The sequence below is a fragment of the Antechinus flavipes genome, chromosome 4 (genome assembly GCF_016432865.1).
Source record: "Antechinus flavipes isolate AdamAnt ecotype Samford, QLD, Australia chromosome 4, AdamAnt_v2, whole genome shotgun sequence".
NCBI classification, from domain to species: Eukaryota; Metazoa; Chordata; class Mammalia; order Dasyuromorphia; family Dasyuridae; genus Antechinus; species Antechinus flavipes.
This window is the reverse complement of record NC_067401.1, coordinates 416334389-416478567: the sequence shown is the minus strand read 5'-3', so window position 1 is coordinate 416478567 and position 144179 is coordinate 416334389. Positions and strand designations below refer to the sequence as shown.

At 36.6% G+C, this 144179-nt stretch overlaps 2 protein-coding genes across 2 annotated transcripts in view; one reads left to right on the top strand and one right to left on the bottom strand.

Moving 5' to 3' along the window:
- TOR3A (torsin family 3 member A) overlaps positions 1–16490 on the top strand; it is a 17479-nt gene extending 989 nt beyond the window's left edge. Inside the window, exons 2-6 of the mRNA XM_051998863.1 lie at positions 3010–3123; positions 3704–3969; positions 7332–7507; positions 14969–15090; positions 15587–16490. Of these exons, the coding sequence (XP_051854823.1) occupies positions 3010–3123; positions 3704–3969; positions 7332–7507; positions 14969–15090; positions 15587–15837 (929 nt within the window). The 3' untranslated portion in view covers positions 15838–16490. The remainder of the gene's footprint in view (positions 1–3009; positions 3124–3703; positions 3970–7331; positions 7508–14968; positions 15091–15586) is intronic.
- Positions 16491–26601: 10111 nt separating this feature from the next.
- On the bottom strand, positions 26602–128728 carry ABL2 (ABL proto-oncogene 2, non-receptor tyrosine kinase). The gene is given in 12 exon segments (XM_051998862.1): positions 26602–28192; positions 28195–29397; positions 29863–30036; positions 36764–36853; positions 38464–38616; positions 39675–39859; positions 40382–40559; positions 42351–42435; positions 46567–46839; positions 49447–49742; positions 52153–52323; positions 128572–128728. Coding segments are annotated over 12 exon segments (3471 nt in total). The 3' UTR covers positions 26602–27686.
- Positions 128729–144179: the final 15451 nt, after the last annotated feature.

Genomic DNA, 144179 nt, shown 5'->3' with positions numbered 1-144179 from the left:
AACAGTCTCTGATAATACTCTCAATTTATAATGAGGAAACTGTGGCTTACGAGTTGATGCCATTGGGTCACAATATCCATCTGAAAGTGAACTTGTCTATCTGTTTATTTAAATGACTTGGTGGAACACAGCGGGGAAATGTCAGGGTCGGGCTTCCTCATCCAGATCTCACTTAAGCTCAGGGACCTTAATTCTACCACACTGTCTCTTAACAAACCTGCACATCCTGCTGGCCCTGGCAGGACCTATTGTAACCAGGCCCAACACCATCTCTTAAATGTTTGAGAGTTAAAAATTGGAAGCAGAGCTGGGGAATGTGAAGCACTTAACTGAATTTATCCCAGCTACCCTGTTCCCTGCTATCTAGGACTCCAGAAGCCTTATCAGTGAGACGAGCTGAGCAATACCCTTTCTCCCTTTTTTGGTTCCAGAAACTCATCTGTATTTCATTCAGTTACTCAGTCATGCTATGTGAATTGTCAAGATGGTCTCTTCTTTCTCATCTCTCAAGAGCACAGCCTCCCAAATGGTGGACTGAAGTTCAGCTTCTGACATAGTGGTTGGTACCCAGCATCAGGGATACTTTCCTTCCCCTTCCAACCCATTTTCTGGGTCTGTGTGTCCTTGATGATTTCCCCGCTTTTCCACCACAAGCACTGACAAGGAATACTCCTTTACTTTCTGGCTGTCCTGAACCCCAGGTTTAAGTAAAGAAGTCTCCTCTAAGAGAAAAAAACAAAATAAATAAAACATCAAACGGAGAAGCCTGGGACACCCTGCTAGAGGTTTGTGAATCTTGCCATGGGATGGCAGGTACTCTCTCCTGTTTCCCTGTCTCTCACAGAGCCTATGTTTTAGGAGAAATACAGGGGTACAATACAGAGGCTAATGGAGCAGTTTATGAAGCTCCAGGCTTGGAGTCAGGAATTGTTGAGTTCTAATGCAGCCTCAGATATTTACTGGCACTGTGTGTGTGACCTTGGGCAAGTCATCAGATTCTGTGTCCATTTCTCATTTATGACATGATCTGAAGAAGGAAATGTCGATCCACTCCAGTATCTTTGCCAAGAAAAACCCAAAAAGGGTCACAAAGTTGTGAACTGAAAATGACTAAACAACAAAAAGGGAAAGCATTGGCCTGGGAGCTGGGGAGGATGAGGATTTTAGTTCTGATTCTGTCACTGACAAGCCAGGTGATCTTGGGTTCACTCTTTTTACCTTATTGGGTCTCAGTTTCTTTATCTATCAAATTGAGGAGGTTAGATGCTGCTCTAAGATTCTATGATGATTCTGTTCCAAAATTCAAACCAAACTCTGTAACAACAATTACGGGAAAAACTCTCTGGCCAACCAAAAAGACTTCCAAGTTTCAGCAAAGACCCATTTATTTCAAATTGTTTTGAATACAATCAAATTGTACTGAATACAATCAAATAGGATTTTATTATAATGGGATTTAACCTAGACAAAATATTTATTTCCATCTGGGGTAGTTCTAAATTGGGTTTATGCTCTTTAACATCCAACTCTCTGATGCCCTGAGGATATTAACCCATCAAACCTCTTCTCTGATAGGTTCGCTGTGTGTGCGCAAGGAAATCTAAGAGGGCACACTCATGGAAGTAAAGAATGAGAATTAGGGATACCAGCTGAGTATTTGGGGTTGTGGCTCATTAGGTCTACATGGGAAGTTCCCACCTAGAGACCATTAGAATACCAACTTTGTGTTCCCTGGGGAATTTGAACCTCCAAGTGATTGGGGAAAGAAATAAATAGTTCTTGACTCTCTAGGCTATTGATCTCTAAAGCTGGTGATCTCCTGGGGCAGAAGACTGAGGCAGCTGTCCTGCTGGACCCATTGGACTCTTCCTTAGAATAGAATCAGCCGCCTCCAACAGAAAGGAGAATAGAATAGGCAGTATGATACCAGGACAGGAGCACTGAATTTGTTAGAAGGCCCGGCTTTGAATCAAGTTGTTCCGATACCTTTCCTCATAAATGGAAACAAACAATATATGTTTTAAGTTTTTATTATGTGCTAGTAGCTCGGAGAGGTCTGAGAATACAGAGGCAAATGCAAAGTAGTCCTTGCCTTCAAGAAGCTTATATTCCAAATGAGGGAGACTGGACTTGGAAAGTTAAAAGGAATGGATCCTCTGGGGTCTTGGTTAACAGCCTTTTCAGGGATAGTGGTTATGGATTTGTGTAGTGTTCTTCTTTTTTCAAAATATGATCGTTCTTTGGGTGCAGGTTTCTTGGGGAGCTTCTGGAGGCAGCCTTAGTTTCGGTTCAAAGTAATAATCACCTCAAATACAGCCAGGAGTTAAAATCCAATTTTTATTGTCTCTTCCAAAATAGCCCGGTTAGTTTTCTTAAGAGGCCTATCTCCCTCCTTGGTTCCAAGAGCTCTTGTAGCTTTCCTTTAGCTCTTTCAGCTTCTGCCTCTTGCTCAACTCTGACTCCTGGCTTCTCAATCTCCCCAACTGACTTACTTCTGACTCCAGGAGCTCCTTATATATGATCTCTTAAAGATGTGAACCCAAAGGTTGACTCCTCCTCTAAGAGAGTGGGATTGTTATGGTTCCAGAACAGGAAAGGACATGGGAAAAAGAGAGATGAAGTGAAACATGGTGGGGAGCTTATATTTAATGGGGTTTGTGAGGGGAGCACTCACGGGCAGTAGGATGGGAGTTCAGGGGATGAAGGAGAATGGTTTCTTAGTGATACCATCTCTGGTTCTTGGTTTCTTTATCTACAAAGTGAGGCAAATAGACTAGATGATTTCTAAGGTCCTTTCTGACTGTAAATCATATGATCTGAGCTTCCAAGCCAGTTCTAGGAAAGCACTTTTCCCAAAGCTTCTAGTATTCTGTTCACTAGCCATAGGATGGTGTCAACTTTTGCAAAAGAAGTCAAAAGGCAAAGACTTCTTTGCTTCCTCCCAAGCTCCATCCACCCTCTCAAACTGCTGCTCTAGCCCATTTTTTCCTCTTCTTATTCCTTCTCTAGGATGGCTCTCTCCCCTACTGGGTCAGCAATACATAGATATCCTTGCCAGCTGGTACTGTAAATTCAAAGACTGCTGTGACAGGGATGACTGCAGGATAATCAACAACATCACAGGTAAAAACAGTTATAACAACAACGGCTCTTGTTTGTATGGCATTTTAGAGTTTTAAAAGGACTTTTCTCCCATTATCTTAAATGGACCTCTGAGATAGGTAGACTATCAGCTGCATTTATTCATTAGGAAATCAAGGTTCAGGGAAAGATATGAAATATGATGAGAAAGATAGTGTATAAGCAATTACGTAACACTAAGTTATATGTAACATAAGTGGGAGATGATTGGCAGAGGGAAAGTGCTAGAATTAAGGGGGATTAGAAGTTTGCTATTCCTTTTGCTTCAATTTAGACCCATTGGGGTCGAGGTCTGCTCTCTGGTGTGACAAAGAATAACTGGATTCCTAGCACCCCCATATAATTAAATGGAAGACTGGGGTTAGATTATTCTGCAAGCTAGTTGAATTCCTTTGGGCCCTCAATCTAGTTATGTTACTGTGCAATGACTGATGGATAGTATGTGTGTCTTTGTCGTGTGTGTGTGTGTGTGTGTGTGTGTGTGTGTGTGTGTGACTTTTCCCCTCTCCTCTTAAGGCTGAATATGGATATCTCTTGAGTGACTTTTTCCCTCTCTTTTTAGGTCTGGAGAGAGACCTAAGCACCCGACTACATGGTCAACACTTGGCCCAGAAAGTTGTTCTGAAATCAGTAAGGGGCTTCCTCTCAGTGCCTCAACCAGAGAAACCTCTCGTCCTGTCATTCAATGGCTGGTCTGGTACCGGCAAGAACTTTGTGACTCGGATGCTAGCGGATCAACTGTACCGAGATGGGCTGGAGAGTGAGTGTGTTCAGGTGTTCATCTCCATGCTTCATTTCCCTCATCTGAAATATGTGGATGTATACAAGGTGAGAAGATGCTCTGGAGGTTCTATGGAGGCCATCCTCAGTCAAGAAGCCATTGTTATGGAAGAGTCCTACCTAGTCAGCTGAGGGATGCTGCAGCAAATACTGCAAGGTTCTCAGAGGAGACTAAAATTGTCAAGTGGAGGAAAGACTGGCAATGGGAGGGTAAATTTCCTTTATTTCAACAAGAAAAAATGAGGTTAACATTTAAAAAAGATCAGCTCCTCTGCACAGCTTTTCTGTATTAAAAATGCAAGTATGGAAGCTGTGGCACTTCTGAGAGAGCAGGGAAGATGTCAAGTGCAGGCAAGAACTAGGGAGAGGACATCTCAGTTCCTCTAAAGCCAGTTGGAGGATGCAGAGAGATCATCAGTTAAGCCATTACTTTGTGATATAACCAAGTAACATAAGATCCTGGGAGAGACATCAGGGGTCAGGCTGGCCCAAATATCCATCTTACAGGGGAGGAAACTAAAAGGTAGAGAGATGAAATGATTTGCCATATGCCATCTATATGCCTCCATGGGAATGGAGCCATATAATCATGTGATTAAATCAATAGACTCATGGAATGTGAGAACTGAATGGGATTTTTCTGATGGCTGAAGGACAGTGTGGTGTAGTGATTAAGAAGTTAGGCTCAGACCCAGAAAGACCTGTGTTCAAGAATTGTCTTTAATTCAAACTGGCCATGCAGGCCCAGGTAATTAATTGAACCTCTTGGTATACTAGGGAAATTTTTTTTAAGGTCATTAAATTGCAGAAAAAGTACCAATAGGCATTGGTGGAGGGAGTTTCTTCATTAATATGATGAAGAGAGCACATTGGCCCTGGCCACTTAATAAATAGGCATAACATATTTAATATATATTGGATTACTTGCTGTTTGGGGGAAAAGGGAGGGAGAAAAATTTGGAGCACAAGATTTGCAAAGGTGAATATTGAAAACTATCTTTGCATATATTTTGAAAATAAAAAGTTATTATTAAAAAAAATAAATAGGCATAGGAGGCACTTAATAAATGCTTATTGGCTGACTAATTAATATTGATGAAATCATAGATCCAGTTCTTTTTTCTATTCCAAAGTACCAAAACCATGTCACCAATGAAATAATTATCAGAAACTTTGAGGTTGTCACAAAATCTGAGGAATGTATAATAAATTATTCTCAAAGTATAAAAGATAAATTTTGACAAAATTGTCAGTAGTATATTTCAGCAAACTTTGTTACTTTTGAGTCCTTATAAGGTCATGGTGATGACCTTATATTATCAAAACCTAGATTAACAGAGCATATGTTCTGCCAGTTTTGCCAAATTAGACAAAACTTGGCATTCTCAACAAGTGGCAGTCATTCAAGATGAGTTGGGTAAAGTTTAAAGAGTTTTAAGGGTGAGAGTGTTGGCAACCCAATGATGTTGATTTTGGGGCCAGGAAGGCCTGTTTGCCAAGATATTAATCTGGATCCATGGAAGCAGGCCTCACCCTGATGGAAACATGAATAAAATCAAAATTAATCCAAAAGTTCATGAAGAATCCCTAGTACAGGAGCCAAGAAATCATGTTGTGGAGGTAACCTATAGGTAAAGATCGATAGATCATGGAATCAGAAATTCTCAGGTGATAATTACTGGGAGATAACAGAGCATTGGGTTAAGAATGGGTATGGAAGAAAGTGAAATTAGAATAGGATACATGTGGGAAGAATACGGGATTTGGAGCCAAGTCTGAGTTTAAATTCCATCTGTTATTTTCTGAATGTATTGTTCAAAGACTTTTTGGGGCCTTAATCTAATTTAAATATAAGGAAATTGAGACTCAAAAGTAATTTTATTACTCATAATCACACACATTTAGGACAAAAGGATCATAATTAATAGAGTAGCTCTAATCATGAACTAAAATTGAACTCTTTGCAACTTCCGTCCACTCGTCCTGGTCCTTAACTCTAGCACATGTAAGAAAAATAAACTTCTTTTCCACATGACAGCCCTTGAAAAAATCAAGGACAGTGAGTATTAGCAACCTCCAAAGTTTTCTACTGTCCAGATTAAAGGGATAAGATCTGAAGAATTGATGTGTGTTTTTATCCATGAGTATGTACATTGGTGATGTATATAGTAGTTAGATAGTGGGAACTCTATAGTTTGCAGTTACTATACGACTGAAATAATTCCAGGTAAAGTGAGGATTTCCAAATGTCTTCAATATTCTCTACTCACCACTATGTTTTAGAAGGGCCTTCTTTCCAGAATTAAAGAAAACTAGATTTGTCCATAAAATCAAGGAGATTATTTCAGTGTTTACTTCCACCTTCACAGCCCCTCCAGGGCTTAACAGATGGCCTTTCTTGGAGAGTGGCTATGACTGAGGAACTCATTACTCTGTGAGTTCCTTGTATCCTCAGACCATAGACAAATAATTTGTAACCACCACCCATACTTGATGCTTTTCTAGCTTGTTAGGAGTTGACAGATTCCTCAGGAACCTAGGGTCCCCTCTGTACCACCAGACCTTGGAGAAGGATTTTAGTGGAGTTGTTCAGCATTTTGTAGAATTCACTTTCCTGATGTCTCAGTCCCCTTCAAGAACTAAGGACAAACAACAACTCCTAATAGCCCCTAGCATTTCTGTGCCACTTTGAGGTTTGTCAAGTACTTCTCATTGGTTATATCATTGATCTTCACAAAAATCATCTGAGACAGGTGCTGTTATTAGCCTCATTTTACATATTAGGAAAAACTGAGACAGAGAGAGGTTAATCACATAGCTAATAAGTTTCTGAGGCTGATTCAACTCAGATTTTTTCAAATCTTAAGTCCAGCACTCCATCCATTATACCACTTAGCTGCCTCAAGTAATCTAATAACATGAGTCATCTAGAAGAGTTCACCTCACACAGCTTAGCACAATTATGTACCACCTTTGTCTCTATAGTTTCTGAAATAGTCTCAACTGGAACATTTGCTCTGGGTACCATCTAAGAGGTTCCTGCCCCTCAGCTCACTCCCAGCAGCAGCAGATCTTGGAAAAATGACTCCACATTCTTCCACACTTCTCAGTATTTGTGGTAATGGCCAGAATTTTTATAGTGCTTTAAAGTTAGAAAAACATTTTACAAATTTTATCTCATCTTATCTTCATAGAAACTCCAGGATGTAAATCCTTTTCTTATTCCCATTTTATAGTTAAGTGGAACAGACAGAGATTAAATTATTTTCCCAGTCACACAGCTAGTAAACATCCGAGGAAGAATTTGAACTCGATTCTTTCCAACTCCAGGTCCAGCACTCTGTATCTAACCCAACACTAGCTAGCTGCCTTGAATGACTCATCCTGGTCTCTCATTTATCTCTGTGCAGGAAAAGCTGATAAAACAGGTGAGTGACACAGTACAACGCTGTGGCCAAGCCCTATTTGTCTTTGATGAGGCTGAGAAACTACCCCCAGATCTGCTGGAGACTCTGAAACCAATCCTGGATCACTACGACACCATCAAAGAGGTAGATTACCGGAGAGCAATCTTTATTTTCCTCAGGTAAGAACTGGGAAGCAAGAGAAGGAACTCCGACTTCCTTTACCCTACTTCCTGGGTATTAACATGTGGCCAGTCTTAGAGCTTGTCATGTGTGGTATAGAATTGTACCACAACACGTCTAGCCTTTGATTCTATATTCCCTCAAGCTATTTTCTAATTGTCATGAGTTGCTTTTCCCCCTGAAACTACATGACAGATAGAGCTTTTGAGTTAGCTATCAGAAAAGAACTGTTCCAACTGAGAGGAGGGTGAAACCTCAGTCTGTATTACTAAGGAAGGCTGAATAATCTCCTTAGATTCAAAGAAAAAATGTGGCTGACTTGCTTTCCAAAATTATTTGAATACACAAAGATGAACTAGATAACTTTGTAAGAAGGCTTCTAATGTCATTTAGTACTTCTTCCATGCAGGGGACAAAGAAGGGTTTAGCCCCATTTTAATGAAGGGTAGATTAAGGTACAGCAAGGTGAGGCCATTTGGAAACATTTCTTTGTCTACTAAATGAGTTTTCACACCTAAACATTAAGAGGATAGTATCAACTGGTGAGGAGATAAGAATTCCAGGGAAGTTAGAAGAGTGTCTTTCCATAGGATCTTCTGATCAAATTTTGGACAGAGGTAACTCCTCTCTAGGTAGAAAAGTTTGAAATGGATGTATTGCATCTCTTCACTGAAGAAGAGGACTCAAGAGCTGAATTAGCCTTAAAAAATGATTCTTCAAAAATCTGTCATGACTTCTTTACTAACTTACTGAGGAGGGACTACACTTTTTTTTTTCATTCATTCATCTATTTAATCACTTATTAATCTCATTAACTCATCTATTTATCTGTTTATTGCATAATTTTTTTTTTTTGCTCTTGGTATTCTCTTCCTTCTCAATAACTGTAGGTCCATATTTATTCCAGATTGTCACTAGACATGACTGCTATTTCCCCTTTCTCCTTATTCTTTCTTAACCTCTTAATCCTTTTATCTATCATGCACCTACAGCAAGCACCATGTCATTGTAAGAATTTAGAGGATTTTTTGTTTCTCAAATCAAATTTTACTTAGAATGTGGCAAGCAAAAGAGAATTTAGATTTTTTTAAAAATCAAAGTATGGTGGCTCTTTTTAAAGAGTCAGTTAGTTAGCAAGCATTTATAAATAATCTCTGTCTTCAAGGAACTTATTCCCAAGAGATAGAGAGGAGGGTGCCCAGGTTGGGAGGAGCAAGACTGAAGAAAAGGAAGGATCACATTTAACTTTTTTAAGTAGTAAGGATAGTTGGTCTTAAAGCTTCACAAATTGGTAAAAAATTGTACCACGTGACTGTCAAGCTTTGTTCTAGACAACCCTCACCTTTTAGGTCCTCTTGTCTAGACTGGTAAGACAGGCTCACTCTTTCTTACTTCTCTTGTTTTATTTGGACAGATGAAGAGTTTGGCTATATCCCTATTTCATCTGTTGGGAAATCACTTGAACTATCACTGGCCTTCAATTTGTATAAATTTCATAATGGCACAGAGGTCAGGCTATGAGCTTTTTCAGCTAAAAAGTTTGCATTTATAATATTTGGGTCATTGACCTCATTCAACATGCTCTTTTCCCAAAGTTCTCTCTTTGATAACAGCTCAAATCATCACCTTTCCCCCAATGACCTGTCTTCTTTGGGACTGCCAAGGTCTTTGTACTTTTGCACAAGCTATGAAGGAGGCAACTTTGAGTCCCTGGGAGAAAGCTGCCGACAGGAGAAAATTTTCTGGTTTAAAGTCTAACTTACTGGTGATAATTTGGTGACACTTTCCACTCCCAGGTACTAGGGAGTCAATCATTCAATTCACCAGGTTTACTGACTCTGGATAGAGAGCACTGAATTAGTGGTGTGTATAACGAAAGTAAAGATACAAAAGACAGAAAAAAATGACCTCTCTCATAGAATATCCAGGAAGTGACTTTAAAATTAACAGAAAATCAAGATTATTTCTGCCCTTAAGGAGCTTACATTCAAATGAGGGAGACAACAAGCAAACATATGCATAAATATGCTGTGTACAGGATAAAAATTAAGAGGAAAAGTGATAATAAATAATAATAATTAGCAAATTATTGTTATTTATTAGTAATTATTTATTAATATATGAACTAAATGGGATGGAGAAAAGCTTCCTATGGTTTTTAATTGGTACTTGAAGGAAGCAGTGATGGGGAAGAAGCACATTTGAGGCATGGGGACAACCAGAGACACAGAGTGTTTTATTCATGTGAACAGGAAGGAGGTGAAGATTCAAGGGTGATACCCAATTGGCAAGTACTTGCATAGTAATAAGAAAGTGGGGGGGAAAGTTAGGGGGCAAGATGAGATTTTCCCCCTACATAGTGAGTTTAAGAGGTCTACTGGACATCCAGTTTGAGATGTCTAAAAGGCAGTTGTAGATACAAGATTTGGGAGGTCAGTAGAGAGATCTATGGCAAAGATAAGGCTATTTGAGAATTGTCAGCATGAGACCTAATGGAATCACCAAGTAAAATAATGCAAAAAATGAAAAGAGGGTCTAGGACAAAATCTTTTGGAACACCTACAGTTAGAGGACATGATTTGGATGAGGGATCCAGCAAAGATGACTGAGAAAGAATATCTGATATAAGGGGAGAACCAAGGGAGAGTGAGATGTACAGAAAACTTAGAAAAGTAGTAAGTGTCAACAGTGTCAAAGACTGCAGAGTGGCCAAGAGGAATAATGACTGATAAAAGACCATCAGATTTGACAATTAAGATTAGAGCAATTACAAGGAATCATGAGGTTAATAAGAGAGTGAGAGGACAGGAAATGGAGGCACCCACTGCAGGCAGAAGTTTCAGTCAAAAAGGGCAGGGGAGACATAGGATGATCGTGAGCTGGATGGAAGGATTGAGTTTTTCCAGAATAGGGGAAGTATTTGTAGGCAGTGAGGAAGAAGCCATGACAGTCATTTACAAGGAAAGAAAAGACAAAGAAAGTCTAAGGTGAATTGAGAGACACAGAACCCCAGGATTAAGTTTGAGTTCCAATTTTGCTACTTATTAGCTAGCTTTGTAACATTGTGCAACTCCCTGGAACTTCTTGACACTTAGTTTTCTCATCTATAATGCAGAGATAATTTCCTTTGGGAAGTTCAGTATGTTCAGAGGAAGTAGGGTAATAATGTGTTTATTGCTATTAAGAAGGGATTATAAATCTTCTAGTCCAACTCCCCTCCTTTTACAGATGAGAAAAGTGAGGCCCAGAGATGAAATAATTTTAACCCATTTCCTCCAAGTACAGTGTGCATCATATAAACACAACCCATACTAATCAAAATTTGGGAAAACCCCTTTTAAAATAAAGACAACTAGGAAAGAACCAGGGGAGCATATAATTTTCCTTAAGATGTTTGGGAGAAGTTTTGGGCAGAGGTTTGTGCTGTATTTCATCTGGATAACCTCCAGTTAAGTGTGATAGATATGTCTCTATCTTGACCGTGTGGAGGTAATTATACTACAGGGCATTCACTTGGCTGTGTAACAGGGCTGGATTTCACCTGACAATTATGTCTTATCTGTGTATACAACAGATGACTAGGAACTGCAATCTCTAGGATGAGGCCTGCTGGAAGACAAGTGAGCTGGCCCGGGTGGAGAGTTAAGCAAGAACTTTGAGTAAACAGGGGGAAAGGGGAACAGCTGGAGTTATGCAAAGAGCATTGGGACCCTAGAAGAAAGGGGCAGCTGTGTGGTTAGAAGTGGCAGCCATTTTTTGGTAAACCATACATGCAGCACCTAACACCCATGGCAATAGTTAGATTGACCTCACAGGGCAGAGAGACAGTTGACCAGGGCATGAACCACGACACCACAGAACCTTCAGTAGGATGAGAAAGATTAAGTGACTGGCCCTAAGTCACAAGGAGTGTGTGTGTGGGGGGGGTAGCAGCTAGAAAAGCAGATGTGAATGTAGGTCATTCATTTGTTGTCAAACCCTGCTGAATGAAGCCTGAGGCTTCAACAAAGCAGGAGGGAAAGAGAAAGAAGGAAGCATGAATTCATGTATTGTGTCAGTATGGACCACAAATAATTCACCGAAGAAGTGAATTTCTGACAACCAGAAATAACATCAAAGGCTCATATTAAACAACAGGGTTGTTCTTGCAAACAATATCATTAATATTTTTAAAACATATTGTATTGATACCTTTTGTTTTTATATCACATTAATTTCTGGGTGGAAAAAAGATGTCTTCCACCTGCCTCCAAATTAAACTCCTCATGTAGTAAAGAAAAAAAACAATTAAACATAAACAGACATAATGGTTTTATCTTTTGACATTTTATACGCCATTTTATTCTAGCAATCTCCCAACTCTCTGACATAAGCTTTATTTCAACATTTGTTGTCCAGGACCATTTTTGTTTTTTAGTGACTATAGAGTCACTGAAAAACTGAATTCAGAGTATTGTAGTCACTTTGTATATGGCTTTTCTTTTGAATCCCTTTATCTCATCACTGATGCTTATCTGCATCAATTCATACAAAGCTTTTCATGTTTTTCTGAACTGCTCATTTCTTCATGTCTTCACTGCACAACCAATTCCATTATATCCATAAATCAAAAAATTTTCAGCCATTCTTCAATCAACGGACACCAACTTTGTTTCTAGTTCATTGATACCACAAAAGGTGATGCTATGAATATTTTGATATCTTTCTTTTACTACTTTAGGATATTTATCCAGTAATGGAACCACTGGGTCAAAGATATAGAGAATTTGGCAACTTTTCTTGTGTAAATTTCAAACTGTCCTCCAGAACAGGGGGGCTAATTCACAGCATCAATCGCAGTATCTTCTGACAATCAACAGGTTTGCCATTTTGTAAGGTATAAAGGGGAAACTCAGGTAAACAGTCTCTGCTCTCAAGGAGCTCACAATCTGATTCTATGAAGGTCCAGTATTATCATTACCACTTATTTGATAGATGAGGAATTTTAGGCACAGAGCAATGAAATGACTTGACCAGAACCTCATGGTATAAGAGCTAGTTTACAATCATAAATTCAGTGTTCCTATGTAAAGGGGCAGTATAGTGGAAAATATGGCAGGTAAATAATATTGTGAATAGAGGGCTAGTTCTACAATCAGATTCATTACACTAAGTTCAAATCCAGCATCAGATACAAGTTGTGTAACTCTGGGTAAGTAATTTAAAACTGTTTACCTCAGTTTCTTCACCTGTAAAATGAGTTGGAGAAGGAAATGGCAAATCACTCCAGTATCTTTGCTAAGAAAACCTCAAATAAGCTAACAAGAAGTGGGACAGAACTGAAAAACAATTGAACAATATGGTAGAAAATGATCTGAAACAAAAAGCTGAAGACCTAGATTGAATGAATTAATGTAGTTATAAACATTTATTACATGAAAACCCTTAGGATACAAATGTACCTGTACCTGTTCTCAAGAAGCTCACATTCTAATGATGAAAAAACATATGAAGGGTTTAGGATTCCAATTCAAGTTGCAACATATGTGTAATCTTATATATGCTACAAAGCAGCTGCTAATTGGAGACCATTTTGTAGAGTGGAGGAATTCATCCTTTAGTTAGAGGAGACCTATTAATTATTATTCCTAATGCTAAGATTCTATACTTGTTTCAGAGACTTTCAGCACCTTAGAGCCTTAGGGAACAAGGACATTTATATAATGTTTTAAGGTTGGAAAATGCTCTCTTGCTTGTACTCTCTCTCTCCCACTTCTTTTCCCCTCCACAATCACTATATTTGATTCTCACAACAACTCCAGTGAGATAAATTCTTCAGACTTTATGATGTACACTTTTGAAAAAAGATTAAATGAAGGGCAATGATAATGGAGTCAGGATTTGGGTTTGAGTTCTGATTTTTCAACTATTTTACTCTGTGAGATTCTAAGATTCAGGTTTTTTTTGTTTTTTTTGTTTTTTTTTTTTGTCTATAAAAGGAACAAACAAGCTAGCCTCTTAGGCTCTTAGTTCTTAATTTTAGTAGCTTCCTTCTGAGCTGTGATTTTTTCCAATTTATCTTGTATTTATCATGTTGGTATCATAATTGTTTGTATGGTCTCCTCTGTTAGAATCCTTACAAAGTGATAAGTCAGTTGCCTAATTTATCATGGTACTTAGCAAATCCTCTAGCTCACTAATGTATTTAAGTACTCATTGGAGTTCACACTTTTGGGAGATTCACAAATCAGTATTCAGTATGAGATTCACAAGCCAGAAACCCATAATCCCACTCTCTTGGAGGAGGAGTCAACCTTTTACACCAAGCATAAAAAGAGCTTCAGTGAGCCAGTCAGTCAGTTCAGAAGAAGCCCACTCGGAGGAGCAACCAGATTCATTCATCCCATCTCACACCACGGTGGTGGCTGGCCTCCTGCACTTCCCCCACTGAGACCAAGGCTGATCTGAAAGGCTCTCCAGAAAGCTGCCCAGTCCCAGACAAGGAGACAAGACTCGGAAGGAGCACTCTGGGAGATTGAGAGCCAGAAGCCTTCTCTCGGAGGCGAGAGATTCATTCCATCTTCCACCTTTGTGCTGGCTGGAGGCAAAGGACAACTGCAAGAGCTCTTAGAACCAAGCAGAAAGATAGGCCTCTAAGAAAAACTATTTTGGAGGAAGCAATAAAAGATCTGAACTTTTAACACCTGGCTGCATTTGGAGTGAAAATTACTTTGAACTGAAACTAAGGCTGCCTCCAGAAAACCTCCCCAAGAAACCTGCCCAGAGAGAAGCATTATATATATATTTTTTTTCATTTTTATTTAATAATATTGACAGAATCCATGCCAGGGTAATTTTTTTTTTACAACATTATCCCTTGCACTCGTTTCTGTTCCGATTTTTTTCCCCTCCCTCCCTCCACCCCCTCGCCTAGATGGCAAGCAGTCCTTTATATGTTGGATATGTTGCAGTATATCCTAGATACAATATAATGCAGAACCGAACAGTTCTCTTGTTGCATAGGAAGAATTGGATTCAGCAGGTAAAAATAACCCAGGAAGAAAAACAAAAATGCAGATAGTTCGCATTCGTTTCCCAGTGGAGAAGCATTATATTTTAAGGAAGAGAACATCACACTCTCCCATTAGACTAGGATCCCCTTGGGATTTGTGCTTCCTTTGTACTCACAGCACAGTACCTGATGCATAGTGGATAGCTATTAAATAAATGCTTAACAGCAGCTCCAGTGCTAATGTAGGATCTTGGCATTTGCCTACGGTCATACAGATTCTTGAACTTGTTGGGTTCTAGCTGCTTCAATGCTACATAGGTGATGTAGTAATGTCCCCTTTTCTCCAACTTCTGGCTTAGGATTTCCTATGGCTCTGCCATACTCTCCCCCAAATAAATGCACTATTTTGTTTGAAGATGTTTTGATATGAAAAGGAAGATGAAATAACAAGCCTTTTATTCCTTTCTAGTAATTTTGGTGGCAACACAATCAATGAAGTGGTCCTGAGCTGGCTTAAGGCAGGACGATCCAGGGAAGCGATCACCATGGAGGACCTGGAGCCCCACATTCAGGAGATTCTAAAATCAACAGGTAACTAGCCCAAAACAAAGTTAGGCAAAAAACCCATCCCCCTTCTCTGCAACCCCTGCATTGCCACTGAAAGTAGTTATAAGGAGTGAGAGGGCCAGTAGACAGCCCTTGTGATAATGGGGGTGGGAGGGAGAAGGCTACTACTAAATGATTAACTTCCTATGACAACTTGAGACAGTTTTGAGTCTTATTTCTTTGAATTGATTTTGCCTAGAATAGTGTGAATGTTTATGGGGAGAGGGGAGAGGAAAGTTGAGGTGGTCCTTTACAAAGATTCTCTAACACATGAATTTGAGATGACGGCCCCAGAGATCTTTTGATACGAATATCCTTTCTCTTTTACAAGACAGAGTGGGAAACTGGCCCATGGCACTTTGGCAAAAGTCGTATCATTTTTAAACAAAAGCAGTAACCTTTCTGTCCTTGGCCTCCTGAAAGCCTCAATGGTACAGGACACCATGGTGAGGGCTTCTCTGACTTTGGATCTTGTTTGCAGACAGCAACTTTGGCCACAATCAACTTGTGAAGGAAAACTTGATCGACTTCTTTGTCCCCTTCCTGCCACTTGAGTACCATCATGTCAAACTGTGTGCCCGAGATGCTTTCATGGGCCGGGACCTCGAATATACTGAGGAGATGTTGGACAAAGTAGCCAAAATGATGATGTATGTACCTAAGGAAGAAAAACTTTTCTCTGCTCAAGGCTGTAAGTCCATTTCTCAGAGAATCAACTTCTTCCTGCCTTGATGGCCATGTAAGAAAATTGCATGAGAGCAATCTTCTCATGCAATCTTAATTCTCCACTGACCAAATAGCCTCCTGGCAACATCACAACACCCTAACTCTTTCAGAAACCCTTTTACCTTGGGGCTTTATAGGCCAGGAAGAAAAAGCCTGAGCTCTAGAAATAACGTACTTGTTGGATGTCTACAGGAGGGCTACTAGCTGGTCCTTATAATTATTTTGATGCCTTTTAGGGGAGCCTTCCATGGGGTAAACATGACTGCTGCACAGTGGGAGGGAAGGGTCTGTACACAAGGAAGGACAATGTACACTGTGAGAAGGTGAAGCATTTAAAATGAAAGTGAACCCTAATTGTATGGCTCTTAAAGAAGCCCTAAGCTAAGGGGGTAAAAGAGGTTTAACTTAAATAAGAATTGAGAGCCTCTCAGGTTCCAAGTTGTGTCCTTGAAACATTGGAATAATCAATGGCAATTCAGGAAGAGAAAGTTAAGACAGAGCCTTAGCCAGTGAGACATGATCTAACCACCAGGAAAACATTACTATAGCTTTTCTGTTACATTTTAAAGGGAAATTAACTTTTTTTAAAAATGGGGATGGGGGAAGAAGAAAAAATTTGTTAGATAAATGTAAAGATTAAAATTTTATATTTTCTTAAACTCCTTTGTGTAATTTCTTGCAAAGTTGAAATTTGAGGCCATGCTAGAGGGAGGCCAGTCAGCACAAATCAAGTGGGTTCTGACAGTCCAATTCAAAGATAGATTATAGGTTGGGAGGGGACAAACATGATTCAGAAAAAAGACAATTAGGACAATAAAGGGTGAGAGCGGGCCAGTAGGCAGCCCTTGTGATAAAGGGGGTTTCTCTGTGAGAGAAAAGCACCAGGCCAGCCACATTTTCTGACTCTACTGTCCCATACAGTGATATGAACCAAATAATGAGACTTCTTCAGGAAAAACTAAGAACCTAGTGTAGATGACCTGTGGTTTGAAGCTCAAAACACTATTCTGGGCCATACTCAAATCCAATTCTGCTATGAAGCTAATGGGGGGATTCTATCCTTAGTTATCTGAAGCTTTCAGTGGGAATCCTGCTTTTTTTCCCCCAGGAATCACCACCAGCTTTGATCTGTAGGCACAACAGCAGGCAATACTTATACAACACTTAAAAATGGGTAACATGCTTTACAAACATGATCTCACTTGTTCCCTGTACAAAGGTAGGGACATGCTGAATTCCATTGTGTAGATAAGGAAACAAGCTCCGAAAGCTTAAGTGATATACACATGGCCATACAAGTTAAGTCAGAAGCAAAACTTGAACCCAGGACTTTCCTGACTCAAATCTACTCTACCAAACTCTCAAAAAATAACACAACAAAAAAGTGAGGGATGGGTGGGGGTGGGGAAAGAGAATACTATATATGAAAACTGAGAACCTGGGATCAAATTCAGGTTTAATATCCATGTCATTCTAGGTATATCCATCACTAAGAATATCTTGCTCAGAGAACAGTAATCAACATTACTATTATTTCTGGAAAGTGCCATGAAAATTGATTCCTCTTTCACTTCATCACTATTTGTCTGATTCTTGGGACTAAAACCTCCTTCCCAATGTCCTACTGTCCTAATCTGTGTTGCTTCCATTAGATTGTAATGTCCTGGCAGGAAGGATCTGTTTCCCTTTGGTATTACTAGATCTAGCACCAAACACTATGCCTAGTACATAACAGATGCTTTTTTATTCTTTCATTCAAATCATTTAACTCTACAGCCCTTAGTTTCTTATCTGTAAAATAAGCCATTTGTACTAGATAGTATCCAGTGGACTTGCTGATTTTTAAATAACAAAATGATATACTTAATTCTCATGCAGGGAGAGGAAAAATCACAAGAGGCACAATTCTTTGGTAGTTGAAATGACCCACACCAAACCTGGGTGAAGACAGCAGTTAGTGCTGTTAATTTAAGCATACAAGAGTAAGAAATTGCTATGTGCTGGAAAGAGAGCTAGCAATTTTCTTTGGCATAAGTCTGAGTTTTAGATGGTTACATTCGATTCAGTCAAGATATCTACAAGTTAAATCCTTACACAGACCAGATAGGATCAAGTGTATACAGTGATTCACATATTCAAGATTACTTTCTCCTCAAAATGACTGGAGAGCAGACACATTAGCTCACATCTATTCTAATGAATGTGCATTATGTTTGCGCCATTCTTAGTTTTTGTAATTTCCTGAGTCTGAGCCATTTTGAGTGCCATCATGCCTCTCCCCTCCTTCCCCCAATTAATCTTGATAAAACTACATCTCAGTTTACTTGGCTTAATGATCTTATTATTTTGACAACATTTGGGTCCTGATGTCTTCAGAAAAAAACAAGATCTATTTTCAAAGGACAAATAATTGCCTCAATGGAAGATATATTCTATTTGGGTTATGTTGAAGAAAAAAGTTACAATACCTTATACTTCCACCTTGATTATATAGATCCCTTCATCCTATTTGTATGCTTACCAGCTTCCATGGAAATGCAACACACAAAGCATTTTGCCAATAAAATATTGCAACCTTTATTTAAAACAAAATGCAAATTGGCAAAACCTTGTGGAACAACAGGCAGAAAGAAGACCCACACCAAGGGCCTCACTTATTTACATCAAGTTTAACACTGTTAGCAGTTCACAGTCAGATAACAGAGTGAGAGAATTAAATTAGAAAAACAAAATATATTACAATAACAAAAAAACAAACAATTGACAACACTGGTAGTGTAATCTGTGATTAATGTATTTTCAGTTTAATCCAATATTTTCTCCACTGTATTTACTAGCAATACAAACTGTGCTGAAATGATCTGAATCATTGTTCTCTGTGCACAACACATACAGCTGGGAAGTGTGACCTTTGGTATAAATATTTCATTTTATAAACTAAAAAAACAAAAACAAAAAACAACCCAAACCCATGTGTTTCATTACATAGAACCCCCATTCCCCATGGGATGCACTATTTTTTATCCAGTGGGCATCATTTAAGATAAGGTTTTTTCCAATGTCAACTAAGGGAAAAGAATCAGGCTGCCACAGGAAATAAAGTATAGGATCCACAACAGGAGACAGAAGGTTTCTGACCATGCTTTAATCATCTGACTGACTAGATTGATTGTGACAAATGCTAAGATGGTAATATAGATGCAGGGTGACATCTACTTGAATTATGTTAATAAAAGACAAATTGGCTTGTTAGCTGCCTCAACTCTGCTCCTTCCTGTCTCTTAGTTCCTTCATTTGCCCAACACGGGCAATACATAATAAACATCTTATGATGTTGCTTCCCTACCTTCTTCACCTTTATGGCAATGGTAAATAACCATGCCAGCCCCTGGAAAATAAGAACAAGGGTCTCAACAGAAGCTTCTTTAAAAATAAAACCATTTTAAATCAATGCTTTTGCTTCCAATGTTTTGTTCCAACTGTTGAAAAATCCATATTCCTCAAGGTAATCCAGACAGCCTAAGCTCCTTTTTTTTTTTTTTTTTTTTGGGGGGGGGGTACTGTGATAACCAATAAGACATTGTAAAAACTTGTTTATCCAGCATTCTATTAACCAGAAATGTGTTGACTGCTACTTGGATGCATCTACAGTATAATAAGTTGTGTTTATAAAGACAACCTTGAGGAATTACTATCATCTATGATTCAAAGGCAAGTACTTGAAATGCCTTCTGAATCATCCACAATGATTTTCAATGCAGTCTGTTATCTGTTTGATTTTGATTCTTCTGAAAATTCTAATAATGTATTAGAAATATAAACACTATGACCAGAATACCCCAATCACACCAGATACCAGAGTTTACTTTATGTATTTACATGGTCTATGTATATCACACTGAAAGATCAAGTACAAAGGAGAATTTAGCAGATTTATAGAATTTACAGAACAGTACCTTACTCTTTAAAAAAAAAAGTCAGCTTTCAGAAGCTTACCTCTTTTACTCTTCCTTAAAGAACGGACTATTTAAAAATCAGTGAACTCAGAAACCTCTAAATCTGTGTGGCAAAGTTTAATTTCCTATACTTTTATAGGATCACATTTGGAACGAAACAAGATGGAGTGGGAATTAATGTACACTAATAAAAGAAAAGGGAGTCATTCTAGAGAGGGCATAGAATAGATTATCACTTTGCTCCAAAACCAGGGATGTCCAAGGAAACACTCCAACAAGCTCCTGTACATAGGGATTCAAAACAGGATTGTGCTCTTATGGGTTGTGAAAATCATCTGTGATGCAAGTGTCAATCCCTTTTGGCCTAATGAATCAGGGTTTCTAAGCATGAGAATAATTGTTCTTTTAGGAAAGTTTTTTTTTTTTTTAAAACAATTTCAAATGTACAAGTGATATAGGTGCAAGGAAATCAGTGCACTGGTGAGGAAAGGGATGAGTTGTAATATACTGCTCTACCCTAGCCAACAAATCAGTGTGCAGAGAACACACTAATAATATGAAGAGCTCTGTTATGCAGGCTCAACAATAGTGCAAAAATCAAGCTGGCAGTCCAAATTTTTCCTATGAGATCCAGTATAACGGAATGTCCACTCTCATAAAACAGGTTTAATGGAAATGTTTTAGCCCTATTACCAACCTAACTTAGTTGATGTAGTTTTCCTTTCCTTTGGAAGAACACGAAATCTATTCTCTCCTCCTCGAACCTTATTATTTAAGTTGGGATCTTTAACTATCTTTCATTTGCATCTATGAAAAACATCTTGGGAATAGAAAATGTTAAGAAAAAAATGTTATACTAGCATATCAGTTTGATGGAGTGCACAAGAGTGAGTGAGTATTATATATAGCATAGGAAGCATCAAAGCCTATTACCACTATTGGGGAAAATCTCCTGGCCCAGGATTCATTAATAGTACTTTTCTAAACTACCCTTGATTAGGGAAACCCTTGCTGGAGTGTCTGGGGAAGAAGAGAATCAGTTATTTTAGTGTTACATTTCTTCAGGTATTTCCACATAGGAAGAAGTGGCAAATTGAGGTGATTTGTGTTCCAACAGTACAAGACCAGCAGCAGTGGCGTCAAAGAACAACTGCCTCCTTAAGATGCTGAATTGAACTGAAAGCCTTGCATTGTTTTATGTCTGAACATTTAAAAACCAAAGCCAGCTTCCAACTATAGTATAAAGTGAGTCCCAGATAACTGCCAAATGGAAGATTTTAGACCTAGACCACACTTTTTGATTACTGAAATCCTGCCCAGTTGGGCTGGAATTTTACTACCAATAATAATACTAGCCAGTACAGGCTGGTTCTCAGAAGGATGTGGGCTATCTTGAGGAACTTCTACTTCTCATTTTATTTTCAAATGGAAAAAAACATTTTCAATGGTATTTTGATCTTCCAATGGGCTAGGCATTTCATACAGTTCATAATTAGCTGAGATGTTGTTATAGAAATTGTTAGGAAGCATGTGCAGCTGGTTTAAAAAAAAAAAAAAAAAAAGCCCTGACTTCTACCAATGGTAACCTAAATCTGTACTTCCAAAGAGGTAGGCTGGGGAAAAAGAAGATGGTATGGCCTTGTGAAAGACCAGTTTCAGTCATGGTGCTATCTTTTACCCCTCTGCCATTCTAGTATATAAAGTTAGTCAAAACCTGAACAGAACAAAGGGATATATGGTACCAAATTAGTAAAAGCATAACAACAGTCCAAAAGAAGAAATGACCCCAGAAACTCATTCTGAGCCAGTTCCATAGTTACTTGGAAGCACACTAATGAGTTAATAAAATGGAAGGGAGGTGGTAGTCTTTAGGTTCTTAACTGCAGATTTCAGGATGTAGGGTTATGACTTAAAATTATGGCCATCAGAATTTACTCTTAGGTGTTTTAGGATCAAAGGTACAAAGAACTGTGTTCAACTATACAAAAAAAAAATAAGATAGCTGATATATGGCAAGTTTATAAACTGAATGGAATACTGGAAGAAACTCAAGAAGCTTCTCAACAGCTTATTGGGGCTGACTTTACACCAGATACTGAAATAGAGGGAAAGGATATTCTCCCTTTCCCTCCTTTATTTCCCTCCCCCTATAAAAAGAATGGCCACTCTCAGATACAAAAATGATATAGGGGATAGTTTTAAAGGGACTCAACATCAACTTGTATCAAATTTATCATTTATCATTTATCACACTTAGATTATTAAGCATTGTCAATTTATACAGGATAGCTGTTCAAGAATTAACGGTACCTAATTTCTTCAAAGTCCAGAGAAGAGTTTTTCTATTCAGCAATAAAAAAATATCAACTGTTGCTTTCTGAAGTGCTCTAATATAAAGAGGCAAGTTAGCCCCAAGTTTTTCAAAATGATAGCCTTAGCATATAAATGGAGTTAAGAACAATTTCATTCATGATCAGTTTCAAACTTACTTAGTTATTTAGGTAAGTAATTGCTTCCAATCTGAATTTCTCCAAATAAGGACATTTTCCAGAAGCCTTCCCCTCCCCCAAATAGAGCACAACTTTACTATCAACATGAAAACTGTTATTTGCTAACAATGCCTGAACTCTGTGGGTGTAAGTAAGAAGCATTCTTACATAACTTTTGAACCTGAATATTTAAAATTAATGAGTTCTGTTTAACATTTAGGGCAGTAACTTAACCAGTGTGACTATTTAAATATTTGAATACGATTTAGTCAATGAGAACTCCCAATAAAATGGACTTTGGTATTTTATAATATTACTGTAGAACACATGGACTATTTGAATAACCTTTCTTGCATAGGAATAATGGAAAGAGCACTCAATTTGGGATCAGGAGATCTGGGTTCATGTCCTGACTGAGCCACCTAACTGTGCAACCAGGGGTAAGTTAGTTAAATCTCTCAGAACCTTGGCTTCCATATCTGTAAAAGGGGGAGCCATGATTTGCTCTACCTATCCCACAGAAAGTGCTTCAAAACCTTAAAGCGCTGTACAAATGGGAGTTATTATTGCAAATTTTTATGTAAGGCATCCTAGTGTATGGGGGAAACAAAGCAATGGATGAGAAATCCAGAGACCTGTAGTCTAGACCTAGATATGCCCCTAACTCACTGTATCACTATATGATTATGAGACAGCAATACTGTGTGTCTCGTTTTTTACATCTGAAAATTGAGAAGGGCTGGAAGAGATGATCTCTAAGAGCCATTTCAGTTCTAAGAATTTATGATTAGCTAAATACACATGGAATGTGTCTTACCAAAAGGTAAAATATTCCTTAAAGTGAGAAGGAATCAGTTGTGAATCTGATTACCATATTGGTATAAATTTCATAACCCTAAAAGTAAATTTTTAAGAGGAAAATATATGCATACACATTAAATAATTTTAAATTGTCATACTAAAAATCACCAACCTTTGTGGGAGAAACTTAATTTTTTTCCCCCTAAAAACAAATAAATAAGGTTTTGCCACACAAAAAATGCAAAATAAATCAAAGTAGGGATATTTAGAATGGCAACTAACCATGGGAAGTAGGACTTTTTAAAGGTGTGGTGGACTACCCTAGATGGTTATTTCCCCCTTTCCCATTGACAGCTTCCTTCTTTGATTCTGTTCTTAAATCAACCCCTAAACCAGTTGCAAAGCTAGGGCTTTAGCACATCCAACTGCCTTTCCCACTACTTTTTTTTTTTTTTTTACTAATATTAAGCTCCATGGAGTCAGAGGCTTGAGACAAAAAGCAAACTCTTTGGTTAAGACACTGTGACAATCCTCTTCTATCATCTACCCCAAATAGTTCTTTCTGGCCCTGGGTAAAAAGAAAAGGAAGGGAATGTGCTTAAGCTTTGAAGTAAAATATTCTCAAGGAATTCAAGGCAGGGTTACATGGTAAAGGAGAAACTTCCAGTTGTTACTTAAACTGTAAATTGGTACAGTTGGCGTGAACCTCATTAATGTGTTTAGGTCAATGAGGAAGCTGTTGATACACATTCTTCTGGAAGACCAATGAGACTTAAACTGCCTATGGCACTAACTGCCTAATTTTAGCACACATATAGGTTTTATATAAGCCATAATTTTCCCGTCAAGGGAGGAGGATAGAAAGAAAAGAAGTGGCCTGTATTTGGAATACAGAATAAGTTTTTTTTTCCTTTTTATAAGTACACATCTCTGAAAATTATAATGGAAGTTAGTGGGAAAATAGAATGCAGTAAACAAATTTTCATTTTACCTTTAATGAAGAGATCTATCATATAAAGTGAGGCAAGCTGTAGTGGACAGAACAATGTTGCTTCTGATGAGAAATACAGTTCAGGAATCATATCCATAACATTCATATCATATGTAAGCCCGCAATACATGAACTCAAGCAATGGCAGCTTATATGACTAATTAGAAACAAAACATAGTTGACCCTTAAAGAAACAATTTCAGTGCCATTTATTGGTTGTGCTTTCTCCCCTTGCCTCTCCTTAGACTAGATGAAAAAAATCAGACTGTAGTTTTAGTCAATGGCCGTTAGAGCTCTCCAATGGGGATGGGGGCACCAAAAACATTTAAAAAACTAAGTTCTAGTTGTATAACAAATTGACAGTGTCTGACTAAAGCCCTAAAGTGACTAGAGTCCTGAAACTGCATGGCTGAGGTCCTCAAGTTTCCCCCTGGGAGGAGGGCAATAAGGCTGGCCCATGCTGCCAAGCTCATCTCCAGTCTAGGCAGTGTATAATGAATGAGTGATTAATCATCAGTAAAAGACCCAGGACCCTTAAACATTGCAATGTGTCTTTCTCCAAATCTTGTTTTCAGCACTTTCATGGAAGAAGATCCTTCTAAAAAAGAGCATTCTTTAAAGGAACAATTTTGCTGCCCTAACTTCACACCCTTATTCAGGGAAAAACCTGAAAAGTGGCATAATCACTTCCTAGAGTTTTAACTTGTTTTCTCTTCCTTAAAAAAAAAAAAAAAAAAAGAGGAAAAAGCTAATGGTCTTGATTAAAGTTTACAAGAGGAGCAAAGAAGATCTTCCTAACTAGCATCACTCCAATACTCCCAAACACAATTATAAGTTTATTTTTAAAATGCTAGGGGTAAGGGTAATATAGCAAGTGCATAACTTTTTTACTGGAGTGCATAACAGACCAAAGTGAACCTTTCCCAATTTACCACAGATCATCACTGATCGAGGATAACCATAAAGTTAGTAAGAAGTTAAATGACTCCAGTGTTAGGAAAAATCTTAATTCGGGAATCAAAAAATTTTGCCTCCTTTTCCCAAGGTAATGATGCTTTGTTCTTTACATGTCTGATGTGAGGTATGGACTCCAAGGAAGAAAAAGTTAAATTCATTTGGTTACATACTGCATGTACTATACTGGCAAGTACTATGAAGAATGACATTACAAAAATATATCAAAGAAAAACAGAATGCTTTTTTCCTTCCCCTCATGTTTCTTTTAGACCTTGTTTCTTTCCAATGGTGACTGAATAACCCAGTTTGCTTTACTTTTAATTAAAAACATCATTCTCCTTTCCCTGGTCAAAGACTAAACTTCCAACTAAAACACTGTGGCCCCTTACTATTCCAGCAATATTCAGCACAATTCTAAATTTCATTAACAGTTGGTATCAAAGCATGAAAAGGGAAAAAAAAAAAACATTCAAGAAAGCACTGTGGACTAAAGATCTTTTAAAAGAGAAAATTCTAATAATCCCCTAGAAAACAACTATTATCTTCAATTAAAAGATGAAAAAGTAAGCCTGTGACAGCTAATCAGTGATGGAAGGAAAACTCAGTATTGAACATTTGATTCTAATATTATAGACCTAAGATAATGTTCCACTGGAATAAAAAAGTTGCAAAATAGGAATTCCACTCCTAATAGAATTAGGACAGGTTTGGATAGAGCACGTAGCAGAAAAGTATCGGTCTCTCTTTACAGGATTAATAACACCTCATCCTTCTGATTCACATTTGTTGAATTCTAATTAGCTTCCCCACTTAAATCTTAAAAGGAAAATGTAGTCGTCTTTTCTAGGGCAGAATTCTAAGTTCTAATTCCAACCAAAATTCCCTGGCTCTAAATAATATTTTCCTGGAAAGAAAAGTTCCCTGAAGTTCTGGACGCCTCAAGTGGGATAAAATGCTATGATAAGACAAACATTTTCAATCTGATTCTTACAAACAAATAGCTCCATCAGTCAGGACAAACATGAGAGGCAGATGTAAATAGCAGCATGTGTAAGAACTGGCTCTGGTGATGTTGACTGAATACCCAAAGGGCTTATGGATCTAGAAGGTCCCAAGAAAGTAAAAGCTCATGGACAGGAAGATGTCCTTCACTCACCAAGGCTGGCACACTGGCCCTGAGAGGCAACGATAGTTGAGTCTCCTAGGAAAGACAACCTAGTGGAGAGTTGGGGGAAAAATGAGAACCCAACAGGATTTTCAAAATGATCTGATCTTCTAGATGAACCTTAGAGAGGGAGCTACAAACCCATGTATGGGCCTGATAGTTTTAAGTCCTTTGTAAAACTTCAAAGAGCTAAATGAACTTTAGCTATTATTACTATTGCGAGCTTTCAGAAAAGTGTGTCAAACTCCTGAACATATTCCTTCCCCAACAGTACATTAGGAAGTTGAAGAAACCAAACAGCATCTCAGGTATCCTAACCACCTGAGCCAAAGAATTGTGTGTCTTGTGTGTGTGAGAGTGTGTGTGCGTGTGTGTGTGTGAGAGAGAGAGAGAGAGAGAGAGAGAGAGAGAGAGAGAGAGAGCGCGAGAGAGAGAGAGAGAATAAGAGAGGGAGACAGAAAAATGAGAGGCAGAGACAGGGAAAATATATCACGATGATAGGTGCAGCAGTGAAAAGGAGTCCTCTGGAGGTTTGCAACCTGACAACTGACAAGCCCAGTTATTGTGTTAATATTCCAAGTGCTAATAAAGAAGGTAAAGGGCATCTTACCCAGAAAGGGACTGGAGGAAACCACAGTCTGGTAAAATGATGCCCATGATTTGCTGACACTGTCCAGCAGGGTGGCAATTGTGAGGCCTTAGTGAATGCATCTGGGCCAGACGAGCAAGGAAAGCCCACCCCTGCCAGTCATAGGGACCCTGGTTAGACCTGCCAGCCCAGCTCACTGGGAAACCAGACACATGTCAGAGTGAAGGGTGGAGAGCAGAGAGGGCCGTGGTTCTGAACCGGTTGCAGTTGTGAGACAGGAGCCACGACACCTTGTGGAAACAATTTTAGCAGCCACCTCCCACAGCTGTGGAGGACCCCGTTCTCAAGGCATCTGCCTCTTCTCCTGAGCCAGTCAGTATCACCTTCGGATCACAACTACATGACCAAAGGGACTGGATCCTTTCCCCTAAAACTCGTAGAGGCTAAACCCCTTTGTCCAGTGCCGAGAGCGTGAGCCTCGCAGCCCCTCCAGTGTTGAGGGCTTTCAGGGGAAGGTCCCTGACCCCTTACTGAGATGAGACCCGTCCCTGCCCAGGATGGACAAGCCCACCCAACACCAGAAGAAGCGGGTCTGACTTCTCTCTCTGGTGCAGCACACATACATTACCTGATTTTTCAATGAGGGTGATTTTCGACAGGCCACTTCCCCAGCTTCTAAACCCTGCCTATTATCCCCGCTCCCCTTCTTCCCTCCCTGCACTTTGTGTATGTTTGTAACTTCTGAGATGAACCTGTAAACGTGAGAACTCAGTGATCTGAGGTACTTCACATGAACTCACTCAAGTATCAGTCTTTCATTTTTGTGAAAGCAAGAACACAGGAAAAACGAGTCCCTTATTTCCCCTCCCCATCCCCAGCAAGTGTCTTCCAGCCAGGCTGGCAGTAGCTACCTCTGAACCACGTCGCTGATTTCTTGGACGCAGGACAATAAGTTATTAAGGACGGGATTAGTTCCGGGCAGGCTGGCTGCTGCGGAGGACACCTGCAGCTCCTGCAGGCTGAGTTCCAGTTTGCTCACAGCCTCCCGGAAAGCAAACTTGTTGCGAGTCTGTGGGATGCAATCTACGTAGCCTGAGCAATAATCCAGCAGCTGGTGCCCAGTGTCCACCAGCTGGCTATTGGGCATGGGTTCCGTAATGGCACTGGACAGCAGGTCTGCACATTCGAGCAGGGCTTCTTTGCTGATTTTGTCAGCCGAGATCTTTTCGGCCGCCTGCTTGGTCTTTCTCAGCGCCACTTTGGTGCCCGCGGTGCCGTTGGCCATTTTCGCCGGTGATGTGGAACAGGCGGACAGAGGCACTTGAGGTGGAGGCATCGTGGGCCTCCCGGCTTTTGCGCCAACCGGGGTCGCGGCGGCCGCTGCCGCCTTTTTCCCCCCTTCCTGCACTTCCGGCCAGGATGCCCTCCGGCAGAGGAGTGCTGCTCTTCCGGGAGGTCTGGGCACGTGGGCGGGTGTTGCAGAAGCCTCATCACAGGGGGCGGGGGAGGAGCGCACTTTGGTTTCACGCGCCGGGGCCGGTCCTTGTCTGCGGCGGACGGGACCTGATGCTCCGAGAGGAGCTTGAATCTGTTCCCCTGAGAGTCTGTGCCGATGAGCTGGACGTCGGCGGGGGCGTGCTTCAGAGTGGGGGAAATGAGAACTGGCACTTTGTGGTTGTGAGTGGTCGGGAGGCCTGGGGCGGCCTTGGCTGGGGAGGGCCAACCCGGCCTCTCCCCGTCCTCGGGGAGCCCCGCCATGGCCAACCTTGCCACGCCGTTCTTCTCCTTACTCTTAGGGAGGGCGCTGGCCCCTGAGCCTGCCGCTTCCCTCTCGGCCACAGCCCCGTCCCCCGAGGCGGCTCGGAGGGGAAGGGCCGCTGCGCTCCTGGGCAAAAGTTTGGCTTTAGGTCTGTCCCTGGAGAGAGCGGTGCCTTCCTCCACCCCCTGCCGCCCCGCGCTCTCCTCTGGCTGAGAAGAGGTGGACACCGTCCTTTCCAGCTGGATTTTGGACCTCTGGCAGTTCCTGGGAAGAGTCATGGACATCCTATCCTGCTCCGGAAGCCCTGAGGACATGGAAGATGTAGAGTTTGACCTTGGAAAAGGCTTGGCAGCCTCGTCTCCAGCGGTGGGCTTCCCCGCTCGTAAGCCCAAAGTCTTTTTGATTAAGCGGGGTGTGAAGAAGCCAGTAATTCCTGACCACCCACCCCCAGCGCTTCCACTCCCCCCGCCTCCGCCTTCGCCTTCACTCCCATCCTCACTACAAAAAGTCCTCTGGGCAAAATTGCTCCCGGAGCACTTGGGAGGAACCAGGTTTGTCTCTTGTTGGGCAGGAGTGAAAGCAAAGCCGTCGGCTTGCTGCAGAGAAGCCACGGAGGAGAAGTTCCCTGTGAGTTCGTACTTCTTGTGGGGCTGATTTTCCATTTCACGGAAGGAGCTGCTGCGTTTGGGGGGCGTGGGGGCGTTCCTCTTCTTCATGAAGGAACTGAAGAAGCCCCCCTTTCGGTCCCTGGTAAAAGTGGTCTCCTTGGCATCTTCCAAGAGGCTACTGGGTGATTTGTCTCTCTGTTTGCGAGGCAGCGCTGGGGATCCGGTGGGTGGCTGTGTGCTTCTAATGAACCCTGAAGAAAATGGCCGAACAAAAATAAGCAAGAGCTCAATCTATACCCACTGTCAGGTGGGTGACAACACAGAGATGCTACTGTCTGCTTCGGGGGTGTCTATAGGGTGAAGGCTGTGAAAGTCCTGGGTCTGGATTCCCAGAAATGTGAAAAGCCATGGGAGGAGGGGGAGGAAGGGCTACTTCTCTAATAACATCTTTCATACATATGGGAGAAGACCACGCAGCATTTGGTACCACTGGCTGAGCTCGAAGTTACTCTTTCCCCAGAATAACTCAGGGGTTTCTTACTGGACATCTGGTATACTGTGGTTAGGCAGACCAAGCTGGGGGAGGGGGATGCTCTTTATGTGGGGGCACCTAAGATGGGCACCATCCTTGCCCAGTGAAGATCCCGGCAACCCAGAGACATAAAGAAAAGTCCCCTGTCCCAGTCTTATCTGGACTGTGTGCCTTCCTCTCCTACCTGGTGCTGAGCTGGAGGCTGAGGGCTCTGCAGAGTCTGAGGTTCCATCTATATTCTCTTTGTTCTCTGCCTGCTTCTTCAGGGTCCTGGTTTTGGAAGGAAGTATGGGTAATCGAGGCAGGTATGGCACGATGGATGAAGAGGAAGCTGTTCTCCCAAGCTCCTCAGCTACCTCTGTGAGAAAACACAAGGGTGAAGGAAAGGCCAACATGAGCAGCGTGCTATGCAGGGAAAGGGAAAATTGTTTTAGGGAAGGCTGAGGGAGTATTATAGAGAGGAACCCTCTCCTCAAAGAATGACGACTGAATATTTAAATCAAGTAGGCTGGGTTATAATGAAGAGGGATGATTAAATATACCTTTATAAATGTCAAGAACATGAAGCAAAAGAGAAAAGAACAGAAAGGGACAGGACCAGGAGGAGAGAAACTAATTGAAATGAAAATATGAGGCAGTTAAAAGATTAACTGGTGGTAAACTCTTGGTTCCTACATTTATGGCCTCATCTCTTGCACAGCCACAGAACTTATAGAATATTCAATCTGGTTTATCACTTTATAACTTAATCTCAAAAGTAATTCACTTAGTTCACAGCAAACAGCCACCCCCTCCAACTAATTTTTTAGGCTTACACCTGCATACTAAAAAGAGGATGGATACAATCTGTTCTATTTTATGTAAATGAAATAAATTAGGCTCTTAGAAAACTGCTTTCCCCCTCAATTAGTCAGCCACAGCTGATCTCTTGATAGAAAAACGCACTTTAGCAATGCACTTTATAAGATGAAACTTTACTTTTATTGTATACAATCAAAAATACTGAAGCAGCATCATTTGGATGACAGTACAGTCAGCAAGAATTCAACAAACTGAAATTTTGGAATTATTTTTATAATTTATACATTTTTACATTTTTCATTATTTTTTGAAATATTTCATCAGATGGACCTGGTTCTTTTAAACAATGAGGTGATTTAGGCCAATTCCAATAGACTTGTGATGGAGAGAGCCACCTGCATCCAGAGAGAGAGGACTATGGGGACTCAATGTGGATCACAACAGGTCACCTTTGTTATTGTTTTTTGGTTGCTTGTTTTTTTCTTTTTCATTTCCCCCCCCTTTTTGATCTGATTTTTAGTGTACAGCATGATAAACATGAAAATATGTTGAGAAGAACTACACGTTTAGCTTAATATTGGATTACTGGCTGTCTGGAGGAAAGGGGAAGTAGAAGGGAGAAAAATTTGGAACACAAAGTTTTGCAAGGGTGAGTGTTAAACTATCTTTGCATGTGAGAAGATGCCATTATTATTATTAAAAAGAATACCTTGCTGGAGAATTTGATTTGGAATTTTTTATTTTTTGTAATAGGGGTTTAGCAACTGGGCTTAAGTGACTTACCCAGAGTCACACAATTAGTAAGTATAAAGTGCCTAGGGTCAAATTTGAACTCAGGTCCTTCTGACTCCAGAACTGATTCTCTACTACACCACCTACCTAACCTACTTTGGGTAAATTTTTACTGATATTTTTTACAGCACCTAAATTTGCCCTTGTATCCTTTTCTCCTCCCCTACTCCTGAGAGATATTCCATTTAATAACTTCTTTTTTTGAAAGAAAAGAAAAAAAAATCTTGATTATATGTAATGTTCCTCCTCTGTGGACTTGTCATTCCTGCAGAGAAGTACTATGCTTGTGCTCTGTAATTTGATAAGCTTTGTGGGTTTTTTCTTTTTTGATCATTTCTGGGTTTTTTTCCTATTGACACGGTGGCAATCATTATGTCTATGACTTTTAAAACATTTTTAAAAAATTATTTATGTAGTATTTCCCTCAAGCTACATTCAAAAACTTCCCCCCCACACACACATTTTAAAATATAATTTATTTGAAAAAAAAAAGAAATAAAAACAAAAAAGGAAAACAAAACAAAATAAAGCAAAACAAAAGAGAACATTGTTATGTGCCCAGCAGAACATCAGGGAGGATTCAAAATATATAATAATAAATTACCAGATCAAGAAAGTGTATTTATTAGTAGAAGAAATTATATTCACAAATGTCCATTTTTTCTTTACTTCCTTGTAAATTATTTTTTTTCTCTGCTGTGCACTTTATTTATTCTTCCCCCCATTTTTGTCATTCCCCTCCACAAGCAAGCTGTAGCTTAAAAGATATAATTATGTACATATATGCAGATATATACATACATACACATACTCCACCAACACATATATATCTTTCCTATTGCTAATGACTCTTATTAAATTCTGCCCCATAATTTGCCTAGCTATTACTTACCCTCCCTCCAGGAGGCTCCCTCCTTTGTCTTCTCTCAGCCTTTGTTACCCCCCCCCCCCCCCCCCCCCCCCGTCCCCATTCCTCCACCTTTATTTCTTTATAGATTTTGGAGGGTGCTATACTCTTAATGGTATATGTGTAGTGTTGCCTATCAAATCCATTCTTGATGTGAGTTGGTTTTCAGAACTATGAGCCCTCCTCCCCCCTCTAATATCTGTGTCTATTCTTCTTCTGCATTTGTATATCTGTATTTGTATTTGTATATCTGATTATTACTTTTACTTAATCTTTCTTTTGAGCTTACCCTATTGTTGATGTACATCTTAAACATAAAGTATACATTTTCCATGTAAAAAAACAAAACAAATTGTTTTGTCCATGTCTAAATAATCTGTTCAGTGCTAAATTCCTTAAAATTAACCTTTCATATTAACTCATATATTAAATTTTCTGTTAAGTTCAAGTTTTGTTAACAGAAAGATCTGAAAATCTGCAAGTTCATTGAAGATGCATTTTTTCCTCATTCAATATTATAGATATTATATATACATCAATATAGATACAAATATAGATTAAAATATGTGATATTTTTGGCCGCAGACCTCGCTTCTTTTGATTGTCCATAGATGTGATTCCAGGACCTATGGTCATTTATTATAGTTGCTGATAAGTCTTATACAATTCTAATTGTAGCTCCAGCATATTTGAATTGTTTTTTTCTTGTTTCTTGCAAAATTTTCTCTTTGATCTGGGGATTTCAAAATTTGGCAATAATATTCCTATGTGTTTTCCACAAAGGATCTCTTTGAGATAGTGATTGGTGGATTTTCTCTATTTCTATTTTCCCCTCATTTTCTATCACTACAGGACAATTTTCTTGAATTATTTCCTTTATTATCGTGTCAAGATTCTTTTTTTGATCACAACTTTCTGATAGTCCAATTATTCTTATGTTTTCTCTTCTAGATCTGTTCTCCAGATCTGTTGTTTTTCTTATAAGATATTTCACATCCTGCTCTATTTTCTCATTCTTTTTTTTCTATTTTTTTATTTTGAAAAAATTTCTTTACAACATTATCCCTTGCACTCACTTCTGTTCTGACTTTTTCCCTCCCTCCCTCCACCTCTCCCCCAGATGGCAAGCAGTCCTATACATGTTAAATATGTCACAGTATATCCTAGATACAATATATGTGTGCAAACCCGAACAGTTCTCATGTTGCACAGGAAGGATTGGATTCAGAAGGTAAAAATAACCTGGGAAGAAAAACAAAAATGCAAACAGTTTACATTCATTTCCCAGTGTTCTTTCTTTGAGTGTAGCTGCTTCTGTCCATCATTGATCAATTGAAACTGAGTTAGATCTTCTTTATCGAAGAAATCCACTTTCATCAGAATAGATCCTCATACAGTATGATTGTTGAAGTATATAATGATCTCCTAGTTCTGCTCATTTCATTTAGCATCAGTTCATGTAAGTCTCTCCAAACCTTTCTGTATTCATCCTGCTGGTCATTTCTTACAGAACAATAATATTCCATATCATTCATATACCACAATTTACCCAATCAATTTCCAATTGATGGGCATTCATTCATTTTCCAGTTTCTAGCCACTACAAACAGGGCTGCCACAAACATTTTGGCACATACAGGTCCCTTTTTCTTCTTTAGTATCTTTTTAGGTTATAAGCCCAGTAGTAGCACTGATGGATCAAAGGGTATGCACAGTTTGATAACTTTTTGGGCATAATTCCAGATTGCTCTCCAGAATGGTTGGGTTCGTTCACAACTCCACCAACAATGCATCAGTGTCCCAGTTTTCCTGCATCCCCTCCAATATTCATCATTATTTTTTCCTGTCATCTTAGCCAATCTGACAGGTGTGTAGTGGTATCTCAGAGTTGTCTTAATTTGCATTTCTCTGATCAATAGTGATTTGGAATACTCATGAGTGGAAACAGTTTCAATTTTATCATCTGAAAATTGTTTGTTCATATCCTTTGACCATTTATCAATTGGAGAATGGCTTGATTTTTTATAAATTAGAGTCAATTCTCTATATATTTTGGAAATATCAGAACCTTTAACTGTGAAAATGTTTTCCCAGTTTGTGGCTTCCCTTCTAATCTTGTTTGCATTAGTTTTGTTTGTACAAAGGCTTTTTAATTTGATATAATCAAAATTTTCTATTTTGTGATCAATAATGATCTCTAGTTCATCTTTGGTCACAAATTTCTTCCTCCTCCACAAGTCTGAGAGGTAAACTAATCCTATGTTCCTCTAATTTATTTACAATCTTTGTTCTTTATGCCTAAATCATGGACCCATTTTGATCTTATCTTGGTATATGGTGTTAAGTGTGGGTCCATGCTATTTTCTCATTCTTTATAGTCTCTTGATTTCTCATAGCTTCACTGGCTTCCCCTTGCCTAATTTTCAAATTTTCCTTTTCGAGACTCTGTACCTTCTTTTCTAATTGGTTAACTTTTTCTTCAAAAAAGTTCTTGTTTTTCTTGGACGATTTTTTAAAAAGTTTTTCCTCGATGTCTCTTATTTGATTTTTAAATTCTTTTTTGAATTCTATAAATTCTCCCTGGGCAGGAAACCATTTCACCTTACTCTTTGGGACAGAAACTTTTTTTTAACTAAAGTATTATCCTCTGTTTATAAGCCCTGGTCTTTCTTAGTCCCATAATATGTTGCATTGGTGGAATTCTTTCTTATCTCTAATTGGTGGGGAGGGGAATAGTACATGTATGTTCAATCTTCCCTTCAGTTCTCCACTCTGCAAGTGCGTACAGCCAGCAGCATTCCTGTCCCGCTGCCTCTGTACTTAATGAGTGTTGGTTCCTTACAGTCCAGGTCCCAGCTCTGCAGCACAGCTGGGCTTGGTGTTCCTTATCAGCCAAGGTTTTTATGGACTCAAAGACTCCACAAACAGTCTAGGAGGCGAAAGTCTCTGTGGTTCCTGCAGAGGCTCCATCCATATCTAAAGGTCCCTGCTTGATGTTTCTGCAAAGCTAGCCTAAAGGTGTTTTCCCTTCAGACAGATTAATCCCAGGATCTTGATCTTCTCAGGTTGCATCAGGAGGACCCCTGTTCTGTCCCAAGAATCCTTGATTTTTCACCAGTCTATGTTGGCCCTGAGGCACAAGTTTTTTCTACTTGTGGAAAAAATCAGGAGCTTGAAATTTACCAACCTTCCACACCATCTTCCCAGAATCCTTCTTGGTGATGATTTTCTTGGCACTGTTGACTTCACTCTTCATGCTTCTCACTTACCATTGTCTAGCACACTATTATCACATCCCATTCATATTCCACAATGGTTTATCTCTTCTCTAATCAGGGACATCTACTTGTTTGCAATAAGCTACCACAAAAAGGGCTATAATATTGTGGCATATAGTGACCATTTTAAAAAATGAATTATGTCCTTGAGTAAATGACTTGTGGCAGAATCTCTGGGTCAAAGTACATGACATTTTAGTAACTTTATTTGTGCAGTAGATGATTTTTAAAAAGTATTTGTTACAGGGGCAGCTAGATGGTACTATAGTGAGTAGAGTAATGGCTCTGGAGCTCAGGCCCTGAGTCCAAATTCAACGTCAGACATTTAACACTTGCTAATTTCCTTAGCAAAAAAAAAAAAAATATATATATATATATATATATGTGTGTGTGTGTGTGTGTGTGTGTGTGTGTATCTTAAATTGGAAGTTGATTTATGCTACAATCTAACTACTTTAGTTTATATTCTAAACCTGTTATAGACTCAAGAACAGGGGTGCTCAAACTTTTTAAACAGGGGGCCAAGTTCACTGTCCCTCAGACTGTTGGAAGGCCGGACTATAGTAAAAACAAAAAGTTTGTTTTGTGGGCCTTTAAATAAAGAAACTTCATAGCCCTGGGTGAGGGGGATAAACGTCCTCAGCTGCTGCATCTGGCCCGGGCTGTAGTTTGAGGACCCCTGCAGTCAAGAAGATCACAGTACTAAGTTTGATCCAATTGGAAATGGAAGCACAAGAAGAGAAAAGGTCCAAAGGACCAATGGTGTTACCTCCAAATTCTGGTCACCTATCTTAGAAGGAAGGTCCTTTTGTTGATGGCACTTTTCTCTTATCATTTGAATTATAGTAAGGGAAACAGTCAAAATTCAATTTCCATTACTTTTTATTAGTTGCTTTTTGAAGATTTCTTCTGTTGTGTACAACAAGAACTATCAGATTAATTGAGAAAATGTTTTTGAAATGTTAGTAAGATCTTTATGATTTTATGAATTGCTTCTGCCTCTGGGGTGGCGGCTGATTGAAAGATATTAAATGGTATCCTTTTTTCTTTTTGTTCCTGTTCCTTAAATGTTACCAAATGAAGGAAATTATCAAACTGATTCAAGAAATTACTAAGTTAATATTGCAGTAAAACAACTTTGAAGTTAAAGATCTAAGATTCAAAAAGAAATGCCCTCTTTTTTCTCCCTCAATAAATAAAAACCATCATCATTAATGATGGGAACAATGGAAAAAGTGCTATCTCAAATCTACAAAGGTCCATTCTTTCTGACACAACGTTTTCCTTACTGGAACCAGAATCCTCACCTTCAGAAATGCTGGAATCATGAAACATAGTTTCAAAAGCTTGATGTGTCTCAGCAAAAGAGGGCCTGTCAGAAGGACTCCACTTCCAGCCTATATCACAGGAGAGAGGATAAAATGTTTAATATTTACTGCAATGACAAAGAAAAATCAGGGCAGGAGTTCTTAACCTATTTTTATGTGCCATAGACCCTCTTTTGGCAGTTTGACAGTGCTTATTTATCCATCTTAAAATAGTTTTTAAAAAAATCTTAATGAAAGGAAAGAAATGCCAGATTTCACTTAGAGGTTAGCAAAAATAAAGTTTATAGATCCTCTCCTTAATCTACCTATAGATCCCTGAGAGAAGCTGATATTTATGAATTTCCCAGGTTAAGAACCTCCTGAACTTGGAGTCTGAAAAACAATGGCATGTATAAGAAAGGGAAAACTTTAAAATAGGTCTATGTGTTTTAGCAGATTGGAAACTGGAAATTTATTGAATTGTTGTGACATGAAGTATCTTGAAAAACTATTATCTTAGGCCACATTAAGAAAGGTAAAATATCCACAGTATGAAGGAATTAAACAGTTTTATATTCTGTACCACATTTTGTGAAGGATGATGACAAGCTGGTGTTTAGAAAACAGTAACTGGGATGGTGAGAGGACCTGGGATCAAGCCACATGAACATCATCACTTCAAGAAAAGACTTGATATGACAAATGTTTTTAAGTATTTGAATGGTTGTCAGGTGGAAGAGGAATTAAGCTTGTTTTGCTTAGGCTGAGAGGGTAGAACTGAAAACAAACATCTAAGTTGGAGTTTTAGATTTGATATAAAGAAAAATGCCCTAGCATTTAAAAGTAGATTTAAAAGAAGAATTAGTTGCCCTTCACTGGTGATCTTTTAATGGAGACTGAATAATGCTACAGAAAGAATTCCTGTAGATTTTTCCAACCCTGGAATTTTCTAATAAGACTCTTTCTATCCGAAAAACACTGAACAAAATCATGAAGACTGAAAAAAATGGAGATAACAAAGCTGATGGTAAACTGTTTAACAGGCTTCAGATGCAGAAAGACCACTGGCTAGTTGAAACCCCAGGGGCTTCCACGTGCTAGAGCCCCATAGACAACAAGGTGGGATTTTTACCCCCTGGATTACACTCTAAAGGCTTATTTTCCCTGGGGAAAACAGAATTATTCCAAGTATCTCAGTGCCCTTCATTTTTGGAAATGATTCTATTTCAAGTTCTTAGCTGGATCTCAGTTTAACTAAGAAGGAACTCATAGTTACTACAAGCTAATACAGTAAAATAGGGGATGCTTTTACTTAGTGAGGTAAAAACTTTATGACCTATGTTAACACAATCACTAGCTCTCCCCACCACTGCTTTGTTTTTCCTTTTTTCAGAAAAGATGTTATATCCAAATTCTTTCCAATGGCTAGACACACAGTCATGTGGCTGGTTGTTTAAAGCTTTCTCTTTATTTTCATCTTGAAAGCCTAAAGAAAATGTTATCTTTCTGTTGAAAAATGTCAACTTTCTTCAGGTTACTTGGGCCACCTGGCATACAACATGTTATGATGACTTATCAGTTGATTGGAGAATGGTAAAGGTCTACCAAATAAAGAGACTGAGTACAGCAACTTAGGTAAAATGCTCTAGATCCTTGTTACTGATTTAATCTTTCAAGACAAAACAGGCAAAAGTACTCACATGCCCTCATAAGTTCATAGACTTTTGGTGGACATCCTTCAGGCTGCTCCATTCGATATCCTTTCTCCAATAGATCATAGACCTGAGATAGGTCAATACCTGGATATGGTGACATCCCATAGGTTGCAATTTCCCATAACAGTACTCCAAAAGCTATATAAGGAATTTAAAAAAATAAGTAGATATACCTATTTCCTGATATACCACTTCTTACAAGTTAACTTGACTATCACTTTTGGGGGACTGGGAGGAGAGATGTCATATGCTACTGTTGACCTCTTTTATTGTTATCTGGCTATTACAGCATTTGCTAAAGCAACTACTACAACTACAGGAGAGAAAACAACTTTTTTCTTCAACTCCCAGGATGAATTTACAATTTTTGTGGGAGGAGGGCTGCGTAACACTGAATTTCTCAAAAAGTATGAGACAGAGAAGATAAGCTATAACACAAGGGGATGGGTCATCATCAAATTACTTTTGGACTACTGCTACTTCATCTATTTCAATATTGATAAGGCATTCACATTCCTTTAAAAATCTGAAGAGTGTCTTTACATTTTGAGTAACAATCCTAGAAGTTCCAGTTAATTTTAAAGTTGGAGGTACATAACAGACAAAGTTCCAATCAGGAGAAGGAGTCTGGTGGTGTGAATCACAAAGATTATTGAGCTTGGGATCACTCATCGATATCCTATAGCTCTTCCTATAGACAATTTATTCCACAATTCCCCCCCCCCTCCCCAATTAGTTATGCTTCCTAATATAAAGGGAAGGAAGGAAGTCAATTAAGGTATCAAAAACTGTAGCCCAGAGAATAAAAATTAATTGGCTACAGGCAGTTGGACCTAAGATAAGAATCTACACTCAAGTTTTTGTTTTGTTTTTTTAAAATGTCACTGAATATATTCCTGAGGGAATAAGAACTAAATACAAGTCAGGATGATTATGGCTATAAGAAGATATCTTTACGATTTTTTCTGAGACAGAAAAAAACAGTGTCAACAAGGTCCTAATAATTAACAGTATAAAATAGTAAGGGAAAAAGTTTATTTTTACAGAGGCTCTTTAGAACTCTGATGTAATTACAGAGACTCTGGTGGATAAAGGAAAATGAGAATCTCCAAAAATCCAATGATAAAGGAGTAGGTTATTTATGAAAAAAAAGAAAATTATACATTTAGGCCAAAAGAACTATCTTTTATTCTTACCCCAAACATCTGATTTAATTGAGAAAGTATTATAAGCCAGACTTTCTGGTGCTGTCCATTTGATAGGGAATTTCGCGCCAGCATGAGCAGTATAGGTGTCTCCAGTCATTAATCTACTTAAGCCAAAATCAGCAACCTTGACTACATGATTCTCTCCAACTAAGCAATTCCGAGCTGCTAAATCTCTGTAATAGAGAAAATACTGATGTAATTACATTTGCAGATGAAAAGATTTTAATACTTCATTCAGAGTCTTCAAAACCAACAACTTCAAGAAGATACTGACAGCAATGTCATTCTTATGAAAAACTATTGCAACAGAAAATTATTTGTTACCCTAAGAATTTATCAGGTGATTATGCTCTTTAGCGATTCTGGAGTAAGGCTAAATCCCTAAGAATAATTCCCCTAACAAGCACAAAATGTGTTTGCTGTGCATGTATGTTCATTATTGGATACTATTATTAATATATTACATATTTATCATCGGGCAAGATGACCTGAAAGAAGGCTATGAACCATCCCAACATAAAAGATAAGGCTAAACTGCTACATCATACCACCAGGAGGAGCAAATAGACTAAGTATGTAATCAAAGGCCAAGGGAGTTCTAGTTGTTACCAGGCCTTGTCTAATGAATGAATCCTCCTCTGAGGTGTTCTACCCCTTGGGAGGGGCCTGATCGGCAGGCCTGCCAGCTGACTCACCGGTGGATGAAGTTTTTTTTCTCCAAGTATTCCATGGCCGAGGAGATTTGTGTGGCCATGTACAGCAGCACCACAGCGCTCACCTCCTCCCGGTTGCACTCCCGCAAGTAGTCGAGCAGGTTTCCATATGGCATGTACTCAGTTACTATATAAAAAGGTGGTTCCAAGGTACACACACCTGATAGGCCAGGAAAAGCCAGGGAAAGTCAAAAGTCAAGAACATTTTTAAAAGAGGATGGCATTATAGGGATTGATTTCAAATCATTCCAATCAAGGAAACTATGTGAACTCCTGGGTTACTTTTCAAACTCAGTTCTCGTGTGCCTTTTTCCTCTTCTCACAAGATACTCTTGATCCTGACATGATTAAAAAAAAAAAAAAGATGTCCTTTTTTGCCTTGTGGAAAAATTCACTGGTTTCATGGGGCTTACAGAAGCCAGAGCAAAGTCAGAGATAGGCAGAATGTGACTGGCATTCTTCACATCCTCAAAATAATAAGTGCTTTAAGAGTGCGTTAAGGTTTGAAAAGGACTTTTTAAATGTTATTTCTATGTGTGGTAGGTATGCAGGGTAAATCAATTGTCCACAACTACACAGTATTAGAAGGGGAATCAGAACCAAACCCCTAAGATTTGTCCAGAGCTCTCTCACCACAGGACATTGTTTGCCTCTCAGGTCACTAAGCCTGCCCACCACCCACACACATGAGTTCTAACAGAATGCTTCCTAAAAGTGGCCACAATTATTCTACTCTATATTGAATTACAGGCTGAGAGCTCATCCTTAGCAAAAGAACTTTTAAGTATATATGGATATTAATGATGAAACAGACATTTCAGCCTCATCTGCCAAGTCCTTTCTACATAACTTCGGACTGGCAGTCTCTCTCCTTACCCCTCCTTTCTGGAATCTTTCATTTTTTAAAGACCACTCAACTGCCAAGACTTAATTCAAGATCTTTTGAATGTGACCTTTGTTGGTTCCTGCAAGAGTACCTGGTATTTTTCCCTTTCCCTTTGGTTTGTATATGGTTCTATATGTTTTATATATGCCTACAAATGTACATCTCATCTCTCCTGCTAAAATCTTATCAGGACTGGTGTTAAAAATCAGGGATCATTTGATTTGTCATTATATACTTAGCACCTAGCACTCAAGGTGCTTCATAAATACTTGCTGATTGATCAAATCCCTGTAGACCAACTTCTTGGTTTTTCTTGAGTGAATTTTTAATATCACTGAAAAAAATGGAAAGGGCTCAAACAAGACGGGGGTTGTTTTGGATTTTTATTTATTTCACTGGTTGAAACAGTAAAAGCACCCATTACTAAGTGGCCGTGATGAGTCTTTCTGTATTTGCACTCATTGTGAAAAAGGAAACAGTCCATTGCTAGGACAGTTCTACCCACAAACTAACAAAAAGGGTTAATTTCTGAGGCCATTTCTGTTTGAATTTTAATAGGGAGGACAAGAATGATGGAGAGAAATATATCAAATGTATCAAAAAGGAAAATAAGTTGAAAATAAGCAGAGAATAACTAAAAGGAAAAATGAGAAGGACATAATATAATAAAAGTAAAGAACACTCAAGGGAAGATTGTTTTGTGTCAGTACAAAGGAGAGAGTCCAGGCTTAGATGACTAGGTGTAGCCCAATCCTCAGCTTTGACATCTTACTTTTTCCCAGCTCAGCTCAATTTGATGTTTCTACTGATTCAGGCAAAAATATGCAATGTTGTTGACTTATCTTTATGAATTATACTAACATCCTTTAAATCAAAACTATTTCTTAAGTGATTTTTAACAAAATACATAGATTCTATAAGGAAACCTGCATTACTATCTTTTTTTGGAAAAAGGACCCATTCTGAGAATTTCCTTTACATTATTTCCAAAGAGACATATTAGAAATTATAAAATAGAGACTAAAGGATTTGGAGCAATCTGGTAAAAATATAAGGAAACCTTACCCAGCAACTGTACTAGATTAGGATGCTTGATTTCCTTCATCACAGCAGCTTCTTTTAGGAATTCTTCCACTTCCATGGTATCTTCCTAAAAATGTAGAGGGAAATACCCTTTTTTAGTTTCTAGTGGCCAGCTCACTTCTCTGCCACTTTACCTCCAAACTTATATAAAAGCCAAAATAAGAAATGAATTCTGAAGACAGGAATTCCAAATACTTCTTTTAGTTTACTATATGAAGAACTAGTCCTATTGATAAGAAGAAATGGCCTTGAGTCTACCCAACATTAAAATGACCTAAAAAACTCCAATTGGTAGATAAGTGAAGGAAAGCAATCATAACCTAAAAATATCCAAATCAAGGGGACTGTTGTTTTCCAGCACTCATTCTTTCTCCTTTCTTAAGGAATTCAGCAGCTGGCTTACTGTCTTCTCCTTCTCCCCAATTCCTGTCTTGATACTAGCAGACTTCAATATTCATAGAAATACACATTCAAAGTGTGTATCTCTAAATCTCTAATTCCTCAGCTTCTTTAAATTCCATAACTTACTCCTTTCACTACTACTCATATAATGATTCTCACTATTACCTAAAATATTCTATTTTCCTCCTTTAAAACTCTGACATTTCTCTATATTATGTTAACCTTCCATCATTCCATCTCTCCTGGGTAAACCAGTTTTTCACTCTAAGACCTCTAATCCCACTACTCCTTAAGTTTTCTCCAGACTTTATTTTCCTCCCTTTCCAACTTCCATGTCAACTCAACATTGTCTCCATCTTCAATTCCTTTATCCCAGTGCCTTACCAACATTCAACTTTTGTCAAACCTCAACACTAGATTATTTCCATTATTTGCTTCCTCTAATTAGCTCCCAAGTGGTACTAAATGGAGAGAGAGGAAACTTCACAGCCATTCTGATTGGGTACTATAAAATTATATTATTCACTTTAACTAGATCTTTAATGCAGCAAAACAATACTGTTATTCCTCCTTAGCTGATTCCCAATCTCAATTCCCACAATTGCTATTCCAAGCTTCTCTTCTTTCCTCTTGCCTCCACTTTGACCCTCATATCCCAACTAAGGATTGCTTTCTACTTTACTGAGAAAACTGAGGTCATCATTCTCTTTTCTTTTCACCTCAAAATTCCTTGAGAATTCTTTTTTTTCCTTTCCTCACTAATGACCAAGAGGCTGTCTTTCTCTTTGCCAAAACTAATTTTTCAATATGTATCCTTGAGCCTATCCCCTCTCTTTCTTTCAATCATTCCCTCCAATTTTCAATCTCTCACTACTAGTTCTTTTTCTACTAACTTCCAAAACAGTCAAATCTGCCCACTCCCCCTTTAAAATATCTTTATCAGACCCTATCTTTTCAAGTTATCATCCTACTTACCTTCCTTTCTCAAACTCCTTCAAAAAGGAAGTAAGCCTCCACTTTCCTTTTTCTCATTCACTCATTAGCCCTTTGCAATCTTGCTTTTGATTTCATTACTCAACCGGAATTGTCCTTTACAAAATTACCAACTCTATGGGTTTTTTCAATACTAACCTTTTCTAGTTTGTCTCTTACATGTCTTGAGTTCTCCATCCCTTTTGCAAGATTATCATCCATACCATGCCTTTTGTGGTATTCTCCATGGTTGTACCCTTTTCCTCTGCTCAAACTCCCATAGATTTAACTATTGTCCCTATGCAGATAACTCCAGATATATAAAATCAGTCCAAGTCTCCCTCCAGAGCTTTAGTTCAGCATCATCACAAGTTGCCCATTAAATACTTTAAACTCGATGCTCTAGAGATATCCCAAACTCAACATGTCTAAAATTGAACTCATTGGTGAAATGAGCAGGACCAGGAGATCATTATATACCTCAATAATACTATATGATGAGATAGACATGGCTCTCTTCAACAATGAGATGAACCAAATCAGTTCCATTTGTTCAACTCTGGGAAATGAATGTGAACTATTACATAGCAGTCCCAATCCCTGTTTTTGTCTGCTTGCATTTTTGATTTCCTCTCAGGTTAATTTTACATTATTTCAAAGTCCAATTCTTCTTGTGCAGCAAAATAATGTATGGCTATGTATACATATATTGTATTTAACATATACTTTAACATATTTAACTTGTATTGGTCTACCTGCCATCTGGGGGAGGGGGGAGGGGAAAATTTGGAATAGAAGGTTTTGAAAGAATCAATGCTGAAAAAAATTACCCATGCATATATCTCATAAATAAATAACTATAAAAAATTAATAAAAAAAATAAATAAAATTGAATTCATCTAATTTCTTGCCAAACCTTCCCCTCTTTCAAACCTTCCCATTTCTAACAAAAATACCATCATCCTTCCAGGTTCACAACTTTGATATTGTCCTATACTCCTCCTCCTCCCACAATGCTCATATCCAACCACCTGTCAAATTTTACTGTTTCCCTCCCTTTTGCTCAATTCAACCCATAGCTCAAGCTTTTATCAAAACTGTTGCCAAAGTGATTTCTCTTAAGCACTGATGTAGTCACCTGATTCTACTGAATCAATTCCAGTGGTTTCATACTGTTTCTATGATAAAATGTAAATCCTTAGAAGACACTGTTTCATTGTAGTTGTATTCCCAATACCTAGCACAGTGACTACCATATATAGGTAACTTCATCAATGCTTGCTGACTAATAAACTGAAACTTGAATTTGTTAGAGGCCTATTAAATCTCTTTCATTCAATAAAGAATTATCAAATACCTACTCTATACCAGGCATTGTCCTACATGCTGGGGATACAAAGGCAAAAATATACTCCCTAATCTCAAGGGATTAATCTCATTTTCCTGCAAGCAATCAACATGGACAAAAGTAAGAAAATACAAAATACATACAAAGTAAATAAAAAGTAATTTTTTGAGGGAATAACAACAGTAACTGTGGCAACCATCTTCTTATAAAAGGTGGCATCTTTAATGAGCCTTGGAAGAGAGCTATGAATTCTAAGAAACAAAGCTAGGGATGGAGGGCATTGTAGCAATGGGAAACAACCAGGGCAAAGATGCAGACATAGAGGTGGACTCTGGTGCAAGGGGAAGAGCAAATAGATAGTTTGGCTAGAAAGCAGAATGTGGGAAGGAGCATTATTTGCTGAAAGACCAAAAATGCAGATCATGAAGAGCTTTAAAACCAAACAAGGGAATTTATATTTTATCTGACAGGCAGTGGGAAGCCACTAAAGTTTCTTAGGAGGATAATGGCATGGTCAGACCTATGTTTCAAGAAATGTCCAGTAGACAGACAGTGATTCAGAACTGAAGCTCAGTGCTGGATATATAGATCCTGAGAGGATATAAGAGGATATTTGAATCTACAGGCATTGCTGAGGTCACAGAGAGAATGTAGTAAGAGATGAGGATCAGGACAGAATCTTGTGGTACAACCACACAGAAAACAGGCTCAGAGATGGTCCACCATAGAAGACAGAAGAGAGGGGCTTTTTTTGTAGGAGATCCAGGAGACAGCAGTTACAAAAAAGGGAAAAGACAGTATTTAAAATGAAGTGGTGGTCAACAGTGCTGCAAGCATGTTTCCTTATTTGTAAAATGGACATCACTATACCTGTATTACTTAATGCAGAGTTGTAAAGAAAATGTTTTGTAAACCTTAATTGACACAGACACAGACACACACACACACTCTCTCTCTCTCTCTCTCTCTCTCTCTCTCTCATTCTATTACATTGGGATGACAGTAGAAACACTGATTTCGCACAAGATTGCAGAGAGAGGAGAAAAAGTGAGGGCAGTAGCAAGAACTCAGAATAAAGTATAAACCAGTTCACTAAAGCTGTTTTTAATCCGCTTCACCCCAAAAACTGCAATTTAACAACACTAGCAGAAACCTTGACTAGAAAGGGGTATGCAAAACATGTTTTTTTGTTTCAAAAGATGAAATTGATTTCTAACTTCCCACTGAGAGCAAACTCCACAGTCTGACTCTCCCACACATGGGTTTCTCTGCAATTCAGTCAACTTTCTCTACTAAGATAATGTGCAACTACATCTTCAGGAAAGGACCTGAGGTTAACTATCACAATTTGCTTAAGTGTTTGGCATCTGTGGGTGGAAAGCACTCAAAAGGCAAGGACATGCTGATATTTCTAAGTGAGTAAGCTCAGTTCAAGAAACACAAGACGCCCAAATAGAGAGATTCTCAGCTACTTACCTTCAGTGTTTTCACAGCAACGGTAAGACTGTATTTCTTCCAGACACCAACATATACCTCGCCGTATTGGCCACCCCCAAGTTTGTGCTTCATGGTGATATCAGTTCGTTCCATTTCCCACTTGTCATGGATAGGGGACACTCCATAGACTGTAGGCTTATTGCACTTTGGTGCTGGATAGTGCAAGGTTGTCACCAGCCCATCAGCCACTGTAGAGTGATGATGAACAAGCTCTGCCAAAGTGCTAAATCGGCTTTCTGCTGTCACATACACCTGAGACAAAATAGGGAAGAAGGAGAGTAGTAAATGAAAAACAAAACAAACAAAACCACCAACTTGAAAACACAAGACAGTAAAAGTGAATCTCTTTATTGAACTAAAACAGAGAGAGTATTCAATATTCATAGATTATATGAAAAATCTTGATGATACCAAAGGCAGCATAAAACTTCAACTATACTATCCTTTCCTTTGAGAGATGAGGGAAAGTAAAGTCATTCAGAAGCTAATTTCTGTGTAACAAAAATATTTCTATAAAGAAGGACTGAGTCATTTGCAAATGATTATATAAGAAGAGTAGACACATCTAATTCATACCAATATTCTATAATGAATGATAAGCGAAGTGCTCAACATGAGCCTCAGGCACATAAATTACTATTTTCTGAACTGTATGACAACCTTTCAGAGACACAGAGACAGAGAAACCTTTTTAAATCAATCTCACATACTGAGCTTTAGCCTATAAGATATACTCTGTTTTAAGATAAAAGGATAATTACAACTTACAAAGATTAGGAGATGATTATTAAACTTTACAACTATTTACAATAGGGGGAAATTTCATCCAGATTATTTAATATATTAAAATTTTTTAAATTAGAAAAATACTGAAATCTTGAAAAACAGATTTTTTCAGGAAAATAAAGAAGACTGCCCAATATCAGTGAAAGTCTGGATTTTAGTCCCAGATCTATCAAAAATTGTGGCCTAGAAAAAGTAACTTAGCCACTTCAGGCTTTGGTTTTCCATCTTTAACAAATCAAACCACTTCTATCAACAAAGTCAACAGCAACATACTAAAAGCCACCAAATTGCCCACTCAACTCTCAGGGTACTCCTCAGTAGCTATAGCTGCAGTATAACCAAACACCACCAATATTCCCCCCAAATAAACTAAAAACACAATCAACCCCCAAAAAGTACTATTTAAACTCACAATAATAGCGCAACTCAAACCCCCACTAGCTACAAGACTCAATCCCCCATATACAGGAGAGATCAGACTAGACAAATATCTAAGGATCACTCATGCTATCAAATGTTATGATGCTTTATTTGCTGAGTACAACAAGTCCTCATCCACTAATGTTCCATTTGAATGCTTCACTGTGGTTTGGGAAATGACCTCCATACTCCTGAGACTATGTAAATAAAGCAAACAGAATGAGGTAATAAACTCTTGCAGATTTTATCAAATTGCAAAGGTTCTTAGCATGGTCCATGAATAAATTGTAGAGTAAACTATTATCTCTAGACCAGCCTAAGTTTTGGTTCAGTCTAAATTCATCACCAGAAGATTGCTCACCAAGTGATAAAATATTTAGTTATAGAAGCTCTTTAAGGATCTTCTACTAAGGTATAAGAGATTGCTGGGAATAAATAAGTGCAGGAAATGTTCTTTTTCATGGAACAAGGATCCATGAAACAAGATTCACTTAGGTGAAAATTGAAAAATTTGTTCTAGGTCACATGGTACTAAGGTCAATCTGCCATAATTTATAAAGTCACAAAATTTGTCATCTGTGATTGTTAGTTGTTAGAATCCTTACAAAGTGTTAACTCATTAGAGTTGACGGAAACAATGCTTGTGTGCTTAGGATTTACACCTTTGGGAGGATTCACACATTAGAGCTCACACCTTTGAGAGTTCACACATTAGCTCACACATTGGAGTTCACAAGTTCGGGAGATTCACAAGTCAGAAACCCACAATCCCACTCTCTCAGAAGAGGAGTAAACTTTTGGGTTCACACCTTTAAGAGATCATATATAAGTAGCTTTTAGAGCTTCAGTCAGTCAGTCTGGAAGATTGCAGGAGTTGGAGTTGAGATAGAGGCAGAAGCTGGCAGAGGCATAAGACTAGCAACGAGAGCTCCCGTACCAAAGAAAGCTAACTGGGCTATTTTGGAAGACACAACAAAAGATTGGCTTTTAAATCCTGGCTGCATTTGAGATGATTATTACTTGGAACGGAAACTAAGGCTGCCTCCAGAAAACCTCCCCAAGAAACCTGCTCCCAGAAAACCATTATATTTTAGAAAAAGAAGAGAACACTACATGTGATTCTTTTTTTTAAAACCAACTTCTCTTTCTAATAAGTAACAGGATCTTGTACTCAAAGTAAAAAGAATGTTTTATCATTTTTCAGAGCTATGACTTCAACAGATAAACGAAATTATTTGCAAGACTATTTTAAAAGCCTTTGGGAAAAGAAATTATATGCTGAAGAAAAAAATCTAAATAGACCAAACAGCAGTTGCCTTTATTTGCCAAATGTTCAAGATTTTTAATTTTAGCTCTTCTAATGCTTCTATATACTATTATAACACTTTACATTTAGAAGATATTTCTGCACATGTTTGATGCTTACAATATTATTACTATTCAGAAACAAATAGGGTTGGTGTTATACTCATTTAAGAGAAGAAGAAAATTGAGGCTTAGAGGTTAAATATGATTTTTTTACTCCAAAATCACACAGCCATCAATTGACTCCAAAAATCTAGATCCAAATCTAGCTCTTCTATATGCAGGCCCTGTTTTTACACCACCATTCAGCTTCTTAGCTCCCATGAAGTACTCGGGGGCATAGCTTACCTTTCCATCTGTGGTGGTATTGATCCTGTAGTGGTATACACGTCCCTCGTACCTAAGCGAGATGGATAGTTGCCCTGGGCTGCTTTCACTCTCCCGCACAAGGAAGCTGCCGTTGATAAGGCTGCTAAGCAGATATTCAGCTGCACTTCGGGACACTGGCCCATGGTACCAGGAATGTTTCTCCAGGCTGTTCACTGGGGTGATATAGTTGCTTGGCACCCAACCTTGCCCATTCTTAGAGCGTACCTCACTCCATTCACCATTCTGGTTGTAACCAAGGACTCGGAGCTTTTCACCTGGACAGAAATTAGCAACAAAGGAGGAGGTAAAAAAAGGGATTTTAGGATTTCTATTCAATTACAGATACAAAACCAAAAACTCATTAACAAAATATCCTGAGAAGCAAACATTACTTATGGAGGTTTCTTAATAAGAAACCTTAAAATGAAATTAAAACCATTATCTGATTTATTAACAAATTATACACACTAGAAAGAAAAAGGAATCTATACATAAAAGAGAAAACTTAAAATCTGAGGACCATAACAGCTGAAAGCACAATCCTTTGACATCATGATAGAATAACTCAGATTAAAAGAAAAAAAACCCAAAATGTATCAGTAGAGCAAAAATCTGCAACCATATGAAACTATTTTGAAAGATCTAAGATTTCACTAGTATGGGTACTTTCCTCTTTCACTAATACAAATCCCACTTCATTAGTTCATATTATCAAAAAGAATAGTTTACCTTCTGATTGGCTCTACCCTAAGCCAGGCTGTTTTTCAGGTGACAGACATGCAGTAGGCCACTGCGTTAGTATTTTCACTAACATTTCATGTTATGTTATTATTTCAGATTGGTTCACATATTGTCTACACATCCAGTCATTTGCACTTTGTCCTCCCCATCAGAACATGAGCTCTTTGAGGTGAGGATTGTGTTTCCTTTCTTTTCATCTCCAGGGCTTAGCATAGTGCTAAGTAGGCACTTCAAAATGATTGCACACTGAATGACATGACTCCCTTGTTTTACAGAAGAAGAAATGTAAGGCCTAAGATAGTCTGAGCACAATGAAAAGCCTCTCCTCTAAAACTCTCCAGGTTCCAGAGTAAATCAATCTGGGTTCAAACCTTTCCTGCTTAACTGGACAAGTCCCTATCATTTCCTGGGCCTCGGTTTACTTAAAGATGAGCGGGCTGAAGGGGATCACCTTGGCGGTCCCTTTAAGCTTTGGAACACTGTGGAGCCAAAGGCCAACCATTAAGCCCCTGAGTCTCGGGTAATTCCTAAGACTTCTTCTAGAAGGGATTTATGCTTGTGAAGGAATTCTTTCTGGAAATCACAGATCCTTACACATAGTGATGAAAACTATCAACTCCTGCTCTTGTAAGGAACATGAAGACATTCTCCTTAAGTAAATGAAAATGTAACAAGAGGTATCAAACTTTTAGCTTGTAAAAGTCCAGAGTGCAGCCCAAACACATTGAACTAGAACTGGAAAATGTTTAATAAAATAAACAACATTACAATATAACATATATAATGTTACTTTGTGATTTCCTAAACCAACATGTGACCTAGAGAGATGAGTTTGCCACCACAGTTACAGTCTCTCTATAGATGATGATGACGATGATAATGATAGTTAAGATTTATATAGTACCATCCTGTGCCAGACACTATGGTAAACACTTTACAATTATTCTGTCATTTGATCCTCACAAGGGATCTGGGAGGTAGGTGCTATTTTTATCCCCTCTTTATAGATGAAGAAATTTGAGGCAAACTGAGGTCTAGTGACTTTCCCCAAAAATCATACAGCTAGTGTTTGAGGCTGAAATTGAGCCTGAATTTTCCTGACTCTAGGCCCTATGCTCTAGCTATAATATTCACTAGCTGTTGTGGATGGATATATTCTATTTCTTCATCTGGGAACCCACAATGATGACTTTGTTCTCTTCCTAGTGCCAGTGTGCCAAAAGCTGTAGCAAAGACTGGATGAGGGTTAGAATTCACCTCATATTTGACCTTTATAATAAAAAAAACTACATTCCATTTGAAAAAAGTCACTAAAAAAAAAAAAAAAAAAGCATCACCTTTTTCCTACCTTTCTCATTATCATTTAGGCAACACAAATCATCTTCTCCAAGTTAGGAATCAATAGGGGTGGAAGCATTACTACTTAAGTCATTGTTTTTGAGTGCTTTTAAAAAAAAAATTTCTCTAAGGCAAATAGCAGCAGCATCTCATATACAGAGACCATAATTCTGGTTGTACTATTGTTATTAACAATGCACAATGCATCTGTATACTAGGTTTTGACCATTTAAAAAATGTTCTCACAAATCCTTTATTTACTTATCAAATCAACTATCTGTGATGTCAACAAACAAGTGTTATTCTCATTATACTGTTGAGGAATCTATGTCTGAGTTAAATAATGGCACAGCTAGAACCAAGACCAGAACTCAGTAAGAAACTGGGGAGGAACAGAAGGTATTCTAAGTGAATCTACCACTCATTAGCTGTGTGATCTTTGGCAACTCAAAAGACCACTTTGGACTTTGGTTTTCCTCCTCTCTAAAAATAACATTATTTTTAAGGGGCTTTTTTTAAGCCCTTAAAATCTAAGATTCTATGAATTTTAACACAACATTATCTACATGAAACTGAAAGGTGTAAAAACTACCCCCATAACTGTACCTTTGGTGATGCTGAGTGTGTTATCACCACTTGCAACAAAATCATAAAGTGCAACAAAGAGATTGGGGTCACTCTCAGTGGCTCCAAGCAAATTCTCCTTGGAACTCCACCTGATGGCTTCATTCAGTGCCTGGGATTCAACTTCACAGCCATAGGGACGGTGAAGGGCTTCTGAAAAGACACAAAAAGAAAAAGATATTTAACTTACACGCAATGGCTAGAAATTCATCTGAATTTGTGCACATAATTTCTGCCATTTCTGTGAACTGATCAAGTTCCAGGGCATGGATTTTAGGGAAGAAGAGTCTTGTGTCTTTACCAGTATTTAATAGGTAATCTCTTAACATTTTAGGTATACAGATTGCTTTTTGCAGCCTGCATATAATACAGTGGCCATAGAAAAGAATTGCAGTCATAAATCTAAGCTTTAATTTACTAAAGTTAAAAAAGTTAGTGACATGGAAAATTCACTATTTCTTAAAATAAAACTAGAAATTTAAGAAACAAATAGTCAAGAATTCTGTTAATCACAATGAATATTTTTTAAAGACTAAAGAATAGGTGTGTGTGTGTGTGTGTGTGTGTGTGTGTGTGTATAAATGGCTTATTTCAATCAAAAGACAAATCCCAGAAAAATTAGTAGAGAATCTTTAAGGTAAAAAATTATCATAAAGGCACCAAATGGCTTGGATCTTGTATTTCTTACAGAAAAAAGAAAATTTTAACCTTAAAAAAAGAATTCCTAAAAATATCTCTATTACAAAGTACCCTGATTCAATATAAGAAATTCATGACATTTCGAGACTATAGTCATTTTATATAAGTTGATTAAACACTTATTGATTGCTAGGTATCATGATCGGTATCAGGTATGCAAGTATAAAAGAGAACCTTCCTATATCCTACTGCAAAATAAATAAATATAAAATACATAAGAATATATAGTAATTTGGACACAAGGTACAACTGAGAAAATTAGGACAGTTCTCCTAGAGAATGGCCTTGAAGGAAGTGAGGATGAAAACATGATTTATTAACTACTTATTATATATGCCAGACATTATGTTAAATGTAGAGGATCCAAAAAGAAAAGGGTAGACAATTCCTGCTGTGTAAGAGCTCACACTTCTTGAGATAAACAACCCATAAAAGGAAATTCAGCTGGCAAGGTGAATGCAAAACCTCAGATTAAGGTAAAAGTTGGAGCTCATAGAGGGTGGGTTACGTTAGTAAGATAAGTTAGTAAGTAGACAGTGACATGGGCCTGTAGGAAAGAGAAACAAGGCAGATGATAAGGCCAGATGGTCCTTCACTGCACTAGAAGAAACAGACTTGGTGACTCCTATAGCATTTAAACTATGTCAACAGTAAAGCAGCCCAGAGGAAGGCTGGAAGAAAGGAAGAGAAAGAAGGGAAGCAGAGGAAGGCTCAGTAGTGACAGAAGGGCTCCTTAGCCCTGGGCCATTCCAGAGGAGTTATAAGGGGCAAAGAGAAGGAAGGAGAACATTCTAGACAGGAAGGTAGCCAATGCAAAGGAAAAGAAACAGAAGAAGGAATATCATGTAAAAGGAATAGTAAGCAGGCCATTTGGCTGAAACAGAGTAGGTGAAAGAAAATGTATAATCAGCCAAGATAAAAAAGGTTTTAATTGCTAGATGATTTCTAAGCAACTGGCACAATTCTTGGCACTGAAAAGACACAATAAATGCTATACAAGAGCCAAGAACAAGCCATGAAGTTTCTTAAATAAGGAATTGACATGGTCAAATCTGTGCTTTATTTAGGAATATAAATTTGGCAGCTTTATAGAGCTGATTGGAGAAGAAGCAAGGAAACCAATCAAAAGTTCTGGATAACAGTCCAGGTAAAGATAATGGTAGTCTGAACAAGGATGATTATAAGTAAAAAGAAAGAACTTTATGTGAGAGATGATGAAAAGAGAGATTTAGAACAGAATTGAACTTTAGTGAGTAAAAGAATGGTTTTTATCTTGACAGAAAAAGGGAAATCAAGAGGGAGACTGAGATGAGGAGAGATAATAAGTTAAATATTGGGCATGTTGAGTTTGAGATGTGTGCAAAAAAAAAAAAAGATAGTTTCTCATTTCCAAGAGCCTGCTAAATCTCTCTCCAAAGTGAAGTGAATACTAGATATATGGATGTGGGAGTTATCTTAATAGATATCATAGTGAAATTAATGGTAACTGATGAAATAACCAAAAGAGGGACTATAGAAAGAGACAAGAATAGAGATAAAGATAGATACAGAGAGGCCAGGATATATCCTTTGGGTACAATTACACATAGGGACCACCATATGATTAATGATTCTGAAAAGGAAGTTGGAAAAAGGCCAGTTCCACAGGTAGGAAGATAATAGTTAAAAGGTAGGAAGAAGTAGTAGACTTCATTATTAAGGGAAAAAAGAAAAGAAAGAAAGTACCCAAGAGAAAAATTTTTGTCAACAGGTGCACAGAATATAAGAAGGATGAAGAAAGGGTAAAGATCATTGGATTTATCAGTAAGGAGATAACTGGTGATTTGAGAAGAAAAAAGTATTAGTTAAGTGGGGGAGGAGGGATGGAAGCTATATTGCAAAGGTTTGAAAATTGTATGTAAGGAAATGGAAGCTTTTTCTTAGAAATTAGATATGAAGGAAAGAAAGACATAGGATGAAACTTTAAGGCAGGATAAAGTTATGTGATAATTTAAGAATGGGAGAAATCAGTATATCAATTAACAAATAGAAGTTGAAAATATGGAGAGAAAGAAGCATGATTGAAAGGGAAGGATTGTCAGAAGAAATAAGAAGGGATGACATGAAGGGCTCAAGTAAAAGATGTTGGAGCTAGTCAGTAAAAAGGTCATTCTGAAAAAATTCAAGTAAAGAAGGAGATGATGAGTTAAGGAAGCAATTTAAACTAAACTAAAATGATGCCATGTGAATAGAGGAGACAGAGCCATTATAGAGGTAGATTTGACAAGACTTGGCAAATACAAACTTTGTTTGTGTGGTCAATGGAATATTACAGCACCAATAAATGATGAATGTAAGGAATTCAGAGCAACATGGGAAGATCTTTATGAAAAGTGAAATAAATAAAACCCAAAGAATAATTGCAATGACAATAACAATGTAAATGAAAAAAAATTACTAAAAATAAATCAAAATGAGTAACTGGAAAAAAAAAAAACACACACCCAGAAATTTATTTCTGAGCTTAAGACAGAAGTAGAGAACTCCTGGGACAGAATATAGTATATTCTATCAGAAGCAGTCACCATCAGATATTTTTGTTTGTTTTCCCTTGTCTTCAAGGAGTGATTGAAATGACTATGGTATGAAAACAGAAGGCATCAATAAAATGTGTCTTTTAAAGAAGACCTACATAAAATAGTACTGAGTTATGACACAATGAAAAACATAAATTTTATTTTTGTAAATATTTATGTGACCTTAAGCAAATTATTTAATCTCTTTCTTCCTATTCCTTCAGCTATAAAATGCACGAAAGAGATTACTGTTAAAATTACTTCTATTTCTAAATCTTATGATCCTAGGCTTCTAATTCCAAAATGTTACTTTATTTTTTGCAATGAATTATAACTAGTAACAAATATGGGATATAAACTATTTCTCAGCACAAAGTATTTACTGTAAAAAGGGTCACAAATTTTTAAAAGTACTCTATTTGTAAATCCTAATTTTAAATAATATTCTGCTCCTCCACCTATGATTGAGGGGAGGGAGGGTCTGTTGAGAAGAGGGATGGTTTGACTAAACAAAAAGGTCCTCCTATTTACTTCCCTCTCTTCCCTCCCCCCTTTGTTTTCAAATCATTCATGGTCTCTTTCCCGTATAGCCAGTCTGTACAGGAAATCCATTCATAAATCATCTTACTTCTCCTAACACTGAACTAGTAAAAATTAAAGGAAATAAGATTCTAAAATTGAGAGAAATTTTAAAATGAACATAAAAAGTACTTCTTAAATTGTACACAGTAAATAATAGACTTAAAGTTGGAAGGGACCTCAGGAAAAACTGAGGTCCAAAGAAATTATGATTTGTCTAAATGTCATTTGCATCTGGAGCAGGACCAAGATTGAAGTCAGTTGACTCCAAACTTAGGGCTTTTTCAAGCTACTAAAGAAATAAAAAACTTAAGCAATTAGGTAGGTAAAGCAACCAAAAGTCATCATATGTCTAAGTCACTTCCTAGAGAACTTAAAAACAAAAAACAAAAATCATAGACATTGGTTGGTTTAAATGTATCCTGCTCAGAAATAAGGGATTAGATTACATCATTTTTGTCTTATATAATTTTTTTTCTATCATCGATTGTGTTTAAAATAGAAGTTAGATCTCACAGTGAATTATAAATCAGATTTTGTTCTTGTTCTTTCACCTATACCAAATGGAAGATAAGTTTTGTCACCACATTATTACACAGCTAAAAATAAAGAAGAGAGAGAGAGAAAGAGAAAGAAAGAATGCAAGAAAGAAAAAGAGAGAGAGAGAAGAAGGAAGGAAGGAAGGGGAAAAAAGGAAGAAAGGAAGGAAGGGAGAGAAGAGAGAAAGAAAGAAACTTTTTTTTGGAGTTTTTCTACTGCTACACTCCAGGAATACAAAAAAGAAAACGAAGATAAAACATATTCTTAAAGAAACACTTGCTTTTGTTAAGGAATTTTTTTTCAATATTAAGATTATTACAAAATAAAAGTCAAATTCAAACATAAAATTTGATTTTATTGAATCTTTAAAACCTCTTTTGCCAATTAGTGATGCAGCAACAGTTGTAGTTAATTTAATAATTACCCTCTACTATACTTCCATGAAAGAATTAGAAAAACAAATTTTAAAGACTTCATTTAGACATATAATTTTTTTAAAGTCTCAATTACTGACATTTTGGATAGTTTTCTCTTTATCAAGTTGGAGTAACCCATAGAATCTATGCTCTAAAAGTGTTTTCCTTTACCATATATTCTTTTAGTCTCTGTTTAGTCATCGCTTGAGAAATGATATATAACAAAGAATCCCTAAAAGACAATGTGCCTTTTAGCCTATTAGTCTCTTATCATGCAAATTTCCTCATATCTGAACTATTACCTAGAAATGTTATCCATTTTAATTTTACAAAATACCAAAAACAGAGTCAGAAGAATTTCAGAAAAGGTTCCCATTTAAATCAAAAGAAAATATCATAGTGCAAATTGTTCAAAATAGCATTTCATTCTGAGACACTGCCATAGTGGCCACCAATCCAATCTACCTTTCCTCCTCCTCCCCAACCTCATGCCCAGTCTTATCCTGGAATATACCTCTCAAGTTGGGTAAATCAGTTTCGGATGCTTCATTGTACAGGCAGCAAAACAACTTGTCTTGTTCTCTGGCATAACTACTAGAAGGTAACAGGACCGTCCCAAGGATCATACTCTGTTCAAAAGCATAAAAGCCAAGCTTCTGAGCACAAGAGGAAGCCTTAAAATCCCACTTCCTGACTAGCAAGGCCACATTCCTTGCAGCAGTTATTCACACACTCCAAAAGCCAGGGAGAACCAATGAAAAGAGAAATACTTAAAATTTCCCAAATGGGTGGAGTGACCTTAAAGAAAATAAATATCCAGTGCCAAACCTCTTGATTAGCTGGAAATTGAGTCAGGATGGAGATGACTTCAAGAGTTCTGAGTTTAAAAGCTATATTTATACACATACATATGAGTAACAGTTTACTGTTAGACATGTTAGGATCAGCATATTGAACGTGGGTTTCATTCCACAGGCATGAGATTGGAAAGGAGAGTAGGGGAAAGTAAGGTTTCCTTGGAGAAAGCATGTTTACAGTAAAACATTACATACATTAAAAAAAAAAAATAAGAGAAATTGCTCAACAAGATTCATCTTTTACATCATACAAATTTGTTCATGAAACCACAAGCAAAAAGTGAATAGTTAAGATCCGATTCATTTATACAAGAATCAGGAAACTACTAGCACTGTTAAAAAGGTAAGAAATCTATCTAATATTCTGGGTTTATACTTCATATAAATGTTCAATTAAAGTAATTGGAAATTAAATAATCTAACTCTAAAGAATGAGTGGGTCAAATAACAAATCATAGAAACAATCCATTAATTTCATCCAAGAGAATGACAATAATGAGACAATACACCAAAACTTTATGGAATGAAGCCAAAGCAGTTCATAGGGGAATTTAACATCTGTAGGTGCTTACATGAATAAAATAGAGAAAGATGAGATAAATAAATTGGGCATGCAACTAAAAAAGTTAGAAAAATAACAAATTAAACCCTCAATTAAATACCAAATTGAAAATTCGGAAAATCAAAGGAGATTGAATGAATAAAACTAAGAGTTGGTTTTATGGAAGGGGAAAAAAAAAAAAAAAAAAAGAAACAAACAACAAAACAGTCACATCTTTCGTTAATTTAATTAGAAAAAGAAAAGAAGAAAACCAAAATACCAGCATCAAAAAAGAAAAGGGGGAACTTACCAATGAAAAAGAAACTAAACCAATAATTAAAAACTATTTTGCCCAATGATATGCCAACAAATCAACACACTAACTGAAATAGATGACTATTTACAGAATTATAAATTGCTCATAAGTTAAAATACTTAACCTCATTTTAAAAACAAAAATTTAACAATTCATCAATGAACTCCTTAAGAAAAAATCTCCAGGGACAGCTAGATGGCATAGTGGATAGAGCACTGGCTCTGAAGTTAGGAAGACCTGAGTTCAAATCCAGTTTCAGGCACTTCCTGGCTGTGTGACCCTGGGCAAGTCACTTAACCCCAATTGCCTCAGCAAAAATTAAAAGAAAAAAAATCTCCAGGACCAAATGGATTTACAAGTGAATTCTACCAAACATTCAAGGAACAACTAATTCCAATACTACACAAACTAATCAGAAAAATAGGCGGAATCCTGCCAAATTCTTTTTATTACATAAATATGAAGCTGATACTGAAACTGGAAAGAACCAAAACAGAGAAAGAAACTTATAGACCAATCTCCCTAATAAATATTGATGTAAAAAAATTAAATAAAATATTAACAAAGAGATTACAGTAATATACTATGACTTACCTGCCAAGACAGGTACTATATGAAGAACTATATGAACATAATTACAAAAACACTTTTCACACAAATAAAGTCAGATCTAAACAATTGGAAAAACATCAATTTCTCATGACTAAGCCAATCTAATATAATAGAAATGAAAATTTTATCTAGTCTATTTATTCAGTGCCATACCAAGCAAATTGCCAAAAAAGTATTTTATAGAGCTAGAAAAATATAATAACAAAATCCATCTGGAAAAAGACAAGGTCAAGAATATCAAGGGAATTAATGGAGGGGAAAAAAAGGCAAAGGATGGTGATCTAGCAGTAAACAGACCTAAAACTCTATTTTAAAATAGCAATCATCAAAATCATATGGTATTGGCTGAGAAAAAGAGGGATAGCTCAGTAGAATAGGTTAAGTACACAAGAAACAAAAATTAATGATTATAGTTATCTACTGTTTGATAAATCCAAAGACTCCAGATTCTGAGATAAGAATTTAATAATGCAAAAATTTCTAGGAACATTGGAAAACAGTATGTCACAAACTCAGCATAGACCTATGTCTCATACCCCATATCAAAGGAAGATCAAAGTGGGTACATGATTTAGGTGCAAAGAAGGTTACAATAAGCAAATCAGAAAAGCAAGGGATAGTTTTTCAGATCTTTGGAAAAAGGAAGCATTTAAGGCCAAATAAGAACTAGAAAACACTATGAAATACAAAATGGAAAATTCTGATTACATTATTAAATTTAAAAGATCTTGTACAAACAAAACCAATTCAACCAAGATTAGAAGCCAAGAAGAAGGCAGAAAACTTTGAAAAAACAATTTATAGTCAGTGTTTCTGATAAAGGTCTCATTTCTAAAATATATAGAGAACTGAGTCAAATTTATAAGAATATAAGTCATTCCCAATTAATAAATGATCAAAGGATATGAACAATTTTCAGATGAAGAATTAAAGCCATCTATAGTCAAATTAAATAAATTCTTTGAAGAACTACTCTGAGATACTACCCTCACGTCTATCAAATTGGCGATGAAAGGAAAAGATAATAAATGTTAGAGGGGATATGGGAAAACAAGAACACTAATGCACTGCTGATGGAGTTGTGAACTGATTCAACCACTCTGATGAATAATTTGGAACTGTCCAAAGAGCCACAAAGCGGTGTATACCTTTTGTTCCAGTAGTATTTCCATTGGGTTTGGATCCCAAAGAGATCATAAAGGAGCTGGAATATGTGCAAAAATGTTTGTAGCAGCTTTTTTTGTGATAGCAAAGAATTGGAAAATAAGTACATGTCCATCAATTGGAGAATTGGCTCAATGAGTTATGGTGTATCAAAGTATTGTAATATTACTGTTCTATAAGAAATGATAATTGGGCTGATTTTAGAAAAGTCTGGAAAGATTTACATGACCTGATGTTTACTGAAGCAAGCAGAATCATGAAAAGATTGTACACAGCAACAAGATTATGTGATGATCAACTAAGATAGACGTCGTTCTTCACAGCAATTCAGTGATCTAAGGCAATCAATCCTGATAAATTTTGGATGAAAAATGCCATCTGCATCCAGAGAGAGAGACCTTTAGAGACTGAATGTGGATCAACGCACACTATTTTCACCTTTGTTTTCTTCTTTTTTTTTCTCTTGTATTCTGATTTTTCTCTCCCAACATGATTCATATAGAAATATGTGAAAAATGAATGCACATTTTTTATAACCTAAAAAAAAATAAGGAAAAAAAAAGAAAAACATGGAAAGATTTGCATGAAGAGTGAAATGAGCAGAATCAAAAACACTGTATACAGTAACAACAATATTATTTAAAGAATAACTGTGAAAAACTAAGCTATTGAGTATTATATATACACAATTATATACATACATGTTTGTTATGCATATGTACGTATGTACATGTATATACATATATGCAAATAGATACAAACATAAATATAGATATATATCAAATGGTGAGTTGGGGAGGGAGAAAGAGAGAGTTTAAAACTTAAAATGTAACAAAAATAAAATAAAATGGAAAAAAAAAAGAAGTATAAGGCCACTGACTGATAGAAGATGATGACAGGGAAACCTGATCAAGTTAAAAAATATTTCTGGGGAAGAATTTAATTAACAAGAAAGTTTAAGTTTCCTAACCCTAGATGTGCTCTCTTTGCATTGAAAAAAAAATTTATTTTAAATCATCATTTTCTTAATAATTCTCCCTCCTCACTCAACATTATGTTGTTTTTTTTTTTTTTGTGTGTGTGTGTGTTTTTGCTTTTTACAAAGTTGTCAAAAGAAACACATCTACTAACTCATGTCTCTTTCTACAACCATAGATAAATACATGCCTGTCAAGAGACGAGCACCATATTTCACCTTAGTTCTAGGAAATTAACAGTGGTCATTGAATTTAATTAATCAATCAACAAGTACTTACTAAGTGCTTACTTTGGGAGCAGTTTATAAAACAATTTGAAGTGGGGAAGGACAGGAGAAAGGCAAGAAAACCAATTAGCAAGCTTTTTCAATAATCCAGAGGAGAGGTGATGAGGAGGACCTAGTCTAAGTTATTAGTCATATGAATAGAAAGAATAGATATGATAAAAGATCCTGACAAGGCAGAAATGGCAAGATGTGGCAACTGACTAGCTACGTGGGGTAAGGGATATGGTTAAGAAGTCAATGATAATGCTGAACCTGAGATCCAAGGAGAATTGTGATATCTCTGACAGAAATAGGACTGGAAGAAAAGACAATTGAGAAAGATAAGTATTTTAGATATGCTGAGTTTCGAATGTCTCAGATTCAGCTTGAATTGTTCAAAAGATAACTGGTGATGTGAGACTGAATCTCAAGGGAGAGGAGGCTGAAAACATACGGTAGTCATCTCCATTGTTAAAATCCATTGGAACTAATGATGTTACTAAAGTGGAGTGTACATAAGAAATTCTTAACTTTTTTGTGTGTGTCAAAGACCTCTTGAGCAGTCAGCTGAAACCGCCAGACTCCTTAGAATAATGTTTTTAAATGCATATAGTAATATTGTTTTACAAAGAAAACAAAAGAATACTAAAAATAGTGATGCAGTTTTTTTTTTTTGCCCAATCAAATAAATAGATCCCCTGAAAAACATACAATTCTTTGGTATCTGAACCCTTGATGTAAAAGGAGAAAAGAAGAAAGTATAGAACAAAACTGTAAAGGACACACACAGCTAAGGGGATAATGTACATGATGAGACAAAAAAAATCATGAGAAATTGGAGAAGAAATAGGAGAGAATATTCACGAAAACCCTTAGAAGGAAAACAGTAAGTATGAAAAAGGTGGATAACAGTGTCAAATGCTGCAAATAAGTTGAGAAAGAATAGAATGATGAAAAACCTTCAAATCTGCCAATTTCTTAATCACTAGTAAGTTTGGAAATACCAATTTCAGTTGAGTGATGAGGCTAGAAGTCAGATGGCAAAGAGTTGAAGAGGAAGAAGGAAAGTAGAGGCAACAAATTCAGAAAATTTTTTAAGGAGCTTCACTAAGAAAAGGAAGAGTTATGATAAAGTAAGCATTAGGGGATTTTAGCACTTAAATAGTATGAAGATTTTTTAAGGAAAAGAACCAATTGAGCAGCTAGATGTCGCAGTGGATGGAGCACCAGCCATGAGGTCAGGAGGAACTGAGTTCAACTGTGACCTCAGACACTTGACACTTCCTGGGTGGGTCACGGTCACACTTAACTCCAATTGCCTCAGGCAAAAAAAAAAAAAAAGAACCAGTTGATAGTGACAGGTTAAAGATTCAGGGGGAAAGATTGGAAGTTCAGGATGAAATGTGTTCTTTAACTGTTTTCCTTTACGTTTCTGTTGTTATTGGGCAACCTGTTTGGCTTACTTTGTTCTGAATCAGTTTCTTCAAATCTTCTCAAATTTCCCTGAATTTCTTCATAATCATCATTTTTTATGGCACAATAATGTTGCGTTATATCTATATACAACAATTTGTTCAGTCTTTTTCCAGTCAATGGAATCTTATTGTTTCCAGTTCCTTACTGCCACAGAAGGTGCTGCTATAAATAAGTTAGCATTTATTTAGCACTTTAAGGTCTACAAACAGCTTTAAATATGTTATCTCATTTGATCCTCACAACTACTCTGGGAGATAGATGTTATTATCATGATCTCTATTTTACACATGAGGAAACTGAGACTAAGAAAGATTAAGTGACTTGCTCAGACTCATACAGCTAAGTATCTGAAGCAGGATTTGATCTCAGATCTTCTTAACTACAATCCAGCACTCTATCTTGTCTGGAACCTTTCCTTCTATTGCATTTGGGTACATGTCTGGTGGAGATATTGTTAGGTCACTTTTCTACATACCAACACACAAATGGGAACCATGTAAACACAATTACAAAGCAGTTTTCATACAAAGACAGATCTAAATAATTGGAGACTTATAAATTGCTCAAGGGTAGGCCAAGCCAATAAGATAAAAATGACAAAAAGTACCTAATTAATCTATGAATTCAGTGCCATTCCAAAGTGCAAAAGGATTACAAAGCTAAAGGAAAAAAATCTTAACATTGACCTGGAAGAACCCAAAGATTCCAGCTATTCATGATCAAATATAAAATTTAAAAGGTTTTGCATGTACAAAATCAATGCAGCCAAAATCAAAAGAAAATCAGGGCAAGGGTCAAAGCAAGAATTTATTTTTCTTTCTCTGATATTCAATTTTGCTAGTAATATATAAGAAGGCTGATAATTTTATGGCTTTATTTTGAAATTTACTATTATAATTTTTTTTCACAATTTCTGGGAATCATTGAATAAATCATCAAATTGTCTACAAATAGCAAAAACTGTATCTTCATATTTCAAATTTGCTTCTCTATTTTGTTCTTATTCCCCTCTCTAGTTTCCCCACTTAAATTAATCTCATGTCTCTAAAAATCCAATCTTAGCTCCAACCAATCTGGCCATATTCTGTTAGGTTGAGTTTCGGGATTTGAAAATTATAATAATTCTTTATAGAAAATCTCAGTCGTATAGTTTCTGAACAGAAATATACAAATATATAAATGGAAAGAAAAACAAACAAAACAAAACAATCTCTTGGGAATGCCTGCAACTATCTAGAATTAATTCCTAAAGGAGACTTGCCCTCTCTTAAAAGATTTTACTGAAATTTTCATTTCACTTCTGACATTGTACAGTCTACTAGCATATAAATGCCTGCTTGCTACTACAGTGCAGCTAGAAAGGAAAATTCCTAAAAAGGAATGGTCAAAGAGAGATTGAACAGTTTTAGGAAAATGAGTCTCCAAGGATATGCTTGTTGCAAGTTAAATAAGTATTGTTCATTCAACTATTGTTGAAGGGGAGGGAAAGGAATAAGCCTAGGGTCATATAATACTTAAGTATCTGAGGTAAAATTTGAATTCAGGTCTTTCTAACTCCAAGTCCATAGCTCTGATCTACCTAGCTGATTTTATGAAGCAATTAAAAAAAATTAAAAAAAATTTTTTTTTTCCTAAGGCAATTGGGGTTAAATGACTTGGTCAGAGTGACACAATTAGGAAGTGTGTTAAGTGTCTGAGGCCACATTTGAACTCAGGTCATCCTGACATGAAGCAAAATTTTAATTGGCTGTAACTATGCTTTACCTAATTGGGTAATTCTGTAGATTATTTTGATATTACAAATTAGAGCTTGAAATGGCTTGTTGGAGATTTTCTATCCAGAATTAGTGTGTTCTCCCTCCCTCTCTGTCCTCTTTCCACAAAGGCTTAGATTAAATTAGATTAATTAATAAAAATTATTTCTGGTGGGTTTGTGCCAAAAATACAAGTAAGTATATAATTTTCTTGTACCATCCTAACCTCATTCCCTGGGTCCAATCTCTCCTCTCTCTAATCTATTCTTCACTAAACTGCTAAAATAATGTTCCCAAACCCTAAGCATCAACTTGTCATTACCTCACACAATGAGCTTCAGTGGCTCCAATGCTTTTAGGATAAAATACTCTCCAGACTGGTATTTAAAATCCTTCAAAATCTGGCGCTAGCCTCTACATTCTAGATGTCCTGCCCTGTGCCTTTGCATAGGCTGTAACCAGTCTCCTCTTGCCCCCTCCATTCCTTAAGTGAAATTCTTCTTCCTATCTCCCTTAGAAAATCCTCAGCTTCATTCAGTATTCAGCTCAGATGCCTGAGAGTAGTGTTTCTCAATTGCCAGTTAAAGTTCCTTACTCTTCTCACCTTTATCCAGGTTTTTTTTTTCTTTTTTGGCATTAACATAATATATCCTCTCAAAAGAATGGTTAAAATGGTTAAAATGCTCCTGAAGGATATGGTCTACTTTGATTTTTATTCCCCAGCACAGTAAATATCTTGCACATGAGCAAGAGTGGAATAAATGTTTACTGAAGTGGAATCAATCCCCTCAATTACAGTTTTAAATATATTCCTTAATGAAAGTAGCTCAGAATAATGCCCAAGATTTTTATCTATATAACAACATGAATAAATTCCCATCTAAGGATGAACACATGGATTAGCAAAGTTAACAGCTGATCAGGATTCCCTATGTTATACTTGCTTGTGGGCAGATGGTCAACTTCCCCAAAAGGAATCAATATAGATGTTCTGAAACAGCAGCCAGATTTTCTACTGAATAACTGCACAATAAAGAATAAAGTGAAGATAGCAAGACATAGACAATAATTACTTTTCCATTTATAAATAAGTAGAAAAAGGGATAGTTGTGGTAATGATAGGTTATTAGGCCACTATATTTAAACTAAAATCATTGTATGGCTTAGTCACAGCTTTAAAAAAAAAAAAAAAAAAGAAAAAGTCAAAAGCAGAAAACTCCCACACCAGAAATTAGACAAAGTTCACCAAGGGGAAAAAGATATTATTAGTCATTTGGAACAGGCCTGAAGTGTGGAACTTAAAAGTATAGTTTTGTTGGTAATGGAGAAAACTTAGGTTGAGATGTGCTAGAAATATAGTATAAAAGGAGAGGGATGGTATTCTCTTTAGTAGCATTATTAAATGTTTTATAACGACTAAATACACTAAATAGAATAAAGACTGTGAAGAATGGTATTAGGAAAAGTAATACAATTCAACTATCCAAATTTATTTGGTACTTACCTACTCTGTGCTAAAATAAACAAGGTAATATCCAGTCAAGGAGAGCTGGGTTCAAGGTCATACTATCACACTGGTTATGTAACCCTAGGCAAGTCACTTAATCCATCAGTGCACCTAAACAACTCCTTACCATTATTTGTTAATCTGCACTAGAAAGAGTTTTCTCATTAAAAGTTCCCACTAGCAATGAAATCAATGTATTGGAGCCTAGAAGGACCTGTCACAGAAGAGGATACATTAAAACATTATGAAGAGAGGAATTAGAACTGTGACTTTGTTAGTATAGGGAACTCCCATTTGGTAAAATTCTATCTATCTATGCAGGCTATCCAAGGTCACATAATTTGTTTTAATCAGAAGTCTGTTCTTTATCCATCATTTCATGTTGCCTCTCACAGAATAAATTAAGTCTCAAAATTAACACCAACAGGACATATAAAAAAAGGAAATCTAGCATACAACAAACATTTCATTAGCTGCAATTCTACCACTAGAAAAGAGAAAGAAGAGTTTAATTCTTCTGTGATTAAGTTCATCCATGTCAAACAATCATTTTGGATTCTAGCATTTAAAAATCTTAATAACTCTAAGGAAAAATGATACTATTTACTATTGGGGAATGGGTAAAGAAGCTGCAGTATATGATTGTAATGGAATAATATTATGCTGTAAGAAATGACAAGCAGAAAAATTTCAGAAAAGCTTGAACAAATTTACATGAACTGACACAGAATGAAGTGAGCACAAACAGGAAAACATTGTACCATCAATACCGTGCATTGAAGAATTGTGAATGACTTAGCTGTTGTCAGCAACCTCAGCAATCTAAGACAATGCCAGAGGACTAATGATAAGGCATAGTATCTACCTCAAGAAAAAAAAAACTGATATTGACTAAATACAAACTCACCCATGCTATTTTTCACTTTCTCTCACTTTTTTTCTGCACTTATTTGAGTCTTCTTGTATAAAATGACTAATATGTTAATATTTTACGTAATGGCACACATGTAACCTATATCTGATTGTTTACTATCTCAGAAAGGGGGGGGAGGAAAGGGGAGGAAAAACGGAGTGAGAATTTGGAATTCAAAACTTCAAATAAAAATGTTTTAAAAATTAAAAAAAAAATTGAGATAGCTAAAAAAAAATAAATCTTTTTTTTTGAGCAAATGATTCAATAGAACAATTTATATCCTCTGTCCTACCACTTCTTAGCCTTCTTGTGTTAAATAAAAAAAAGAAAAACAGAATATTAGGGCTAGAATGGCACTTATATATTATTTATTTCCACTGCCTCAATGTCTAAATGGAGAAGCCAGGTCCAGAGATATGAAACGATTTCCCCAAAGTTATACAACAGACTTCAAGACACTCTTATTAACTGTTTATTAACAACAACAAGAAGCAAAGTGGGGGCAGGAAGCAGGTGGTAGAGTACCAGGCTTGAAGAAAGCAAGCCATATTCATGAATTCAAATTTGGCTTCAGATACCAGCTGTGTGACCCTGGCCAAATCGCTTAACCATGTCTGCCTCAGATGATGAACATCTATAAAATGAGCTGGAGAAAGAAATGGCAAAGCTCTCCAGCATCTCTGACAAGAAAACCCCAAGTGGGCTCACAAAGAGTCAGACATGACTGAAAACAAATGAATGACAGCAGCAATATGCAAAGCACTGTTGGGTACAGATGATAAAAACACAAAAATGAAGAAATTTCCCTGCCCCCCAAGGGCCTACATTCTACTAAGCAAGGAAAAGGGGAAGGAAGAGGGTCTACACATAATTCAATAGAATTCAAGGTAGATACTGTAAAAGTAAGACAAACCCCTCAAACACACTGCTTACTAGACCATACTACAAATTTTGTTATAAGGCTGCGCTATGTAGGTATGGAAGCTAATATCTGGAACAGATTGTGATACACCAACAAAAAAGCATCACAGAAACAAGTTTTTGCTAGCATATGGCCTCTTAACAAAATAAAGATCTCAGAGACATCAAAAGTGAAAAGGAAGGAAAATGCCAGAACACTTTACAGTAATACCCGATCCTAAACCATTAACAAAGAAGTGAGAGAAGTTCCCTCTTCTCTTACCTTTCTGAGGGCACCCAGGGTCCTAAGTGAACTGATCTAGTCTCAGATTCCAGTACATCAGTTTGACTTTTAAAGGCAAGCCAGAAACTCAGGGAGTGAGAGATGGGTTTTTACTCACCATTCAGTTCCATCAAAGAAAACAGGATATTTATATTATTAGCTCTCCAAAGAGTAATCATAAATACTGAAAGACTTCATACAGCGAAAGATTTTCCAAAAATCTGCATAATTAATGCCAGCAATCAGATCCTGTCCAAAATTAACGCCATTTTTCTTTTTTTGACTAAACTTTCAATATAAAAGTTGTGACTTTCCCTTTGATTTATTTACTCAAAGAACTGAGAAGGTAAAATAAATCCTCCCTTTTCTCCAAGGCTAAGTCTGCAAGATAACATTTCTATGTCATGGTGATGGTGATGGAAACATGTCTTCTGATTCTGAAATTCTTTGTAATCCTGTTCATTTACCTTTGTGTGTGTTCTATTAAAGCTGATTGAGACAATAGTCCTTTCCTGTGATAATCAGGCCCCCAGAGCTGGCACACTTTGTTTTATTCCTGTAGGCTAGTCCACAAGTTTCTAAGAAAGTTGCATGAGTGGGTGTATATGTGTGCATAGATCCTCCCTATACTTAGGTTCTGGCTGCAATGATATTTCCTGTTGGCTGAACCAAGACATTTCTCATTGGTTTAGTTAAGAGACAAGGAGCCCCATTCACTATCCAGATCTCAGCAGCTGCTGACTTCTCAAAGTAATAGAAACCCCTCCCCTCCCCCACAGCATGAGTGGACAGAGCGTGGGAGTAAAACATACAGCTAGACTAATAAAATCTTTTATTCTATGTCCCTGTATTTTTGGAGGTGAGGTGACTGATTACAACATACTCAGTTTTCAATCCTGGGGCCTTCATCCCCTGAAAATCAAATGGGCATTTAAAAAAAAATCTCCCTTTATTGATTTATTCAAAGTATTTCTGTATTAAAATTTCACTAGAAAATCTATTCTTGTTTAATACCTGAAACCAAAGGTTCAAAGTTCTAGAGAGCTTGAAGGCACTTTTTGTTCAGTTGTTTTCAGTTGTATCCAATCCAAATGGTTCCATTTAGGGTTTTCTTGGCAGAGGTAGATGCTGGCATAGTTTGCCATTTCCTTCTCTAGTTCATTTTCCAGATGAGGAAACTGAGGTAAACAGGGTTGAATAACTTGTGCAGGGTCACACAGCTAGGAAGTATCTGGGGCCACATTTGAATTCAGGAAAATGAGTCCTCCTGACTCCTCTATGTACTCCGGTACCACCCAGTAGAAGGCTTTAGAGACCTTCTAATCCAATTCCCTCATTTTATGGTTTAAGAATAAAGCTCAATTCAATCCTATGATGATATATTCTTCCAAGCTAAGCACAAAAAGATGACTGGAAGCTACATAGGGAATATCAACAAAAAAGAATTATCATCCAGAACATTTGAATTCATCTTTGCATAAAATAATTTTCCAATATTTACTATTCTTGACAATTGGAATGAAAAACATCCACTATAAATCCACTGAACTAGTGGCTTAATTTATAACCTGAGGAAAATGACATAGCAACAATAGGATCTTTGGAGAGCAAGTAATAGCAGCAGTAACCTCTGCCAACAATTTAGAGAAGTTTTATGGAATTTAAAAAAAAATTCTTTTCTGTGTGTTGGAGGCAAAGCAAACAAGTATAGGTACTTGATAAACAAGCAGCAGAGGAAAGCACAAATCAGAAAATGTAAGGAAAGAAAATGAAATACTTTCTAGGAAAAATACCTACTGATTTAGTCTAATTTCATCTACTACTGGGACAATTATACTAATCACTTATTGTTCACACCAGACTCTACCCTATGGCACATCAAAACAGATGTTTGCAGGTAGTTGGCAGCAAGAATAACTAAGAGCCAAATTAATGAAGACTCAAGCCAGCAGAAGATAAAGGAAAAATGCCAAGATCATGTCAATCTTGTGCTATAATTAACAAGAATTTATGTAAAAAAATTTTTAGCTAGAGGAAAAATTACAAGGTCCCTATAGCTTATCAGGTAGAAAGAAAATTTTCTTCTCCTAGCTCTCATGATGCATATGAGGAAAACTAAGGAGTATTCAGGAAACTTTACAATACCATACTTACTTATTAAGTCATATTCATCAGAAAAGAAGTAAAAGGAAGATAAAATTCAAACTTGACTTGTAGGGGGAAAAAAAAAATCACCAATATTTATTAAGTACCTATTATGTGCCAGTAACCATGTTAAACACTAAAGACAGAGATAACACACAAGATATATATATATATGTATATGTGTGTATATATATATATATGTATGTATGTATATGTATATGTGTATATGTGTGTATATATATATATGTATATATGTATAGCCAGGAGGCCATTTTCACTGGATCAAAGAGTACATGTTGGAGTAAGGTATAAAAGAATGGAAAGGTAGGAGAGCCCTAGATTATACAGGACTTTGATTATCAAACAGAACATTTTGCATTTGATCTTGGAGGGAGTCATTGGGGTTTACTGAGGGAAGTAGGGGGAAGGATCCAAAGGGATGATTACACCTGACTTTAGAAAAATCATTTTAGTGACTGTGTGGAGAATAGACAGGAATAGGGAGAAACTTAATGTAGGTAGTCCCAGCAGTAGGCTATTAGAATAATCAGGTATGAGGTGATAAGGGCCTGCACTAGAGTGCTGGCAGTCTCAGAAAAGAGAAGGGAGTCCATATATCAAAAATGTTGCAAAGGTGAAGTCAATAGACATTTGCCAAAAATTGAGTGGGTCAGGAGGGATGGAGTACATGAGAGGGAGGAGGGACTGAGAGAATGGTACTGCTCTCTACAATAATAGGAAAGATGGGCGAAAGTGGGTAACGGTGGGGAGAGACCGTTTAGGGGAAAAGATGAATTCTGTTTTGGACATACTGAATTTAATATGTCTCCTAGATATACATTTTAAGATGTCTAAAAGGTAGTTGGAGACATGAGATTAGAGATCAGCAGAGAGTTTAGAGAAAAAAAAATCAGCAGATCTGAAAAACACTGACAAAGAGATGGTAATTCAATTCATGCAAGCTGATGAGACCACAGAGTAGAGCACTATAGTGATAGAAAAAAAGAGGGTCGAGGACAGAATCCTGAGGAAGGCTGACATTTAGGGAGTGGGTGATCTTTTGGAGAATCTAGCAAAAGTGACAGAGAAGTAAAAGAGGTAGGAGGAGAACCAAGGGAGAATAAGATGTAAATAGAAGACAATATCAAGGGGGAGAGTAATCAACAGTGTCAAAGACTGCAGAGATGTCAAAGAAAATGAGAATTGAGAAAATGACACTGAATTTGGCAACTAAGAGATCATTAATAACTTTGGACAAAGCATTTTGGTAAATGATAAGGTTGGGAAACATATTGTAAAGGGTTGGAAAGGGAGTAGGAGGAGAGAAAATGGAGGCACCTATACTAGATGGCTTTCTCAAAGAGTTTAACCATAAGGGCAAAAGAAATATAGGATGACAATAAGCAGAGAATGGAAAGATCAAGCACTTACTTTGTTTTACATTAGATACACATAATCAAAAATTATCATGTTACAAATATGATCCCCTCATCCTAAAGGTAATTTCCACAACTAATCGAAATTTTAGAAAAGTAATAAATTTCAGTGAGACATGACTATAAGGTACTTTTAAGATTAAACATCATTTGAAACGTCTACACTAACTTTAAACATAAATAATAAGCACCATTCCCAGCATGAACAAAACTTTCTTTTTAGAAACCAGACACTTCACTAAAATGCAAAATTTTCAAATATATCATTCTCAGTTTGTCACACTTTCATTGAACAACATCACAAAAGTTGTGTCATTTAGGCAATAATAAAGAAGTATCTAAAAAATTAAAGCAATGTGCCAATCCTCTTACCCTCATGGAATTTCCAAAGTCAGCATAGCCAGCACCTGGTATGATGACTTCAATGCAAGCTCAGAATTGACATTCCTGGGAAGAGACTAAAAAAGGATCCTTGCTCATTCCTAAAGAGCTACAATGCAATCCTCTATTCAGCTGTCTCACTGAACTTATGCAAGCAGGCAACAACTGAACACAGATATACAGATGTGTGAATATGTATGTGTATATACATATACACACAATGTATAATGTCTGCATATATATTACACATTTGCATAGAAGATGCTGAGTCTATACACACACACAACATGTATGAGAAAAATAAGAAACTAAACTAGGCAAACTCCAGCTCAGATAGTGCTTATTAATCCAAATCAAAAATATTTAAGAAGTATCTTATATATGAAAGGTGCTATGAAATGAAATGAAAAACTGTGCTGGCCTAAAACAGATTACATTTTACTGGGGAACCAGGGATATAACATGGAACCATAACTACTCATTTGAGAAAGAGAATAAGCAGCAACAAAGAAAGAGAGGACATCACAAAGAAAATAGCAGACAAACGAACCCTTGAATATGCTCGATAAGAGGAAATGAGGAAAAGGGTGTTTAAATCACCAGTGTGATGTGGCAGCTCCTTGGACTGCATTAGAAGGGGCTAATGTGGAAAAGGAATTATTAAACTTCTATTTGGTTTCAGAAAGCAGAATCAGTTGTAATGAGTGAAAATTATAAAGATGTGAATTTAGTTTTGAGAGCAGGAAAAACTCCTAACAAGAGCTATCCAAAAGTAAAATGAAATGCCAGCAGAAGTGATGACTCTCCCTACTTAGAGATATTAAAGAAGAGGCTGCAGGACCATTGGTTGATATATTGTAGTAGAGATTTCTTTTGGTGTATCGGTCATACTAGAGGCTGCTGGGATGCCTTCCAACTCTCAAATTCTGTTAAATACATTTTGGCAGGAGGAATAATATGAACAAAAGCTGAATATGCAGCTAATTGTAAAGTGAGAGCCAAGATGTGAGAAAACATCACATTTTAAACAATGATCCAGTCAGTTCATAATTAGTTTTGCTTTTACAATCTATAAAACTGCTTTCTAAGGTATTATAATCCTTACACTAAGCACTCTGTACATTTTCCAACTTAAGACACAAGGAAATCAATGGCAAACAGAGAGGATGATAAGTGGCAGGTTCTTAAATGTAAAACTGAAAAATAACAACAACAAATAAGATTGCTAAAGAAGATAGGCTTCAGACCACACAGAAAAAATGATACCCTATAATCAGACTGCAACAACTATTTTTAATTTCAAGTCTTCTATCTTAAAACATATTTGAAGCAAATCGATGTGGGCACCAATAACAATACACTCTGGTTGGTCAATCCCTGGACTACTGCAACAGTCTGCTGGTTGATTTCCTTGTCTCTAGTGTCTTACCTTTCCAGGTCACCCCTCACTCAGCTGCATTCTAAAAGTGCTTATCTGACAATGTCTCTGTTACACACACACACACACACACACACACACACACACACACACACACACACACACACAGACTCCAGTAGTTCCCTATCAACTTCCAGGGTCAAATACAAAGTTTTCTGTTTGGCATTTAAATCCCTTCATAACTTCTCTCCTCCTTCTTTTGCTATACTCTCTTTCCCCAAAGAATGTGTGATCAGTTACACTGTTATCCTTGCTATTCCTTGAACGAGTTATTCCTTTTCACAAATCCAGGCATTTTCACTGGCTCTCTATATCTCGATGCCTAGGATTCTACCCCTTCTCAAATCCTCCTGACTTCCCAGGTTTCCTTCAAGTACCAGCTAAAATCTCTTTTTCTATAGGAAGCCTTTCCCAATTCCCCTTAATTCTTTTGATTACTTCAAAATTATCATGAATACAACTTGATTGTATATAGTTATTTGCATGCTGCCTAACCCATTAGATGGTTAGCTTCCTTGACAACAGAAACTATTTTTTATTTTTCTTTGTAAAGCCAGCACTTAGCACAGTGCCTGACATATAGCAGGTATTTAATAATTCAATGATTGATGTAAGTAAAAACTGTTTTGCCTGTTTCTGACAGGAATATGCAAGCTTTGAAAGAAAAGTAATTCTTAAGTTACACAAATGGCTAACCTTTAATGTTCATAGCCCAGTAGAAAAAAGACACTTTTCAGTACACCCCCCACGTCACAGTCATAAATCATTTAATTTTCCTCTGTTCCTTCTTGAACCTCTTTTACCTGATGCACCTTCTGGGAATACCTCGGTTCTCTGGAAATAAGAAAAAACATTGTATACCACTAAACAGTACTTCCTCTTGGTTCAATCACTGAGATCTCTAGCATCTAACAGAGTGTTTTGTTATTTAGCAGACACTTAATACATGTCTTTTGAATTATTGAATTAATTTTTCAAGTTTTCAAACTGTAAAATTTTTGTACTTCAGTGAGTTCCCATTACTAATCTTAGAAATAAAGACATTAATAAACAGTTGTGAAATTCTGTTCCACAGACCAAACAGCAAATCCAAGTCACACTGCTAGTTAATGCATTTATTTACTTATACGTCTCTTGGAATCAAGATGTTTTCCCCTAAGAACTAAAGACGCTATTATAGGCTAATTTCATCAAGAAGCTAACCTGACCTTTAATTAGAAAGAGAAGGAAACACTTGGTATACTCAGAAACAGGAGATTCTGTAAAGGGCAGGAACTTTAGAGAAATATATTTAAGGCTCAGTATGATTGATTTAAACAAGGTGTTAACTCAGTGGAATTGATAAGACAATGGTTACCTAGTTTAGCGTATGAGTTCCCTAGTGATATGATTGCCCTAGTGATATAATGATTGTAATGATGTAATTGTGATAGAGCATATAAACTGGCACAAACTCAGCCAGAGACAGACTCAGAGAAGACAGAACTGGAGGCTGGTGCTCAAGCTCTCAGATTCAGAGGGACTTCAAGACAGAGACCGTCGTGGTGGCTCTCCTGCTTTCTCCACTGAGAACAAGGCCTGTCTGAAGGCCCTCCAGAAAGTTAGCCAGGCCCCAAGTGAAGGGGATAGATTGTGAAGGAGATAATAAAGAATTTGGACTTTATCCCTGGCTATTCTCATGGCGATTATTCTGTTGAAACAAAGATTGGTTCCAAGATCTCCAGAAAGCAAACTAGAACCTTACAAGATCCCAACCCTACTGCTGAAGTTTCAAAGCCTTCTTCTCCCTTTTTTGCTTACTGCAAAATTTTCAAAAAGTTAATACTTCTGAAAAAGATCGCTCCTGAGCCAGAAATTCCCAATGTCAAGGAAAACCAAACCAAAACAGTTAAGTCCAAAGAGTGTTTCTACCACAAAATGACTGACACGATTTAATCAATTCTTCAAGTGCCCTTCACAGTATTACTGGCAAGAGCATCAAGAATGATAAGTATACAATGCTTTAAACAGCCTCCCAAACACTGAACTAGTTCTGGCAATGGGTATGTCAATCTCATTATCAATGTGGACAGTTCTGGAAAGTATGCTACCAAAGTAAGTGAACTTATCCACAACATTCAAAAGGTCTCCATTTGTACATTTACATGGTGTGGTGCTGGTTGATGGAGGACTTCTATTTTTATTGTTATTTTAAAATTTTACTAAAGCTTTATATTTACAAAACATATGCATGGGTAATTTTTCAACATTGACTCTTACAAAACTTTCTGTTCCAAATTTTTCCCTCCTTCCCACCCCAAGCCTCTCCTAGATAGCAGATAGTCCAATACATGTTAAATATTTTAAATTTTAAGCTAAATCCAATATATGTGTGTGTGTGTGTGTGTGTGTGTGTGTGTATACAGTTATCTTGCTGCACAAGAAAAATCCAATCTAGAAAGAAAAAAAAACCTGAAAAAGAAAACAAAATGCAAGCAAACATCAACAGAAAGCATGAAAATGCTATGTTGTGGTGTACATTCAGTTTCCATAAGCCTCTCTCTGGGTTTATATATGGCTTTCTTTATCACTGAACAATTGGGACTGGTATGAATCATCTCATTGTTGAAGAGAGTTACATCCATCAGAATTGATCATGTATAGTCTTCTTGTTGCAATATACAATGATCTCCTGATTCTGCTCATTTCACTCAGCATCAGTTCATGTAAGTCTCTCCAGGCCTCTCTGAAATCATCCTGTTGGTTGTTTCTTACAGAACAATAATATTATATGTAATATAATTATGTTATATTAATATGATAATATTAATAACAATAACATTCATATACCATAATTTATTAAACCATTCTCCAAATGATGGGCAGCCACTCAGTTTCCAGTTTCTTGCCACTACAAAAAGGACTGCTATAAACATTTTTGCATAGGTAGGTCCCTTTCCCTTTTAAAAAATCTCTTTGAGATATATAAGCCCTTCAGAAACACCGCTGTATCAAAGGGTATGCACAGTTTGATAACTTTTTGAGCATAATTCCAAACTGCTCATCCAGAATGGCTGGATCTGTTCATAGTTCCACCAACAATGTATCAGTATCCCAGTTTTCCTACATCTCCTCCAACATTCATCATTAATTGACAGACCCTAAAACTGATGTTTTAAATGCATAAAAGAAAATATATAAGATTACAAAAGAAAGTAAATGTATTGAAATATTCTATCTAAATATTAAAAAAACAATTTATCTATATCTGAGATATAGATCTCAAATTAAAACGCAATGATTAAATAAATAGTATACTTAAATTATATCTATTATCAAGAACTATTCCCACGGAAATGTCATATAAGAAATATATTTAGAAGAATTGCATACATTTAATCTATAGTGGATTGCTTACTGCCTATGGGAAGAGGGAAGGGAAAGGGGAGAATAAAGGAAGAAAAAATTAGAACACAAGTTTTTGCAAAGGTGAATGTTAAAAACAATCTTTGCCTTATTTGGAAAAATAAAAAAAAAACTATTATTTTAAAAATAGGCAAACCCTAAAGAAAAAAAAGAAAAGAAAGATCACATAAATATCTACAACAAATTTATTCTTGGAAAGGTAAGAAGGGTGTCCCAATATACTGTTATAAAAATAAATTCAAAAATTTTTCCTCTTTCCTTCTAAGAAGCTCTATCACTAGGTATAGGTCATTTAATTTTAATAGGCTTTAATTTTCTCTTCTCTAAAATGAGGGACTGAACTAGACTCCTAGGGAATAAAGTAAAAGTTTAAGCATTTACATAGTGTCTATTATGGGCTAGGCACAATGCTAAGAACTTTTTAATAACAATTACCTCATTTGATCCTCATAACAACTCTGTAAAGTATATTCTGTTTTTATCCCCATTTTACCAAGTGAGGAAACTGAGACATACAGTGTAATTTATTCATGCTTACAGAGCAAGTAAGTATTTAAGTTCTCATTTGAACTCAGGTCTTCCTGATTCCAAGCCCAATGTTCTCTCTACCCACTGCAGTACTCTATTGATATATAATATTAGTGTCTATAATTAATTCATATTTTTCTAAATATCTAGAAACATTTTATTTAGATCAAAAAACATTTATGAAGCACTTACTATGTGCTAGTCATTGTGTTAAACACTAAGGATACAGAGGCAAAAGACAGATTCTGCCCTCAAGGAACTCAATCTCGTAGGAAAGACATGCCAAAAAAAAAAAAAAAAAGTGCAAAAAAGTTATGTACAAGATAAATAGGAAATAATCAGCGATAGAATACACTAGAATTGAGGGGAATGGTGTGGGGAAACTTTCCTATAGAAAAAGAGATTTTAGTTGGGATATGATCAGAGTGCCTGACAGAGTGTAAGTTAATAAGAATATTAAGACCTTGGAGAAGAAATGTTTTTGCTTAGCCCTCACAACACACATTTTCCACAACCTAAAAAATTGAATTCTGATTGCAAAAGTCAAGAAAAAGCAAAAGGGAGTCATTTTTCCAGCCAAAGGTAGTTTGGAAGGTAGTTCTTTAGGAAGTCAGAAACCCAGTATTGGTGGCAGTAGTGGCAACACCAGTGGCAGGAACAAGAGTATTCCAATGTTCAGGAACGGAAGAGGAACCAACATAAAGCACTGGAGCAGGAAGCACTGGGGCAGGAAATCCTATGGAACTCCTGGATTAGGACTAAGAGAAGGAAGGGATGGCATATGATAGTTCTGTCACCCAGTTCCAATTCAGATCCAGGATGGAGAGTAGAGTACAGGGCCCTGGCTGACTACTAAGCCCAAAACAAATTTCAAAAACTTAGCTGTGTGGCTCTGAGACAGAAGTAGGATAGCAATGCAGTTCGAACCTTAAGTCCAGAAGATGAGTCTATAATAGAAAGGGAAACTAGCAGTTCATTTGCTTTGAACCTACATCTTCTTCTAATAAGCTAATGGTGAGTCCTATACCCAAACCTTACCAAAAAACTGAAGAGTTCAAACCAAGAGAACTGAGACATCAGTGTCATGAAAACCCAGAGAAGAGGGAGAGGTCAAAAGTATTAAAGGCTGCAGAGAAGTCAAGTAAGAGAAGAATTGAGGAAAGGCCATAAAATCTGGCAATTAAAAAATCTGGTAACTTTGGAAAAAAGCAGTTTCCTTTAAACAATGAGGCGGAAAAGCCAGATTACAAAGGGTTAAAAAGAAAAAAAAGAGGAAGTGAACAACCTTTCTCTAGCTGACAAGAGAAGGAGAGCTGTGGACAACAGGTGCAGCAGCAAAGAAGCCAGAAGACAGGAAGAGACTGAAGATTTGGAGGCAGGGGATAGTGAGGACAATAGTGGTGGCAAGCTGTCAATATGAGAAGGGATGGGATCAGTGTTACAGGAGGAAAGAGAGTCACTGGTCATGAGAAAAGAACAGAATAACGAGGAAACAGGGAACTGAAGTCAAGGAGTTAGTTCTAAGGTGAAGAGAAAGGAAAAAGAATGAGCTTTTAGTGACTGGCTTCAATTTCCTCTATAATATGAGCTGAAATCCTTAGCTTAAACGAGCTGTTCTGTTGCAATTTAGTTTAACAACATACTGTCCATTCTATGAAGAATTTTAAAAAATCCATTTATCATATTCTTCCTATGTGGTTTGAAAAACAACCACTAGCACTGCCACCACAACTGTGCTAGGCATTGGGGAATACAAAGACCAAAGAATCAGTCCCTACTCTGCTGTAATCACCACCTCCATCAATTTGAGTTTCCATAAGTTACAAGACATCAATAGCAGTTTTCACTCCAATAATAATAGAAAACTGACAGTTCTTCAGAGAGGAGGAAGAATCCACACAACTGAATGAAAATAGAAGAATTGAACTAGGATGCTCTAACATCCTGAAATTGTTACCTAGCAATTCAAGACAATTCCAATAAATTTGGGACAGAAAATGCCATTCACATCCAGAGAGAATTATGGAGGCTGCATATGGAAAGCACACTATTTTCACTTTTTTTTTTTTTTTGCTTTTTCTTTCATGTGTTTTTTCCCCTTTTGTTCTGATTTTTCTTTCATAAAATAACAAATATGAAAACATGTTTAAAATGATTGTACATGTATAATCTGTATCAGATTGCTGTCTTGGGGAGAGGGGGAAGGGAGAAAGAGAATAAAAATTTGGAACTCAAAAATCTTACAAAAGTGAATGCTGCAAAACTATTTTACATGTAACTGAAAAATTAAAATAATATTAGGGAAAGGAGAAATTGGCTATTCAATACATATCAGTTATGATCAGAAGCCACAGCCCTTTGAGGCCCCTAGAATTTTTCTGTTCTCAGATCTCTATTCAGCTCTTATTTCTCTCCTGAGTTTCAATCTCACATCAGTAACAAAATCTATCTAGATTATCTTTACTATCTAGGTGTGTCACATACACATTTCAAAATCAGTATTGCTAAAAATAAAACTCATTTTTCCTCCCTTATCCCATCCCATCCCCAAGTCCCTGTTTCTATTAAGGGAAAGACCATCTTCCTAGTCATGCAGGTTTGTGAGTTAGGAGTTAACCATATCAATCATTACCTATCAAAGAGCATTGAATATGAAGTCAGAGGACTTAGGTTCAAATCCCTTTTTTAGCTTACCTGTGTGAACTTGGACAAAACCAACAATTTTCCTGAGCCTGAGTTTCTGCATCTGTAAAATGAGGGGAGTGGACTAGGTAACCTTTGAGTTCTTTCCCACTCAAGATCTAAGATCATCTCCTTCTCTCTACTCATACTATCTACCCCTCCCTATCTCTAGTTCAGGCTCTGGTGTCTTCACAGGCCTCACCAGGTTAATTGGTCTTCACATCCACTCTCTCTCTTCTTCAATCACCTTCTCTGTAGCTGCCAAATTGATAGTATTAAAGCATAGGCCTTAGTCTATTATTTCAGGGGCTTTAAGATGTCTAGAGCAAAATACAAATGCCTTCACATGTGTGTGCATGCACCAGTTAAAAAACATCACATTCGATCCTTTATCTTCACGTCTTTGCAAATGTCTTCAATCTGGCATCCACTGCTTCTTAGAATACTTAGCTCCCTTCAAGGCTTAGCTCAAGAGATATTTCCTATAGTAGGAGTTCTTAACTTTGTGTGTCAAACTCTTTTTAGTTTAGTATTTTTAAATGCACAAAATAAAATAAATAGGATTACAAAGGAAACCAACTATATTGAATTTTACTCCGTACAAAGTAAGATCTGTGATCATATGTAATCCAATTATCAGTCAAATAACCATGGTAATTTTCTAACAGTAATGAATATACATGAATAAAGTGAACTATGAAAGCTAACTCACAAGTTGGAGACAATGTTCTAAAGACTGAGTGAAGGCTGGCTGTGCCCCAGGGCCAGGTTTCTTTCTCCAGAGATCACCTTGTTTACAAGGAATGGGATCTTTTCTTTGTGAGACTAAGTTGGGACCACCTCAGCACTGAAACTCCCACATAAGGTAATTTAGTCATCCTAAAGATGGGGTTAGGTTAGAAGTTTTTCCTCATTTATGACTTAGAATGTGAGGCCATTTGTCCTGGCTAATAGGGGCAAAGCTCAGGCCCATATATAACTCTTGGCTATACTGGGCCTTACCTCTCCTTATCTGATTGCTTGTTGGGAGGGAGACGCCTTTTCTCATGAGACAGTAATAAAATCCCTTTCTGCTTTTACCTTGAGAAATTTCCTTGATTTATTTGAGCCAGTGGTTCTTGTCCCACATAGTTTATGGGGGCTCATCCGGGATCACATGACCTAGTGAGTGGGCAGGGTCTCAAGAGATAGCAGAATGGTACCCTGCCTTTCTTTAGGTAGCCTGTGAATTTCTAGGACCTGTCCAGCTTCCAAGTCACGTGACCCGAAAGGGAGAGACTTAAGGCAAAATCAAAGTCAATAAATGCTCTGCGAATCCTGAGTGGTTGAAATAGGATGGCAGTCAGTCAGGCAACTTTTGTGTACGAATGCCAAAAGGTAAGTAAACTGTGAAACCTTTGAATAGAGGATTATAGACTCTGGATGGGTACTCTGAACAGGCTAGGCCTTTTGGGGTAACTGGGGCTAGAGGTAACCCCGTGGAATTGGATGTGGGAGAGGGAGTGGTCTCACCAAATAATCAAAATAGGAGGGCTCAGCCAAAAGCCTCCCTCCATGGAAAAGATACAGAAGGGCAAAAAGTAAAATGATTAAATATTGTTTCTCTGTATGGAGAGGATGATCCCAGAGCTAATTGAGCTAATTAAATCTGTCTGTAAAATAGATTTTTGTGTGTGTCTCTTTGATTTCTGTGCATGTGTCTGCTTTGCATTGTGTTCTGTTTTAAAATTAGCAAGATAAGTGAGAGTTTAGGAGTCAGTCTCTGTTGCCAGTTTGGAAAAGATCAGGCTGAGTTAAGGTCTTTAACTTAAGATAAAGGTTAGTGAGAAAGTTTAAGTGTGTATGAATAAGAAGAGCATAGAATGAAAAGATTAGAGAGTTTGAAAACTTTTGGGAAAATGGAAAAGCAGTATGCTACTTTTAAAAAAATGAATGAAATGAAAAATGACATTTCTGTGTATTAGAACTGGCCAATCTGAGTCTGCAGAAACAGTGAAATTATAGAACTATTAAAAACATTTTAGCAGATTCTGGGATTTTTGAAAATAAGTGTTAAAGTTGCTTGGCACTATCAGCTAAACTGAGTTAATCTACTGTGTTTTAAGCAGGGCTAATTTACATGATTAAAAGTTTCCCCTTCTGAGGGAAACTGCCTAAAGGGGGGTAGGAGGGTGGGGGAGGGAAGCACACAAACTGCTCTCTTTGAATGTTTCCAAGCTTTCCAGGTTTGTGGAATCTATTTTGGCTAAGAAGGTGTCCCTGGCTGATCTGAATTCTTCTGGGGTTTGCACTTGTACCATGATATCTTTGACATGGACCCCTCCCCAGCATTTCTGGCATAAAGAATGAGACAGCCACTAGGCCACAGACTGTAGCTGGACACCTAGGTCCAAATTTCTCTGAGGCTCTTCCCCCAGGGTCTTAGAGTCTGTCAATTTCTTAAAGCCCTGTGGTCAGACTTGAAATGAGTCTTTTTTTTTTTTTTTTTAAATTAAAGCTTTTTATTTACAAAGCATATGCATGGGTAATTTTTCAACATTGACCCTTGCAAAATCTTTTGTTCCAAATTTTTCCCTCCTTCTCCCATCCTCTCTCCTAGCTGGCAGGTAGTTCAATATATGTTAAATCTAATATATGTATACATATTTATATAATTATCTTGTTGCACAAGAAAAATCAGATCAAGAAGGAAGAAAAAGAAAAACTGAAAAAGAAAACAAAATGTAAGCAAATAACACACATAGAGAGAGAATGTTATGTTGTGTTCCACTCTCTGTTCCCATGGTTCTCTCTCTGGCTATAGATGGCTCTCTTCATCACTGCACAAGTGGAATTGGTTTGAATCATTTCATTGTTAAAGAGAGCCACGGCCATGAGAATTGATCGTCATATAATCTTCTTGTTGCCATGTACAGTGATCTCCTGGTTCTGTTCATTTCACTTAGCATCAGTTTATGTAGGTCTCTCCAGGTCTCTTTGAAATCATTCTGCTGGTCATTTCTTACAGAAAAATGGTTTTTAAGGAATTATATACTAGAAGTCTCCTTACCCCTTTTTAGCTCTTAGGAAACAAGGATTGTTGACCCAGACAACACCTTTGGAGTTTGCAGGAGAGTGGGTGTTTACTAAGTTCTAGAAGAAGCAGAGTGGGAAAGATCTTACCGGACATTATGGATGACTGAGACTGAAACCTGGAGGCTGAAGAACACAAGGCTTACAAAACCTGTGGAGGACCTCAAAAATGGACTATTAAGGACAATTTATAATCTCTAAAATTGACTTTGCAATTAGGAATGTTTTGGTGGGAGATGGGAACGTTTGTGCTTAGAGGAATTTTAATAATATTAATGTTGTACCTATTATTTATATTTTCAAAAAAAAGTTTAAAGGGACTCCTCAATTGGAAGTTGAATCAACATTTTTCTTTAGAATGAAGAAATCATTAATGCTAATTCTAATAAGGTTCTTTTATGTGAAATTAGGATATTCTATATTCTGTATGAATTTTAATTGGCTGTATTGAATCATCTTAAAGTTGTATGCATTATTTAAAGGGATTCTGAGAATAATAGTTTTTGCCTTTGTCCCTTTGAACATGTTTCTGTTATGAACAATATGCAATTTAGAATTTTTTTATGTATTGAACATTTTAAAAGCAAAATGATTTGTGTAATGTTGAACTTAAAGCCATCTATTTAGATACTAAAGATAAGCTGTGAACTTTCTAGGATGAATCTCTTACTGATATCAATGTAATGTCATAGTCAATACCTATTTAGAATATGTAATCCTTGAGAGCTAAATTCACTTGAAGCTTTGAGTGATAAGATTTGGTCTTGGAGATAAAATCTCTTGGGACTGCAGCTGATATTATTTAGAGTTTTAAATTCAGATATGACTGGCTTATAGGTCCATCGAGCCAGTAATTGATCCACCATCTCAAAGAAATATGCTACAAGCTACTCAGAAGAATGTAAAATTGAATTGTTAATAGGTAGAAGTGGGCATGAGTTATGAGGATGACCTTGGCCTCTGTCAAGGTGGGTCCTTTAACTCAGTTTCCCCATGGTATTCTTATGAATAAAAAGCCACCTAATAATTCTTAAGTTTGGCTTAATGTGGAATTGTTACTATCATGTATGTGCTCTCAGATCAAGACTGAAGGACCTGTTTTGGTGTTATTATTATCATGTCCCTGCTTTTTTTTTCCCCCCTCTTATGACAAGTTTTTATAATCAGAGCAAATGGTCAGTGGAAGCCACAAGCACAATTCAAAAAAAAAAAAAAAAAAGTTTTGTGTGTGTGTGTGTGTGTGTGTGTGTGTGTGTGTGTGTGTATGTGTGTGTGTGTGTCATTATCACCTAAAGTACACGAGTATTTGGCCTAGTTATCTATCTGTTGCTAGGTATATATGTTTGTCTATTTAATTTAACCTTATTATTATTGCTGTTATTGCTGACTTTTGTGGTAGGCATCTTTTTTGTGAAAGGTTACTTTAGTCACAGGGCACATAACTGGTTGGGATGATAGGTATCCCTGATACCTGAACCCAAGAAGAAAACTCCAATCAAGAAGATATTTGTGGAAGGCTCTCTTCATAGCACTTGGTGGGGCGCTCCTATTCCCAATCTGTATTATCCAACATGATTAGAGTAAAGTGCAAGGAAGGGAGGAAACTGCATGATTTCACAGTTAATATTCCCATGAGAAAAGACTATTTCCAGGAGAAAATACTACTGCCTTAGTAAAAGATTATCAAAGACATCAGAAAATTAATGCATTTTGATTCAAATTTGGACCTCCCCTTTTAACTCCTTTTGATGATCTTTGGTTTAGAGAAGCTGGTTAAAGACAGGCTTTAGGGTTCCTCCTAAAAGCCCTCAATGGAATTAAGTCTCCCTTGTATAATGCAATTTACTACCAATATGATTCAGAAAACTCTGCAAAATCACTAAGATAGAAGGTACAGTCATGGGATTATCATGACTGATAGTGCTCAAGAGACAAGGGTGAGAACCAGATCCTGGGAAGATATGTTAGACCCAGAAAATGAAGCTGATCAGGAAGTTGAAGAAATATATAAACTTTGGTGTGAGAAGCTTTCAACTGATGAAAGAGAGGGAGGAAGTGAATGAAGAGAACTCTGAAAGCTATCTCACAAGATGGGGACAGTATTGTAAAGACTGAGTAAGGGTTGGCTGTGCCAGGTTTCTTTCTCCAGAGATCACCTGGTTTACAAGGAGTAGGATTTTTTCTTGTCAAACTAAATTGGGGCTGCCTTGGCACTGAAACTCCCATATGAGGTAAAGATGTAGTTGGGTAAAGTTTTTCCACATTTATGACTTAGAATGTAAGGCCATTTGTCCTGGCTAATCAGGGCAAAGGTCCAGCCTATAGGGACTGTTAGCCCAGGTCCTTACATAACTCTTGTCTATTAAGTGGGCCTTACCTCTCCTTGTCTAACTGCTTATTGGGAGGGAGACGCTCTTTCTCATGAGATGATAATAAATTCCTTTCTGCTTTTATCTTGAGAAATCTCCTTGTTTGAGCCAGTGGTCTTATCCCACACATAAATAATATTTCAAGATGAAGTAGGGAAAATAAATGAACATTTATTAAATGCCTATTATGTGCCCAGCATTACTATAATGCTGTAATGAGATCTAAAAATCTGTAATTTCCATAGATGATAATTTCACAGGCATTGCTAATAATGCTATAGTTTGTTGTCTACACATAATAGAAAGAGGTTCTGCTAGAGGTAAGTGAAAATAATGATGTAATTTTTCTCATTCAAGTTTACAGAACTCTTAAAACATATTCACAGTTAAGGAGTTTATAGAACCTAGAATAAGAACTCCCAATCTACAGGAAGTTTTTCCTGATAATTTCCAATCACTTGTGTTGTGTCCTCCTAAAATATTTGTTAAATTGAACTTACTCTTATTTTGTAAGGCAATTCATTTCCTTTTTTGAGTAAACATTTTAAGAAATGCTTCCTGGTATTAAGCCTCTATAATTGCCATTAAATTTAATCCTTTCATTATTACACACACTCTACCCTAAAAACTTTCTACACCTTATGTGTAGCCTATTCAAAGGTTCTGTACCACATACCTATAGAGCATAAGCAGAGTAACTGCTTTTTTAGAGAGTTCACGGCAACTGGATGGGTCAAATAATTTGGTCACTGTAAAGAGATATGCTGGAGAGAGAGAGAGACAGTGACAATCTACCCAACAGATAAGGCAAAACACCTTTTTGAAACCAGAGGGTATTTTCTAAGTAGCTCTAGAAGTACAAGATTGCTAAGAAAATAACCAACCTATGGGAATGGGAGTAAAATTGTACCATGAAAATCCAGCACAAGAGAACTGGAACTCTTCAGCCCTATCTAACTAAAACATTAGCTAAAACCCTTACCTCACACAGGCATACCTTAGATATACTACAATTTTAGTCCCAGACTACTGCAATAAAACAAATATCACAATAAAGTGCATAACACAAATTTCTCATTCTTAGTGCATATAAAAAAAATTTCTATTACACTGTAATTATTAAGTCTGCAACACTATTTTATCTAATGTAAGGGTCCTTTAAATGGGCGACCACAGTCACACAGGAGATTTGAGTGGCCCGGAAGTAATCTCTGTGGGTATAGGACTGCCCCTTGGATGGGATCCTGTCCATAACGAGAAACTTCTTACTGGGAGAAAGCTCTCTCTCTGATTGGCTGTGTGTGAGACCTCACAGACCCTCTCTAAGCCCACTGTGGGCAGCAAGTCATTCTCTTTATCCTGGGGTAGCTGAGCTGAGTGGATGGATAGCCAAGAGAGGTAAGGAGGTTGATAGTGAACATGTGGATCTTCGGACCAGGTGTTCACTCAGGAGTTAACAAGTCAGGGCAATATGTGAGCAGGCATTATACAGGCTTTAAGTTTGCACATGTCTGTTCTTGAGCGCGCTATCGGTTATTAAAGTACAATTCAAGAAATCGTGGCCAGAGACCTCTGAAGACCTTAGAGGAGGCGAGCCGGGTAGAATTAGTTGACATTGCAAAGGTCAGTGGCCAGAGGTACTCTGAGGGCCTAGGAATCAGGAGAGACTGGTAATAGTAACTGCTATGAAAGTATATTACAATCTAATAAAAAACAAAAAAAGGCACATATCTGAATTAAACATACTTTAGTACTAAAAATTGCTAACCATCACCTGAGCCTTCCATAATCTTGCTGGTAGAGGGTCTTGCCTTGATATTGATGGCTGCTGACTGATCACTGTGATGGTTGCAGAAGACTGAGGTAGCTGTGTCAATTTCTTAAAATGAAACAACGTGAAGTTTGTTGTATCGCTTGACTCTTCCTTTCACTTGAACACTTAGAGGCCACTGTAGGGTTAACTGATCTAATCTCAATACAGTTGTGTCTCAGGAAAGAGGAAGACCCGAAGAGAGATGGGGAAAGGCCAGTCCATAGAAAAGTCAGAAAACACACATTTACTGATTAATTTTGCCACCTTATACTCCCCCCCAAACAACTACCACAGTAACATCTAAGATCGTTATCACAGATCACAGTAATAGATGCAAGAATAATAATGAAAAAATTTGAAATGTAACAAACACACAATGTGAGCACATGCTGGTGGAAAAATGGTGCCAACAGACTTGCTTGATGCAGGGTTGCCACAGATTTGCCAAAAATGCAGCCTCTGTGAAGCACAATGAAGTGACCTATGTTTGTATATGAAAACGAGGGGCTACGGGACATTGGCAGTCACACTGACGCATGGGACTCTAAATGGCCCCATTATACCAGTCCACTTTCCAAGAGGAGTCACAGGGGGCAGATCCACTGAGAGAAGGGATATCAAAAGCTCTTGGGAGCATCTATATGTACCTTTTGGCAAGCTCTATGAAGGTAACTGTGAGTAGAGCCAACTGAAAACCTTAGTAACTGCCTAACCAATGAGTCCAACCAAAGAGGGATGTTTCCTCTGGTTGTATCTCTTCGTTTTATACGTGAAAAGAGAACAAGTATTTATTAAATGCTTACTATGTGCCAGACACTGTGCACAATTTACAAATATTTCATTTGATCATCACAACCACCCTGGGAAATAAGAATTGTTATCACCCCTATGACATCACCTAAAATTGCATCAGACAGAGATTAAGTGACTTGCCTCAACTAGTAAGTGCTGGAGATGGAATCTGAACTCAGGATTTCCTGAATCCAAGCACAGTGCTCTATCCACCGTGCTATCAAACTGCTGGAGTAGTCTCTCAACTAGTGACCTCATCAGCTCCCATGAGGTCAACAAATTCTAGAGGAAGACAGTCTTCTCTACTCAATTATGGTCCCATATCAGCAAAATCTTTTGGACACCAAATAAACATCCCAACAACACTTCAAATTCAGCACATCAACAACAGATCTCATCACCCTCTCCCCCTAAATCCTTTCTCTAGCTTCCTTGTTTCTTCTGAGGGTAACACCATCCTTTCAGTCACTCTTTTGAAACTCTGGAGTCATCCATGTCTCTTATGCTCATGAAGCTGCCAAGTTTTGTCAACCTTCCCTCCTTGCATTTTTGTCCTTTCTCTTCATTTATAAGGTCATGATCCTAGTCCTCATCACCTCCCACCTAGACTACAACAACAGCCTTCTACTTAGGTTCCTTTTCAAACCTCTCCATACATTTGGCTTAAAACACTTGATAATGTGGCTTCAATCTACCTTTCCAGATTTAGTGTACATCACTCTCCTTCTGGCACTCTACTATTTCCCATACAGGGTAGAATTTATATAATCCCTCCCTTCCACCCCATCTTTACACAGATTCTATTACTTCTCTTCCTGGTCCCCTGGAAGACTATACTAGTTCTTTATCTCACTCTAAAGAACCAAGTTCCCTAAGGGCCAGGTTTGCTTTTTTGTTTTTTTTAAATCTTCTACAATGCTTGGAACTTAAGCACTTAAGTAATAACTGCTAAATGAATTTATTTGAAGACAGCAATCACGTTCCTCATACACCAAGTTTTTCTTCTCTAGGTCAAATGTTCTCATTAAACCATCCATATATCACAGGATTCAAATGACCTCTTTGCCATCCTCTTTATCCTTCAGACATTCTCCAGCTTTTTAATGAACTTCCTAAAATGTGGCATCCTAGAAATGAATACAATATTATAGCTGTGATCTGACTAGTACAATGGTATTATTATCAACCTGTCCAGTCCAGTCACTATACAAGATTTTGAGGAATGTGTATGCTGAGCTCAGTAAACACTACTGGAGTTTTCATTTTAAGATTGATTTACTGAAGTCATAATTAATTTAATAATTAATAATACTAGTGGTAGTAATAGTAGTAATTAATGATTAAGCCTTCTGATTACCCAGTTGTCATTGATCCCTTATTTTGACTATGTAATTCTTGTATGTATGTATTATGACTTAAGAGATAGGAAAGACCTGAGTATGAATTCTATTTCTGACACTATCTAGTAACTACAAACAAATCACTTCAATTCCCTTCTCTGTAAAATGGAGTCAATAATTTTAAGTATTTATCCATGAGGATCAAATGAGATTTTATAATGTTTTATAATGTTTTATAATTCTTAAATGTTTTATTTATAATGTTTTATAATGTTTTATAAATCTTAAAACATTTAATCAATATGTCAACATGCCAGGCACAAAAAAAAAAAAAAAAAAAAAAGAGATAATCTCTGCTTTCAGGAAGTCTACATTATATTATGGGAAACAATATATACACATATAGTATGTGTATACACAGACACAGACAAATGTCTATCTCAAATATAAGGTAATTTTGCAAACCATACTTTTAGTTGGGGAAAGGGAAGGAAATCAGAAAAAGCCTAAAGAAGGTAAAGTTTGAACTGAATTTTGAAGTAATTTGGGGATCCTAAGAAAGATAACATTCTAGGCAGGGGAGTCAGTCTATGCCAAGGCACCAAGACAAGAGATTTAACGTGATGTACCGACAATAGTAAATGAGATAGTTTAGCAGGAAGATAGAATATATAAAGAATAACATTCACTAAGTCCAGAAAGCTAGACTGGACTTTAAATGCCAAAACAGATGACTCTATAAACGGTTCCTATTAGTTTATTAACTATGTCATTATAATTATAAAAATATGAAATCGATTTTGAAAAGCATATAGTTAGCAAGGAAAGAGGTCTAACAATTAACAATGAAAAAGACAAGTTCCTATGTAGAACTCACAATTAACCAGGAGAAAGGATCCCCAAAAAGGGATTCAGCAAAGATGGCATAAACCATGGGCACATTTATAGGGAAAATTTAACCTCAGGGATTTGCTTTGTGATTGGATACAGTAAGATGGGGCTCCCCAAGACCTCTGCAGTGGGTGGGACTGTAAAGCTGAACTGATCACCATCATTGTCCTTTGCTGCTAGCCTCAGGTAGTAATTTTATCAGTACTTCAGGCTCTCTCTGCCAACCCCACCTAGTTAAGGACCTCATGAGAATTATCATTGTATAATATGGTAGTTTGGCTAAAATGGATAGGAAGAGAATTAATAAGAAATTAATAATTAATTATATAATTATTATAAAATTATAATAACAATAATTAATAAATTGGAAAAACTAAACTAAGACAAGGAAATGTAGCATCAAGTGTACAAAGCTTTTAAGACAGGATAGTTTGAATCTTATTTAGGAGGTATTAGGAAACAACTGAAGATTTTTTTGAGCAGAGCTATAATAGTCAAAAACTATGTAAAAGATTATGTTGGCAAAAATATGAAAAATGAATTCAAAAGTTGATGGTGGCTATAGCTAAAATTCAGCAGCTTTTAGCCTTGAGTCCTTGAAATTGCTATGAAAAGTACTTTGATAACTACATTTTAACATTATTAGTCTTGTATGTGATCTTATATATTTTATTTTAGTACTTAAAAACATTCTGAGAAGTCTACAGTTTTCACCAGACTGCCAAAAGAATCCATGATACATAAAGGTTAAAAAACAAAACAAAACCTTAGTAGATTTTAAGGCGTAAATAGAGGTAAGCTGGAGCCAGACTATAAACTTAGATGGTTTCAGTGGGAATGAAACAAGAATACCAATTCAAGATATTGTTTCATAGAAGAAATCAATGCAACCCTAAATGATTAGGTATTTTAACAAGATGCTATAAACATGGACTAACATATGGTATTATATGAAGATTAGAAAGATGAACGAGTTTGAAGAAAACAGATCATGAACTCAGTCTGATCCGTGAGGAATAGTATTGCAAGTAGGAGTTTAAATAGGGGCATAGTTGGAAAGAATGAAATTTTAGTGAAAAAAAATCATTCACTAAATTTACTAAATTTATCATTTACTAAAATAGAATAATATATGCTTTTCATTAAAACCAGATAAAATCCTCAAGTTTTCCTATCCCCAAATTCCCACTTTTTTCTTACAATTTTAAATTGTAGTTCTATCTTACCCTTGTCCCACCCCCAAGCAGCAAATAGAAAAATAAATTTTACTAACATTATGAGAAAGGAAAATAAAGACATAGCTATCAAATTTTACTGTAAAATGCTATAGCATCCCCTAGTGGAATGCTGAGGCATTATTTGTTAGCTTATCACAACGGAATTTCTCCCAGACCTTTATCTTAAGATCTTTACAATTTCATAAGGCTATCATTTTATTTCTTTAAATCTAAAAACTCAGTTTTCCTGGTTATAGTAAGTTTCCATTAGAAAGTTTCAGATTCAGGAGAATAGGAAAAAAGTAGTCTCCCAATGACAAATTGGTTTAGGTTACTATTCAAAAACAGTAACTAATTCCAGAAATGTCATTCTACAATGAAAACAAAACGAGGGTAATTCAAACCAATGTTTTAAAATATCATAATTCATAGAAAATCAACACCTTCCAAGACAAAAGACGTGCTACAAAAAATACATTTGTCCTTTTTTAAAAATTCAATTACACCATGTATGTTTTTATCTGAGTGTCTAAAATGTTATATAGTACAAAAACAAGCACATTTTGAAGTCAATTTTTTTAAATGAAAAGGAGTTTTTAAATGATTGATATTACTTTTGATGAAATGATATACAATAAATGAAATAAGAGCAATGAGTAAAAACAGAATCAATAGCCAACCAAATTATAGAGCTTTTTAATAACTATATAATACAAAATTGCTGATCTAAGGAAATATCTCTTTAATTAGACTTTGTACATAAAATATGTCAGGAGCAAAAGGTTTTTGTTCAATTCATTAAGGCATCCTTCAAAATAAAGTTGGAGTCAAATGATCTGGGTTGAAATACTCTGCTACCACATAACCTTGCTTCTTTTTATCCCTCTGAACTTTAGTTTTCTCCTCTATACAATCAAGGGGATGGATTAAATAATAATATATATTTACCACTAAAGTTCAAAGATGAACAAACTAACAAATTATAATCTATGTTGAAGTCTGTTCTCTCTCTGTATGGGGTCTGTGATGGCATCAAAACAGTATTTGTTGAGACTAAATATTCTGGCAGCAAGGAGCCAAAAAGATCTGAATTCAAAGCCACTTTCTAGGTCTGCTGTGAGAATCAAACCAGACAATATATATAAAGCACCTTGCAACTCTTAAAGTACTCTATCAGCTATTATGATGACAATCATATCTATAAGCTAATCATATTACTACCTAGAGTAAACTAGCTGCTATTCATATAGCATGTATGGCTTTAAAAATGCTTTATGTTCATTATCTCATTTGATTTAAAATTCTTAGAATAGAACTTTTTAAAAAAATACTGACCAATCTTCATTGAAGTTGCCAAACAGAGTTAATTTCAAATAGCAAGACTTATCTCGAAAAGGGATGTGTGTGTGTGTGTGTGTGACAGACAGAGAGAGAGAGAGAGAGAGAGAGAAAGAGAGAGAGAGAGAGAGAGAGAGAGAGAGAGAGAGAATTAATTTAGGAACCAAGAAAGGACTACACTAAACAAATCAGTTATTTTGGGGAAAAGGGATGGAGAAGAGGTAAAAAGGTGGAGAGGGTTACAGTACAAAAATGGCATTACAAATATTAACAACCTCAAATGTGTCAGAAAACAAATATTTCAGAGAATCTTGCACTAGAGGTGTGAGACGGTAAGAGTTAAATATAAATAAGTCAGGATAAGAAATTAATTGTGCTCAGGAAAGGACAGGTGAAAAAAGATCTTGAGGAAACTTGTCAAGATTATCAAGAATCAGACAATTGTGTTGGGTATGTTCCATGTGCTAGAAGAAGCTAGAGGTCAAACTAGTCTCTCCACACACTACTACTCACAAAATCTCCTGATACTCTTTATTCTCCCCCATTCCTACCCCAAAAAATATTATTTACTTTCTAAAGCCTGAAATCTTTTGATTAGGAAAAAGGCTTTGCATGGCAGTTAAAGATAAAATGCTCTAAAAATACAAAGCCTGCTAGAAAACTTCAAAGTGAAAGAATTTCTGTTAATTCAGTTTAATCAGTGAATAAACAAGTGAAAAGAAGTAGTTATCATATGTTCTCCAGTTTTCAATAGAAAAGAGAGTAATGAAAGCAGCAATAGGTCCTACAGAGATAAAGGAATTATGCATTGAAAAAAGAAGCCAATTCTTTTCAACAATGAGATGATTCAAACCAGTGCCACTTGTTCAGTGATGAAGAGAACCATCTATACCCAGAGAGAGGACCGTGGAAACTGAGTGTGTACCACAACATAGCATTCTCACTCTGTTTTCATTTTTGCTTTCTCAGTTTTTTTCTTCCTTCTAGATCTGATTTTTCTTGTGCAGAAAGATAATTGTATAAATATGTATACATATATTGGATTTAACATATATTTTAACATATTTAACATGTATTAGACTACCTGCCAGCTAGGGAAGGGGGTGGGGGGGAAAGAGGGGAAAATCTGGAACAAAAGATTTTGCAAGGGTCAATGTTGAAAAATTACCCATGCATATGTTTTGCAGATAATAAGCTTTAATTTAAAAGAAAAAAAAAAACAAAGAAAGAAAAGAAAAAAGAAAGAAAAGAAAGAAAGCTCCGCCCGGGGCAATAGAACCTCCCCTGCTGACTGCTTCCAGGGCAGACACTTCTGGTCCCTGCAAATCCATTCACTGCTCAACTGCTAATACCCACAGCCCCAGGGCAGGCTTTGGCTTGGGAAGTGAAACTCTCACTGCTCAGCGTCTAGCCCCAAGGCAGTCGTTATCTCACACAGCCAGGATTCTTTGAAGGGCACTTTCCCAGCCCTGGCCCTGCAGGCCTGAGTTACTTTCGGGTGGGGAACTCTTTCCCAGAGCACTCCAGTACCTGTTGTTTGTAGCTGGTGGGCAGGACAGCTATCCGTCCATATACCTTTCACTGCTCTGCAGAGGAAGCTGGTAACCTCCTGGCTCTGAAGGCAGACCCTACAGGCTTTAACAAAATGAGTAAAAAAATCAAAAGAACGATTGATAGTTTCTACACAGAAAGAGAACAGCTTTTCAACCCTGAAGAAACTAATAGCAGACAGTCTCCATACAACTATTGGTCTCCAATACAAAAGGCTCTCCTAGAAGAGACTATTAAAAAACCTTAAAAGAGAGCTAGAAGAGAAATGGGGAAAGGCACATAACTCACTAAAAGAAAGATTTGATAAAGTGGAAAAAGAAAACAACTTCCTGAAATGTGAATCGGAAAAGGTAAAAAACCCCCAAGAAGTGCAGGGAAACAGAGTCTGCGAATTGGAAAAAGAAAATAACTTATTAAAAAAAAAAAAATTAGTGAAATGGAAAAAAATTCCATAGAGCAAAACAACTCAATTGGACATATACAAAAAGAAGTAAAAAAAGCTAATAAAGAAAATAACTCACTAAAAATCAGAACTGAACAAACAGAAATGACTAATTCATTGAGACATCAAGAATCAGTCAAGCAAAACCAAAAAAATGAAAGATTGGAAAAAAAATGTCAAATATTTACTTGGAAAAACAACAGACCTGGAAAACAGATCTAGGAGAGATAACCTGAGGATCAGCGGACTACCAGAAAATTATGATGAAACAAAGAGCCTAGATACTATTTTACAGGAAATCATCAAAGAGAACTGCCCAGAAGTAATAGAACCGGAAGGGAAAATAGGTGTTGAAAGAATTCATCGAACACCTTCTGAAAAAGACCCTAAAATAAAGACTCCGAGGAATATTGTGGCCAAACTTCAGAATTTTCAGACTAAAGAAAAAATTTTACAAGCAGCCAGGAAAAAACAGTTCAAATACCGAGATGCCACAATAAGGGTCATGCAAGATCTGGCTGCCTCAACATTAAAGGATCAAAGGGCCTGGAATCCGATATTCCGAAAGGCAAAAAAACTTGGAATGCAGCCAAGAATAAACTACCCAGCTAAGCTGAGTATTTTTTCCCACGGAAGAAGATGGACATTTAATGAAATGGAGGAATTCCATCTGTTTCTAAGGAAAAAAACCAGACTTAAACAAAAAATTTGATCTCCAACAACAGGAATCAAGAGAAGTAGAAAAAGGTAAAAGGAACTCTTGAGAAATGTATTTCTGTTGTGGATATACAAAAAAAAAACCATATATGTAATTTGATTTTACCGATATAACATAAAAAAGGGAAGTAGAAATGGAAAGGGGATAGTGTCAGAAAAAGGGAAGAGGGGAGATAAAAAGAGGGAAACTACATGCAACAGTGAGGCAAAGGAAACTATCATATATGAGGGAACTTAGAGAGGGGGAGGAACATTGTGTGAATCCTACTCTCATCAGAGTTGGCTCAAAGAGGAAACAATTTACATATTTGTTTTACAGAGATTATTCTCTCACTTCATTAAAAAGTGGGAGAGGAAAAGGGAGAAGGAAAAAGAGTAATAAGGGAAGGGTACAAGAAAAGGGAAGGGATTCAAAGGGAGGAGGGAGGGATACTAAAAAGGGAGAGCTGTGTGATGTTAGTGGGACCAATAAGTTTAATACTAGGGAAGAAGGGAAGGAGGGCAAGAAAAAGAAAAGTATAATCTGGGGATATTAGGATGGCAGGAAATACAGAATTGGTTATTTTAACCATAAATGTGAATGGGATGAACTCTCCCATAAAGAGGAGGCGGACAGCAGACTGGATCAAAAGTCAGAACCCTACAATCTGTTGTTTACAGGAAACACCTTTAAAACAGGGAGATACATACAGAGTAAAGGTAAAAGGCTGGAGTAGAATCTATTATGCTTCAGGTGAAGTCAAAAAAGCAAGGGTAGTCATCCTTATCTCAGATCAAGCAAAAGCAAAGATTGATCTAATTAAAAGAGATAAAGAAGGAAACTATATCTTGCTTAAGGGTACTATAGACAATGAAGCAATATCAGTACTAAACATATATGCACCAAGTGGTATAGCATCTAACTTCCTTAAAGAGAAGTTAAGAGAGTTGCGAGAAGAAATAGACAGCAAAACTATAATAGTGGGAGATCTCAATCTTGCACTCTCAGATTTAGATAAATCAAATTACAAAACAAGAAAGAAATTAAAGAGGTAAATAGAATATTAGAAAAATTAGGTATGATAGATCTCTGGAGAAAACTGAATGGTGACAGAAAGGAGTATACTTTCTTCTCAGCAGTTCATGAAACCTACACAAAAATTGACCATATATTAGGACATAAAGACCTCAAAATTAAATGCAGGAAAGCAGAAATAGTAAATGTTTTCTTTTCAGATCACAATGCAATAAAAACTACATTCAACAAAAAGTTAGATATAAATAGACCAAAAAGTAATTGGAAACTAAATAATCTCATCTTAAAGAATGATTGGGTGAAACAGCAAATTATAGACACAATTAATAATTTCACTCAAGATAATGACAACGATGAGACATCATATCAAAATTTATGGGATGCAGCCAAAGCAGTAATAAGGGGAAATTTTATATCCTTAGAGGCTTACTTGAATAAAATAGAAAAAGAGAAGATCAATGAATTGGGCCTGCAACTTAAAAAGTTAGAAAAAGACCAAATTAAAAACCCCCAATCAATTACTAAACTTGAAATTCTAAAATTAAAAGGAGAAATTAATAATATAGAAAGTAAAAATATTATTGAACTAATAAAAAAAACTAAGAGTTGGTTTTATGAAAAAACCAATAAAATCGATAAACCTTTGGTAAATCTGATTAGAAAAAGGAGAGAGGGAAATCAAATTAGCAGTCTTAAAAATGAAAAAGAAGAACTTTCCACTGATGAAGAGGAAATTAAAGAATAATAAGGGGTTACTTTGCCCAACTTTATGCCAATAAATTTGATAACCTAAGCAAAATGGATGACTACCTCCAAAAATATAGGCTTCCCAGATTATCAGAGGAAGAAGTAAATTGCTTAAATAGTCCCATTTCAGAAAAAGAAATAGAACAAGCTATTAATCAACTCCCTAAAAAAAAATCCCCAGGACCAGATGGATTTACATGTGACTTCTACCAAACATTCAAAGAACAATTAGCCCCAATGCTTTATAAACTATTTGAAAAAATAGGGAAGAAAGAGTCCTACCAAACTCCTTTTATGACACAGACATGGTACTGATACCTAAACCAGGTAGATTGAAAACAGAGAAAGAAAATTATAGACCAATCTCCCTAATGAATATTGATGCTAAAATCTTAAACAAGATATTAGCAAAAAGACTACAGAAAATCATCCCCAGGATAATACACCACGATCAAGTAGGATTTATACCAGGAAGGCAGGGCTGGTTCAATATTAGGAAAACTATCAGTATAATTGGCCATATTAATAATCAAATTAACAAAAACCATATGATCATCTCAATAGATGCAGAAAAAGCATTTGATAAAATCCAACATCCATTCCTATTAAAAACTCTTGAGAGTATAGGAATAAATGGACTTTTCCTTAAAATAATCAGGAGCATCTATTTAAAACCAACAGTAAGCATCATATGTAACGGGGACAAACTGCAACCATTCCCAATAAGATCAGGAGTGAAACAAGGTTGCCCACTATCACCGTTACTATTTAATATTGTATTAGAAATGCTAGCTTTGGCAATAAGAGTTGAGAAAGAGATTAAAGGAATAAGAATAGGCAATGAGGAAACCAAATTATCACTCTTTGCTGATGATATGATGGTATACTTAGAGAACCCCAGAGACTCTACTAAAAAGTTATTAGAAACAATCCACACCTTCAGCAAAGTTGCAGGATACAAAATAAACCCACATAAGTCATCAGCATTCTTATATATCACTAACAAAACCCAACAGTTAGAGTTACAAAAAGAAATTCGATTTAAAGTAACTACTGATTGTATAAAATATTTAGGAATCTATCTGTCAAGGGAAAATCAGAAACTTTATGAGCAAAACTCCAAAACACTTTCCACACAAATTAAGTCTGATCTAACCAACTGGAAAAATATTAAATGCTCTTGGATTGGGCGAGCAAATATAATAAAGATGACAATACTACCTAAATTAATCTATTTATTTAGCGCTATACCAATCAGACTCCCAAAAAACTACTTTGATGAACTAGAAAAAATAACAACAAAGTTCATATGGAAAAACAAAAGGTCAAGAATTTCAAGGGAATTAATGAAAAAAAAAATCAAATGAAGGTGGCCTAGCTGTACCAGATCTAAAATTATATTATAAAGCAGCAGTTACTAAAACCATCTGGTATTGGCTAAGAAATAAACTCGTTGATCAATGGAATAGGTTAGGTTCAAAAGACAAAACAGCCAATAAGTTTAATAATATAGTGTTTGACAAACCCAAAGACCTCAGTTTCTGGGATAAGAATGCATTATTTGACAAAAATTGCTGGGAAAATTGGAAATTAGTATGGCAGAAACCAGGCATTGACCCACACTTAACACCGTACACCAAGATAAGGTCAAAATGGGTTCATGACCTAGGCATAAAGAATGAGATTATAAATAAATTGGAAGAGCATAGGATAGTTTACCTCGCAGACCTGTGGAAGAGGGAGGAATTTATGACCAAAGAAGAACTAGAGATCACTATTGACCACAAAATAGAAAATTTTGATTATATCAAATTGAAAGTTTTTTGTACAAACAAAACAAATGCAGACAAGATTAGAAGGGAAACAATAAACTGGGAAAACATTTTTACAATCAAAGGTTCTGATAAAGGCCTCATTTTCAAAATATACAGAGAACTGACTCTAATTTATAAGAAATCAAACCATTCTCCAATTGATAAATGGTCAAAGGATATGAACAGACAATTCTCAGACGAAGAAATTGAAACTATTTATAGACATATGAAAATATGCTCCAAATCATTATTAACCAGAGAAATGCAAATTAAGACAACTCTAAGATACCACTACATACCTGTCAGATTGGCTAGAATGACAGGGAAAGATGATGTGGAATGTTGGAGGGGATGTGAGAGAACGGGGACACTGATGCATTGTTGGTGGAATTGTGAACACATCCAGCCATTCTGGAGAGCAATTTGGAACTATGCTCAAAAAGTTATCAAACTGTGCATGCCCTTTGATCCAGCAGTGTTTCTACTGGGCTTACACCCCAAACAGATGCTAAAGAAAGGAAAAGGACCTGTATGTGTCAAAATGTTTGTGGCAGCCCTGTTTGTAGTGGCTAGAGGCTGGAAGATGAGGGGATGCCCATCAATTGGAGAATGGTTGAATGAATTGTGGTATATGAATGTTATAGAATATTGTTCTGTGAGGAATGGCCGGCAGGATGAATACAGAGAGGATTGGCGAGACTTGCATGAACTGATGCTGAGTGAAATGAGCAGAACCAGGAGATCATTATATACCTCAACAACGATACTATTTGAGGATGTATTCTGATGGAAGTGGATCTCTTCGATAAAGAGAGCTTTAATTGATCAAAGATGGACAGAAGCAGCTACACCCAAAGAAAGAACACTGGGAAATGAATATAAACTGCTTGCATTTTTGTTTTTTTTCCCGGGTTATTTATACCTTCTGAATTCAATTTTCCCAAGTGCAACAAGAAAACTGTTCGATTCTGCACACATATATTGTATCTAGGATATACTGTAACCTATTCAACATGTAAAGGACTGCTTGCCATCTAGGGGAGGGGGTGGAGGGAGGGGAAAAATCGGAACAGAAGTGAATGCAAGGGATAATGCTGTAAAAAATTACCCTGGCATGGATTCTATCAATAAAAAGTTATTTAAAAAAAATTTTTGTCTGAATTTTGCAATAAGAAGTTCATCATCTGAGCCACAGTCAGCTCCAGATATTGTTTTAACTGATTGTATAAAGTTTCTTCCCTTTTGGTTGTAAAGTATATAAGCAATCTGATTTCTATATTAACCATCTGATGATGTCCAAGTGCAGAATTGCCTTTTAGATTGTTGAAAAAGAGTGTTGGCTATGACTAATAATTTATCTAGACAAAAATCTCTACTCTGCTTCATTCAGCACTCCAAGACCAAACACATCCATTCTAATTAGCTTGTGATTTTCTGTTTTGGCATTCCCATTCCCTATAATGAATGTGACATTTTGGGGGGATGTTATTTCTAGAAGATGTGTAGGTCTTCATAGAAATGATAAACTTTGGCCTCTTCAGCATATGGAGCATAGATTTGTATTACTGTGATGCTGAACAGTTTGCCTTGCATTCAAACAGATATCATTCCATCATGTTTGATATTATAACCCAGTACTGCTTTTCTCACTCTTTTATTGACTATGGCTGCTCCATTTCTTTTAAGGAATTCTTGCCCACAATAGCATATATAGTGCTCATCTGAATTAAATCCACCCATTCTTATCCATTTAAGTTCACTGACACCCAAGATGTGGATGTTTAATTTTTCATCTACTGTCTGACCATGTCTAACTTATCTTTGTTTATAGATCTTAACATTCCTGGTTTCTATGCAATTTTGATCTTTACAGTATTAGACTTCCTTTATTTACTGGAAGGTGAAATACTGAAGCAAAAGCAAATACTTTGGCCATATGATGAGAAGACAGGACTCACTGGAAATGACCGTAATACTGGGAAAATTGAAGGCAAAGAAAAAGCGGACAGCAGAGGACATGACAGATAGATGTCAAAATCTGGCCCCTCCTTAGTTTTCCAGTCCTTTTATACATTTTCACCTTGGATTGTGGGAATCCTTGGTTTCCTCTAAGACACAGTTCAAGCATCACCTCCCACAAGTCTATCCTAAGCATCCAAACTATCTAGTCTTTAGTTATATAAATATCAACTTTATATAAACTGAGTATCCTTCCTCTTTAGAATTTACATCCTTTGGGGGCAAGAATTAGCCTCCTATAGTTTTGGAATTTCTGTTCCTTCCCCTCCCCCCACTATTGGTTTTGTAGTAGACAAATAATAAATATTGGTTGATTGATTGATTTTTGTCATACAGATAGAAAATTCAAATTTTAAAAATACTAAGTGTCTCTGCAAAATACCGGGAAAAAAATTTAGCTAAAATAACCCTGTCTTCATGACACAGTCTAGTGATGGTGATGGTAATAGCTAGCACTTAATATTTTAAGGTTTGCAAGGTATGTTACATAGATTGTCTCCCTTGATCCCCACAGCAACCCTGTGAGGTAAATATCATTATATCCATTTTATACATAAGGAAACAAAGAGAAATGAAGTGACTTGCCCAGAATCACACAACTAGTAAGTACATAGTAGTATTCCTGTTTAAGTCCAGCACTCTATGCACCTGCCATCTACAACACACATAAGTAATTTTTAATTCAAACATTCATCATTTTTGGAGTAAGAAAACCCCTCCTGACAAACTTGGGAAACATCATTTATTAATTGCTGTGACAAGACAAACAAATATACAAGCCTCCGTCATTCGCTGATCAGCCTTCTGATGGTGATAATCTCACAAAAGTCAGACACATGATCCCTGGACCACAAGAATGTGTTTCTTCACAATGCCTAAAATGCCTGGTAGGACATTACAAAGCCAAACATGTAATTAGCAAAATCTTCAAGAAGCCATGAAAAATAAGACATGCACAATGTATGTAAGAAAGGTGCAAAGAAAATGAAGTTTTGAGGGAATGATTTATGAGAATTTTGTTGTTTTTCCACCTCCTAAGGGTTTTGGTTAGTTTAGGTAAAAATATAGTAGAGAGCTCATAAAGACATCTAGTAAGTCTAAATGTAAAGATGATTCTCCGCCCCCCCCCCAATGGTTACTTCTATATGTATCCCCAAAGCAAAGAAATTCCACTGTTTTACATACAAATTCAGGGGGATTTGGTTTAACAAGCAAGTTCTAAAGATTTCTGAAGAACAGAAAAGTCTGAACTGAGTAAGTGGAAAGATTCATTTTAGTTTCTAGTTACCACTGACTGGATAATCTTTTCCACTCTGTAACATCCCATTTGTAAATGACAAAAGACTATCCTCAATTACCACTGAATACAATGAAAAGGATATGGAAGCCAAAGCAGCTGCCTCCTCACTAGCTGTGTGACCATAGGCACGTTGCTGAGCTGTTCCAGGCTTTACTGTTGGCATCAGTAAGAGGGTGGTTGGATTAAAAGGTCCCTTTCACCTCAATTGCTGACTTTATGACCTTACTTCACCAAGTCTGTCTGACTTTATGCACTTATCTCTTTCTACACAGAACTTCCAAATTTCCTAAGGTGTTATGTTTGAACTCTCATAACTATCTTTCATCCAAAATAAAATACTTGTAGTCTTCTGAATGAAAATACAATCACTAGGGTATAAATGTAACACCTCAAAATATTTGGAAAGTCCACACAGAAAAAGACGACACACAGAGGACCCAAAATACACCAGTCTCCCGGAATGAGAAGGCGCTTCCCTCCACTCCTTTGGCCTCTTGCAACTGCCTCAACCTCTTTACAGCTTAGTAGTGGGCTAGAGATGTACTCATCTATAAAATATCTGGACTGAGAGAGATGAGGGAGAGTTGAACTAAAAATAAGATAATCTCTATAAAGACGAGGCTCTATAATTCCATGACTACTTAATTTTAAGCTACTTGCCAGTGTCATAAAAATGAAACAACACATTCATTTGGCATGTCAACCTCAATGTCCATTCTCTGAGAATAAATGTGCTTTTTTTTTTTTAACAGATTAATCCACAAATATTTATGAAGTATTTACTATGTGAAGTGCACTTTACTGAAAGATACAAACATAAAACAAAGCAATAAGGAATGCACGTCAATGAAGCAATCAGGATTAAGTGACTTGGCCAGAGTCACACAGCCAGGAAGTGTTACATGTCTGAGGCCAGATTTGAACTCAGATCCTCCTGACTTCAGAGCTGTTGCTCTATCCACTGGGCCTCCTAGCTGCCCCTAATTTACCTATATTTTAAAAGAGCAAGATGCCAATTACTCAACAACTATTAATAACTTATTATGTGCCAGGCACTGTGCTACAAAGAAAAGTAAAACAAGTCTTTGCACTCAAGAAGCTTATATTCTAACAGGAGAGACAACTTGTAAACAATTAGGGATATATAGTACTAGAAACATAGTAAATGTTTCTGAGTGAAGAAAACCCTAGCAGCTGAGGATACCAGAAAAGGCTTTTTGAAGAAAGTGGTAACTTTTTTTTAGCTATGCTCTCCCCAGCCAGCTTTTCTTCATTTTTCTTCTAATTAACACCTAAAGACTAGTTTTTAATTATGCTAGTGGCTCTAGACAAATGGTGAAATCATTTTTACCACTACAAATATAGTTTGTGAGGCTTGGCTGTCTGGCTACTATGTTTTTTCTAATACAATCACGTAAGGGTACTATATCACCAGCCCTTACTTCCCTTGGAGCTCTTCCAGCCTCCAAAAATTGTAAAGTCAAAGATGCCTCGTGTGCAAGAAAGGGGGGGGGGGGAGGAAAGAGAATTCTCAATGAAGAATCCAAAGGTGACTCAGAGGTTACCTGGTTCAAACCTCTATTTTAGATTTGAGGAAACTGTGACCCAGGGAATTAAAGCAGGGCAACCAAGAAATGTATGCTGTTACCTCATCTTTATTTCTTCCCCCTCCTGTTCAAAAGTATAAAGTAATATGGGAACCAAATGCACATACTGCATTTACTTTTTTTTTTCCCTCTTCTTCCTCCCTCCCCCTCACCTTGTTCTAATATTACTCCTACTCCTTGATTCTTAATTATCTTTCCTCATTTTCTAGAGAGGCTGACTTGTAATTATATTAGTATCTGAACACAAACTCAGTTTCTCAAATAGTTCTAAGGTACAGAAAAATTGCTGTTCTCATTTACTGCAGACTATAAAATTTTACCTTTTTTTTAACCAACTTATTTTGATTCTCATGTCAGTCATATCTAAAACCATAAATAACATCCACTTACTGAATGGCTCCATGGAGATGGAGAGTTGATAAGACCACGCCTGGTAACCATTTCCAGAAGGAAAAAAAAAAAAAAAAAAAGGATCCACTATCCATTAATAGTGAATTTGAAAAATCAAATTCTTACACCATGAGTAGGGGGGAAGCAATTGATAACAGGAATTAGTTGATGAGATAATTGGGAAGGTTGGTAAATAAGATGCTAAACTTGAAATTGATAAGACCTAAATTCAAATCTAGCCTCAGATACTTACCAATTCTGTGACTTTCAGCATAATCTATTTGCCTCAGTAAACTCATTTGTAAAAGGGGATAATTGTACTTCCTTGGGTTGTTGTGAAGATAAAATTGGATAATATTTGTAGAGCACTTTGGCAGCCTTAAAGGACCCCATACATACTAGCTATTATTATCTTACTATTTTCAGTTCAACCAACATTTCTTGACATAAAACATATGGGCCTATGCTGGCCCTAAAGGAGATATAAAATTAACACAATATGCTTTTTTTTTTGCCTTCAAAAAGTTTATAAATGATTGAAGACATGTAAGCAAATGATTCAAAAAAGTATGAGTGAGGTTCAGAGAAGGCAAATACCTAGGAATGATAAAGAGAATATTTATAGAAGAACTGAATTTGACCTGACCTTGAAGGATGCATTAAACAGAGAAGCTGTAATGAAAATTTACATTCTGGATATAAACAGTTAAAAAAAATTATTAAACATCTATAATATGAACCTACCACATATCAGGCAGGCACTACACTATGAACTAGGAATGCAAAGAAAGCCAAAAGATAGTTCTGCTCTCAAGGAACTCCCAGTCTGATGGATGAGACAACAGGTAAACAAATAAGTACAAACACAAGTTAGGATAGATTAGTGCTAATCAACAAAGAAAACTAGGCTTCCTGTTGAAAGTGTAAAATAAATTGCTAAGTGAAGGCAAAAGTAGAAAAACATGACTTGTTTTGGTTAACTGCTACTAGATCACCTCCAATTCTTGTATTCTTCAACATGTTTTGATTCCTTTCCACTGCTATCTGCTATCATTGAATACTGTTTCATCCAATTTACCCAACTGCCTTCAAAGACTTATCTAATGTCTATGGTCATTTAATCCTACTGATATCTTTAAACAAAGTTTTGTAAGGATTGAATATAGACCAAAGTTAATTCAAGAATGCTACACAAATAAAATTTGTGCCAATTTAATACTACATTGGCTAATCTACATGTCCCATTAAAATGTCAATTCTTTGGTCCAAACAAAAATTAAAATACTTCCTTACTACTGTTTTCCTTTTCTCAGTTCTACCAGATTGCTGCATGTTACTGGTTAAAGGAAGATACTTATGCTCTCCAAACTAACTATTACTCTGTGGGAGTGCTATTCTTTTATAAACTAGACAGTAAAACCCACGCTTCCTTCTGCTAAGTAGAAGCTAAAAAACTTGTGACATTTTAAAAGGAATGGAGGATAACCTTGTTGTCCTCCTCCACATTTCATCTTTTGGTAGAATTTACAATATTCAAAGCTGTATATACCCACCTTTCAGGAGGGTTGGGAAAAAAAGATTTCCTTTTAGCCTAAAGTAGTTAAAAATATTTAAAATATATACACAAGTTTACAAATATTCATTATTATTTTTATTGTCTTTCAGTCATTTTCAGGCAAAAAAAAGCTAGAGAAAAAATGGCAAATCTTCATGGTACCTTTGCCAAGAAAACTGTCATTTGGAGTTTTCTTGGCAAAGGTACTATGAAGATCTGCCATTTTTCCTGTAGCTTTTTTTTTTTTTTTTTTTTTACAGACAGGGAAACTAAGGTAAACAGAATCAAGTAAATTGCTGGAGGTGTAACCAGCTAGTATCTGAGGCTGGATTTGAACTTAGGTCTTCCTGATTCCAAATCCAAATTGTTCTATGAGCTATGCCACCTAGCTGCCCATTATTAGTTATTTATGAAATGCTCACTAATGTCCTAGGCACTGTTCTGGGAAACAATTCTTCTGAGGGGAGGGGGTAGGGGGAGAGAGAGCGCGTGTGAGCGGGGAAGAGGGGGGGGAGAGGGGGAGAAAGAGAGAGGGAGGGAGAGAGAGACACCACTTCTAGGGAACAAGGTATCAAAAGAGTAATCATAAAAAGCTTTCGGAAGGAGACAGCACTTGAGTTGAGCCTTGAAGCTAGGAATGCTATAAAGCAGCAGTAAGGAGGAAGAGATTTCCAGACTTGAAGTACTGATAGCCCTTTCGAAGCAGAGATTGGAAATGAAAGAGAGAGAGAGAGAGAGAGAGAGAGAGAGCGAGAGAGAGAGAGCGAGAGCGAGAGCGAGAGCGAGAGCGAGAGCGAGAGAGAGAGAGAGAGAGAGAGAGAGAGAGAGAGAGAGAAAGAGAGAGAGAGAGCGAGAGAGAGCGAGAGCGCGCGCACGTATAAAAGTATCTGCACAAGTAGGGTCAGTTTGGCTGGGTATGTTAAGGTAAGTAGTGTTAAAGAAACCTCGGAAAATAGGCTGAAGATTTTTAAATACCAAACTTAATTTCACAGGAAAGACAAGAGGGAAACAATGGAATAAGCAAGGAAATAAGTTGTCATATCTATTTATTAGAACTATCACTTCAACAGCAGAGTTACTTAAGAGGTTATATCAAATCCAGGAAATATGTGGTCTAATTTGTGGTATTAGTGGAGATGAAGGGATATAGACGTTCAAGACAATTGTAGAACTCAAAAATAGAATCAACGTTTCATCAAATGACTCGATATAAAGAGTGAAAGAAAGGGAAAAGTTAAGGAGGACCCCAAATAATGGATCTAGATGTCCGGAAGGATATTGGTGTCCTCAAGAAAAATAGGAAGATTAGGAAGTAGTTTTGGGGGTGTAAGAGATAATCACTTTTGATTGTACATGTTAAGTTTGAAACACATGAAAAAAGCAGTTATTACTTTTTAATAGCTATATTGTAAATGAAGCAAAGTTATAAAAGTTCATAAAATAGCATATTTCAAACGCAAAGGGATCTTAGATCTATTCCAACTTCATTTTACAGATGATAAAAAAAAACAAAACTGGAGTCTCAAAGGGCTTAGATATGCCCTATGGTTATTCAAGTAGTCAGTGGCAAAATTAGTATTTGAGCCTAAGTCCTTAGGCTCCAAGCTGAAGCATGGCAGAGTATCATTGGTGTTATCACACATTAGCGACTCAAGAGAACTATAGAGATGAAAGGGTCAAGATGGGACAAAGAGGAAAGATTGGCCTAGGAGAAAACTGAGGATTCAAGGGGTTGGAGGTCACAATGTAGAAAAAAAGTAATTTTATAAGGGGAAGGAAGAGATGGAAATCTTTATGGTCAGATAAGGGAATTTCAGAATTCTTAAACATAGAAGTAGTATATTTATAGATAATGGCAAAATCAAGGGCATACCTATCATTGTATATGGTTTAGCATAGAGGAATAGGTTTGGGAAATAAGTAGGCTATGTTGTTTGAGGGAAACTCAATATGGATATCAAAATTCCCTAGTATGAAGGCAGGAGTCAGAGGGAAGAGAAAAGTGGTAAGTCAGATATCATACACATTGAGGAAGGAAGCAGATTTACCTGAAGGTCTACAGACAATAGCTACCGGGATTCTGATTGTGTAATAAATAAAGTTATATGAACCTCAAAAAAGATCCTGTAAGTCATAATGAGGAACAAAGAGTTTTCAAACTCCCCCACCTCAATTGCTGAGCCAAAGGGAATGGGGGAAGGTACAGCCAGTACAGAAAAGAGTAGCCAGGAAGACTATGTCAATAGGAAGGGGTCAAGTTTCAGTAATAACTAGAAGACAGAATGAGTGGGAGTGAGAAAAAAATTAGGATGAAGGAAAGTTTGTTACTTATGGAACAGGCATTCCAGAAGGCACAAAGAGGGCACATAAATTTGAGAAATTCTTATCAAGGAAAGGGTAGGTGGCATTTAGTTGGAATTTTAGGATGGAAGGGTTGAATGGAGTTCAGAATCACTGGAATATGTTATACGGTATGACCAGAAATGAGAATGCTCATCAGTGAATGGAAAACACTTCTCAGAAAAGGCTGGAGATCAAGCTAGAAGGCATATAATGCCATTTCATTATTCATCTTTCCTCTGAAAGTTAAAAATTAGTCAGGAAATAACAAAGTGAAAAACAGAAGTTGAATCTAAACAGAAGGAGATGGAAGGCCTAAGGCAAAAAAGAAGGTTGCTCTTTTTTGCACTTCTCCATACCCAGGTTGGGACTGGAAATAGGAGGCAGAAATTGCCTTGTGCTAATATATTATGAAGTCATCCAGCTGCTTCCACAAGTCTTCCCTCAGGGCATGGGCATACAGGAGATGAAAAATCAGGAGTCAAAGGAATCAAAGAAGGGAAGCAGAGTATCTAAACTCTTAAAAGTATATTTTTTAAATTATAAAATTGATTATTACAAAAGAAAAAAAATTCTTCTATTAGATCTACCCCATTATTCTAGTCTACAGAGATACTAAGGGATCCTAATTTTGCTGCCCCTACCATATATCATGTAATATACAAAACTGTTATGTTACCAAAGTCTTTATCCACGTAACTAAGGAAAATAAAATAGGTCAAAAGATATACTCTGCAGCATGACACTCCCTTCTAGGTTGACATGAACTCACTATTCAATAACATTTCGGGGAAATCAGGTGTTCAGTCAGTTCTGCATCTACCTATTATTACCCAGCCCACATCTTTCTATCCTTGTCTACAAAGACATCTTAAGAAACCCATTAAATGCGTTGCTGAAATTCCCTATGTACAACATTTCCCCTGATTTACAAGTCTAACAAAGTCCAAAAAAGAGAATATGATTAATTATTGCTAATTTATATATTATCTTATGATTTACAAGAAAACCCTATAAGGGAGGTAACTGCAAACATTATGATTCCCCTTTTACAAAGAAGGAAACAGAGTCTCAAAGAAGTTGTGATTTACTCAGACTTGTATAACTAGGATGTCAGTTCTGGAAAACACCAAACTGCTCTAATCCCACCCAAGTATAATTCCCACCACACCACATTGTCCCCATCAAGTGACTTGGGTTTCATTAGCTTGGCATGATTTTCACTTATTCAGACATTTATTAAATATCTCCTGGGTGGAAAGTATGCTGCAAAGTCCTAATGATGCACAGTTTAAAAAACACACACACAAAATGCCATAAAAACAAAAACAGGTCCTCAGATGACAAGAAGTACAATGCTAAGCAGTCAAAGTACTAACACTTGGAAGAATCCTGAAAGGAATCTCATCAAAAGGAGCACATGAAAGCGCCTTGGAAGCTAAGCATTCTAGGAACAAAGGGAGTTTATTTGAGGTAAAGAGGATAATCTATATGGAAGTAGGAAGGTAGAATATAGAACACAATTTCAGGATCTGAAAGTAGGACAGTTTGACTAAAATATACATTTAGGATAAAGGAAAAACTTCATTTTAGCATATAAGGGCCTCTACAATTTGCAACATTCCTTTTGGGCTCATTTCATATAATTTCTCTCCACATAATCCACTTATACTCAAACTACTGCTCTTCCTCAAATCATCCTTCCAACGCTCACCTTCATACCTCTACAGAGGCCATCCTCCATCTCCAAAATTCACTCCCTCCTCACTTCTGCCTTTCAGAATTCCCAAGCTGCCTTTTAGAACCTTTAAGGGTCAGTCCATGTACCTTCCCTAGGAGATGGCACTCTGTATCTATTGTTAAAGTCCTCTAGTTTTCATTTTTGGCTTTGTATACCCAAAACATTAAGGCTATTTCATAAATGTTAATTTAATTGAACTAAATGTTATGGAAGGAAAGTCATGGCAAAGAGTTTCCCCAAGTTAATTGTTTTCCTTCTAATCTTGACTGTATTAGATTTGTGCAAAAATCTATTACTTTATGTAATCAAAATTATCCATTTTATCTTCTGGGGTAGAAAATATCAACAAATTCTGAAAATTTTGCACAAATTTGATGCAATTAAAATTATTATAGAAATAAGTAACTAGAAAAATTCTTTGCGGCAAGTTCCTCAATTAAATTCTCATTTCTAAGATATATAAGGAACTGGTTCAAATTTAAAAGAATAAGAGCCATTCCACTGACCTACACTTAACACCATACACCAAGATAAGGTCAAAAATAAGATCTTCATGATCTAGGCATAAAGAATGAGATTATAAAAAAATTAGAAAAACATAGGATAGTTTACCTCTCAGACCTGTGGAGGAGTAAGGAATTTATGACCAAAGAAGAACTAGAGATCATTATTGATCACAAAACAGAATTTTTTGATTATATCAAATTAAAAAGCTTTTGTATAAGCAAAACTAATGCAGACAAGATTAGAAAGGATACAATAAACTAGGAAAACATTTTTATAGTCAAAGATTCTGATAAAGGTCTCATTTCCAAAATATATAGAGAATTGACTCTAATTTATAAGACATCAAGCCATTCTCCAACTGATAAATGGTCAAAGGATATGAACAATTTTCAGATAAAGAAATTGAAACTATTTCTAGCCATATGAAAAGATGCTTCAAGTCATTATTAATCAGAGAAATACAAATTAAGCCAACTCTGAGATACCACTGCACACCTCTCAGATTGGCTAGGATGACAGGAAAAGATAATGCGGAATGTTGGAGGGGATGTGAGAGAACGGGGACACTGATGCATTGTTGGTGGAATTGTGAACACATCCAGCCATTCTGGAGAGCAATTTGGAACTATGCTCAACAAGTTATCAAACTGTGCATATACCCCAAAGAGATACTAAAGAAGGGAAAGGGACCTGTATATGCAAAAATGCCTGTGGCAGCCCTTTTTGAAATGGCTAGAAACTGGAAAATGAATGGATGCCCATCAATTGGAGAATGGTTGGGTAAATTGTGCCATATGAATGTTATGGAATATTATTGTTCTGTAGGAAACAACCAGCAGGATGATTTCAGAAAGGCCTGGAGAGACTTACATGAACTGATGCTAAGTGAAATGAGCAGGACCAGGAGGTCATTATATACTTCAACAACAATACTATATGGTGATCAATTCTGATGGATGTGGCTCTCTTCAACAATGAAATGAACCAAATCAATTCCATTTGTTCAATAATGAAGAGAACCCAGCAAAAGAACCATGGGAAATGAGTGTGAACCACTGCCTAGCATTTCCAATTCCTCTGTTTCTGTCTGCTTGCATTTTTGTTTTACTTCCCAGGTTAATTTTACCTTACTTCTAAGTCCAATTCTTCTTGTACAGCAAAATAACAGTATGGACACATATACATATATTGTATTTAACATATACTTTAATATATTTAACATGTATTGGTCTACCTGTCATCTGGGGGAAGGGGTGGGGGGAAGAAGGGGAAAAGCTGGAATAGAAGGTTTTGCCTATGCATAGATCTTGTAAATAAAAAGCTATTAAAAAAGAGAGAGAGAGAGAGAGAGAGAGAGAGAGAGAGAATGAGAATGAATAAGGGCTATTCACCAACTGAAAAATGGTCAAAGGACATAAACAATTCTCCTTTGAAGATATGTAAGCTATATATAGCCCTATGAAGCCCTATAAAGTGCTTCAAGTCATTAGTAAATGGAAAAAATTTAAATTAAAGCAATTTTGAGGTCCCACCTCACAACCATCAGATTGGCAAAGTAAACAAAACAAAAAAAAAAAAAAAAAAGGAAAATGATAAATGCGGGAGAGGTCAAAGGAAAATAGTTAAATGGGTATACTTACTATTGGGACTTTAATGTGAGTAAGCCACTCTGTACCTAAAAAGTTACTAAACTGTACATAATTGTGTACAACCACTGACCCATTAATATCATTATTAGAGCTATACATTCCAAAGAAATTTGAGAAAGAAAAGTATGATATATACCAAAAATACTTAAAGCACTTTTTTTTGGTAATAATAAAGAAATGGAAACTAAAGAAAATAAAAAATTAATAAAAAATGTAAATAGGTAGTTTTAGAGAAACCTGGAAAGATTTATATGTTTTAGCCCACAGTGAAATGAACAGAACCAGAAACCAAGGTTATACTATTATTAATGATGTAAAAGGAATAATTTTGAAAGACTTTACAAATTCTGATCAGCAAAATAATCAATCAAGATTCCAGAGGACCAAAGATAAAGAAATAGTACCCCTCCTGACAAAAGGATGATAAACTAAATGAGATATACATTTTTGGACATAGACAAGGTAGAATTTGTTTTTCTTGACATGTATATTATAAGAATTTTGGTGGGAGGGTTTTTCTGGGGAGAAGAAAAAAATGCTTCATAATAAAAGCAATTTAAAAAATTTAAATAAAACTATATATATATATATTTAAAACAATATTGTGGAGGGGAGTCTTGTTCAAGTTGGAGCTAGATAACTCTGATATTCCATCCAACTCACAGATTCTGTAGTTCTGAGAAATCTTCAGATAAAAGCAATAAAAGAAGTTGAAATAGAAAAAATGTATATCTGACAGGCCTAAGAAATCACCTTTTTGATTATAGTTAGATTTGGAGATCTAGTAAGGGAAAGAGGCAAGGATGAGGGAGACTATTTTGGAAAGTTTCCAGCACCATTCTCCCTTTGGTAGATTTCAATCATTTCTTCTCCATTTTGCATGAATGGATACTGACTCACAGTCAATAAACAAAAAAACCCCAAAACCCTAGAGAACAAGGGCTTTTTCACTTCTGTCTTTGTATCTTCAAAGTTTCATATAGTACCTGGCATATTAAGTAAGCATTTAAAAATACTCATTGATTAAAGTGTTTCAATTGGTTTTGGTAAATAAAATAATCATCTTTCAATTTCAACTATGAAACTCAAGCAACAAGAATTCATCAAGCTACCTACCAAGTACCAGGCATAGTCTCAAATGCTGGAAATACAAGGGGGAAAGACTGAAACAATTTCCACTTACAGGTAGTTTACATTTGAATGGAAGAGACAAGGACATACATACATACATAAATATAGATAGATACATACACACACACACATATATGTGTGTATTATAATATACATGTATAGCATAAATATAATACATATGATATTAATAATAATAATAATATTCCCCCAAATACATTTCAGTCATCCTGAGAAACAACCCCAGTGAAGAGACAGCTTGGCAACTGGTCATACAGAAGCTCCAGCTACTGAAGACCCAGATAAGAAAGTTTTTGCCACCAAAGTCCTTGGTACTATCAAATGGTTAACATCAAAAAAGGGTGGAGATGACATTAAAGAAGAGGTGTTGCCATCTGTTTTATGGATGCATCTTAAAGACCACAAGACCTCTTCATCAGATTTGCAGCAAAAACCTTTCATGTGTTGTCTCCTCTATTAGAATGGGAGCTTCTGGAATACTGGGGCTAGCTTACTTTTCTCTCTGTATCCCTGGTACTTAGTACAGTTCTCTGCACATAATAATCACTTAACAAATGTTGCATTCATTCATAAACCACTGCTTAAAACACAGATTAAAAGAAACCAAAAGTTCATTATTTTAATGACCAAGACAGATTCAAAGAAATAATCAAAATGCACCTCCTTCCTCTTTTGGATATAAAGTTGGTATAAAGCACTGCATATATATTACCAAACTCTTGTTTATTTGATTCCCCCTCCTTTAGTTTTTATTCTTTCCTTTCTCCTGACTGTTAATGCTCTTTTACATTACCTTCATATATTCTGTATATACTTTATATAAACCTAAATATTATAATACTGTCTCCCCCATTAGAATATGCCATCCTTGAAAGCAAGAAGTGTCTTTGGCGGATGCTTTTTTTTTTTTTTGCCTTTCTTTTTACCTGCAGTGTTTAAGATAGTACCAGTTCTAGCACCAGCCCTGAAGTCAGGAGGACCTGAGTTCAAATTTGACCTCAGACATTTAACATTTCCTAGCTGTGTGACACTGGGCAAGTCACTTAACCCCAATTGCCTCGGATTGGGGGGAGGGGAGAGGGAGATAGTACTAGTTCTGAGAAATCTTCAGATAAAAGCAATGAAAGAAGAAGTGGTAAACATTTAATAAATGCTTCCTGATTGACAATACTGATTCACTTTTCAATATACCCCTATATGATTTTACATAGACTTACAGAATTACCATCAAGTGATATAAGTACTGCAAGTATTGCTCTCATTTTACACAAGAGGGTTCCAAGGAGTTATATTATTTGCCCAGGGTAACAGCTATGACTACTAGTTCGAAGCTAGATAAGTCCTCTTTAAAAAAGAAAAAAAAAAAAGAAGAAAGAAAGAAAAAACCAAAGACTTAATATTACACTGTCATTTATATAACACCTATTATGTTAGTAAATGGTCTCATTTCATCCACAGCTAAGTAGAAAAGATCCAAAATCTCCAAAATCTTTTATAATCTGGAATCTAGCACTCTGCACCCTCAAACCACCAGCTAAGCAGATAATACTGACTGGTTCTACTATTAAGTCTGTTATCTAATCTCAACTAAACCCTGATTTCATAAAGGCAATCCTTTAACTCCTCCATAACTGATTCTCTATTACAATCCTCATAGGTGCTATTCCAAACCTTCCCTCAAGTTTTTCACATCATTTTTATCTTCTCAACAGAACTCTACTCAAGTTCCTAAGAGGCAATTCTTCTATAAATTCTTTCTCCTGTATATCTCAAACCCTTTCCACCCATTTCTATATTTCATCCATCATTTCCTCCTCCTTTACTCTCAGTCTCTGATTTAAAGGTGGATCCTTCTCTATCAAAGCCAACTTTCCTATTTGTATTATTCATTCCATCCCCAATTATCCCCTCTGTCCATCTCTTGATTCATTCCCTGATGGCTACAAATTATCCATAAAAAATATCCTCATTTGGTCTCTTTCATCCTGTCCCCTCCCTCTCCCAAGTTATCTTTCTATATCTCTACTTTTTCACAGCCAAACTCCTATAACAAGCTGCCTATACTCATTGCCTCCACGACTCTCTTCTCACTTATCTTTAAACCTCTGCAATCTAATCTTACTTCTCAACTAAAGCTACTCTTCTCCAATATTGCAATGATCTCTTAATCACTAAATCTAATGATCTTTTCTTAAACCCCACACTTAACTTTTCTTCAGCATTTTAAAACTATTGATCAACCTTTCCTTCTGGATATTCTCTTCTCTGCAGTTTTGTGACTCTGTTCTTTATTCTGTCTGTCTGTATCTTCAGTTTCCTTTATCCAGTCATCAATCACATCACTTGAGATCCTACAGCCATCTGAAATTCAACATGTCCAAAATATCAGTCATTATCTTTCCCTCTCCAAATCACCCCCTTCCAAACTTTCCTATTTCTATTGAGATTACCAAAAACTTTCCAGTTACAACTCATCCTTGACTCCTCTCTTTCTCTCACTCTACATAATCTGATCAAGTCTCATCAATTCTACACCTCCAACACTCCAGCTGCCAAAGAGATGTTCTTTAAGCACAAGTCTAACCATGTCACTCCCCTGCTCAATAAATTCCAATGTTTCCCTATTACTTCTAGGATTAAATTCATCCTCTTGACATTTAATGCTCTTCACAACTTGGTTCCAAAGAATCTTTTCAGCTTTATTCTCCTTCACCTTAATAAGGAGGCTATTTGGACTAAATCTTAATTTTTATACACAAAATCCTATTTCCTATATCTCTACCTATAGTAAGACTAACTTCATGTATTCCTAAAATACAATACCTCCTAGGCCTTAACATCCTGAGATCTCTGCAAAGCCTCATTCCTCAAATTATCTCCTACTTACTTTGTATATATTTTGCATATACTTCTACCCGTACACATTGTTTCCCTCAGACTTTCACTTTTGTCTTTGTATCTCCTGCATACAATATGCATTTTAAATGCTCTAGTTAAAAGATCTAATTTATACCTATAATTATAGATAATAGTAAAGAAGCCTCTTTCTATTAAAGTTCTAATTTTAAAATGGAAAAAAGTATACTTTCCCTTAATTATTCCACAGAAATATCAATACTTTCAGCACTTCAGAAGTTTGTAACCTAACAGTGACTTGATCAAATAATTATGCAATAATATACTTAGTGCATGTTAACCCCACCTACCATAAAGTCATAATAACTAACATTACTGATCTTATCACACAAAATAGATCAGTGATCATATTCCAGATACAATCTCAGTCGCAACAGTCAACTGTGGTCTGCTTATTATTATCATATTACTTATGTCAAAGCTAAAATAATGTTTTTATGGCACTGTTCTCTTCAATATTTTATCTAACATAACATCACTTTTTCAGCCAATTAACAATACCAGGTGGAATATACCTATACAAATAAATGTGCTTATATTACTATAATAATCTAAATTTTAAGGTAAATAAAATAATCACTTATATTGGCCAATGTTCTTTCTTCCTAAAAATATGTTAAGATGATTGAATATAAAATATAACGATAACTAAGAATATTTTACAACAATAAATACCAAGAAGCATTCCTAACATTAATATCACTTTCATATTATTCAACATTTGACTTTTTGAACTTGGACTTACAGTAAGTTAATGAGCTGTCAGCAATGTTGTAAGTACATATTGATCCAAAAGCTGAACTCAAGTGTATTGTGCTCTAGAGAGAATGTGGTCAAGCATCAGCTCTAGGTCTTGGAAGAAACTGTTGATCAAGGACATCAGGCTCTTCCTCCTTCTACAACTACTTCCACCTAAGCCTGGATTCCCCTAGTAACACAATTATATAGGGTTAAAATTAGTTCTTGTACCAATGCATAAAAAAAGTTTATACTTGCCAAAATCTACCCTTACACTTTTAGTTAAATGGACTTAAATCTAATAACTTTAAATCAATGATGTAGATCTTGATCACAAAGCTAAAGAAGAGCCCTAAATCCATCAACTTCAATGCAATACCCATACAAAGGCTAAAGCTTCATTTAGAGATTCACAAACTGTTTAAGATCATATAATCCAAATGCAAAGGAGGAAACTGAAGTCCAAAGCCATGAACTGCTTTTGACCCACCCAGCTTAGTAGTAGCAAAGCTAAACTCTTGTTTTATTGAGCTACACTCATGAGTCTCACTCCTATGGCTCTTTCATGTAACTAGTTTCTTAAACTTTTCAGTAACCAAGACAAATAGTACAAATCAGTTTAAATCATACATACATTTATCTTTTAGAAAAACTAATAATGACTTTTCTTTTATTGCATCCTAAGTCAAAATGTGTTGAAAATTAATCAAAAATTTTCAGCTTCAAAATATCTTATTCAAATATATCAGCTATATTTCTTTATTGAATTTACATGTGAGTCACAAATACTAGGAAGTAGTAGAGAACAGTAAGTGAATAAATAAGTACTGGTCACAATTATTAATAGCTATAACTTAAAATGTAAGGATAAATAAAATGTCTCATCCTCAATCCGATACCAAGAAACTGCAAGCAAAATAAGTAGTGATAGTAGTCACTGTTCTTAGATCAATTTGCACATTCACCCTTTACTTTGGGATTTTTTAAAAAAGATCTCAGGCTTAAGTAAATAAAAACTTTGACAGAAAATAACTCCAACCAACCAACAAGAATTTTAGACATCAACTCTGTTCTTCATAAGGCACAAATGATTAGATCAATTATTCTTGTTGTGTTTCTAATGCTAGCTTTTGTTATTGTTTTGTTTTTAGAAAAATATTTACTCGATTTTCTTTGCGATCACAAAATGCTAAAGATAAAATTAATCTTCATTCATTCCAGTTTGCCAGATTTCAGTATTAAAGAGCTAGTTAACAAAACTGCATTTGTATATACATTGTATTAAGCCTCAGAATGTTTTTGCTTGACCTTGACACACAAAGTAGAAGGTTCCTAAACTCCTCCTCCCTGGAAAGCAAACCAGGAACACAAGTAGCCTGGTCCTGCTGAGCTTTGTGTTCTTCTGGATCAAAAGCCATCACTGGCATCACTCACTATGGAGGCGACTGCAGCACTACAGCAGACTCAGCACTATTTCTGCAGGAACTGTAAGAGGAACAAGTCTGAAGAATCTCCAATTGAGATTTTTTTAAATCCCTAAATCTGGCAAAGCATTACATTTGAGAATGAGTTCTCTGCGTGTTTACTGAGATGACCAATTTAATCTAACAGAGTAGAGAAATATTATGTTCTAATTAGCTCATTGTTGGCAATTAACATTCACAAAATGCAAAGATTCAGTGACTAGTAAACTAAGGGTTATCACAAGAATCATTGATAATTCACATGCAAATATAAAATTTTAATAGCAAACACGAACTCAAAAGATTGGTTCTCAAAAAAAAAAAAAGATTGGTTCTCTACCTGAAAAGTTAACATGCTCATCAAAATCTGACTAGCAAAAACCAAACTATAATATCTATATATCAAATATAAGTAACAAATTATACAAACTACAAAGGCAAATAACATATGTACCAACTCAGAATAAACATTAAAGAAAGTCTAGAACTTTTGAAATGTTGCAATTAAAATCCTTATAAAATTATTTATCACCCACCCAAACAAAAAGATCACCTACAATTTCAGGTGATGCTTAAACTACTTTAAAAGCTCTAAGACAAACTTTTAAAAAGTATATCAATTTCTACCACTACCATCATTATCTTTAAATGCTGCCAAACATTATCTTCAAAAGAAAACCCAACCAACTAATAACCTCTTGCACTCTTGGTGACAAGGACAATTAAGAACAGATAAACATTTGATTAGTTGATCATATATTAATCATTACTGATTACCATTTTGTGTAAAGATGTCTTTACAATTACAGCTGTGATAAAAATATTCAATTTTCAATATCAAATTTATCAAAGCCACATTAAATATTTTTAAAAAGCTAACAGTCATTCAACAAATACTTATAACTTTCTAGCACGGGCCAAGGATGGTGCTAGCTAAACGTTCTGGGGAACACAAGAATATGTATAAACTAAAGCTCCAATCCTTCAGGAGTTTACAATCTAATAAAGGAGAGAAGACATTACAGAAAGAAACCATACCATCAATTATATGAATAACTATCAACATGGAGATTTCTAAAATGATTCCATGGATTTAACTAGACAAGCCAACTATTTATATTTTTAAAACACTGTAACAAAAAAAAAATATTCTGGAAGCATGGATTAGTGCAATGATTTCAATGCACTAAGACTATATTAAGTCTTTATTAAGAATTCTCAATGTTATTCCTAAAATAATGACAAGTGTGTGACCTACCAATGAAAATGAAACTACTTAAATGTTTTGCAATAAATAATATTTAGAGAAGCACTGGTCCAGAACAAAACCCACTTAAGATATACTTAAGAAGTACATCAGTTGTAGGCCTCCAAGAGTCTTGATTCCTCCAGCAATAGAACTCCTGCTTCATTTTCCCCCAAAAGACTAACAGCATGAAGGAGACCCTAATATATTTTTATCCCACTTCCCAGTACAAGTCACTTTTTTTTAATTTTCAAAACACATGCATAGATAATTTTCAACATTCACTCTTGCAAAACTTACAAGTCACTTTAAAGAAAGACAGAGGGGGCAGGGTGCAGAGAGCGAAAGGGCAGTGAGGGGGAGCACATAAAGAGTGGCGAACACATAGGACACAAAGATAGAGAAAGACAGAAGCAGAGAAAAAACAGAAAAAGAGACACAGAAAAGGAAGGAGAGGCAGGAATGGGCACAGAGACAGAGAGATAAAAAATCTGGTTTCCCTTTGGAGGCAACTGAAGAAGCCTGATTATAAATTCAAGAGCTTCTCTTTCTATCCCCTTTCTTCATCCTCTTTTCATACTTATCCCTTCATTTCATACTCATAAAACAAACAAAACAGCCTCCTCATGGCTGAATGGGACAAGTGAAGATTTCTCAGAAAACTATAGGGTAAAAAAGGTCAGAATCTAGGCCTAAGTTTCAGGTAGTCACATTATCCCCAGGAAGTAGAAAGTGTTGTTATCCATTGGTCAATACCAACTTCCTTATTCCAGAACCAATGAATTTAAAAATCAATAGCAAGAGGGGTGGACCATCTTTTCTGCTATATAACCCAGTTTCTGCTTCTGTACTGTGCCATACATCACACTGGACTGCCCACTTGATATGCTGGCCCACTTCTTGCAAGAATCAAATAAGTGCCTTCTATTTGTATCTGGAAATGCCTCCAAGTAATCAATTTGGGTAAGGTGGAGGGGGAAGGTCTAGCACCCCATTACATACATGGCTGAAAAGCTTTCCATGCTACAATTGTAGATAAAAGACCACAAGCATCAACGGAGATAACATACTTACAAAAATCATTCTACTTAATTTAGAGGTCATCAATCTAACATAAATTAAACATAAATAACCTCAGATTTTGATAGGTAAAGAAAGAAGAAAAGTATTAGGACTATGTAGAGTGCCTGGTCCATCATGTTGTAGACAAAGAGTACAAGAAGAGAAACTTGGAACAGCTGAAGACAAACTTAGAGATATTAAACAATTTTGCCTAGAGTCAGACCCATTTATAAATTATATAAAAATACAAGTTTGCATTTGTATAATACAATGCAAATACACTGCAGTACTGTCCCATAATAGATAGGGCAGTGGACAGCATGCTGCATTTGTAGTCAGGAAGACTCAAATCCAGTCTCAGATACTTCCTAGCTGTGTGACCTTGGGCAAATCACTTAACTTTGTTTGCTTTAACTCCTCATCAGTGAGATGAGCTGGAGAAGGAAATGGCAAACCACCCCAGCATCTCAGCCAAGAAAATCCCAAACAGAGCCATGGATAGTTAGAGAAGACTGAAAAACGATATAATGCCATAAAACTAGACATGCAAATGAATCTTAATCATGACTCGTGAAATTTTTTTGTTTTTAAATAAAGAAACCTAGTTGATTTAATACAGAGAAAGTTAGCTTCTTAAAGAGACATGTATTCCTTGAGGTATTACATAGGACATTATAACTGAAACTACCTAAAAATATTATTTCATTTGTTTTGAGAACAATGTGACACAGTGCATAGTGCTTGAAAATGGGAAAATCTAGGTTCAAGTCCTATTGCTGACCCACACTGATTATGTGAGGCTAGAAAAATCACTTTTCAGTCTCAATTTCCAATAATTGGAGTCAGTAAATGGGAATAACAATAATAATAATAATAGTATTCATCCACCAGGGTTGTTCTGAAAATCATACAATATATGTAAAAACATGTTGCAAATCTTAATGAGCTACCAAAATGTTTGCTATAACTGGCACAAACAATTTTCCATTCAACATTCCATCTTTCATTCAAAAGAGTGTAAAGATAAAAACTGGATCAAGGTTCCAAAAGAAGAAAAACAACTGTGATTCGACAGGAAGTTTACTATGACGACTTTGACTTTAAAAAAATCTATTGATTTTTAAATTTAATTTTATTATGTTTTAACCTATGTCTACTATAAATAGTGAAAAAAAGGGGGGTAACAAGAACATGTATAATGGAAGTTGAAACTAAATTATGGATGTTCAATATTATGCTCAATATTAACTTTAGATTTAGGGACAGGAGCTGTGTGGAATGATGAACTCTCAGGCCAGGAAATTATTCTACCATACAGATCAGTACCTTTGCTGCAACTTCTCAATCTAAAAAAGCTACCTCGACAGCTCAGTGACCAGCCCAAGATCACACAGGTAATATGTGTCAGGAACAGGGCATGAAAAACAGAACCTCCTAACTCTGAAGCCAGCTTTCTGTCCCCAAAATACTCCCTCAAATGAAACAAGAAACTATGCTACTCTACAGATTTGAGCACAAAATTGGAGTCTACAAAACTTCACTAATCACCAAATATCAGAAAAGTCACATTCTTACCTCTTAAATACCAAAAATGATTCACAACATAGATATTCACAGAAGACACTGACAGGGCAAATGACAAGCAACAAGGTAGAGGTTTAGTTGTAGCTATATCATCAACTAGCTAGATAAAGATCCTGTAAGAGACTGGAGTAGATGAAGTCTATGTTCCAACTTTAAATTATTTGTTCTGGTCTGCCTAAGTATTATCTAGTCCACATTAAAAGATTATCATTTTGCATGAGAAGAACACTCAAATCCCTGCAATTCATTCACAAGTGCAGATCATTAACCCCCCTTGCCACTCCACCCTACCTCCCCCCCCCCTCAAATGATGGTTAAAATGTACTGTGCCCAAAAAGAGGTACTGCCCTAATTGCCAATTTAGAATAATGAGCCTACAAAAATTTAGCTAAATTGGAAAAGAGATACATAATCTATTATATGCTCCATATTCCAAGACTTTTTGGCTTGGCAGCATCTGTCAGACCTTAATTTCTACTGTCATAACGTTCAAGAACCCAGAGAATGCCAAGTCACAATGAAGCAGAGGATTTTTAATGCAAAGGAATCCACCATAATAACAGTGCCATATGGTATGTGAAACATACAAAGTAAAGAAACATGAAACGGTAATTAGCTGTCATTATCACTGCCATACATTGTCAATTTTTCCTAGTTTCTATCTGGTTAACTCAATAAACTAAGATCTAACTACTACTTTTAAAGTGCTATCTATGTTTCTGTGTGTATACAAACATGCAGATAGATTTATATGTATGCACATATATCATGTACTTATATATTATATATAAACTTTATACATGTATAACTTGGAGTAGTTAGAAGGTAAAAATTTAGTCAGCCTCTGAAGGAGATGAAAAGGAAGAAGGAAAAGGGAAAGCATAAGGGCAAGTGTTGTGTGAGAGATAGTATGAATCTAGTATTTGTGGGACAATGGGGAGGAGAGTCTGAGTGTGGTGAAGAGTTTGGTGTTATTAGAAAATGCAGATGATTAAGATTATTATCTTAGATATGATAGAATGATGTTAGATAAATGACTTCTATCTATATAGTTCTGACTCTAAATAGCAATTCAATAATAGTTTCAGAATTTTCCATTGTATATTCCAGGTCTATAAATTAAATGTTAACTAATATTTCACCATTTTTCTTAAAGTATCAGGAAATATCACAGATTAATTCAGTACTTAACATGAACTCATGAGTGGTTCAAGTTTCGAATAAAGGCTCATTCCATCTTTATTTTCTTTTATCTCTGCCTACTTTTTTGAGTTATCAATTACCACAAAACACTTTTTTTCCCTTTAGAAAGAGGCAACATGTGTAAAGCACTTAATTTAGCACAGTACCTGGTATATAGCAGGTATTTAATAAATGCTTTTTTCTTTTCTCCCTTCCCCCAAGAATCAACTTGCAACCTATAAGATAGTTGGTATCGCTCCATTCTCAGATGTTACATAGCACTACAGAAAACAGCTCTCATGCACTTATCACAGTCTATTTTCTATTAAAGTTATTTACAAATTTCTTTTCTCCCCTACTGTATTATAGAATCCTTGAAGGCAGAGATGTTTTACAAGTCTTTGTACAAATCCCTCAGTGCTGAACTTCATACCTCCCTCAAACTGGTGCTTAGCAAATGCTTGTTAAAGCACTTGGATTTGAGAATGGCGACACAATTCTCCTAGTCACTAAGACTTGTATGATCAGTTTTGATTGATCCTTATTTTCATTTTCTATAGGCAACTACCAAATCCCAACCAGTCTTCCTTGAGGAATCTTTCATCCTCCTTCCCTTCCATCTCACTGCCACCAAGCCAAGGCAATATCAGTCATTTTGTGCTTAGATTACTGAAATAATCTTCTGACTCCATCAATTCATCTCCTTAATTCCAATCCATTCTGTACAAGGCTCCCAAACTAATCTTCTTTAATATTTTATGATCAACAAGATTTTTGCTCTTTCTACTCAATAAAGTTGTCAGGAAGGAGCTTTGTAAACTGTAAAGTACTATGTAGCTCTGAGGTACTATTTTATTTGTGAGAGGATCCCAACCTTTCTAAGCTAATAAATTATGCTACAGGATCCTACACATCTATACCCTGTAAAGACTGACACGCCAAAAATAAAATCTGAGGTTATTTTCTAAATGTATAACCTTTCTTTTTTCTGTAACAAATTCTAAGAGAATGTTTACTGCCATTGCATCAACCATCACCTTCCTTCAGACCCTGGAGAGATTTTGTGCTAAAAATACTTGGTAAATAGATGTGACCCCCAGATCATAACCTTTCTTCTAAGCTAGCTCTTGCAGCCATCACCCAGGGAATTAATTTATACAGAAAGGTTACCTGGCAATTGCTTCTGCAGGTCTTGAAATCACAACTATAGACAACTCAGAAAAGAGAATTCTCCCCAATATCCTTGGAATTGTCAAATGGCTTAATATCAAAAATACATAAAGTTTTATCAATGGAAATGACTTTAAGGAAGATTTATGACCACCTTCTTCACTGATGAACCCTAAGGACCACAAGGCCTTTCCAACTTACTCCTCTATATGCTTTCTCTTTATTTCAATAAGTACTTCTTGAGTGCATCTACAGCATTAACTTTATATTTGTCTTCACCTGTATTAAGACCTACATGTTTTTTGACTCATTCATCATCATAGTAGTTCTCTCCTAAATTTTCAAATGTTCTTTGCTACCAAATCAAGTCAAAACTCCTCTAACCTAGCTATCAGGACCTTGCATTATATTTGTACCCTAAAAGGGACCTGTATGTGCCAAAATGTTTGTAGCAGCCCTGTTTGTAGTGGCTAGAAACTGGAAAATGAATGGATGCCCATCAATTGGAGAATGGCTGGGTAAATTGTGGTATATGAATGTTATGGAATATTATTGTTCTGTAAGAAATGACCAGCAGGATGAATACAGAGAGGACTGGCGAAGACTTACATGAACTGATGCTAAGTGAAATGAGCAGAACCAGGAGATCATTATACACTTCGACAACGATATTGTATGAGGACATATTTTGATGGAAGTGGATTTCTTTGACAAAGAGACCTGAGTTTCAATTGATAAATGACGGACAAAAGCAGCTACACCCAAAGAAAGAACACTGGGAAACCAATGTGAACTATCTGCATTTTTGTTTTTCTTCCCGGGTTATTTATACCTTCTGAATCCAATTCTCCCTATGCAACAAGAGAACTGTTCGGTTCTGCAAACATATATTCTATCTAGGATATACTGCAACATATCCAACATATAAAGGACTGCTTGCCATCTAGGGAAGGGGGTGGAGGGAGGGAGGGAAAAAAAATTGGAACAGAAACGAGTGTCAATATAAAGTAATTATTAAATAAAAATTAAAAAAAAAAATTTGTACCCTAGCTAATCATCTGTATTCTGCATTAATACCCAAACTCTTCACCCTCAGTTTCCCACACACATTTATCCTATAAGTCTTTGCTCTCCTCCTTTATAATCATCTAAAATGTCTTCTTTCTTTTTCCTTCCTTCTTTCCATCCCTTTCAAAACACAACCAAAATCCCACCTTCTCTGACTACTCTAAGCACTTACAGATATCTACCATCTCTAAATAAAATAAAATAAATTATTCTGTAACTGTTTCACATGTGTTGGTAGTCTCCCCAGCTAATAGAATATGCAAACAAGATAAACCTACACAACAATCATTCATCAAGTACCTGATATATGCTACATACTACATAAATAAAAAGTATACAATGTAAATAGCAAATAATATGGGCACCTATACTTGGGGGAAGGAAACAAATGATCATGAAAGGCTTCCTGAAAGTGATGGCACTTGAAGCAAATGTTAAATGGATTTGCTTAGGGATTCTAAGAAGCAGAAGTAAGAAAGAAGTACATTAATTACAGGAATGAGGGATAGTCAGTGCCAAAGCTAATAAAATGTTACACACAATGTATATGTAACAAAGAAGCCCTTTTGGCTAGATCGTAGAGAGTGTAAAGGAGAATGTGTAGGAAGTTAGTTAAAATAGATTGGAGCCAGATGAAGAGCTTTAAATGTCAGAGATTATATTTTGTCCTAGAGGAAATAGGGAGCCATTGGAACTTGTTAAAATAGGTAGTGACATGGTCTAACTTGTGTTTGGAAAATCACTTTGGCAGCTGTGTGGGGCATGAATTGGAAACACCAATGAGAAAACCGTAGCAGTAGTCTAGGCAAGAAGCTAAGTTATAGTGTTTGTGATATTAGTGTGATGGGGTTGCATGTGAAGAAAACTGAAAAGATAAAATAAAAACTGACAAAACTTGGCAACTAATTGAATGGGGGGGGGGGAGAAATAAAGAGAAACAATAATTCTAAGGTTGTGAATCTGGATGTGGTGGAAGGATGATGGTACCCTACACAAAAGTAAGGAAGTTGGGTAAAGGACATATTTTGATTTTTTTTTTTTTTAATAAAAAGATTATTGCACACCCCTCCATTTCCTAGTGCTTCCCTACAAAAATTACCTCGGATATATTTTGTATATATGTATATGTAAATATATTGCACATTGTATTCTTCTGTAAAGTGAAAGCTTCTTGAATACAGGAACTATCTTGATTTTGTCTTTCTTTCCAGTTCCTGGCTCACAGCAGGTACTCAATAAATGCTTCCCCACTGATGTGTAGATTTTAAGATGCCTTCAAAATATCCCGTGAAAAATATCCAGTGGTCAGTTGGTAATGCATGACTGGAGCTCAGGAGAGAAACTAGGATTGGATTTATAAGCCTAGACATAATCATGGAAGCCCAGGGAGCTAATGAGTTCATTGTGGGAGAAAAGTACCCAGGCAGAAGCTTAAGGCACACTCACAAAAGTACTTGTGAAAAATATTCTCCTGAAAATCGTTTTACCCATGTTTTCCTCTAAATGGAATTATCCCAACAGAAATTAGCTCATACTACACCTTTATCCCCTGTTCACTCTGGAAAGATCAGTACAGCTGTATATAGCAGCACATACATGTATAAAGTGTGTAGTAGTACCAGATATAAGTCTATTGCAAAACCCGTCAATATCCCTAGACACTGACAGCAGCTTCTTTAGAAAAGCCCCACCTCATTTCCCTGCCCCTCAAAACATATAGTCCCCCACTTCTCAGTCCCTCCAGTCTCCAGGAGCCTCTCATGGAACTCAGATGGCTCCAGTCCCCCAAAGTGCAAACACTTCTCCCCGTTTTTCACGGCTCCATTTCCCAGGCCACCCAGTGTGGCTTCAGCGCCTACTACGTGCTGAGCTCTCGGAGTCAAGAGACAAAAACCCGAGTCCTGCTCTCCAGGAGCTCGCGGGGGTGATACGAACCAGATAAAGGCAGAGTCAATCTGGGGTGATTCCTAGAGGCTGAAGGACTTTGCCGGACTTGAGGCTGCAGCTTCCCCCGCACCCCTCACGCTCCTGACACCACTGCTGGGTTCATTCGCCGACCTCGTTTGTGTCTCTCGGATTAGAACATCTGTCCATCCTCGGGGTGCAATCCCCGCGCACCCCCTCCCCCTCGTCCCCGCGGGGTCGCTTCCCACCGGGAGGCCCACGCCCGGGGTCCCGGCCCCGGTTCCCCTCGTGCCCCCGCCCGCGCGCCCCCTCCCTCACTCACCATGCTGGGTGAAGATATTGAAGCCGGCCTCCTCCGCGCGCCCCGCCGCGTCCCGTCTGCGGCCGGCCGGCCTGGAGGCGCTGCTCCCGCGGCTCCCACGGGGTTGCGGCTGCTGGAGCCCCGGAGCCTCCCCGACGCGGCCCACCTGCTGCCCCATCCCCGCGCTCGCGTACTCCCGAGCCCCCGCCGACCCCTGGTCACATTCCTCCCTCCTCGGCTCCGGCCTCGGGGCTCCCCGCCCGGCGCTCGCTAGCTCGCTCGCGGCGGCGGCCGGCCCGGCCGAGCGGCCTTCGCGCGCGGGGTCTCGGCCGCCGCCTCCACTGGGCTGCGGACGACTCACGGGCTCCGGCGTTCCCTCCCCCTCCGGCGGCCCCGCGCCCCCAACGCCGCCGCTGCCGCCGCCGCCGCTGCTGCCGCCATCTTAACCACTGAGCACGGGCGGAGCGTGGGACAGAGCGTCTCCCGCCCCCCGCTCGGCACCTCCGCTACAAGAGGCGGGGCCTCTCCCAATGGCTCCGCCCCAGTCTCCGCCTTCCCTAGCTCTGCTGGCAGCAGCTGCGGGCGTCTCTCTCCACCTGAGAGCTTCTGCTCCCCGCAGCCTCCAATCCTCTATTCCAGCCCCACGGGCACCTCCCACGCGCTCCACATCGCCGCCTCCTCCGAGGGGGCCGGCTCCGATCTCCACCCGGCCAAGGTGGGCAAGCAACGGGCTTTTACTGAGTGCCCATTTTGTGCCCAGCCAGGGGTACCAATATAGAGGGTTAAAATCAGGAAAACCCGAGTTCGAATGTGACTCTAGACAAGGCGGCTGAGCTCTCTGAGCCTCTGTTGTAATAAAATCACCTACTTCACAGGTTTCTGTTACAGATCAGATAAGATGATACTTGTACGGTATCTCTGCAACCTTAAAGGGAATACAAATACCCGTTCTCATCAGTCAATAAGCATTTATTAAGTAAGCCTACGATGGACCCGGCACGGAGCTAAGTGCTGGGGATACAAAGAGAGGTACAAGACCTCTGCCCTCAAGGAATGCGTAGTCTGATGGATAATCAACCGGGGGAAGAGATTAGTTTTAAGGGGAACTGGCAAAGGCTTCTTACACAAGTGGGAGTGTAGCTGAGATTGAAAAAAGCTAGGAGGTGGAGATGAGGAGAGAGAGAATTCCAGGCATAAAGGCAGCCACTGAAAATATAGGCGTGAGCAGAAACTCTTGGAGGAATAGCAAGGAAGCCAGTGTCACTGCATCACTTCAACGTTTGTAAGAAGATTGAGTGTATACCAGCAGTTCTGAAATCAGACTGAAGATAGAGAACACAAAGAAAATGCTTGTTGATAAAGTGTGGCCAGGAACAGATTAAAATAGTCAAAGGAATACAATTATACTTCTAAAGGTCTCAATCCCTACCCCCAGTTCCAAAATAGTCTTGGAATAGTTGCTCTGGAACTAATCACCCTTTAGCGGGAGATGAACCATTGAGTCAGCCTGGACCTTTGAAGAGAGATCAATCTACCAACCAAAGAACAGGTATTCATAAAGCACCTAATAGGTGTTTGGCACTGTGTAGGCACAGTGGATACAAAATCAAAAAATGAAACAGTCCCTATAAGAGCTTACATTCTCTGGGGAATGAGGGGGAAGAGAGGAGGGACTAGATTTATGATTTCATTCATAAATGCCTTCCAGATAAGAAAATTCCCTCCACCAATATAATCTGCAATTTTCTTTTCTACAATTTATAAATGGATTTTGAGAGGTCAAGTTACTTGCTCAGGGTCCCACAGCCAGCATGTGCAAGAGGTGGGATTAGAATACAGGTTTTCCTGGTTCTGATGCTAAATTTCTTTTACCATTCTTATATATATATATACACACACAAATATAGCATATGTATTAATCACATATGTATACACACATAGGTATATTCGTCTGTGTCAATACAGTGTGTAAGTGCACATATATGTTGCCTGTGCTTGTTTGCATGCATATATGTATGTGTACATATACATGTGCGTATAAACCTATGCATATGCTGTACACAAAATGAAAATATCACCAGCAGAGGGGGAGAGTCACAAAGGCTTCATGTAGAAGGTGACCCTTGAGGTGAGATTTATAAGAAATTGAGGCTTCTAAGAGGCAGAGATGAGGAAAGAGTGAATTCCAGGCAGGGCATCCGATAACCCATGCCAAAGCAGAGGCAGATGGAATGTTTTTGCCTTTTTTTGTATTCTCAGCACTTAGCACAGTGCCTGGCATAGTAAGAATGTTTAATAACTGCTTGTTGATTGATTGATTGCTCTGTTTGAGGAACAGCTAAAAAGCCCGCTTGTCTGGATCAAAGAGCACTTGAAAAGAAGTAAGATCGATTAACTATGGAAAGGTCCATTGGTACCAGGTTATAAAGAGCTTCAAATGTCCAACAAAGAAGAAGAGATAAAACTACAGCTATCCTAACCAAAACCTCAGCTTAGAAAATTAGAGCCTATCAATCTGCTAACTTTTAAGAAGGGACTAGATTTTTAATTTTTAAGGACCCAGGATAACTTTCACAAAACTATTAAGACTTTAGTTGAGAAAGAATAAAAATGATCTCACTATAACATAGATCTGTAATTTCATTTTGCAAGTACTGTCTCTATTAATTCAGAACAAAATTATGATAATGTAACAGGAACTTTGGCCTCAGTTTCCCTGGACAAAGCCAGCTACATTTTCCCTTTAGGGTTCTGAAAACAGCACTGAGGGATTGTAGTGTCTTTTCCATTATAGGCATGAGCTCCCATTCCAATAGGATCTTCTTCCTGTTGTAAATTGTCAATTATTAATATCTCAGGTTTTTTAAATGAACTAATATCAAATAACTTTTTCAAAGAGATATTTAATTCAAAGAAATATCAAGACAGACATACAAACATTTCCTCTCTATATTTGGGGGCAACCCTCTTCCCGATACTACTTTTGTCTCTGGGGAAAGTAGACTCAGACTTTCTGTATAACATTTGTCCCACCATGTTTATGTCTATATGTGACACCATTCAAGATTGAGCCCTTGTCTCATTGGGATGGATCCTACCAGTCCTACATTGAGGCCATTCCTTAAGGCTTCTCTGGGTTTCAAAGCAACACTAGCTAAGTGCAAAACCTGACACAGACTTTGCTCTTGAACCTCTGGTGGTACTTTCTCTTGACCTTTCAAACACACAGTATTGCAGTCACCTTCTTTACCTAAAATGAAAGAACAAACACTTTGGCAAGAACTGAGGTCCTTCTTCAAAGGCCTGAGGCCTCTTCCTTTACAGTATTGTCTCTCACCAGAATGGTGCCAGATTGAAAAAAGTCAATCCAAGATTCAAAGGGTGAGGTGGACTGGTACTTTTTAAATGCTCCAAGTTTTGGAGTTTGTCCAAGCCAGTGCAAGAAACTCCTGCTCACCAAGTGGTCAGGAGAACAGAACCACTTAGAGAATATCTATACTTGTGCCAATGTCTCCATGGGATTGAAAAAGTCAAGCACTCTGCAATGCTCATAAGGACAGGGAAATATGATCTTTTGACTTGCCCATGTACTCTCAGCTTTATGCTGACTCAAGATGAGAGGAAGCTAGTCCCCTATTCTAGCAGTAAAACTAATATAATCTATCTATGATAAATACTTGTTGAATGAAAGAATAGTGTTTTTTACTGTATTCTCCTAAAGCAAGTGGATTATTATTTGGGATAGCATTATTCCCTTCCAATCCACCAGGGAATCATAATATAATTAGCTGATAACCTCCTGAAATACTTTGCTGTTCAATCTGTTAACTACCCAAACCATGATCTTTTTTCAGTCCTTCCTAGCTCCTTTGTAGTATTAGATATTTGTCAGTCTCCTCCTCTTAGATATTCTCTTTTCTGGTTCTCCTTCTGCCTGGTCAATCCTTCTCAGCCTGTATCCAACTCCTCCACACACAGATGATCAGGATGCCATCATAAGCCCTTTTTGCAGGCTTTTTATTAACAAGTTTTGCTCAAGTACCAATTCCTATAGGAAACCTGTCCAAATCCCCATTCCCTTTGTTGCTAGTGACCCCCCCCCATATTATCATGTATTTATTTCTTATTTAATTTTCTAGGTCCATACTTTTACCTTGATAAAATGTAAATTCCAATGAAAATAAGTTTAACATGATTATACATTTATAGTTTATACTAGATTGCTTGCTGTCTTGGGGAAGAGAAAGGGAAGAGAAGAAGGAAGAAAAATTTGGAACTCAACATCTTACCAAAATGAAGGTTGAAAACTCTCTTTACATATAACTGGAAATAACAAAATAATATTAAAGGATATGAAATGTGGTGATATATATCAACATAAGTGAAAATAGATGATATAAAGAATATTAAATAATAAAATATATATCCCATTCTGATTTTTCTTATGCAGCATGACAAATATGGAAATATATTTTAAAGAATTGGACATGTTTAACCTATATCGGATTGTTTACTGTATTGGTAGGAAGGGAGGAGGAGAGAGGATGAAAAATTTGGAACACAAGGTTTTGCAAAAATGAATGTTGAAAACTATCTTTGTGTGTATTTGGAAAAAAAATAAAATATTATTTTAAAAATGTAAATTCCTTGAGAGCAGGGATTATTTAATTTTTCTCTTTGCTTCTCCAGCTCTTAGCACACAGTGTCTGGCACATTGAAGATACTATATAAAAGCAAGCTGAATAAATGTTGAACTATGCATACATTTATTCCTGTAAGTCCCACAGTGCAAAATCGATGTTCCTTTCCCTGCCAAAGCACTTCGTATACTCTTCATCCGAGGGCTACATCATCAGTAAATATTCTTTGATGACAAAGGAAAACTAGTATAGGGAGCTATGCCATGGGAATCTGAGTCAGTTCTTACTCATCCTTAGCCTGTTTACCCAAAAGAGTGACTCAGACAGAAGTGAAAAATGTACTAACTTACTTCATATTTTTACATTTAAACAAATGTTACCTCCTCCACACATTCACTCCCTTTTCCCACACTGTTACCAGTCAATGTCGATCCTATAGCATGTCTCCAAGCTGTTCTTTCTTTGGCCTTGTTTGCTTTCTGATTACTGGCTGCCAAAGATCCCTCATTGAAGGACCCACTAGCAAGATGCCAAATAAGCAGGGATTGTCCAAGAACCAAGGCTGAAACCTTGCAAACCATGGGTCAATTGTGTTGAGACTTAAGATTGGAGGAGCAGTCAGCAAATGAGTAGAAACAACCACTGCCTTTATGTGTACGTTGTTTTTTTTTTTGTTTGTTTTTCATAAAAACCAGCCAGGTTGGAGGAGGATATAGAGCAGTAGACAAAGAGTTTGGTTGTTTTCCTAATGCTTCTGAGCGGCTGTCCTATCCAATAAAGAGAAACTCACAGTGAGCACCAATTTATTTTGGCGGTCCTTTTCTATGATGACTCAACATTTCCATTCACCTGTTTGCATATACAGTATTTCAAAGGTTCATGTCACATGTGGTGTTGTTGACTCCTCAAGGCAGATTAAGCTCAGTGTGAGTCAACAGTCATAATGTAGCCAAGAGGCCTTAGGTTATCTCAAAGGAGACATAAGATCCAGAGCTAGGATGGTGATGAAACTGGCCAAATCACTTCGAAAATTTTGTGTCCCTTTTTCTGATCACTTCACTTTTAGGAAAGTCATTAATAACTGGGAGTCCCTGTCCCTATGGTTCTTTGATATCTGTCCCATTTGGTGCCAAACACCATTCTTCATGTAAGTAGATGCTTTCACAGTGTTTGTGAGATATACATATATACACATATATACATACATATATACACGAATGATGCTGATTCAATTTTTTCTTTAGTAGTTCTTGTTACTTTAATTTTTTTTAAATATTGCCTCCATTTACAATATATCTCAACAAGCCATCCCTTGTAATAAAGATTTTTTAAAAGAAGGAGAGGAGTTGAAAACAGTTCAGCAAAACTAACCAACATATGAACTAAACCTAACAGTATACACTACGTTCTACCCCACGGTCATCCCAGCTACCAACCTTTGCAAAAGAAAGAAAGGAAGCTTTGCTTTCTTGCCTCTTTGATGATCATTCAGTTCTATTTTGAATGGTTCATTTTATTCTCCCTGTAGGCAGGAGGTAATGATTAAATGAGTTTTCAATATCTTTCAGCTGTAAGAGTCCTATGACTTAATATTTATTTGACTTTAAAACTTTATAAATTATTAAGAAACTATTTCAAGTGATTGGCAAAGTACTACATAAATGCTAGTGGTACTAATAACATTTATTCACTTCATTAATAAATAATCATTCACTTCCTCTTCAATAGTAATAATGGAATAACTGACTATTCAATTCATCAATTAAACAAGCATTTATTAAATGCCTACTATGTGCATATTATTACTCTTGCCACCGAGGGAGATACAAAGAAAAACAAGTTATAATCTTTGCCTTCAAGGAGTTGACAGCCTAATGGGAGATGTAATATTATATACAAATATATATATATATACATATATATAATAACACACATATATGCATATACATATGACTATAATACAAAACAGAAAAATTAGAAGTACTCGGGAGCAAAAGATTGTGAAAGTTCTGAGGAAAGAGAGAACCCATATAATCAGGGATCAAGTGGCTTTTCAGCTTGGCCTTTGTAGAATGGGCAGATTTATAGAATGCGAGAGAAGGCATGCCAAGCAGAAGGAATATCCATAGTAATGGCATAGAAATAAAAAATTGTGAATTGATGAACAATTTAATCTTTCTGGATCATAAATTTAGGGAAAAAACCTCACAAGTCATATGGTCTAACAACTCATTTAACAGATAAGGAAACAAAATAAGGTCAGATAGGTTCTGATTTGTCCAAGGAAAACACATAGTAAATGGTAGGGCCATTATTCAAATCCAAATCTTCTGACTCTGACTCTTTCCATGGAGAAATGTGATATAGAGCTGAAAACATAAATTAGCGCCATATTCTGGAACAATTTTTTTTTACACTACACTAAGGAATTTGGACTTTTATGGATGAGCAATAGAAAGCCATAAGAAGTTGGGTTTTTTTTGTTTGTTTTTTAAATCAATGGAGAGATGTGACTAAATGTCTACATTAAGGAATATTAGTATGATACCTGTCATTATAGGGAAGGGACATGTTTCAAATATTTAATGGTAGAGTTGTCTACTTTCCCCAACTCCGTGAGACACAGAAAAAAAAAATGACATTTCCATAATGATTCCTTTGGAAGAATGAAGACAAGATGCATTTACTCTCAAGCTAAAAGGCACTGGAGAAAGCCATAGAGAATAATAATAGGATCCAATGCCTTCAAGAATAACCATGTCCTTTGTTCTGAGTTCCCTGGATTTACCCAGGTTTAAAAGAAAAAAAATCTTCCATGGAAATTATGGTGGTCTTCTAAGGTGCAATATTATGAAATAGACAATATCAAGTTCATCAAAGGAGAGGAGTAGATGAATACTTAGCCTTTAACAATGGATAACGAACAAAGCTTATATCCAAGGTGACATTCAGTATCCAATTCCAAAATCATTTAGCAAGCTTGAATATACCACAGAGAAGCAACACTGGAAACAGTGGGATCCAAAGATGAAGATAATATCAACAATCCAAGATTAAAGCAACAGTCAGTAAATTCCTTAAGGAAGCAGGGAAAGGGAATACTTGACCTGGGCAAAATCTTAGCACATAATTATGAATTTTTAGCTGGGAAGATTTAGGAGCTTTCAACTGACAAACATTTACAATGTGCTTACTATATACAGGCACTGTGATATGTACTAGAGATACAAAAAAAGAGGAAAAAGTTCCTGTCCTCAAGGAAGTTACAGTCTAAAGGGGGAAATAACAACTAAACAAATCTATATAAAGCAAGTTATATATAATATTTTCAATGTGACTTTGCACATAATCCATCAACCAACAAACAAAATCCTCAACTCTTGCCTGTGATGGTGTAACCCAAGTTCATGATGGATCCTAGCCCAAAATTTACTGGGTGATGAACTGGTGCTGATCAACAACACAGTTATCAAAGGGTTTTTAAAACCAAAAAAAGATGAAACAATCCAAATAAAGTTGTTACCTGAGTCTTTCTTTGCTAGAACTCAGTAAACAATAAGCTAGACCAGAATCTACTTAAGCCAATTGGATCAGTGACAGTCTTGTTAGGGCCCATATCTTTGTTAATCAATATGTAGCTAGAGCAATACACCTAAGAGAAATTCTTCAAATATTTAAAGAAATTTATCATGTCACTCGACTTCTAAGAGAATCATTTCTGATTGAAATAATTTTATTGTATGCTCCAAAAAGTTATCAAACTGTGCATACCCTTTGACCCAGCAGTGCTACTACTGGGCTTATATCCCAAAGAGATCTTAAAGGAGAGAAAGGGATCTGTATGTGCCAAAATGTTTGTGGCAGCCCTGTTTATAGTGGCCAAAAAGTGGAAACTGAGTGGATGCCCACCAATTGGAGAATGGTTGAGTAAATTGTGATATATGAATGTTATGAAATATTATTGTTCTGTAAGAAACGACCAGCAGGATGAATACAGAGAGGACTGGTGAGACTTACATGAACTGATGCTAAGTGAAATGAGCAGAACCAGGAGATCATTATATACCTCAACAACGATACTGTATGAGGATGTATTCTGATGGAAGTGGATTTCTTCGACAAAGAGATCTAACTCAGTTTCAATTGATCAATGATGGACAGAAGCAGCTACACCCAAAGAAAGAACCCTCGGAAATGAATGTAAATTGTTTGCATTTTTGTTTTTCTTCCTGGGTTATTTTTACCTTCTGAATCCAATTCTTCCTGTGCAACAAGAGAACTGTTCGGTTCTGCACACATATATTGTATCTAGGATAAATTGTAACCTATTTAACATGCATAGGACTGCTTGCCCTCTGGGGAGGGGGTGGAGGGAGGGAGGGGAAAAATTGGAACAGAAATGAGTGCAAGGGATAATGTTGTAAAAAATTACCCTGGCATGGGTTCTGTCAATAAAAAGTTATAATTATGGAAAAAAAAGTTGACTAGGTCTTTTAATTGGTATTATTGGTTTATGTACATTTTCATTTCCATTATTATATGTAATTCTTTTTTCTGTGACTTTGTTCTTCTTAACTAAAAGACTTTTTCAGACTCCACATTAAATTCATTTTATTTTTGAGTAAAAAAAAATTAAAAAAGAAATAATTTTATTGGTTCAAAGGGGCAGAAAAAAAGATAATTATGTATAAAATACTGAGAAAAAAACAGCCTCACAGAGAAAAAAAAATATAAAAATGATCACTGTCCTGTTTTCCAGCATCTGATTTATTTAAGACTGACATAAGGAGTTGAATCTTAAAAGCTGGGAAATCCTGAAACTTAAAACTGTTTGGTAACCATGGTATGACTACCTATTGCCTTGTGGTGTGTGATTGACCCGGGTTTGGTTTCTCTCCATTTTCTCCAAGAGAGTTGAAAATTGGGTCTGCTTGGGGAATCATGTCTCTTGAGTGGTTAGGTCATATGGAGACCTCAAGGCTTACACTGCCATCTGCTGCTGTCAGAGCACAGTGGAGCAAAAGCTTTTTTTCTTTTGAAAGAGCTGATTACAGGAAAGGCTTTGCTAATATCTAGAGTTCTATCTCTTCCCATCTTGTGCTGCTATTTACTGTCTGAGAGGAACCAATGGAGCACAGCCAAAGAAACAGATCTGGGAATGGCTCTGCATTGCCCAGGCTGAGGGTTCTCAAGTTGAAAGAGGCTGAATGTTTCTAGGAAAGGCTAAGCACAGCAAGAAAACAGAAAGGAAGACTTAAAGTACCAGGAAGTCACAGTCAGGATCCCACATGATTTAGAAGCCACTACTATCAATGACTGGAGGACGTGGATAAAATATTCTAGAAGGTAAAAGAAATGAACTTGCTCAAGAATAATTTACTCAGCAATACAAAACAGAATCCTACAAAAGGGAAAAATGACCTTTAGGGAAATAAAGCAAGAATTCCCTATAAGACAGAGCTTTGTAGAAACTGAAGTTCAAATGCACGTGCAAAGAAAAATAAAAGTGAATAAATAGTTATAATTGGCCAAATAAGAATAAACTGCTTACATTCAATTATGGGTAGGTGACACACATGTTCCTTCTAAACCTCACCATCATCAAAGGTCATAGAGTGAATTTAATTAGACAAGGCCTGGGAGTGATTCCAATATATTTTGATGATTTTTAAGAGAACAGAAAAAAGAGAAGAATAGAAATATACTGTCAAAGGAGAAGAAAAGGAAGGTTAGGGAAAATTATCTTGCATAATTAGGATCCACAAATAGACATTTGTAAAACCTAGAAGGATTGAACAGGGAGAGTAGCTGACTCTTGACTTCACTTTCAAATGAATTAGTTAAAGGAAAGAAGAATATACATATGCATACACACACAGAATTGGATTCAGAAATATATTTCATTCAACAAGAAATTCTACAGGAAAGGAGAGAAGGGAGAAAGGAGAATTAAAGGGAGAGTAAATTAATGGAGGAACTGATTTTAAACAAAGCTAACTCTAAGGATGTATAAAAGTATTATAGTTCTTTTGAAATGGCAAAAAATAGGAATCTGAGGGAGTATCCATAAATTAGGGAATTGATGAACAATATATGATGTATAAATGGGATTGAATATTATTGTGTTGTAAGACATAATTAAGAGGATGATTTCAGGGAAACTTGAAAAGACTTGTATGATCTGATGGTCAGTGATGAAAATGGAATCAGGAGAGCAATTAATATAATGATAGAAATATGGTAAATGCAAACAACTTTGAAATAATTAGGAACTATTATCAGTGTAATGTCCAATCATGATTCCAGAGGACTAATGATAAAATATGCTACTCATTTCCTGATAGAGACATGAAGGCCTCAAAGTACAGAATGAACCAAATATATATTTTTTAAACATGGTCAATGTGGAAATTTGTTTTGATTGCTTATAAATCTTTGTAATGGGTTTTGTTTTTTCTTTAGATCTGAAGGAGGGAAGAGTTAGAAGGCAGATTTTTGCCAATTAAAAACAAATATATGTCATATATATATGTGCACACACACACAATTTAAAAAAAGAAAGTCAAAAAAGTTAATAACATTTTAAGTAAAAATTAAATTGATAGGATCTATTTAAAAACTAACTAATTTTATTTTTTAAAAAAAGAACAGGGGAAAACAAATTAGCAGCTTCAAAAATGAAATAGAATTCACAACAAACAATAGAAAATATTTTGCTCAGATATATTTCAATAAAATCAGCAAATTTAATGAAATGGATTTTTTTTTTATGTAAAGTGCCCAAATTAGCAGAATAAGAAATAAAAAATTGAAATAACCCAATTTTAGAAAAAAAGAAATTGAACAAATCATAAATAAATTAACAAAGAAGTAAAAAAATTCCAAGATCAGCTGGATTTACAAACAAATTCTATAAAACCTTCAAAGAACAATTAATTCCATTATTATACAAACTATTTTCAAAAATAGGGAAAAAAAGGAATTCTACCAAATTCTTTCTCATTTATAATCTAGTCTTAATATCTAGGTAAGGATACTCAAATCAGAGAAAAACTGTAGCCTGATATCGCTAATGAATGCAAAACTTTTAAACAAAATATTAGTAGAGGGTATAACAACATTTCCCAAAAATTATACACTAGAATCACATTAGGGTTATACTAGGAATGTAGCACAAGTTCATTAGGAAAACTACAAATGAAATTGACCATATTAACAATAAGAAAAACAAAAATCATTTGACTATGTCAATAGATGCAGAAACAATATTTTTGAGAAAATAAAACATTCATTTCTTTTTTAAAAAACATACACAAAATAGAAATAAATAGACCTTTCCTTAATTTGGTAAATAGTGCAAAACTAAAACCAAGAGCAAGCATTATATAAATTAGAGACCTTTTCAATAAAATAAGAGGTAAAGAAAGTAAGTTCATTGTCATCATTGCTATATATGATATATTGCAATAAGACAAGAAAAACACATTGAGGCATAGGCAAAAAAAAGAAAGAAAACTGCAGATAATATGATAGTGTATTGAAAGAGCCATATTGACTTAATTAAAATTAATTGAAATAACTTCAATAAAATTGCAAGATATAAAATAAATTCACATAAATCATCAGCATTTCTGGGTATTTTGAACAAAACTCAGCAGGAAAAAAATAAAGATAAAAATTCCATTTAAAATAATTATATAATATATGAAAATCAAGAGACACAGAGGAACTATATGAATACAACTATAAAATATTTATAGTAAGTAAAATATTTTAAATAATAAAGACCTAAATAGAGAAATATTGTTTGTGAACAGACTAAGCCAATATAATAAAAATGAAACTACAACCTTGATGAATATTCTTATTTATAACCATATCAATCAAGTTACCAAATGATTACTTTGCAGAACTAAAAACAAAATAATAATTTAAAAGTTTATCTGAAGGGGAAAAAAGTCAATAATCTCAAATGAAATAATTTTTCAAAAGTAAGACCATCTAGCAGCACTTGCTTTTAAACTATATTACAAAGCAGTGCTGTTAGTTGGTTAAAGATGGGTTGATTAGTGGAATAGATTAGCTACACAACACTGATAATGAATATAATAGAAAAGTAATACACCTTAAGAAATGAAAAAAAGGTTCACAGGTCACTGGGAAAACCAATATGAACTGGTACATACAACTAGGAGACCAGAGATGATATGCACTACCAACCTACTGGGAGAATTGAAGGATTTCAAAATATAAAAAGAGATTAGCTATGGTCAGTGAGAGAATTTGCTTCACTTGACTATGCACATTGTTATAAGCATTTTCTCATTTTTTTTCTTTCATTCATTGTAGGGAAAAGGGAATAGAGAGAATGAAAATAAATTATTGTTAAAAGTTATATAGAACATTTTTAAAAGGGTTTATATTGTCTGTAGAGAGCCAGAATGGTGGGTTAGAGGCAGCCACCCAAGCTGAACTCTCCCAACAATTCTTTCCAAACAACTTTAAAATAACTCATCAAATTATATTTTGGAGTGACATTGCCAACAACAGGGCAATGTAAGAGATTTTTCCAAGCTAAAACAACTTAGAAGGTAGGGAGCGAGTCCTAAATATGGCCACTGTACTAGCCATGGATTGTGGACGTGGCTGAACGGTGGAAGCAGCAGCAGCAACAGTAGCTTCAGGAACTCTCAACCCAGACATGGTAAGGGGATTAGATAATTAGTCAGAAACAGATTACAGAGGACCCTTTGTAGGAAGGGTATAGCTGACACTGATTGGTAACTCTTATTGCCTATACATAGTTCTGGGTCACAGTTTCAGGGTAGATAAGAGTGCTTATAGTTGGCTACAAGGGAGAAGGAATCTTGGTAGCAATTTCAAAATAGAAAGTGACTGTAGAAGAAGAGAAGCCCTGGTTACTAACACACTGTACCTGCAGGGCAGCAGGGGAAAGAGCAGAGCACTAAAAACTTGCAGACTTCTAAAACTAGCTCTGAAAACAGCAGCTTGAGAAAGTCTGAAATTTGAGAAGTGCCTCCCCATCTGCAAGTGAGCAGAGCCCAAATCCAACATATAATATATTATGCAAAGTTGAGCAATAGACTCAGAAAATGAGCAAACAAAAATAACAACATGAAAAAGAACATGACCATAAAAAGCTGGTGGCAGGGGGACAAGGCATAAACTCAGAAGATAATAATGTGAAAACAGCTACCAGTAAAGATTCAAAGACAAACGCTAATAGGACCCAAGCATAGCAAAAATTCAAAAAACTTAAAGAGATGAGTGATAGAGGAAAAATTGGGAAACAGAAATGAAAGTAGTGTAAGAAAAAAAAGAAAAGAGAGTTAACAGTACTGTAAAAAGGGTACAAAAATATTGAAAAAAATACCTTAACAGAATTAGAAAAAAAAAAAAAACAATGTTTAAAACATATAAACCAGAATTGGCCTAATGGCAACAGAGGCACAGAATTATATTGAAGAAAAGAACTCCTTAAAAAGCAGAATTAGCCAAATGGTAAAGTTCTTTTTTTTTTTTTTAAGTTCACTGAAGAAAATAATCCCTTAAAATTTATCATTGGGTAAGTGAAAGCTATTAAGTCCATGACGCATCAAGATACAATATAACAAAGGAAAAAATAAATGAAAAAAATAGAAATGTGAACTATCTCATTGGAAAAACAACTGACTTAGAAAATAGGTCAAATAGAGATAAGAATTATTGGACTACCCAAAAGCCACAAACAAACAAGCAAACAAACAAACAAAAAAAACCCTGGACAACCTCAAGAGGGCAAAATAGAAATGGAAAGAATCCACTATCACTACTTGAAAGAGATTTTAAAATAAAAACATCAGGGACATCAGAGCCAAAATCCAGAGTTCTCAGATCAAAGAGAAAGTATTGCAGGCCACCAAAAGAAACAATTCAAATATTGTGGAACTATAGCCAGGAAGGTATTTGGCAGCTTCCACATTATGGTGGAATTAGAGAACTTGGTATATTATATATCAGAAAACAAAGGAGTTAGGATTATAACCAAAAATCACCTACCCACTAAAACTGGACATAATCTTTTAGGGAAAAAAAAGGATATTTAATGAAATAGAAGACTTTCAAGCATTTCCAGTTAAAGACCAGAGATGAATAAAAAATTTGACCTTCAAATACAAGATTCAAGCAAAATATAAAAAGGTAAAAAATAAACAAGAGAAAAATTAAGAAATTCAATATGGTTAAACTCTTTATGTTGTAGATGACAAGATAATATTTAGAAATCTTAACTTTATTATTATAAGATCAATTAGAAAGAGTACATGTAGACAGAGAGTATGGATGTAAGATGATTGTAATGGGATGGTATCCTCCTCCCCCCCAAAAAAATTAAGGAATGAGAAAGAAAATTGCACTAAAAGAAGAAGAGGTGAGATTGAATGGGATAACTTATCCCACATAAAAGAGGCATGAAAGATCTATTTTAATAAAGGGAAAGATGAGGGGAGGTGCAGACAAAGCTTAAACCTTGCTCTCATCACATTTGGCTCAAAGATGGAATAATATACATACTCAGATGCACAAATCTAACTTACCCTATAGGGAAGTAGAAGGGGATGGTGATAATAAAAGGGGGATGGGGGACTGAAAAAAGGGAGAATATGTTAGGAAAGGGGAAAGTAAAACACTTGTGAGGAGGAAAAGGGTGAGGTATAAGAGAAAGGAGGGATAAATAAATGAAAATAGCAGGCAGGGAAATACACAGTGATCATAATTATAAATGTGAATGGGATCAACTCATCCATAAAACAGAAGTAGATAGCAGAATGAATTAAAAAACAGAAGTCTATAATATGTTGTTTACAAGAAACACATGTGAAGCAAAGAGATACACACATGGTAAAGGTGAGGGATGAGAGCAGAATCTTATGCTTCAACTGAAAAAAAAAGCAGGGGTAGCAATCATGATCTCAGACAAATTAAAAAGAG